This window comes from Syzygium oleosum, unplaced genomic scaffold, assembly GCF_021117445.2.
Source record: "Syzygium oleosum isolate NSW1041296 unplaced genomic scaffold, Sole_v2.1 Sole_v2.08, whole genome shotgun sequence".
Lineage (NCBI taxonomy): Eukaryota > Viridiplantae > Streptophyta > Magnoliopsida > Myrtales > Myrtaceae > Syzygium > Syzygium oleosum.
The window spans coordinates 1,562,338-1,679,637 of NW_026607492.1; the positions used below are offsets into that span (position 1 = coordinate 1,562,338).

Consider the following 117,300-nt stretch of genomic DNA (forward strand, 5'->3'; position numbering starts at 1 on the left):
ATGCCGACATGATATCGACGGATCCCAAGATTGCACGTACAAGGATCAGTTGTTTTTTAGCCAAAAAGCAATGACAACGACACAAGGACTTATTCTCAAAATTGCTTGATGGAGAGATTAGATATCGCCAAAGGCAATCTATTGCATAATTTCATTTTAAGTAAGCAAGAGATACTTAAACATCTATTTGGAATCCATTGTGTTATTTTTCAAATTAATCTTTATATCATTTACATCATTGCGAAAATGAGAGTAACTCGGCCAATTTTTGTTAAATCAGCGTTTTCTGTTTTTAGTTGCTAGGATTAGAACTGATTATGGATATAATTGCACTAGGCCTGGTTGAGCCCACCCAAATTAAATGGCCCGGAAGAACAATTTTAATAGGCTTGAGGAGAGACCCTTTAACAGGGCCTGACCCGACCTGATTGAGTATGAGAGAGGTCCATCTAGTTCGGAGAAATACTATGTTCTTTTCTCTGTCGATGGCCGGGCCGAAGCAACAAGATGAGTCGAATCTGAGGGTTCGGTCGGGATCTGTCCAATGATCACCCTCTTGTTAGGGGTAGACCTGTTAAAATGAATCTTAAACCTACTTCAATTTTGAAAAGCCTACCTTAAATGGGTTTTAAGATTTAAAGTCTAAAATAAATTAGTCTAAATAGGTTGAGTTTAAATCCCATTTCCAATCCACTAGGATCACACGCACTCTCTCCCTCTGTAGCCTTATAAAAATATATTTTTTTAAAAATTGAAATTATAATTATTTCTCCTTTTCTTTCCTTTTATTTTTCCTTCTTCCTTTGCCGATAACCGGCAACCTGCTACAAGCGAGGGACGAGCTCGCCGGAGGCCGACAAAGCTTGAGCTTGCCAACCTTGGGCAAGGCTCGAGCCTTAGCTTGCCGGAATCAAGCGAGCTCGAGCTTCGTCGGCCTTCGGCGAGCTCATTCTTCACCTTTGGCCAAGGCCATAGCCGGCCACCAGCCGAAAATGAAGAAAAAAAAAAGAAAAGAAAAGATTAAAAATTCGATTTTTTTAAAATAAAAATAAAAATATTAAAAGGAGTGCAAGAAGGAAAATCAAATCATATTTTCTATACTAAATGGCTGAAAATATTTTTTAGTTCATTTTCAAACTTCAAACAAATACCAAAAAATATTGTCATTTTCTTGGAAATTAACTTCATGAAAAACATTTTCTAGAAATATCACATTTTACACGAAACAAACAGAGCCTCAATTTTTTAAAAAAATTATAAAAATTTTCCACTAAATTTGTATTGCATGGAAATGTTTTAGCAATATAATTTTTTAAGAAAATTATAAGAAACAAGTTTTCCTAGATTAGGTTAAATATAAAAGTGTTTTAGCAATATGGGTCGGGTCGGGAATAAGTTGGATAGTGGTCGGATCAGGTATGGGTCGAGAAATTTACATTACGAATAATGGGTTATAAACGGGTTAATTGATCAATTTGGGTCGGACCATCTATAACCTGACCCGACTTATCTGTTTAACTTAACAGGTCTAATTAGGAGTTTGGACCCTTTGGGTAGTAATATGAATGCTCACTGAAGCTCCTAAATTGACCCGAGGATACCCCCACACACACAAATGCAATTCCCTAAGCTCAAATGCTTTATGACCATGCGCAGAGCTCGAAAATTCTGAGTGTTCTAATGGGAAATGGCCAATCGCTAGCATTACAATGAATCAAATCAAGAATGACAATGAACATCTCTACTTGTAGCAAGGTTTGTGTGCATCTACTTACTGGAGATTCCTGGCTCATGCTTGTTTGCGCATATCGTTGGCCACATGAACTTCTTGAGTCGCCTCCCAATGTTAGTCGCAGAACCAGATTTCTCACTTATGCACGAACTATTGTTTTCATTGGTCGAGTCAAACGAACAAGAGTTGATTCCCGTGCTATTCCGATAGCCGTCAGCATCCAATGTGTCCCGAACCCTGGCGTGCAAGAAAATTTCGTCATCGGCTATTGGAAAAGATGTTCCGGGGCTAGTAGCTCCATTACTATGCGTCTTTATCTCCAAAGGCAAGGCTTCTCTAGCAGAAAATTCCTGAATCCCAAGCATTCGGCCTCCGGCCAAAAACTAACTTTCTTATTAGTATGTCAGATGATGCAGAGTGCGGTCGCTGTTTGAGCCAATCGAGTGGGGTCATGCCGTCTTCATCAGGAACATTCACGTCGATTCCTCGTGCCGCCAGCAATATCTCCACTAGTTTAATGTGCACATTACCGATGATCGCCAAGTGAAGAGCGGTCTGGCCATGGTTATTCTTCACATTGATTATGTCTCCACATGAAAGACTTCCCCGCTAATGAATTTCTTCATCGTCTGGATCTGGACATCCAATCTCCCGAAATCTGAAGCTTGGAGACCGGAAATAGCCATGTGGAGGAGAGTCTTTTCATTTGCGTTCTTGGAAGAGATAGAAGATGGAGAAGCAGAAATTAGTGCCCGAATGGTGGGTAACTGACCCTTGTAAAGCAGCTATGTGCAACGCCAAGTTGCTTCGGTGGTCAGTTTAGTCGATCGTGTCAAAGGCTTGAATAAGATACTCAACCACCTGCATTTTTTTAACATGGGATCGAGACCGAGATTACTTAATCTTCTTGGTGAGTAACTCTAGGCATGCGAGGTTACAACTAGGTCTGCACTAACATCATCTGTAACTTCAGCCTATGTGATTCGTAATCGAATGTGCACAAAATGACTAGCGGGTGCAGGAATTAGTCTCCTTTCTCGTAAAGGTTTCAGTATGTTTACTGGCTTGATGAATTAATCAGATCAGCGGAGACCTTATTATCGAAATGAAGCTATGTTCCAATTGAACTGAGACACCATGAAGCCGAAATTGGGTCACAATGCAGAGTTACATTCACTCCAATGGTGACGCTATATGGCAGTCAAAACGTGATCATCCTCAAAGTCCGTAAAACAGCAAAGACATCATCTAACCATTGAGCAAATTCTCCATTCGAGAAAAACCGTGCCTCCTAAGCCTTGCTCTAGCAAGATAATCCAATTGAAAGACAAAAACTTGCCACAAAGGCCACAAGCTTTCAACTCACCTGGACATGTCCTTTGCCGGCAGCAGAGTGCAAGACAGTGGAGCCATGAGCTTCTCTATAAGCCAGAAGATCGGATCCGTCGTCACTCGCAATGAGCTCCTTCAGGATCTCCAAATTGCCTCCTCTAGCAGCAGCATGCACTGCTCTGTTCATGACCTCCCATTTGTACAAGCAAGCAACCTCTCCCTGCCCTGCATTCTTCGTCATCGACGACAACGCCCTTGGAGACACCGTGAAATCAAGAACCATCTTGAAGACTTCATGGCTTCTGCTCCTGGAAGTGGTGTAAAGAATGTCGGTCACGCTGTATTCGCCCACTCCCAAAACAAGAGACGGGTCTCTCTCGAGCAGTTCTTGGACAAAATCCAGGTCCCCTGCCGATGCAGCAGTGTACATGAGCCACCCACCGATACCATATCGACCTTTGACGAGGGAATCTTTGTTTTTCGAATCACACTCCAGCAGGAGCTGCCGGGCCACCTGGGTGCGGTGCTTGGCAATGCTGCAGAAGCGCCCCACGTTGCCCGCCTCCTCCCAGAGGGCCTCAAGGCGGCGGATTCGGCGGAGTGAGGTGAGCTCAATAAGGTGGTTGGGGTCAATGTGGAGGAGCTCTCGGACGAGATCATAGTGGCCATTAGCAGCTGCACATTCTATTGGAGAGGCACACCACCACTAGTCTCGGGTGTTCGCCCACCGGAGAGGCAAGAACGTTGGAGGCATCAAGAAGATCAAGAATGGGAGAAAAAAAAAGGTGAAAGAGAGAGGACACTATCTTGGAAATGGGTGAGTGAGCCTGTGAGGGAAGTGTTATTTCGCGATCTCATCAAGTCTGTTTCGAGAGTGAGGCCAAAAGCTGTTTTCGTTGGAATCGGGAAATGTGGAGGGGTACAATACAAGAGATGATGTTGAAAGATTTAATGATGAGATTGAGGAAAAGGACAGAAGAATTTGTGGGTTTCATTTTGCTGAAGTTGAGGTTTTAGACTTTTGATGAGGTGTGTGTTCTGCTTTGTGTCATCATGGGCCAATCTCCTTCAGAAAAGCAAGTGCGAACATAAGGAAATGCAAGTCTGTTTAGTGAGAAATTATTCGGTTGGGGGGGGGTGTTGCATATTCTTGCCAACACCATCGTCATGGACCGGTTGATACTGTAGGATCCATAGGTGGGGCTCACTTGAAACGCCGGTTGATTAACACTGATGATCGATTTTGTCCAATAGATCTAGATTCATGCAAGAATTTTTCGATGCATGACTGATGAGAGTAGGCAAATACTTGCTTGGATCTAGATCCACATAAATACCGAGTTTATCTATACCATTGATCATTTGGGCCCCATCCGTGGATCTCGTCAATAGGCACATGGATGTGCATCGATTGACCTAGGACAATGCAAGGCTTACTCGATGAGTGTGCGTCCAGAGAGAGGGACTAGGGAGAGAGATTGGTTGGAGTGATGGAGCTGGGCAAGCATTGAGGAGCAAGGAAGATGCCACTTCTCTTCTTTCGGGTGAGAGGGGGCAAGGAAGGAAGGAAGGTGGTGCTTTGAGTAGGAATTACTATTGGACTTGTGCGGTGTAGTTTTGGATTTAAGGAGTGAAGCTGTTGGAAGTCGAGGGATTGAAACTGAAGCAGGAATTAGCGTTGAATTCCACAGAATATTCCCTTTGGCGCTTTGCTTGGTTGGTTCAATACCTTCCTAATTGCTGCATAAGATTAGCTCTTGAAAAGCTTCCATTTTGCTAAGTATGGAGGACGGAGCTCTGGCTGTCCTTACACCAGAGCAGATGACGACGTGTGAGAAACGGCTTTTTTCTTTAACTTATTATTCTTTTTAGGGAAAATTCCAATTAATGATCCCAAGTGAGGTCTTTTTCTCAAAAGAGGAGCCCAAGTGGACATAGCATCAAACAAGGGTTTGAAGTGCCCAATCAGTCTTAAATAGGGGCCTGAAGTGCCCAATTAGTCTCAAATAAGGGCCTGGGTTCGCCGGCCGGTCAAATGCTCGCAGGCCGGCGAGCACGATCACTGTTCCGGCGACCGGAAAAGGGCAGTTTCGTCTTTTTTCTTTTTTGCTTTTTCTTCTTCTTTTTTCCTTTCCTTTTCCTTTTCTGTTTTTTTTCTTCTCTTCCCCTATGGACGGCGACCTCCGCTGACCATAGTCGAGGCCGGCGGAGGTCGCCGTGTTAGTGATCTGCCCTAGGAATCAATCAAGGTTGATACTCTAATATTAGTTGTGGATTAGGTTGTGTCGAAAAATCGACCTTCACTATACTTAGGTAGTCATAATGTCTTGCTAGAAATCGTCTATGACTTGTGGGCCAAAATGGATTTTGAGCACACTGCTAATATTTAGTGAACCTACAAAGTTGCACACAATAACAGACTGAGTTAATATTTTCTATGCGCCGGAATCTATTTAAAATAAGAAGTAGATTTTAATTTATTCTCCTATTCAACTTATCTACGTGGTCGTACATTTTATGAGATAACGATTAAACGTACGATTGAAGGTAGACAGTTTGGCGGGCCCAAATCGCCCAACCCCACTTCTTTTAATTCGCGTAGATAATGAGGCTATATATATATAGCGTATGGGTGACGAAATACCCTGAGAGAAAAAAAAAAAAAACGCCTCCAAGAGAAGAATACGAAGAGAATCGTTCTCTGTTCATAGATATTTGAGAGAGTCTCGAAGATCAAAGGCGATCAGGAAAAAGAAGTCCAAGATCTTTAGCTAGTACTTGGATCGTTGGAGACTTCCGTTCATGTGTGTGGATACCGGTAGAGGCGCAACACTTGGGGCGCTAATCCAGACAAAATCGATTGTCAATTTACCTTCGATCTATAAAAGGTACGTGTCGAACTTCTGTTTAGATTTCAATATACGCATGGATTCTATCTAGGGTTTCGGTTTATAAATTCGCTGCGTTTTTAGCATTTAAGGAACCCTCCTCGCCGGCATCGAGCGAGGGCCGCCCTCACCTGGGCTGGGTGGACGAGGGCAGCCCTCGACTGGGCTGGGTGGGCTCAGGCGACCCTCGCCAGCGTCGGGCGACCCTTGCCCGCCTAGCCCAGTCGAGGGCCGCCCTAGCCGTCGTCAGGCGAGGGTGACCCTCGCCCTTGCCGGATCTAGAGAGGGCCGCCCTCGCCCGCCCAGCCCAGGCGAGGACGGCCCTCGCCTGACGCCGGCGAGGGCGGGCTCCGCTTGACGCCAGCAACCTTCGCCGGCCTCAGCTATGGCCAGCGGAGGTCGTCGGCCATAGGGGAAGAGAAGAAAAAAAACAGAAAAGGAAAAGGAAAGGAAAAAAAAATAAGAAAAAGACGAAATTGCCCTTTTCCGGTTGCCAGAACAGTAACCGTGCTAGCCGACCGGCGAACCCAGGCCCTTACTTGAGACTAATTGGGCACTTCGGACCCCTATTTGAGACTGATTAGGCATTTTAAGCCCTTATTTGACACTACGCCTACTTGGGATACTCTTTTGAGAAAAAGACCCCACTTGGGGTCTTTAATTGAAATTCTCCCTTCTTTTTACACTAGTATAGATGGTGGGGGTGAGTCCCATTCTTTGTTTTTTGACAAGAACATCCAGTTCTCCGTCTGGACCCCCCACACATGCCCTACAATCTTATGTTTTTTTTTTTTGTATGTTATTGGGAAAATTAAAAAGAAAAGAAAGGGAGAGCAAGCCAGTTATACAAACCTGAAAAGGGGGATATAAACAAGGGAAAGGAAGGAAAGATATATTGGGTGCAACTGCTTAATCTTTTGCATTTTCAGGAAAAGTGTACCATACTTTAAAAATTTTCTATGTATCATTTGCATCGATGTTGTTATTAGTAGGGGTGAGCACGATTCCAGAGTAGAATCGAAAATCGAAGAACCGGACCAACGGATCCGGTTCGGCTCTCAGTTCTAAGGTGGGAGGTTCCGGTTCCCGGTTCTAATTTTTTAGAAACCGTCAGTTCCGATTCTAGTTCCCGGTTCCTATAAGAATCGGAACCGAGAATTGGACCTGGAACCGGAACCGCAGGCCTAAAACAAATAAAAACCCAAACTTTCTTTTTCTTCCCAAATTTCTCCTCGCTCCTCCATTGCGCTCTCTCCCGCTCCCCACACCCACGACTCGACGAGACCCTCTCGCTCTCTCCCGTTCGACGTCCGCCTCAGCTCTTCCTCTGCCTTCATCAACTGCGGTCCGGCTAGTCCGCGGCGGAGGTGGGCTTCGCTTCAAGGCTTCAAGCGACATCCTCTGTCTTCGTCTTCGTTCGGGCTCACGCGCCGCTGCACGCGCACCCTCTTGAGCTCTCTGCCTTGGCTCTTCCTCCTCTCATCTCTCTGTAAGATCGGCGCCGCTTCTCGCCAGACGTGGTTCCTCTCCAGTCCTCGCACTGTAGAAGAGATCTTCAAGGAATACAGCGCCCGGCGCACTGCCCTCGTCCGCGCCCTCACCAATGGTACCGATCGTTGCGCGGTTGCCCCCCTCTTTGGATCTTCACATGCATGCGTTTTTTCTCTTTTTTTCTTGGGTCCGAGTTCGAATGCGTGCGCCGTCGGTGTTTCTTTTAGTTCTTTGTTTCTGGCTTGACGCTGTTGTTGGTGTTGGGGTGAATTTGTTTCAGATGTGGATGAATTCTACTCGCTCTATGATCCAGGTGAGGCTCGATGTACTTTGGGTTTCTTGTTCGTTGTTGTTTTTCCTTCGAATTAAAGGGCAAATGCAAGATTGCTGCTTTACGCTTTTTAGAGAAAAAGATTTTGACTTTAGCTTGTGCTGCAATTTTGGAGAAGCGTGATGAGGAATGTGGGAAATGGGTAAGTGCTGTTAGTTGATTTTTCTATGAATCTGTGGTCAATTTGATTGGGGAAGTGGCTGTGGTGGGTTGATAAGAATGGGGGTAAGTGTGTTTTAGGTTATTGTTGGTTCTTTTCATTCATGATCTGAAAGGAAATTCTTTATTTTTTGCTTTGATATCTTAATGGGTATTTCAGTTATGATTACGGACTCCAAATGTTAAAGCTCCTTTTTTTTTCTTTTGGGGGGGAGGGAGGGGATATTTAATGTTTTCTCCGTTTGATACGAGTGATTAAATTGTTGTATCTGTGGATGGATATTTTGCATTTCAAGAAAAGGAGAATTTGTGTCTATATGGTCACCCAAACGAATCATGGGAGGTGGCTTTGCCCGCCGAGGAAGTTCCTCCAGAGCTTCCTGAACCAGCCTTGTGCATTAACTTCGCTAGAGATGGAATGAAACGCAAGGACTGGCTGTCTTTGGTGGCTGTGCATAGTGACTGTTGGTTGCTCTTTGTGGCCTTCTACTTTGGTGCTCGACTTAACCGCAATTAAAGGTACTTTCTTTTTGCCTGCACTTGCTGAAGATTGTCATTGCATATGCATCACACTCAAAAGATCTGTTGAGGTCAGTATTGTGATTCTGGGTGCCCTATGTCCCAACTCAACAAGGCAACCAGTTAATCACGCAATTAAGAGATACCAACATAAATTTAATGGTGCTAGCTTATTCTAGTAAAAAAGCCATTCTGCAATCTTTCGCCCAAGTTTGGATTTTGAGTTAGGTACAGCAACTTGAAGTATTCTTTTTTAAGTGTGACACTTTGCGAATTTCATTTCCTAATCTAGTTCAAATATTGCTTCTTACCTTGTCACACGAAGTCTTCTCCTCTCCCTTCAATCGAATCAGAGCTGTTACAATCTCGTTATGTATCCTTATAAATTGGTCCATTTTGTGAATGTGTCTGCTCACAATTTGAATTACTCTTCCATTGGCCTCTAGTTTGCAGTTGGATATAATAGAAGAGGACTTGAAGAGACAAAGCTGAAGAATTCAAAAGATAAATCTGATGGTTCTGATTTACTGCCTTTGTTGGACTGCCACAAATGCTTGGAAGTCGTAGCTGCAGCAGTTAAGGATGCTATATCAGATTCAGTTGTAGATCTAAAAAACCCCGAGGTAGAGCTCCCTCCCCCCTTCTCTCTCTTTCCCATGTATATCTGACATCTTTTATTGCAGATTTCTGTTCTGGTTGAGCTGCTACCCCTTTTGGCTGTTCCGAGTGGGTTGAAGATTAAGATTGAATTTGGTAAATTAGGTTCGTCAGCTTTGCCCTTTTTTTCCTTCAACTTCCTATCTTAGTTTTAGTGCATAGTTGCGATTTTCATTATGTTCGCCAGTCTGTTTGATGTTGCGTTCTATCCCCTTTCTATCAAGAAAAATGTGGCTTTTGAATAACTAGTTTTTTGTATTCTCTTTAATGAATGACAAGCTTGTTCATTTTCGTTTTGTTTAACTAAAAATGAAACAAAAAACAAAAAGAACCTGTTGGAACCTGGAACTGACCCTGAAATCTGTGACAGGGTAGGTTCCACATTCCGACGGTTAGGGTTTCAACGGGTAGGTTCCATGTTCCAAAAAATGAGGAACCTATATCCGAGAGTAAGTTTCAGGTGAAACCTGTGAGGAATCTGGAACTGCTCGCCCCTAGTTATTAGGAAAGTAGTCTTTGGTTGCTAGGATTAGACTTGAGCATGCCCAGATGAAATGGGCCAGAAGACCAAGTTGAAAGGCTTGGGGAAAGACCTTTTCTCTTGGGCCTACCCCGACCTGATTGAGCTTGCGAGAGCTCCAGCTAAATTGGAGAAATTCAATGCTCTTTTCTCTGTCGATGGACGGGCCGAAGCAATAGGTTGAGTCGAATCTGAGGGTCCGGTCTGGTCCGGATTTGCCCAATGATCATCCTCTAATTAGGAGTTAGGACCCTTCCGTTCGTAATGTTTGAGCTCACTGGAGCTCCAAAATTGGCCCGATTTTACCTCACATGCACGCAATTCCCTATGCTCAACGCTTGATGACCATGCGCAGTGCTCGAAAATTAGGAGGGTTACAATAGGAAATGTCCTATTGCTAGCCTGACAGTGAATCAAATCAAGAATGACAAATGAACATCTCAAATTGTACCAAAGTTCTTATAACTTGATCGAACTATTGAAGAAGTAAAACTCTCTCCGTCAGTTCTTAATATAATATATTACAATATGAATTCGAAGCCCCTACATTTGTGCATCTACTTGTTGAAAATTCTCCAGTCATGCTCATTTGCTCGAATCGTTGACCACACAAACTTCTTGAGTCGCCTTGCAATATTATTCGCAGAATCGGATCTCTCACTGATGCACGAATTACTATTTTCATCGGTCAAGTCGAAGGAACAAGAGCTGATTCCCGCCCTATTCTGATAATTGTCCGACATTCCCTGAGCTTTTGGTTAAGGTGGCCCCTGAACTCCTACAAGAAATGAGCTTCATGGGGTTTGTTGAAACGATACAATTAGCGATTATCTTTGCTTGATTTGCTTGACGTGAAACCCGGTTTGATGATCCGGTCCAGTATCCTATTTTTGCAATTTGAATGCGAATTAGTCATGACACAACCATCATTGAGCAACCCAAAAAAAAAAGAGAGAAGAGATTTTGGATAATCGTAATTCATAAAAACTAGATTTCAAAGTCTATGAGGTCGAGAAATGGGTCGCCAATGCATTCTCGCACAATTCCTTGGTAAAGAGAAAAGAAAAAAAAATGAAGGGTTGGAACATCATTTGTCCTCTGCTTTTCCCAGAGCCCATATTTTCAGCTTTACACATGCAGGTCACAAGCCCAGCCCAAAAGTCAGCGTCTATTACCTAAGTCTCTCGAGCCCATCAGATGTAACAATCTATCATTCCCACTGAAATATTCCAACCTTAGAAGAATGAATGTCGTCCACTTCCAAGCCCTGAACCTGATAAACCTAACATTCCTGGGAAAGTTTGGTTGAAATCTGACTACAAGGGTTCGTGATAGCTGCGAAGAACGTGCACCTGAGACCAGTCTTACCTGCTATAAATTTATTGTTCTTAGTATTAGCGAAATAAATATCTTTTTAGTGTCCAGTATATGTTTTCATTCATCTTGTCTGCACCAAATATCAAAGCTTTTGATGCCTACAAGTACAAGTAAGCTTATTCTTTGAAAAAAAAAAAAACACACGCAACAGAAGAAAAGACAAAAATAATATCTTGTACGGTCATAATTGAGCGCTAGCAACAACGGCCATTCCCCATTTCTCTATTCAAAGATTCCTATAAGAAATATCATTATGCTTGGTTCCCACGACGCATACAATGTTAATTTCGTGATGTATGCACACTTTTGTTTTAATTTTAAGATATATGCATTGGAAATCCTAAAACTTATCATGAAAATGCGATTGATTCCTAAAACTTGCAAAAAGTTCAATCGAATCCTAAAACTTGTCAAATTGGTTCAATCGAACCCTAAAGTTAACATCGTTTAATTTACTAACGGAAAATTCTGACGTGTCTTATTTTATTACTTTTCTTAAGACACGTGACGATGATGTGATGTCCAACAAGCGCCACATCAGAAAAAGTTTAAAAAATATAAATTAAATACTTATCCCTTTAATTTTACATATTATCAGTCGATGGTATTCATGCAAAAAAAAAATTTAAGATGTATTCTCTCTATTTAAGACCCAATTTTTTAATAAATCACGATATGTCGAGTATAAAAATAAGATGGATCCAGATGCAAGTTATATCGGTTTAGTTTATGCAAATCTTAAGAATAAAGCAATTCTGGATCATTCTAGATCAGGACTACCTACAAAAGTCAAAAGTTTGAATTTAGCATATTCATGGAGTTTGTAGGGTATTTCACGAGCTTCTAAATAATCAAGTCTATAAACTCGTGCCCTTGGGGTATTAAAAAAAAGTGAGATGTCAATCTTATTTCTGTCCTTCTCATCTCAATTTCATTAAAATTTGGACTAGGACCCAGTTGTAGCAATGTCCTGTATGTCTGACAACAGTAGCATATTTATTTGATTAGAAATAAAAGAAACCGTTTATTATCCGATTTGCGTTAAGAGTTGTATCTTAGCGCCATCAATATTAATTTACGAGATTCTAAATTCAAAATTAAATTTTCACATGACGAGCGAAAAAGTTTAAGGTCTCACATTTACCATCGCATGGTCGTCCTACTCAATATTTTTTAAATTCCAGAATATGAGGGTGATCCTCACAAAATAGAGAAAATACTATCATCTCGTGTTCGCTCAGACACGTGGCGCATGTATACCAGACCACCGTGTGTTTGGCGACCCCATTCAGTATCGCCTGAAGATAGATCCTATTCTCTCAAAGTCACAGCTTGAATCTCTCAGGGCAAATACCCCAGACTTTCCTTTTTTGGTAGAGACTTCGTGAAGGCTGAGCTGGTGGTGGCCCTGCCAGAACTCCTCCATGTGACAGCGGAAAGCGTTCTCCCTATCTGACGGTAGAGCTAACAAGCGCATTGCTATAATTGATCCGATAATGCTTAGATTGCGGCCAATAGTGCCGAAGCCGGTCACGGGCGAACCAGTCTCCGGCGCCGGTAACCTCCCGCAGATCAAGAGGTGGCTCGCTGTGTGAAGAGACGAGCGAAGAGGAGATACGTTAGGGTTTGGAAGAATTATAGCCAGTGCAAGAGGAGGAGCAGATCACAGGCCAGAGGACGCTGTCGCAGTGACACCGTCTTGACCCTCCAACTCCTGCCAGAGAAAGCTGAGCCACAGTCGATGGCTCACTTGATCTCATTCCGATGATAATAACCCCAAGGGAGGTCTCCTGGATAGATTGCCCAAGGCCCTTAAAGTTCAATGCGGATGGCGAGAACTCGTGGGATTGGACAATGGTGAACCTGCTTAAGCGAGCCGTCAGCGTGTCATGGCAGACAAGGAGAGGTTCTGCGTCGATTCCTGCATAGGAATGGTAGGAGAATTCTTCCTAGGGAGCACGGACGACGAGACAATAAAGAATCTCCGATTGGACACTTATCCCGGTCTGGTGTCGGAATTTCCGAACCTTGTTCACTGGGTGAATGACGCGTATGTCCAGTTCGCGAGTGGCCAAAACAGAGGAGGAGATCACCATGATCATCATCAGCCACCGCCAGAAATCAAGGTGAGGCTGGTGGCGAAGGGAAGGCTGCCGACGTGGTAGCAGGCGTTCCCTTGCCAAGTCACATGGCAGTACGAGAGGTGGATGAGGGCGATGACCGTGCCCTGCTGTTGAGACTGCTGTTGAGAGTTAAGGTCCGTTTGAAAATTTGGTTCTGGGTCAAAATAGTGAAGTGAAGAAGACAATGGAGACTCTGACCGAAAACAGGTGTGGGACTCCACGGAGCTCTCGCCGATCATGGCATCGTAGGGACCATTTCTTGGACTGGGCCCAAAAACGGGACGGGCCGCAGCTCAAGAGCGAGCTGGCCCGGAATTGACACCACGGCCCATGGGGGGCACAACCGTAATTTCAGAGGAGCGAAAACCCTAAATCTCCGTGACCGAAAGCATATGTTCTTCCTCTCTTCCTTTTCTCTTTTTCTGTCCTTGTATGTCCGTAGTATAAAGAAATGGCTATGGTGATGAAGTTTTCTATTGATCTGATTCTTGTGTAGTTTCATTTCTTCGTTACTTTGTTCTTTCTCACCTGCGACGTGTGGAGGCTGGACACAAGCTAGGAGGGTTTGCACGGAGCCTCGACGTGAAGGTCGCTCTGGTTTAGGGTTAGGACACGTATCCAATTTTCTTGCTGAGGACCCCGGACGAAAGCACCACGTGTCTCTTGCCTTATCGGTGGTACTCGACACTGTCTCTCCTCCCATTGGCTTCTTCCCAGGGACCTTTCGGGTTCGCCCTCTCCGATCCGATGTGCCCAGTTGTCCCCCACCCCCAAGAAATTGGGGCAATCGCGTCAGTCATCCATATCTTTGGGAAATGCCCTAGCTGGACAGGTGGTTCTTTCCCTCTCCCATCGACACTCTCCGTATCGCTAGGCCACAAGGGCCAAAGAAAACAAAAAAACCAAAGGTGATGAGTGAAAATAGATAATGCTCGTTAACTCCGACCAAATTTTTCTGTGAGAAGAGAGAGGGTCCTTGGCAGTGAGCAGCGGCCGGGGCGGCGCTGGGAGGCGAGATGGGCAGGGCAGGTGGGGTTTACAAACGGTGGGTCGCCGACATGGCGCATGCAAACGTGGGGATTGATCAGGTAATGCTCGGGTTACGGCCTATAGCTCCGAAGCCGGCCACGGAGGACCCGGGCCCACGCGGGTCTGAGTGCAGGAAGCATGGAGTTGATACTATTCAGGTGCGAGAACCAAGGGGAAGTGCGTTAGGGTTGGGAAGAATGAGGGTAATAGTAATAATAACAGCAACAGCACCACCAAAAGGAAAATTTGGTGGGCACTCAGCTTGCGTCTGTGCTGATATTCAGCCCAAGAAATTTGGTGGCCACCGACCGAACAAAGGGTTCGGTATGATCAGGTACGACTAGGGTTGAACCAACTGGAGCATATCTCGACCTTACAGTATAATGATAATAAAACTAATGATTAATTTTGAAAAAACAAAAGTCAGGAATAATCCTGTTGATGACAGGCTGTCGAGGAAGAGTATATTGAAGGGATATGACGGAATTTTCTCGGACAGAGATAAGTTGAACAAAAGGAGATTTATATTGAAAAATATATGAGACATATATAGAGAATGTTCTTAACAGTAGGTCATCATCTTGTCCAACTCCAACTATGAAAAGAGCATCTAACACCGGCGAAAAGAGCAACATAAGATCTACACACACATAAAACCCCACCTTACCCCACCCCACCCCTTCAGTGTAGTATCTAAGAGTAGAATCGGTAGGTCTTGGCCTGGATTATGATCTGCCTCAATCCGCCAATAGGCGCTAAGACCATCAAGAGTACTCCAATCACAATGCATATCTGACATGATGAACGAACCCGAGTTAGACCAGCTCACTTATAAATCTATAAAGGAGAGAACAATGAACAAAAACCAGATTCAAGAAAGCATACCCAGTTTGTCCACCAAGACAAGCTGAACCTCCTCGGCTTCTTAATTGCGAGCCACATTATGCAGGGAAGCTCAAAAAAGAAATAGCAGAAGCCAAAAGTATCAGTGGTCATGCACATTGGAAATTTGGCGAGAGATATTAAATGCAGGTCATGCTTATATGGTTACACTTACAAAGTATGTCGTAGGGGCAAAAGCGAATCCTCCAAAGAACGAAAGAAGACCACCGAAGAAGGGGAAAGTAATCGCAATGAACATTGTGAACGCTGCAATGTAAATCAATTTGAGAGTTCAATTAAAACTCAATAAAAGCGAGAAGCCCATCTAATTTGAAAGGAGGAGATATCATAGAATGGAGTCTGAATCCACTTACCGATGTAGATATTGCGCGTTATGAACCTGAGTGTTCGAGTGGGCTTAAAGTGCAATTTCTTCACTAGTTCAGTTTCTATCATGTCAAACACCAGCATGGAAGAAATCTGCCAGGAGAATCCGCAAATGAGATCGGGTAAATAGCAGGTGAGATCGGTCCAACTTCTTGAAAAACCGCAGGAGGACAAAGGGGAAAAGATATGAGAAAACGCAATCCTCACCTGATAGCTTCCAATTACATGGACAACCACAAACATATTGGCGAGAGCAATGAGCCAAGCGGGTTGTTCCAACGAGATGAGGATGTTGTCCTCAACCGAGTTCCCAAATATCCAGTACCCAATCAAAGCAACCGGGAAGTAGCAGAGAGCCACAACAATGTACGCGACGACGACTCCTCTCCACATCAGGCCCTTAGATGGCTTATCCGGAGTCGACGGGATGGTCGCTTGGATCTCCAACACAACATTTGGCCCGCCATAGGCAAAAGCAACGTTGCCCAATGCACTGAAGAAGTTGAATACCGTTCCCGCTATCGACTTCGCTCTGTACCCGTACTGTACGTCGGGCTGAACACCCTTGTGGAGTGAAGCTGTCCAAGCCATAGTGGAGTAGCTGTTCGGAAACATGAAGGACACGTGCTCAAGTCCCCGAATACGCAATCCACTGCTTCGCTCTTTATATGATTCAATAGGATAACACTTGGTTTTTTGTCATTTGGATCGCTTCTTCATGTGTATATTCAATTAATGTTTCGCCTAGCAAGGCTTTTGTCCTCGATTTGTCATGAGTTATGACAAGCGATCTGATTTAGACGAGGCTACTGATTGTTCATCCATATGAATTTATATTGAATTTGCAGTTGAAGTTCAAAGAGAATAGACCAGGACATACCTCAAAGACATGACGGCAGCAGCCAAGGAGACGCCAGCGATGGAGTTGAAGTTGGGAAGGTGGGAGAGAACAAAGTGAACAGAAGCGAATATCATGATGAAGTAACTCGTCTTGATCTTCTTACAGCTCGAGCAAACCGTATCGTGGAAAATTTGCAGGGATTTGCCTCCGGTCACCATGTAGACGATGTCAACTCCGACTTCGACAATGAGCTGCTGAGGAACCACAATGTAGAGGCCGAGCTTTTCGCCGAACGCATGTTGGGCCAGCTCGTGGTACCTATCAAACCGCTTTCCAGGAATCATCTCGTGCATCTCGACCATTTGCCACAATGTGTAGAGGGTGATGATCCAGGACAAGACCAGCACCGCCACACCGGGACCCCTGAAACCGAAAGCAAGACACAATTGATCAGGAAAACATGATTCAGTTCGAAAAAAAGAGGAAAAATTGGAAGTAATAGTGCAATTCGGTCAAGCGTTTGATAGAAAATAACTCACCATCCCAGCGCGGCCATCGCGTACGGGAGACCGAGCATGCCAGCTCCAACCATGGTGGTGACAGTGTAAAAAGTCAAGTACCACCATTTCGCGTTTCTTGAAGATGTAATTGGTAGCCAATCGTCAATCGCCTTCTGCTTCTCCAAATTCTCTTCGACCTTTTGACACCATAACACATCCAACTCAGGCTACATATTGCGGACTGAAGTCCATTGTTCTTGCTACTTAGATCATCGATTTTACTAGAAACAAAACGGTGAACATGCCATGCTGCAATTTTTTGTCCTTGGTGACACGAGTTTGAACAGAGCAATCTATGTTTTCATGATGCCGATACAAAGAGCACACTGCATCATAGGCAAACTAGTATACAAATCAAGTGATTTTTGACCTTTTATGAACAGAGTTCATTACTATTACAAGCCGGTTATAGAGGGAGGGAGAGAAGGTTAAAACATTTTTTTCTAGGGTTCGACAAGAAGTAAGTTTCCTGATGATGCTTGATAGCAAAGGAAAGAGATAAAACACTAGACTAAGTGCCCCTAGCCTTTGTTATTTTTCTTTGCGCCAACCCAATCTCTTAAGGAGCAGCATAGTCGCCAATGTATTCACTACGCCCCGAGTCCCTTTCCTGCTTGGCTTCGATCTAATAGTGATTGGCTCAATTATCTCCCCTCCTCCTAGTAGCCTGGAGATATTTATGAGATTTCTACGACGCCGAGAATAAGGTCCAATGGTTTGCGTAACGAAGCCGCGATTAGTTTTCGTTAGTAGACGGACTCTTCCCTGATTTGGGCGTCCGATCTACTAAATAAACAACAACAAAATACAAACTCAGATAGAGAAATCTGGAAATAGGCCTGGCAAAACAAATGTAGTTTTCACGTGACTATAATTCATGCTGCATCCTCTCTTTATTTACTAATCATATTAATCAACCATGTCGGGTAAGGGTTACAAACAGTTGTGCACGTTTAACCAAAAATAAGGAAAAAAAAAAAAGAGTGGGCACTGTATTGTCCTGGAAGACTAACGAAGGTGGATCGATTCTTCTTAGATATGTTCCAAAGAATTTATCAGTTTGGGCGACGCCTCGCCCATATCTGGCGAGGCCGACCTTGCCGTCTCAACCCATCTCCCTCGCCTGGGTCGCGACGACGAGGTCGGCCTCGCCATGGCTGGGCCAGGCCTCACCGTCGCGGCCACGAGCCGCCCTTGCCTGGGGGACCCTTGCCGGCCACCGGCAAGGCCGCGACACCCTCGCCAGCCCTGGTCTATGGCTAGTCGTCGGCGGCAGGCCAGGAAGAAGAAGAAGAACAAACCACGAAGGAAGAAGAAAATAAAAAAGAATGGCCCAATTCCCTAAAAAATCCCCAACTTTAGCCTTTGTTCCAATTATATCCCAAGCTTTTTTTTGTCTCATAAAAAATCCCAAACTTCTACTTTTGTCCTAAATCTACTCCGTTAACTATTCATCTAATTTTTTAATATTTTTTTTTATTTTTTCGAATTTTTTTATTTTTTCTTTTCTTTTTTTTCACCTTCAACCTCCGGCCGATCGCCGGTCCGGCGACCGGCCAGAGGTGAGGGCCGGCGAGGTCGGCCCCGCCGGCCGCTGGCGAGGCTCGGCCTCGCCATTGTTGGGCGAGGTCACCACGGCCGGGCAAGGCTCGCCTGCTGGCCGGCGCAGGCTCGGCTCGCCAGCCGGGCGAGGCCGAGCCTCGCCACCGTGATGGGCCGAGCCTCGCCGTGTGCCGGGCAAGGCCGAGCCTCGCGGCGGCCGGGCGAGGTCGGCCTCGCCTTGCCGGGCGAGGCCGAGCCTCGCCGGCGGCCAAGCAAGGCTCCTGGCCGAGGCCGAACCTCGCTGTGCCGGGCGAGGCCGACTCGCGGCCGGGCGGGGGCCGATGGCGAGGTTGGCCTCTCCCAAAGAATCGGCGAGGCCGAGCTCTCATCACGCGGGCCGGGCCGACCTCGCGGCCCTCGCCTCTGGCCGGTCGCCGAATCGGCGACCGGCCGGAGGTTGAAGGTGAAAAAAGAAAAGAAAAGAAAAGAAAAGAAAAGAAAAAATATAAAAATTCCAAAATAAAAAATCATATTAAAAAATTGGATGAATAGTAAACGGGGTAGATTTGGGACAAAAGTAGAAGTTTAGGGTTTTTTATGAGACAAAAAAAAAATTGGGATATAATTGGGACAAAGGCTAAAGTTGGGGGTTTTTTAGAGAATTGGGCAAAAAAAGAATCAGAAATGGAAAAATTGTTCCCAAAATCAAGAAGCTACTTTTTTTTGCTTCTTAATTCTGTTTCAAAACTGATTCTGGAAATAAATTTTTACAAATTTGAACCCAAGAACAAAAAATTTACTAAACGGATTTCTATTTCAAAACTGATTATGGAAATAAAAAAACAAAAATTATCATTATTTGACAACTTGCCAAACGGCCGTTAGCGGATTTGCTAACCCTCCCTGCCCTTTGAGATTTATTATGTTTTGAAGCCCCTTGCTCTTGTAAATGGGCCCGATCTTAATGAAAGGAAGACATATCTTCTGACCAAAAGGAGAAAAAACAAAAGAAAAGTCCAAGAAGGGGAAGGGAAATGGGTGAGTGAGATCCATCCCAACCAAAAGTAGACAACCTCTACACTTGACTTGGGTGAAGCATAAAGAAGAATCGGGTTAGCCACACGGGTAGACATGGTCACGGTTCGGAACCGGCGGTTCCGGTTCGTGGCCATGTATGAACCGGCGGTTCCGGGCTGGTTCCAGTTCCGGCCCGGTTCGAAACCGGCCGGCAAAAATTAAAAAAATAAATTATGAAATAAAAAATAATGAATTATCATTTATGAAATAATGAATTATTCAATATAAAATGTAATCAAAATGTACATTATAATCAAATTTGGGGAAAAAAGGAGAAAAAGAGATGAGGCTTGAACTTAAAATGCAATCAAAGTTTTTTTTTTTTTGGGACCAGAACCGGGCCTGTAGGCCATGGGCTGGTTCCGGTTCCGAACCGCAAGCCCGGTCAACGGGCTGGTCCCGGGTTTGACCAGGGCCGGTTCCGGGCCGAAACCGGCCCGTGGCCATGTCTACACACGGGTCCCCAGGTCCTTTTGGGAAGGTTCTTGGTCAGTGAAGGCTACTGATTGTGACCAATCACACGTACACCATCACCACCGGAAGAGGTACCTATCACAGGGGACAGTTTCATTAGTTACACGCACTTTTCGCACGTTATCTACTCTTGAAAGGACTCTAATTAGGCGTGGTGAAATCAAAAGTCCACGACCAAACGTGGGAACTTTCGTAAATTATACCGTCCTATCGATGCTCTTTTAGAAAAGCCGACGAAATTTTGATGAGTTCGGGTCCCTCCCATGTACCATCTTTAGCTGAAAGGGGGAAAGGTTAAAATTGATCTCGGGGACCATACGAATTTTTGTGAGGCACCTCGTTCAAAAGACTCAACTGACCCCGCAGAAATCCTAATTCCAAACCAAGATCAGTCTATACAGTTGCAAAGTTTTGGCTATGTCGGACGTTCAAGGGCGGTCTTGCCCCATCAAAATCCAAATACGCGTTGAGAGGGCAAGAGCCACCAAACTATGCCCCAGAACACGAGATATGTTGGATTATTTCATTTTCTTCACTAATTGATTTATTTGTTTCACAAACAAACAACCACCAAAAGCTATCTTCTGTGTTTAGGGTTCATGGACGGTGGTACATGTCTAGATTTAAAAAAGAAAAAAAATTGATGTGCAATTTAAAGCTACTCTTTGTGTTTAGGGTTTAATACGCGAACGGTGGTGGGCCGTGGACGGTAGGTCGAGATTCCCAGAGCCCTGGTCAAAAGCAACAAAAACAAAATGAACACAGGAGTAGAAGACAGAGAGAGAGAGAGTAACGGTGCGCTGGCGATTGGAGGTGTGATCGGTCGGAGCCTGCTGGCGATTGGAGGTGTGATCGGTCGGAGACTGAGTTGCCATAACCGCGTCCTCTTCTCGGAACAACCAATTTCGACGCCGGAGAGGAGAGAGAGAGAGAGAGAGGAGTTCAGATAGCTCTAGAATTGTCAATCGCTTAGTGCGATAGACAATTCTAGACAATTCTAGAGCTCTGTTGACGCTGAGAAAGCTACTCTAGAATTGTCTGGAGCTCTTGGCAGTTGGCACCTTTAAATACTGGAAAGGGGTAGAAAAAAAAAAGAGAGAGGGGGATGCGGGTCGCACTCCTAATTTCCTTTGATTAATATAAAAGGAAATAATATCACGAAAAATTTAAAATTAGTACATTGATGATAAATTTATCCCGAACTAATTTTTTGACCATCAAAAATCTCAAACCGGTATACTTGTGATAAATTTACCCTCCGTTAAATTGAATTATAAACATATGGGTAAAACCCTAAACTGGCACACCCGTCAACTGTAACGTGTCATTCAACTTAGTAATTTGACAATTAAATTTAATGGAAACTAATAAAGGATAAATTTGTCATAGATTTTTGGTGGTCAAAAAATTAATTTGGGATAAATTTGTCACAGGTATATCAGTTTAAAGGTTTTGGTGGTATTAAAAAAAATAGGTGGGCGTTATCGAAAAATCTGCTGAATTCTGTTGGACAAACGTAATGCGGAGCAACATACTAATCCTTTCTCATATGTTCCACTTATTTGTCTTCCTTAGCTATTAAGTATTTTGAGCGGAAATCGACGACGACGTGGCGGTACGCTGCGTGGGACGTGCCAACAATGACTGGACAGTAAAGTCGGCGATTTCCGTCAAAAATTGACCAGAAGAAACTATACTGGAATCCCGCACAAAGATTCGGGGGTGAATTGATAGAATCGAAAAATTTAGAACTGAATCGGTATCCGCATTTTAGGTTGAAGACCGATTGGGTTATTTCGCGAGAAAAAGTGAGGGTCATGGAAGTTTGGGTGGAGAAACTTGTCCGCTTACCATAACTGTGTTGCAGTTATGTTAGCTATCATTGTGCAGTAAGCTAAACGAGGAATAATCACGCCGCACGCTCCAGCTGAAATGTTTGTGTACATGTCAAAGGTAATTTGCAAGCTTAACGAGTAAGTGGAGAAAAACGCATGTATGTAAAGTGCATAAAATTCCCGTAATCAAACAATATAGGATATTTCAACGCAGCTAATGTTTATTGTACTATAAGAGAGCAGCGGGCCAAGTTGCACTATGTGAATAAAAATCGATTAAAGTCGATTTCAATTATCTTTTTCTTCAAGATATCTTGTCATGTCAATGCACAAATGCGTAAATCAATAATTATATTTTATTCCTTGCATAGTTCAATTTTAAAATTTCGAATCTTGAACAGTTTTATAAGATAAGGTTGATATCTTGAGATAATTTTCTCTTTCCACACACATACATGTTCATCATATCATGTTAGTAAATTTTTTTTGTTTATAAATTACCCAAACGTTTTCTGATTAGGTAATATCGGTAAATCTTTTAAATGATAATTTTCTCTTCTTCGTTTTTTTGGCGTTCGCGTGAGGCGTGTCCACTTTTGACTGTAAGCGCAGGAAGGAAAAAAAGGCTCCGCTGTTCTGGGACCGCTTTGCGACCTGGTCTTCTTGTCTTTCGCGGTCAGGAAGCCGGGCATTTTGTCAAAAACCAGAGAAACGTCTTTAACACGTTTGGACATTCTTCGAAACCATTTGGTGGGCCTCATCCTTGTCCTGTTGCTTTGGTTTTATGGAAAATCTTCGCGATATTTCTCCCCTAGTTAAGTAGGCAATGCCTACCGCGGGGAGCAAATTGACCGTTGAAAATTTTGCTCAAGCGTTGAAGAATATAAAGGAAGAAGGGAAAAAAAAGAAAACAAAGAAAAATTAAGGACGGGGGGGGGGGGGGGGCTTATCTTCCGTGGGGGCTGCGCTCGCGAGAAGATTAAGCATCCCTTCGAATGTTCTCAGAACTGGCCACAGGCAAGACTATTCGGAATAAATTACCCACGTGATGGCGTGCCAATTGGGATGGGCCGTGATAACCAAAATGTTGCGTCAAGCTGATTTAGATGGGATTCGTGTGAAAAGTAATTAATTTGACAAAGGAGCCTCGGACAAGGCCTTGGCGACCCCCAAGCGAGAACCTGCTAGCCCAGATCTGGGGTGAGGGTTGCCCTCGCCACAGATCTGGGGTGAGGGTCGCCCTCGCTGTAGATCTGAGCAAGGGAAGGCCTCGCCTAGGGTCGGGTGAGCGTTAGAGGCGCCGGTGACTTCCTTGTTACGACAACAATCGGGACTTTCTAAATCAACAACACGATGGGTTTTGTTTCGGCAGGTCAAACACGAGACAAATTTCATAATTTCCTCTCTCAAATCCGATTCGAAAATGTCCAAAAGCTTTCGGTGTTTTATTATTAGTTTATTTTTCTTTTTTACAATTTAGCAAGTATTCTTGTCAATGTTTTCATCACACGTATTATTTCGGTAGACTTCTATATAGGTGGGAAAGATAATCTCCACAATATAGAAAAATATATACACTAATTTTCATACGTGCTCTACACACGTGCACCACTACCAACATATTAATATTTGCACATTTCGGATTATTTTAGATATTTCGTGCAAAATGAAAGTCAAATCTCGTGCGACATCCGCGTATTTTAATTTAAAAAATGTACGGAATTAAAGTAATTGCGTCATGATTCTGCCTTTTAGATTTCCACACGCCGACAAGGAGGAAATGTATTCCGACAGAAAATTTTCCGCACAGCCGTCGGGCTTTAATTTTCCACACAGCCGTCGGGCTTTACTTTACAGATCTAATGTATTTTCCTCGAGTTACGATGGGTTTCTTTCTTTTTCCGGAGAGATGATTGAAAATTCCAAATTGGACAGTGATTTGCAAGCCATGTCAATGCTGACGTGGCGTGGCGTGCGCTTATTTACTGATGTTCAACGAGATCTTGACACGTGGATAGTGAAATGAGATGATTGCAATGAAACATTTTGCAATCGATTATTAAAAATCTGAATTTTCAGAATTTCAGCACTGGAAGCCCCTTCAAGTCTGACCCCCCCCCCCCCAACCCCCAACCCCCAACCCCCAACCCCCAAACAAGTCCCTTTGTTTTGTGGAAATTTAATCCTGCAACGATGTATCTTTACTAAGAGTCGTTCTTTGGCTTTTAATGAAAAAGATAGATTTTGTGGTGAATTCGAATATGAAATATCTAGATAGACAAAAAATAATTGCAAACTTTTACTTTAAACTTCGAACTAAGCTGTGCATACTAACCGTGCTAAAATTTAATCGCCGACAAGACTTGAAAAGTACGATCAATACAAATGAACCAAACATTAACGAATTCTGCCGGAATTTAATCGATAACAAAACTTGACAATGCGACGATGCTACGCTGGAATTTAATTAACAATGCAATACCCAAGATAGAGATACACGCCGGAATCTAATCGACGACGCAAATCGAAAAACTACAACTAAGGAAAAATAAACTGCAGTAAAGGAAAGTAAAAATAATTGAAAGATAACATTTTGATTGATTTGTCGGGAACCTCTGAAGAGTAGTACGATATGGGTATTTAAAACCTGCGCGACCACAGGCGATAGCCGCCTGAGTCGCACGACCCAGGCAACGACTGCTTGGGTTGCGCGATCCTCACCGAGGGTCGTCTAGCCTCGGGCAACGGCCGCAGGCGGCAGATCTGGCTCGTCGGGGGTCGCTCAACCTTGGGCGATGGTCACGGGCGGCAGATATAGCTCACCGACAGCCATAGACCTTCGTCGGCTCCAGCGAAAGGTAGGGTAGGTTTTTTATTTAATAAAAAAGATAATTCCCAAATCCATTTTGCAAAAAAAAAATTGCCAAATACTACTCAGCCCAAAATAGCTTTCCAAAGGATTTTTTACCAAACGGCATTTGCATTTCCCCAAGAGGTTTTAACTTAAAGGTATTTGCGTTCCCTTAAATAGAATTTGGAAAGTTGAACCAAACGGGCTACAACCTACAACAACTATTTCATCACGAATTTCAAGATTATTATTTTTAGATATTTTATCTCATCCCTTGACAGCTTGTGATATGGTATAGATTTTTAAGTTAGAAGATTCACTACAAAAAAAATATGAATTTTGCGACGGAAATTTGCGACGAAAATTTTTCGTCGCTAATTTGCGACAAACTTTGCGACGGATTTCAAATTCCGTCGCAAATTAGCGACGGATTTCAAATTCCGTCGCAAATTAGCGACGAAAATTTTCCGTCGCAAATTTGCGACGGATTTTGTGACGGATCAATTTTCCGTCACAAATTAGCGACGGAAAATAAATCCGTCGCAAATTCCGTCGCAAATTTGCGACGGAAAATAAATCCGTCGCAAAATTCGTCACAAATTAGTGACGGAAAAATTCCGTCGCAAATTTGCGACGGAAAATAAATCCGTCGCAAAATTCGTCGCAAATTTGCGACGGAAAATTTTCGTCGCTAATTCCGTCGCAAATTTGCGACAAATTTTGTGACGGATTTATTTTCCGTCGCTAATTTGTGCAACAAAATTTACCATTTTGCGATGAAAGTAGAGACGAATTGGATGATTGTCACAAGTTTAAATTCAAAAGAGATTGGACGATTTGCTACACGTCCAATTCTAAGAGAGATTAGATATTACAAATTCAAATTAGATAAGAACATCTATTATAAACTCAAGATATTAGATAATCTCTTAAAATGTTCTCGTCCCAAATAAGCTTTTTTAGATTCGATAGGTGCAAATCTTATCTTCTTCTTTTTTTCAAGACTTAGATATAGATAACGCAGATATCTATTTAGTTGAATATGGCGGTTTCCTCCGCACGTAGCTCTTATGTATGCGTAAATATATGGGTAAATAAATTATAGCAATTTTCAAATAGATCTGAATCGAGTGGATGTATGAAATGTAAAGTCAATATATCTATATGGGGATATCTATAGGAGATCATATAAAAGAGATATTCTTATTTAGACCTAACCAGTTTGATCTAACCAATTAGATGAATTATTTCTAAAGGGTTACATCCGAATGATGAGTGAATAGAGGACATGCATTCCATTAGAGAAATATTTAGAAGATTCCCTATATTTCGTTTAATTGATTGTAATTGATATTTTCCCTTTTAGATAGTCATCCTATAAAACCGATAAATAGGTTCGTGTACTCTTCATTTGACAATGATATATATATATATATATATATATATATATATATATATATATATTGCTCTTAATTTTTTTTATCACATTCTCGACTTGGTATTAGAGCCCTATTGTTATTTGAGAAAGCGTTAATCGAGCCTGTTTGTAGAACAACGACATCCACATCGCCTCATGTTTCTCCACAGTGCTCGTAATGCTAGTCACATCGGCCCATTTCGCAACAACCTCCCGTGGTTGTTTGACATTCCTCCGCTGCTCTAATGAAAAAAAAAAAATCACCAAACTTGCCGCCCTTAGATGAATTAGATCATGACATTTACTAATTCGTCAAATATGAGTAATGTGTCATTGTAAGAAGCATATCTACTCAAAGTTCCGATGGAATTAGCGACGGATTCGAAAAATTGGTCGGTATAAACATTTCCGTCGGTAATTCCGTTGCAAATTAGCGACGGATTTGAAAAAATGGGCGCCATGTGCCGCGAAGATCACTTCCGTCGCAAATTAGCGACGGAAAATAAATCCGTCGCAAGATTTAGAAAATGCTCTTTATTTTTGGAATCTGTCCCAAAATCAGTTGCAAATTTATGACGGAAAAATAAGTCCGTCGCAAAAATTTGCGACGAAAAAAAAAATCCGTCGCAAAGATTTGCGACGGAAACAAAATCAGTCGCAAATTTATGACGGAAAAATAAGTCCGTCGCAAATTTGCGACGGAAAAATAAGTCCGTCGCAAAAATTTGCGACGTAAACAAAAAAAATCCGTCGCAAATAACAAAATCCGTCGCAATTTTGCGACGGAAAAAAAATCCGTCGCAAATTAGCGACGAACTGAAAAGGTTCGTCGCTAAAATTTGCTTTTAGCGACGAAATATGAAGTTCGTCGCAAATTTAATTAAAAAAAGTGCGCCCCAAAGCCCCGCCCTTACCCCCAATTTCTCTCTCTCTCGCTCACTGTTCTCCCTCTCTCTCCCTCTTCTCGCTTCTGCTTCTTCCCTCTCCCCCACACCCCCAAACCTCTCGCGCTCGCGCTTCCTCCCGCGACTCCTCCTCGCCCATGGCCTCCGGAGCCCTAGAGGCCGCGGAGCCCGAAGGGGCGGCGGCTCCTCCCCCCGTCGAGGGCAAGGAGGAGGAGCTCCCCGAGAAATCAGAGGTGGAGGAGGCAGATCAAGAGGACCGAGAGATCGCCGCTCCGGAGGAGGAGGAGGCCGAGGCTTCCGACGAGGAGGCCTCGGCCGAAGATGACGACGGGGACGACGACGCCCCCCCGAAAGGGAAGGAGAGCGAGGAGAATCCGAAAGGAGGGAGCTCCGTGGAGAAACAGGGCGTGCCCAAGATGAGGAGGAAATCGAGCGCGGCGAAGAATAAGCAGAGCTCTCATTTCAGCCTCCAGCCGCACCGTCTCGGCGCGCACATGGACGGAGCAAGCTCTCCACCGTCTCGGCTGCCGCGACCTGCTCACCCCTCAGCTCGTCGCCCGCGTGATCGACCCTTTCCTGATCCCCCACCTCTCGCTCGCCCTCGGCTTCTTCGACTGGGCCTCCCAGCAGCCCGGCTTCGCTCACGACCCCCTCACGTACCGCTCCGTCCTCAAGTCCCTCTCCGCTTCCCGACAGTCCAACGCCGTCGAGGCCCTGTTGAAGCGGGTCAGGGCTCGCGGGATCAGCCTCGACGCCTCGGCATACGGGCACGTCATCGCCTGTTTCGTCAGGAACAAGAGGACCCACGACGGGTTTTTGGTTTTCAGCGAGATTGGTTCGTTAGTTGGGGACGTTGGGCCCGACGTGTGTAACTTGCTTCTGGCTGCCCTCGCGTCTGATGGGTATATCGATAATGCAAGGAAGGTGTTCGATGAAATGATGCAGTGGGGTGTTCGTTTGAGCACTCTGGGATTGGGCGTGTTCTTGTGGAAGTTTTGTGGTAATGGGGAAATTTCCGAGGTTCTGAGCGCGTTAGATGAAGTTAGGAGGCGTAATGCAGGGATTAACGGGTCAGTTATTGCCGTTTTGGTAGTTCATGGTCTTTGTCAAGCTTCAAGGGTATCAGAGGCTCTTTGGGTGCTGGACGAGCTGAGAAGTAGAAGCTGCAAACCTGATTTTATGGCGTATAGAATTGTTGCGGAAGCTTTTCGAGAAATGGGTGATGTGGTGCAGAAAGAGAGAGTTTTGAAGTTGAAGCGGAAGTTAGGAGTAGCTCCGAGGGCGAATGACTATAAAGAGTTTTTATTTACTCTGATTTCTGAAAGACTAATGAAGGAAGCCTCAGAGTTGGGTGAAGTCATCGTTAGTGGGGACTTTCCCCTGGAGGATGATATCCTCAATGCATTGATCGGAACAATCTCAGCTGATGATCCCCAATCAGCTATCGCCTTCTTTAGGTTCATGATTAAGAAGGGAAAGTTCCCGACCCTTTTGACATTGAGCAATTTGTGTAGGAACTTATGCAAGCACAACCAAACTGATGTACTGATGCAGGTGTATCAAGTCTTGGATTCTGGTGGTTATTTTGCTGATGCGGAGAGTTACACTGTGATGGTCTCATTTTTATGCAGGGCTGGAAAAGTAAGAGAAGCTTATGGAATCCTTGAGGTGATGAAGAAGAAAGGGTTGGGCCCAGATGTGGTTGGCTATAATTCTGTTCTGGAAGCATGTTGTCGGGAAGATCTTATACGTCCAGCAAAAAGGCTGTGGGATGAGATGTTTGCAAGTGGGTATTCTGGAGATTTTTGAACATATACTATCTTGATCAAGAAGTTCTCTGAAATAGGGCAAGTTGAAGAGGCGAGGAGGCTGTTTTACCACATGTTGGAGAACGGGTTGGAACCAGATTCCTCAATCTACAAATCTCTCATAGAAGGGCTTTGTCAAGAAGCAAACTTTGAAGTTGCCTTTAATATTTTCGATAAGTGTATTGAACAGGATCCAACTCTTGCCAGTAGTGTCCTCAGTGCATTCATCCTGTGTCTCTGCAGAAAAGGTAAAGTTTTGACGAGCTCGGTAAATACTGAATTTGAGTATTCTTGATCTTATATAATTGCACCAACAGATAATGTCTTGGTTCTATGTCTTGACATGCTTGATGCAGGTGATTTTGTTACCGCTTCAAAGTTGCTCCAACGTTTCAATTGTGATTTGGGCAATTTAGACTCCCTTGTCACTTTCCTGAAATACTTAAATGATGCGGACGAGGTGAGACTTGCCCTTGAACACATGAAATGGATTAGGGAAAACTCTTCTCTGATGATGAATCGTATTTCATCAGAACTTGTATTCCTAGTTTCTTCTGCGTCTAAATCGGAACCAATCTTGAACTGGCTTGACATGGAGAAAGTTAGAAGGTTTGGCTGCTAGACTTGGTGGAGCCAAGAACATATTCTGTGAACTTTTTTCTGATAACAAGGCTGATAACGCCTTTTGGTTGGATAGTTCCTCAATTGAGAAAGTCTGTCTTGAAGAGGAAGAATGCACCTTTCAGTTTGGTTCTTTATTTTTATCATTCTTGTGGAAAATGTAGATGAATGTATTTCATTTTCATATTATTATAATATTTTGATGTTATTAAGTGCTTAATCAATGTTAAATATAAATTTCAAAAATTAATTTTGCTTTTAATTAGGTTTAAAATCGAAAAATAAAATAAATGATTTTATCGTACGATCACAAATTACAAAAGTTCAATGCAAAAATAAAATTTCGTCGCTAAACGATATTCGTAGGGGAGTTCGTCGCTAAAGAATTAATAAAAAATTGTCGCTAAATTCGATCATGAATAATGTTAATGGCAAAAGTAAAAATTTTTTATGGCAAATTAGCGACGAATTTTGCTACAAATAAGTTCGTCGTAAATTACTGACCAAATTTTTTTTTTTTGCAAATTAGCGACAAATTTTGCGACGAATAATTAGCGACGAATTTTGCGACGGATAATTAGCGACGAAATGTGCGAGTAAATTTGTGACGAAATTTGCGTCGATATTTGCGACGAATTTTGCGACTACATTATTTGCGACGAATTATTTGCGATGAATTTTGCGACGAATTTCGCGACGAAATTTGCGACAAATTTCGCGACGAAATTTGCGACGAATTATTTGCGACGAATTTTGCGATGGATAGTGTTCGTGGCTAATTTGCGACGAATTTTGCGACGAATTTTTGTCCGTCGCAAATTTGCGACGAATTTTTGTCCGTCGCAAATTTGCGACGAATTTTGCGACGAAGTTTTGTCCGTCGCAAATTTGCGACGAATTTTTGTCCGTCGCAAAATTTTGCGACGACCTATTAGCGACGGAATTTTTTCCGTCGCTAAATTCGTCGCAAATTCGATTTGCGACGGATTTTTCCAAATTTTTCATCGCAAAAATCATGTTTTTTTGTAGTGATTTTAATAAAGCATTAATCTAAAGATTATTTACGTAAAATAAATCGATAGCACGAGATATATTGATTGATTGACAATCATCCCGAAGGTGAGATACTTTCCATAGCTAAAGCTAGTCTACTTCTGGATACCAAGATTTGATTGCATCGGCAACCAAGAGGAGATCATCAAGAGAGAGCCCATGTGCGAACCTGTTAATATATCCAGTTTGAGCCATCTTCACTCAGAAGTTTAAACCAACAAGTTATGAGCCAACTAAAATATATTAACTGTTCCACATCACACCAACATCCTGAATTAACTCACTCGAGGTATTATCCGCTTTGACCCACACTGGGCCTCACTAATTTGTCCTTTAGCATACATGCGGACACTTTTCCAATAGGTCACCCATTCTGGTAGTGCTCTAGCTTGAGCACATTTAACTTTGGAGTTCCAAAGCGCTTGCCGTTACGTCAAAAGGCACCTCTGTAAGTTAATTTTAGTTTTCACATATATATCTCGAAATCGCTCTCCTCATATTCGGTGCACAATTTGATTCATTGTTCCTCCCTTCCCTATCCTAGAAGCCTGCCGGGAGAAGCTCTTTGTCCAGGCCCTCTCGTCCTAGCAACCACTCCTTGTCCTCGTTGGACAGGGTCGTTACATGACATGCTTTATATACATTCGCCTTCTTCTAAGCTGAAAAAGAATAAAGAAATAAATGTTATCGCCTTTCAAAGAAGTTAATAGAGCACTTTCTAAATGCGGCTGGTTAACTATTCAAATCATAGTGTTTCCCCATTTAAATTTTCACTCAAGGAGATTGTCAAGAGGGAGCCACCTTCACTCAAAAGCTTAAGCCATTGAGTAACGAGCCAACTAGGATATATTAACTGCTTCACACTATACCAATTCTCCGATGTGGGACTTTCTAACACAACTCATACGCGTATCTGAACATAAGGTGTTCCATTAGAAACTCGCCTTGTAATATCCCAACAAAATATCCTAATTCCAAATCAAGAATTGTCTCTCTACAATTGCAAAGTCTTGGCTTGCCCCATTCAAGAGCCAAACACGCGTGGAGAGAGCAAGAGCTACCTACTATGTCCGGACACGAGATCTGTGGATGATTGCATTTTCATCACTAATCAATTTGTTTGAGAGCAATTTTGTATTTAGGCAGCTAATAGAAATTACATGTGGTGACTGCAATGAAAGAGATTGTACTTACTAGCACCCTGCAAGTGGATGATGGACGGGCATTGTTGCATTTGCGCCCCAAAAGAACATTTTCAATGCGCATGTACATGAGAGAGAGAGAGAGAGAGAGAGAGAGAGAGAGAGAGAGAGAGAGTAACGCTGGCGATCGTAGGCGTGATCGGTCCGAGCTTGAACTCCCATGACTGCAGAATGTTGGTTTTCAAGCAAATGCTCAATCCCTCGAATATAAAGAGACCAGGAAATTTGCAGTTCGCACTTCACCCCCAGGCTGTTGACAGACGGTGGGTCAAAGACGCAACGTGGTTTGGCCGTGGAAGTCTCAAAGGGGGGCTATATCATATCGTCGTCGCTTGCGTGGCGTTAGCAGCACGTGTTTTGAAATTGCGGGTGTGGCAGGCTACATGTTTTCTTCTTCTTCTTCTTCTTCTTCTTCTTTCTTCTTCTCCGAAACAATTTATGCGGTCCCCTACGACTCAAGCGTTTGTACACAAAGCACCCACCATCATTTCGAGTCTAGTGATCGTCTTCGTCGACTTCGGTTAATATCTCCGTGCTCTTGGTATCGAATCAAATGATTCGCCCGGGATTTTTTAAAGGACTCTTGAAGCCATTCGAAGATGGACAAAAGAACAAGACCAATAATCTGAACTCCATTTGTTAGCCGCGAGTTCTCTTGTGCCGTCCGTTCATATTGGAAATTTCTCTTTTTTCTCATTGAAAACTTTAGTTATCTGGCAAGCTCCGACCGATTTTCAGATTTGCCCAATTGATCATACCAAGTTAGGAAATCGGGACCGTTAGAGGGTCGGTCAGTCAAAAACAAGGAATATTGAAACCCCTCGAGGGACATTATTGTCAACTCTCATCCACGAATTAGTGTATCCGCCCTGGAACAACCAATGGAGATTTTTTCCATTTAATTATATTTTGTGCCGCATATTTCATTTTTCGTACCATTATTTCTCAACGTAAATAGCTGCCTTTGTGGACCGCAAAATCCTGACAAATTGGGAGTTTCCTTGTGGATTCGTCCCGGTGACGTTAACAACACGGAATTTAATTGATTTTCGGAAAAATAAAAGTGAGTTTGAATTGGAATGATTCAAATAAATTTGGTATTGACATGTATAAATTCACATCATAGTGACACAATCACTTACGTAAGCATTTTTGGCTTTCTTCGGTTTCCGTTCCCACGTGAATATGTTAGATAAGGGCATGTTTGATAACCGATCAAACAGTACCTCATTCTATTATTTTGTTATAGGGAAAAAAAAAGAACAGAAATAAGTTTGGTAAATTTTTTATTCTCGGGCACAAATTTATTCTCAAAATTAGTTTTGGAACAGAATCAAGAATAAATAAAAAATTGATTCTTGATTCTGAAAATAAGAATCAGAAATGAAAAATAATTTTTTTTTCTTCTTCTTCTTCTTTCCTGGCATGTGGCCGGTGGTTGGTGATTGGACCCAGGCCAAGACCGGCGAGGGTTGGACCCTCACGGCCTAGGCGAGAGCCGCCCTCACCGGACCCTTGCCCATGCTGTGAGCCGCCCTCGCCGGATCTGGCAAGGGTCGGCGAGGGTAGCTTGGGCAAGGGCTACCCTCGCCCTCGCTGGCCTTGGCCTGTGGCCAGTCGCTGGCGCCGGTGACCTGACCATGGGCCAAAAGGAAGGAGAAGAAGAAAAAAAGAAAAAAAAAGAAAGAAAATATTAAAATATTTAAAATATTATTAATAAAAAAGAAATTTGTACAGTTACCAAATGCATTTCTATTCTTTTTCTATTTCAGGAATAGAAATTTTGGGCAGTTACCAAGGGTGCGTATGGTAACGTTTCTATTTCTGGGAATAATTTTTTTTCAGAAATAGTTTTTTCTATTTCTATTTCCTGGAAGAGTTTCGAGCAAAATAATGCGTTTGGTAGAATCGCACAAAATTTCTATTTCAGAACAGAAATGTGTGTGGTAATCGCACAAAATTTCTATTCCCTGGAATAGAAAAAGAACAAATGCGTTTGGTAATCGCACAAAATTTCTATTCCTAATTTTTTGCATTCAAATCTATATCTTTTATTTAACTATAAGTACAAGTTATAAGTGAAAAAAATCAATAAGCATGATTTATTGGTTTGTCTAATCCTTTTTAGGGGTTTAAAACCCCTTTTAATCCCTAAACTAAGGAATCTTCAAAAATACCACTTGGGTACCTCAAAAATTTAAATTTCACTCAAACTGGGTGGCCACAGGTATTCTAAGCCATTATGTGAATTTTTTTATATTTTTTTGGGGTAAAATTTATTAAAATTTTTTACTTTCCCTAAATCTATTTCTTTTTATTTTTCCGAAAATTTTTTGTGAAATTTTTTTAATTTTTTCAATTTTGGAATTTTGCAAATATTTAAGGGTTTTCTGAGTTTTTCTGATTTTTATGGATTTTCTGAGAATTTTTCTGATTTATATGAATTTTGGGAATTTTTAAATTTTTAAATTTTTTATGGGATTTTTCTGAAATTTTTCTAATTTTTATGAATTTTCGGAATTTTTTAATTTATTCTATGCCAATATGTGAATTTTTTATTTTTATTTTTTTGGGGAAAAGTTTATTAAAATTTTTTACTTTTCCGAAATTTGTCTCTTTTTATTTTCCAAAAAGCTTTTTATGAATTTTTTTAAATTTTTTCAATTTCGGAATTTTGCAAATTTTTATGGGTTTTCTGAGTTTTTCTGATTTTTATGGATTTTCTGAGAATTTTTCTGATTTTTATGAATTTTTAGAATTTTTTAATTTTTTAATAATTTAATTACTTTTATTATTATTTTTTTATTATTTTCGCCGAGAATGGACCGGATCGGTGCTTTGAGACGGTTTGCAAATGATGGAGGATGGAGGAGGAGCTGAGGTCGCGACTTGAGGACTGGACCTTTCTATTTCTATTTCTAGGAACAAAGAAGTAGATTTTTTCTACTTCTTATTTCTGCTCCAAATCTATTTCTTGGCCACTTTTCTATTCCAGGAAATAGAAAAATAAAATGCGTTACCAAACGAATTTCTGTTCTTTTTTGTTCCAGGGAATAGAAGAACAGAAAAATAGAGAAACAGAAGCGTTACCAAACGTGCCCCAAATGTCTTCAAATGCTTAGAAATTATTTCCGAGAATGGAATTAAAAAATCATTTCTAAGCAGAAATTATTTAATGGTTACCAAACGCACCCTAAATCTTTTGTTTGAACATAACGTGCTAAGTGCTCCGATCAAAGCGTCTCTCGTTTACAGTAATTATAAGGACCACGCTTACCCTCATGTGGATGATGTCTTACATAATGTGCATGCATGGAGCGAATTGCATGTATTCAGAAAAAGTAGTCAAATCGAAAGTTTCGGATTTCTCATGTTATCCCATGTAATAAAATGAATATGGGTTGTGGTTTTAATTGGTTGCTTTTGGTAATATTTAGTCCATTAAAATTCAATGTGTCTACCTTAAAAAATATCTCTATCATTTTCGAGAGAATGTTTATGAGGTTACCCACCAATTTAGCTTTCCATGTGTACTTTGATCGAATACGAACTTGCTTGGAAATGACCCAAATGCCAACATGATAGCGACAAATTCCCAGGATTGCACGAGGAAGAATCTATTGTTTTTTAGCAAACGAGAAATGCCAATGACACAAGGACTGATTTTTCAAAATTGCACAACGGAGAGATTAGATTAGGAGGCATATTTATACATTTATTTGAAATCTCTTACGTAATTTTGTAAATTAGTCTTATTGCGGAAGCAAGCGATCGAACAATAAAATTAACAGAACAAGAAAATAAATAGGACACCAGATTTACGTGATTCGATTATAGTGACTTACGTCAATAGAGAGAGCAGCAACGAATTTAAATAAAGATCAAGCGATATAACGGAGATTACAACCATACTCGAGTCATTCAAACACTCTTGGTGTTTCCCAAGCCGCAATTACACCAAATAACTAACATAGTGTTTAGCCCATAATTCCTCACGAAATAATCTCTTAATCTCATGAAGGAATTATACACAAATTCTTACCGCAAGAATTTAATTGCTTCACTTGGATGTAATTCATGAACAAAAAACTCATGAAGATTGCCCACTGCCAAGCACTTGTACACAGCATGGATATCCACAATTATTCAATTTTCAGACTTTCCTTTAATAGATTGGATTTGTTCTCGAACTCAAATTCGAGACATATTTTTAACAAGTCTTTTTATGTCATTTACATCGTGGTCGTTATTGGGAAGGTAATAGTAACTTGGCATTTTTATTTTTTTTGGTTACAATAGCGATCTCTGAAATTTAATTGTTGGGATTAGACTTGATTGTGGATATGTCCAAAAAAAAAAAAAAGACTTGATTGTGGATCAACAGCACTAGGCCTGCTTGGGCCTGCTCATAGATCAAATGGACCAAAAGACCAATTTGAATAGGTTTGAGGAGAGGCCCTTTTTGCAGGGCTCGACCCAACCCGCTTGAGCCTGACAGAGGCCCATCTAGCTCGGACATAAACTATGTTCGTTTCTTCGTCGATGGACGGTTCAAAGCAAACGAGTTGAGTCGAATCCGAGGTTCGGTCCGGATCTGTCCAATGATCACCCTCTACTTAAAAGTTACAACCCTTTGGGCCGTAACATTTCAAGCTCCCTGGAGCTCCTAAATTGACCCGACGATACCCACAAAGACGCAATTCTCTAAGCTCAACGCTTTATGATCATGCGAAGAGCTCGAAAATTAGGAGTGTTCTATTGGGAAATGGCCACGATGAATCAAGTCAAGAATGAAATGAACCTCTCTAATTGCACCAGGGTTTTTATAACTTTGATTGAACAACTGAAGAAGTAAAACTCCCCCCTTCAGTTCTTGAGTCCCTACGTTTCTGCATCTACTTGTTGCGGATTCCTGGGTCATGCTTGTTTGCTCGTATCGATGGCCACACGAACTTCTTTAGTTGCCTCGAAATGTTATTCGCGGAACCGGGTCTCTCGCTGATGCACGAACTACTGTTTTCATCGGTCGAGTCGAACGAACAAGACTTCATTCCCGCGCTATTCCGATAGCCATCCGCGTCCGACGTGTCCCGAACCCCCGCGTGCAAGAAAATTTCGTTGTCGGCTATTCGAAAAGATGTCCCAGGGCTAGTAGTTCCGTTACTCTGCGTCTTTATCTCCAAAGGTGAGGCTTCTCTAGCAGAATGTTCCTGAATCCCAAGCATTCGGCCTCCGGCCAAAACTAACTTCCTGATTAATATGTCAGATGATGCGGAGCGCGGTCGCCGTTTGAGCCAATCAAGTGGGGACATCCCATCTTCATCAGGAACATTCACGTCGATTCCTCGGGCCGCCATCAAGATCTCCACTAGTTTAGGATGCACATTACCGATGATCGCCAAGTGAAGAGCGGTCCGGCCATTGTTATTCTTCGCATTGATTATGTCTTCCACATCGAAGACTTCCCCGCTCAAGAATCTCTTCATCGTCTCGATCTGGACATCCAATCTCCGGAAATCCGGAGCTTGTAGACCGGATATAGCCATGTGGAGGAGAGTCTCTCCATTTGTGTTCGTCGACGAGATAGGAGATGGAGAAGTATAAATTAGTGCCTGAATGGTGGGTAACTGACCCTTGTAAGCAGCTATGTGCAACGCCAAGTTGCCTCGGTGGTCGGTCGAGTCGATCATGTCGAAGGCTTGAATAAGATGCTCAACCACCTGCATTGTTTTCAACACGGGAGCAAGACTGAGATCATTTAATCTTTTTGGTGAGTTGCTCTAGGCATGGGAGATTACAGCTAGCGTCTGCACTAACATCATCTGCAACTTCAGCCTATGTGATTTGTAATCGAATGAAAACAAAACGACTAGCTTGTGCGGGAACCAATCTCCTTCCTTTTAAAGGTTTTGGCGTGTTTAACTGGCTTGATGAATTTATCAGATTGGCCGAGACCTTATTGTCAAATTCATCTATGTTCCAATTGAACTGAGACACCATCAAGCCGAAATTCGGTCACAATGCAGAGTTACGTTCACTCCAATGGTGACACTATATGGCAGTCAAAACGTGATCATCCTCATAGTCGTAAAACAGCAAAGACATCATCTAACCATTAAGCAAATTCTGCAATCGAAAAAAAACGGTGCTTCCTAAGCCTTGCTCTAGCAAGATGATCCAATTGAAAGACATAAACTTGCCACAAAGGCCACGAGCTTTCAACTCACCTGGACATGTCCTTTGCTGGCAGCAGAGTGCAAGACAGTGGAGCCATGAGCATCTCTATAAGCCAGAAGATCGGAGCGATCGTCACTAGCAACGAGCTCCTTCAGCATCTCCAAATTGCCTCCTCTAGCAGCAGCATGCACTGCTCTGTTCATCACCTCCCATTTGTACGAGGAAGCGACCTCTCCCTGCCCTGCATTCTTCGTCATCGACGACAACGCCCTTGGAGACACCGTGAAATCAAGAACCATCTTGAAGACTTCATGGCTTCTGCTCCTGGAAGCGGCGTAAAGGATGTCGGTGACGCCGTATTCGCCCTCTCCCAAAACAAGAGACGGGTCTCTCTCCAGCAGTTCTTGGACGAAACTCAAGTCCCCTGCCGACGCAGCAGTGTACATGAGCCACCCACCGATACCATATCGACCTTTGATGAGGGAATCTTTGCTTTTCGAATCACACTCCTGCAGGAGCTGCCGGGCCACCCGGGATCGGTGCTCGGCAATGCTGCGGAAGCGCCCCGCGTTGCCCGCCTCCTCCCAGAGGGCCTCAAGGCGGCGGATTCGGCGGAGTGAGGTGAGCTCAATGAGGTGGTTGGGGTCAATGTGGAGGAGCTCTCGGACGAGATCATAGTGGCCATTAGCAGCTGCACATTCTATTGGAGAGGCACACCACCACTGGTCTCGGGTGTTCGCCCACCGGAGGGGCAAGAACGTGGGAGGCATCAAGAATGGATCAAGAATGGGAGAAAAAAAAAAGGTGAAAGAGAGAGGACACTCTCTTGGAAATGGGTGAGTGAGCCTGTGAGGGAAGTGTTATTTCGCGATCTCATCAAGTCTGTTTCGAGAGTGAGGCCAAAAGCTGTTTTCGTTGGAATCGGGAAATGTGGAGCGGTACAATACAAGAGATGATGTGGAAAGATTTAATGATGAGATTGAGGAAAAGGACAGAAGAATTTGTGGGTTTCATTTCGCTGAAGTTGAGGTTTTAGACTTTTGATGAGGTGTGTGTTCTGCTTTGTGTCATCATGGGCCAATCTCCTTCAGAAAAGCAAGTGTGAACATAAATAAATGCAAGTCTGTTTAGTGAGAAATTATTCAGTGTGTAAGGTGGGGAGATTCTTGCCAACACCCATCGTCATGGACCGGTTGATACTGTGGGATCCATAGGTGGGGCTCACTTGAAACGCCCGCTGATCAACACTAACGATCGATTTTGTCCAATAGATCTAGATTCATGCAAGAATTTTTCGATGCGTGATTGATAAGCGTAGGCAAATATTTGCCTTCCTAATCCACATAGATAATAGTTTATCTTATCATTTTGGCCTCATGTGTGAGTCTCATCGACGGGCACATGGATGTGGGGTCCACGGACCTAGGACAATGCAAGTCTTACTCGGTGAGCGTGCGTGCAGAGAGAGAGAGAGAGAGATTGGTTATAGTGATGAAGCAAGCAAAGCGTTGAGGAGCGAGGAAGATGCCACTTCTCTTCTTTTGGGTGAGAGGGGGCAAGGAAGGAAGGAAGGTGGTGCTTTGAGTAGGAATTGCTATTGGACTTGTGGGGTGTAATTTTGATTTAAGGAGTGAAGCTGTTGGTAGTCGAGGGATTGAAACTGAAGCAGAGATTAGCATTGAATTCCACAGAATAATCCCTTTGGTGCTTTGCTTGGTTGGTTCAATTCCTTCCTAACTGCCGCATAAGATTAGCTCTCTTGAAAAGCTTCCATTTTGCTCAAGTATGGAGGACAGGCCTCGGGCTGTCCTTACACCAGAGCAGATGATGGCATGTGAGAAACAGCTTTTTTCTTTAACTTACTATTCTTTTTACAGTAGTATAGATGGTGGGGGTGAGTCCCACTCTTTGTTTTTTTAACAAGAGCAGCCAGTTCTCTGTCTGGACCCCCCCACACATGCCCTACAATCTTATGGTTTTTTTTTCACATGTTACAGGGAAAATCAAAAAGAAAAAAGAAAAAAGAAAGGAAGTGGCAGAGGAAGCCAGTCACGCAGACCTGAAAAGGGGGATATAATATAAACAAGAGAAAGGAAGGAAAGATATGATCTTGTGCAACTGCTTAATCTTTTGCATTTTCAGGAAAAGTGAGCAATACTTTTAAAAGCTTTCTGTGTTACCACCAGGAAACCCAAAGGGATGCCATTTCTTCTCTTTTCTACAATAGATAAGTTCTACGAAAGCATATATTGGAAACATGGAAATCACTCGAATGGGTTCGATTTCAAATGATAAATCGATATTTTGGCGCATCCAACGAAAACTAAATCGTTTCATTGCGGCACAGATTCATAACTCAAATTCCACGCTTGAATACGAATTATCAGTTACAGGCAGCTTTGAAAGATCTTGAGGAGTAGGCAAAGTATTCTAGTTCATGCGTACCGAACGGGATCTAAAAAAGTAGGATGGTGAGAAATTGAACTCAATCATTTGACGAGATCTTACTAAGATCCGAAAGAATTTACCCCAAGCTAATCGATCAAACTGTTAGACTGCTGAATTTATCTGATAAAGTATATAAAGAGCAGACAAGGCTAATTTCCTGAGTCACAGTAAAAACTCTTTCAATTCGCCTAATTCCCTAATTAGGCCTCACACATGAAACAAACTGCAGCAAAATCAGTCCAAAACCAGCAATGCAAGTCCAATGTGAAGCCCAAGTCTCTACCACGTGCTGAAGCCCAGCCCTTGTCCTCGTGCTGCATCTGCATCGTCACTCTCCTTCTCTAATTTTTGTAGGGTTTATCGAGGGGATTGTCAAAACTTTGAAGGTTTCCGCAGCTAGAAATCGAGCAGGAAACGATGAGCTCTCGATTCAGTCGCTTGCGAATACCTCCGCTCTCGCTCCGTTCTTCGACCATCTCGAGATGCATTTGCTCGACATCGGAACGCCCGAGCTCCATTGCTTCGGAACCCGTTTTTCCCGAGAGAATGCACTCGGGGTCGAGCGATCCCGAACAAATCAGTTCAAGATCCGATTTTGCCCACAGCCCATCTGATTCCGGTCGAAATGATCCCGAACCCACCTCGGGCAGTCCAGGTGGTTCGGTTTCTCGACATGCCAATGTGGTGAACACCCTGCTGAGACTCAAGGATGACCCGTCTTCGGCGCTGAAGTTCTACTTTGGAGTCGAGAGGAGGCGTGGCTTCGTTAGGAGTGCCGATGCGTATTGCGTCTTACTTCATATCTTGGCGGGATCTCCGGAGTCTTGGTCCCAGGCTCGGAGGTTGCTCCGTTGGAATGCCGTTGCCGATTCCGGGTACTCCCCGACCGTGCTCGTGGATGGTCTGATCGAGTGTGCCGAGCGGTTCGATTTTGAGTTGGGTTCGCGGGTCTTTGATTACTTGCTGAGTAGTCTCGTTAGAGCTGACCGGGTTGGCGATGCCGTAGATTGTTGTAATAGAATGATTGAGAGCAATGCACTGCCTTCCCTTCCGTACTTAAATGTTCTTTTGGATGCGTTGGTTAGGAGGGGCAGGATTGGGGCGGTGCGGGAATTGTATGATACCATGGTCACAAAAGGCGAAAGAGGTGATCTCTCTACGTTGCACACGGTGATGCGAGCGTGTATGAAGGAAGGGAAGCCTGAGGAGGCTGGAGAGTACTTTAGGCAGGCCATGGATCGAGGGATGGAACTTGACGAGGCAGCTTATAATGTTGCGGTCCAGGCTAGGTGTCGAGAGCTGAATTCAGAGATGGCTTGTGAGTTGTTGGAGGAGATGAAAGAAAAGGGATTGGTCCCTTCGAAGTTTACATTCACTCGTGTGATCACCGCTTGTGTGAAGCAGGGGTATATGCAAGAGGCTCTGAAGTTAAAGGATGAGATGCTAAGGAGAGGGTATGAGATGAATTTGGTGGCCGCAACAAGTTTAATCAAGGCATATTGTATGTCAGGTGATTTAAATTCTGCCCTGAATTTTTTCGAAAGTATTTGCAAGGATGGTCTCGTCCCAAACAATGTTACCTACACCGCTTTGATTAGCGGATGCTGTAGGAATGGGAATGTCGAAAAAGCATCTGAGGTGTACTCCCAAATGAAACTTGCCGGTGTACGACCTAGTGTCTCTAATTTTAATCATTTGATTAAGGGATATTTAAAAGCTCAGTCATGGGAAGAGGCTCTCAAAATATTTGAGGAGGCTATTGAGTGTGGAGTTGCTAATGCCATTTCCTATAATCATCTTCTGTTCTGGCTTTGCAATCAGGGTGATTTGACTGAAGCTTGCAAATTATGGGATAAAATGATTGTCAACGGCCTAGTGCCAAATGTAGTTTCATACAACATTATGATTCATGGACACTGCAAAAGTGGCAATATGGATATGGCATCTACTATGTTCTCAGAGATGCAAGGAAGGAGACTAAAACCTAATGTACTTTCATTTACTGTCTTAATACATGGATACTTTAAACATGGTGATCCAGTTCGTGCTCTTGATGTGTTTGAACAGATGGAGCATGCAGGAGTTGCTCCCTCAGATTTCACATTCCACATAGTCATCAATGGTTTGTGTAAAGCTGGCCAGACTGTTGTGGCTAGGGACACGTTGAATAAGTTCATCGACAAAGGCTTTGTCCCAAGCTGCATGATTTACAATAGCGTTATAGATGGGTTTGTTGCAGAGGGTGGCATAAATTCTGCTTTATGTGCTTTTAAAGATATGAATGATTTTGGAGTTTCCCCGAATGTTGCTACTTACACCAGCTTGATCAGAGGTTCTTGCAAAAGCAATAATATTGATCTGGCACTTAAGATGTGGAATGAGATGAAGAAGAAGGGTCTTGAACTGGATATCACTGCATATGGTGCTCTAATTGATGGATTCTGCAAAATGCAAGACATGGAAAGGGCACTGGACTTATATTCTGAACTTCTAGAAGTTGGTCTGTCTCCTAATACAGTCGTATATAATTGCCTCATTAGTGGGTTTAGAGATCTAAACAACATGGAGGCTGCACTTGGTTTTCAGAAGAAAATGGTAGATGAGGGTATCCCTTGCGACTTGCGAACCTATACCACTTTAATTGATGGACTGTTGAAAGAGGGTAAATTACTTATGGTATCGGATCTTTACTTTGAATTGCTCGCAAAGGGCCTTGTACCTGATTTGGTTCTGTACCGTGTCCTGGTGAAGGGTCTCTGCAAAAAGGGACAGCTAGAGAATGCTGGCAAGATTTTGGAAGAGATGGATAGGAAAGGTGTCAGGCCTGATGTTCTCTTATACAACACATTGATTGCTGGAAACTTCAAGGAAGGCAATCTTCAAGAGGCTTTTAGGTTGCATGATGAAATGCTTGACAGAGGACTTGTGCCTGATGATACTACATATGATATCCTTGTAAATGGACAATTTGAAGGGAACAATTATCTGCCTGAAGCCTCAATGTCGAGTGGTTGATTTCCTACTGTATCATTGGACCCTGGTCAATCATTTGAAGATGGAGCTCATAGCGTCTTTGTAGTGACCTGCATATCTGATACTAAGGTACTCCCTGCAATTTGATATCCTTTCTTCTAGTATCATTACCACTTCAATGGCTTTGTTCTTTTTTCTAGAATGCTCAATTTACGGCCGTCTTTCGTATCTGCCAGGTAAATTAGACTTGTATCCCAAGTCTATATCTATGCAACTAGAGGCCAAAAGATCGAAGTCTAAAGATGATGAGCATCATAAAGTAAATATTTGTTGTCTGTTTCATGCCGTAGCACTGAGGGTTGCTTCTGCTTCAAAGAAGTTGAAACCGCTTTGTGACCTTGTAGTCTGCAGGTACTCTGAGAAATGTCTTTTAACTGGCTAGCCTGATTCTGTTTTTCCAGGACTAAAATGTGCCTGACATACACTGAATCCCTAGAAGCCTTGTCGCAGCAATCCAGACTGCTTTTAAACAAGCTATTGCTTTTTGAATATAGAGAAACTCCTGCACTATCATTTGCTCAAACACATGGAAATGAAATGGATCGCCAGTTTAGATACATGTGACAAGAGAGGGCCTGTTATCTCGTAAAATATTAGTTTCCTCCCTTGCTCAATAACATTATAGTGCTCCAATTCCACTAATCCCATGATTAATGGATTCATTGACCTCTCTAATAATGGTTTTGCATAAGTGTAGTAACTAACAAGAGTCCAACTTGTTATCGTTGTTCCCTGTTATCACTTGTGTTTTATGTTACCATCATTCTTCTTTTCCAGTTTGTCCTTCTTATCTTTTTCATGATAATTTGGTTAGGTGAGAAGTCCTCCATCAGTTGTCTTGTGGAAGGTTTAAAAAGCGGTTGCCAATTCAATGCTGCCAGCTTTCACTGAGGAGCCACGTCTCTGTATGTTCTGAAAGCATAGAAATTAACATCATTCTTGGCAATGCATGATGCAGAATACGAATTACTCTGAGTATGTTCCCTAGCTTTGGTTATATTCCTACATCTTACAGATCAACACAAGAAACTCTATAAACATATTTTCAGGTTTACGAGGATATCATTTTGGCTGGTGAGTATCAGTCCTCAAATCTTTTTCAGTCACTTTAGACAAGTTGGGAAAACAAGATGGATCGGCATCAGGTCCTCAGACTTCCTTCCATGGAAAAATTAAGCCCCGGATTCATTCAGCACAACCAAAGTTATCACGAGTGTGTTGAACCTTCCGGAACAAATTATGAACAAAGCATGATGAAGGTTGTGAACTGTATTCTCCTTTTTGTTCTTTAGGCTTGTCTTTTCGTTTTTCTTTTTCACGAATTCTGTTGAATCTTGAGCTTACTTCCTGTGTCTTGTCCTTATGGATGTTTGCAGATGTTAGTGAAGTCACATGCACAACCAGACTCTTCAATTGGCTAGTTGCTTTCTCTACAGAATGTAAGCTTATGGATGCCTGCGAGGCTGAGAAGCTTTAGGTTATTAGTCTAAGACAATCAATGCTTTTAAGACACTGTTTTGTTTATCTCATTTTCTCCGAAGTGTTATTACATGTGTATATTGATGTAAGAATTCGCCTATCTTTTTCGTATTTGTTCATTGAAGAGCACTGATGATATTTATATGCTCTCAAATTCGTTTTGGCATTGATATGAACCCGATTATATATATGTTGTATTATTTCTGTATACATCAAAATCGGCTTTTGTCAGTTAATTTTGTAACCAAAAGCAGCAATCATGGAATTGACAGTACATTACATGGCAATAAGGGGCGCAAAAGCAATGCACACTTTTAGTCATCGCTCCACCGTTCTCCTCGATGTAATGATTTGTAACGTGTGTATAACAATGGTGACGACGTTGGTCGCATATGCAGACTTAGGGACGTCTACTAGCGGTCATTGCCCACATGTGTAGTTGGGGATATTCAGAGAGCGTTAGGGATGGCCCCCGAAAACCTGAGACCGCCTTTTATGCGGTCGCTAATTGGCCAGCGACTGGCTCCACGAGACTGTCTCTACTTGCTAGCGGCGTGCTGCCGAGGCAACCGCTGTGATGGGCCGGAAGTCGTCGCCAACTACCGCTGGGGACGGCTATTATTGCCTTTAAAGGATGACTTTGCCCGTTGCCAGTTCACTCTTTTGATAATGCTGCCAAGTTATTGGTCAATCTGGAGGAGGGTCTCCTGCTCAATCATTCAGGAAAACACTGTAACTTTGTGGAAAAGACTGATGATGATTTGAAATTTGATCCCTGGGGCATGAGTCCTCCATGGAGATGCGGTTGCTTGGTTTCTGAGTATTATTTGTAGAATATCTTCACCTAGAGGGAACAGCAATATCGAACTCGTGACCACTTCAATTGGTGGTGCTTGTTCACAGACAACCGGAAAGATATGAACATGATATGCATCTGATGGACATGCATCGCTGTTGTTCGGTTTGTTTCGCAAAAAATGAATAATTTGAAAAAAATAATCGTGTGTATCGATTGAAATAGTTAATCGATAAAAAATATTTTCATTATTAATAACAATTTATATCTAAATATTTTCGTGGACGATGAAAAAAACTCGTTCATTCATTTTTGTAAACGATACAAATGATCATTTTTAGAAAAATATTCTCCAAATCATTCGTTTTCTACGAAACAAACGGAATCTAAAATTGGGCGAGTTCATATCAAATCAACCTGGTCGAACTCACCTAATGATTCATGCTAATAATTCACCCTCAACGTTTAGTTCAATATTCCAGTACACGCGGGGAAGTGAAATAGTACTAGCACTGGTTAGGGTCACAGCATTTGCTTCTAAGTCCATATCGACACTATTTTCTTACCATTCAGGAAATGAGTCTGGGCAGTTACTTTAATAATTAGCTCTTGTAAGATTGTATCGAGTTTAATTTCCGAAATTGCAATATCGCCGGGACTTCTAATAAGCTTCGGAAATTAGTTAAGATAATCAGCGATAACCAAGTTAGTCGCCACCATTTAATCAATTCGGAGAAATCAAAGAGCTGTAATCGAGTACATAACTACCAAGAGAAAATTACGACACCACTCGTCATTTATTGAAAAGCTCAATGGCATTTATTGTTTCAAGTCCACACACAGCACCTTCTTACTCTAGAGGTGGCACCGTGTTAAAGCTTTCTTTGAAGCAAAAGGCCGCCAGCAGCAGATATAACACCTTGCTACTGTATGCAGGTAGGTATGTAGCACTAGTAGGTAGTACAGTACCAAAAGACAGAGGCCTCAAAAACCTGCCAGCTTATAGGGCACCGGACCGAAAATTTATTCGTGGAAGGTGTCTTCATTTCTACAAGGTTGGAGGGATCCAAATGTAACCGTAAGTCTGAACGTAACCCGCTTTTTCCAGCAGCTCATCCGCTTCAACGGGACCTCGGCTCCCTGGTTGGTATGGAATTGGCTTGAATTCACCACCGTCAATCCTGTGAAGAAGCGGTGTGAAAATCTCCCAAGCCGCCTGCAATTGAACAATGCAACCGTCAATAGGCAATCCCGTTTTCGCATAACCAAAAAAATTGTGCCGTCTTGTAGATGGAAGTTTCACAACTGTATGGCAATGCTCGTACCTTAAGTTCATCTCTCCGAACAAAGTGCTGTTGGTCACCCCTCATTCTGCAATACCAAATTTCACCATTATTGATGGAAAGAACCGCTAAAAGATAAAGCAAGACACCTGTCAATTTCATATTATTCAACTTGCACTAATTGAAGAGGCATGGTTTATGTTTTTTCATATTGGATACCAGAGAAAACTATCCTTATTAGAATTGCCCGCCCAAATGCAAGTCTACTCCACTGAGCTAAGCTCCAAACAAAGAGCTACAGGATTTTTTAATGTTGGAAGTACTCTAAATAAAGAGGAAAGAATTGTACGTGTCAAGTATTAGACGCTCATAAGCCTCAGGAATAACGACACGTTGATAACGTTGCCGATATGACAAATCAAGTTCGCTTTGCACGGTTGACATCTCCAACCCAGGCTGCTTGACCTGCATGAAAAAAATGAGCAGATTATAGATCGCTCTCGAACATCATGATTTTATCCTCGTAATAATGTCACAACATCAATGAAGTGTGCTGCATCTACAATTCCAATCTTTAATAGAAAATAACAAATCCAGACAACCTAAGAGTGAGTTATACTGACGCACTACCAAATCCTGCATATGATACCATTGACCTCATTGTCAGCCTATTACTTGCAAATAGATGCTAGCGTGTGTGTGCGCGCACGCGCGAATTTATGCACGTAACGTTAAGCAGGCATTAGCAACAACATTCTGGCCATACTAACTCTACAGAAAGCTATTAGCAAATCCAGTCACATACCGTGAGTTTCATGTACATGGCTTCAGAAGGTTGTAGGCGAATTACGAACTCATTTCTCCCTTGCTTCTTACCTGAAGAAAGGATGCCATTCAAGTAGCAAATCAACCCATTGCCAAAATGAAATAACCATAAGAGAATAAATATATGCAGCAAAACAGGAGGACCTGAAATATTTGACTGTTTAGTACATCACCAAGGTATTTCACGTGGCCAAAATTCATAATCAACAAGTTTTAAAACCCGAAAGTTCAAAACATGAAAATTTATTGTTCTCTGGTCGGTACATATAGGCCTGTCTGGTAGTGAACCCATTTTCTAGTATATACCATCACATATAGCGCAACTACACAGCAGACAGGACACATTCCCTAAAGGTCATCCTCAGGCTTATGCTTTAAATGTCGGTTCCACCTAAAGAAAAAAAAAACCAACAGTTTTTGACTTAACCAATGGATTGACCTAGCACAAGCTTCAAAAAATCAGTGGAAAGTGAAAAATGTATACTACCGTACATTTGAATATATCCCCAGGAACATCCTTAAATTGGACACGTATCTCTGCTTTTCTTGAGTTTAGAGCTTTCCCTGCCTTTAGTATAAAAGGAACGCCTAAAAAAGGATGGCACAAGTTGTTAGAGCAGTGAAAACAATGTTATTCAGTTGTTCATTAGCATATGCCCGTGAGGACTTAGCTTATATATGAAACAAATGTCCATAGAAAAGTTCGAAAGTAGTTGCTTTCAACGTCCATGTATCACACCTTCCCATCTTTCATTATGTATACGTAGAACCATAGTCGCAAAAGTTGGAGTATTTGAATGGTCAGGGACAGTAGGATCGTCCCTGTAACCTTCATATTGTCCAAGAACAACCTCTTCATCTTTAATCGGAAGTACTGATTGAAGGACCTGCATGCATATGTCATAGGATAATCAGCAACCAACCAGTATTACATGCCAAGGCATACTGACATGCTACCAGTTGGAAGTATTTCATTGTCATGCCATGGAATTAGAGAATACCTTCACTTTCTCATCCCGAATGTGCTCTGGTTTGAGAGAAACGGGTTTTTCCATGGCAACCAGACAGAGAACCTGCAACCACTCAAATTTCATTAATCAAATGAAGATCTCTTTCCCCCTTAGATGATACGCATGCTGTTGAGTTTAGTTTATAATTTCTTCTCTGCGGGTTTGAACACAGAGGATGGGTGATGGGTATGTAGCGGGGTAGCAAAAGGACATGGGGAGAAATGGGGCTAGGTATATCTCCCTAATTTAATTTACGGCACAAATAAATAACAAAATCAAAATGGCAGTACCTGCAAAAGATGGTTTTGAATAATATCACGGATGATCCTGCAAAATTCAGATGGCACAGTAAATGGGTCTTAGTATCAAACAAAGCATAGAAGAGACAACCTCATGATGAGTAGGCATTATTAAAGAAAAATCATCAAGTAAACCATCATGAAAGGCGTAAGACATTTATATATTGTAAATGCACAAGATAATTCGATGATAGAGAAACAATCCCTGTCCAGACATCTAGTTTGATGGACAGGAAGAAAATATCAATGGCGTGCATACCCGTATTCATCAAAATATCCACCACGACCTTCAGTTCCAAAATCTTCTCTGAAGACTATCTGCCAAAGATAGAAGCAAAGAATATACATATAAATAAGTACACTGCAACTATACAATAATGAAACAACAATGCCAGTGATCAACAAAGCCATGTTTGTAGTGCTCTTATTTCAAGGACAATGGCACACAGGCACGCAATAATGAAACCTCGTCAAAGAAGCAAATTCATCAATTTGCCAAAGTAATAACTGTAGACCACGGCACTTACCTGCACGTTAGCAATATTATCGCGATTCCAGAGGGGCAAAAAGAATCGATTTGCAAAACGCAGTACCAACTGTACGAAGAATTAGAAGTGAGAAGAGGTAAGAATATTTAGAGAATGAAAAGAGAGAGCGCAACAGATATATATCTACCAAATTCTGCACGAGTTCTTTTCCGAGATAGTGATCAATACGGTAAATTTGTGGTTCATCAAATAATTCTCCAATTTGAGTACTAAGTTTTTCTGCGGATTCGAGATCCCTGCCAAAAGGCTTTTCCACGACAATTCGAGTCCATCCTCCAAGATCAGCTGAAAAGGCAAGATGTGGTAGTTCATATATGTTAAATAGAGACATTTTGTCAAAACATAAAAATAAGCCCTAGCTCTTATTGCCCAAAACTTTGTCCCCAACTGTAAATTATTCGAAAGACTCGCAATAACTCCAACAATTCAGCCATGCAAATCACTTCACAAACTTTTCGTTATCATCCCCGAAACAATTAGAGAGATGCCTAGAAGAAGCTTTTTACGTACAAAAACAGGCAGCAAACCTGTTGCCTAGTTATAAAAAAGTGATCCCAAGAACTAAAGTGGATCTTTTGACTGTTAGCATAGCTGGACGAAGATATGAGCATATTAAAGTGGCACCATGCTCTCCCTAAGAAGATGCATCCCAGGCTATCTTGCTAAACAACCGCTGATTTATAAAGGGCCAGTGAACAAAATTAGATTGGCCTTCAATTACTAGTTAGCACTCCCATAATAACTTTCAAATTAAACACAGATGTAGAGTAATTATTCAAGCAATATAGATACATAAAGCTTCACATATTCTCTTACATTTGTTCATGCAGCAATTTCTGATCATCTTGCAGACAGAGGGATATACAGATGGGGGAAGTGCCAGATAAAACAATCTCCTCGATGACCCTTCGTAACTATTTTTTGCAATTTCATGCTCTGAAATTTCTTTGTCCAACTTCTTAAAACCGTCTTCATCATCATAAGAACCACTTACATATTTGATCTGAAAGTAACCATCGAGAGTTAGCATGAGAATGCATTGTCAAACTCTAGTTACTAGACCAGCAACTAACCAGCTCGAGAAACTTCAAAACATCGTCAGAGTGCTCGGATGAAGCAGCCTTGTTATCAACAAGAAACCTGATACATCGATTGCCAATGAGTTTCATCCATTGTCAATACTGGATTCTTGTTATGAAATTCCTGAAGCTAAAATACCGGAAGATTATGCATATCATGGCTACTATAAAGAAACACTGAGTTGGTTACCCAGAAATAGATAATCATGAAACAGTTTACGTTCTCAAAAGTAGTCCCAAGTAAGTAGTAAGGATAAAATAATGATTTTCTCCTCCGTTCATATTACGCGAAGCAGAGTTCAAAGAGATAAACAAAATATGTTCCATCTTAACCATATCATAGAAGGCAGAAAGTCCAATGAAACATTAAAAGGAGAAAATGACGGCCAGATAAATGGTGCAAAAGTGAATGTCAACGGATATCTTACCCGCGGATGCGATTTCTCAACTCCTCATCTGATATTTTAGTCCTTGCATAGCCAAAAATGTGAACTTCTTCTGATGGTAAAAATCCCTGCACCAATTCATCCAGTTTAAGAGCTAAGATAACTCCTATGTCCACAGAGCCAAAAAAAAAATTAGGAACTACCGGTGAACAATGTTATTGCAATAATAGGATTTCCTCAAGTAATTATAGAATCAAGACGATGGTGAAGTCCAGACAAGGACACAATGGCATAAACATCGACACGGCAGTCAAAGGTCCATCGTTTTAGCAGACACTCCTGCAACCTACGGTTAGGAAAATGCCATTCCAGAAACAACCCAGTGCTATAAACCTTGTAAAGAACGAAAGTCCACTTAGTATGCAAATTGATGCGAGCGTATCGACTACAGTAAACTACAACAGACCTGGCGGTAGAGATTGAAGAGTGCGGGGAAAGTCTTCTTCTTGGCAAGATCTCCAGAAGCACCGAGCACTATAATCGAGAGGCACCCAGTTTCGGGCACATTATCGATGTCCTTCGAAAAGGAATCGCTCCTGAAACTGGATCTTCTCTCAATGGACCACTCACCCGATCCCATCATTTAAAGAGTTTAAAGACAAATACGCTGCTTCACAATTGAGGGAGCACCTCTCGGATCTGCAGTCAAAAGCAAGAGATGGGTCAATTCAAGCACAAAAAAAGAAGGAGAATTTGATCACCATTCGGTCAGAACAGAACAGAAAGCTAGAAGTAAAGATGCTCGGCACAATCATTTCAAACGAGAAAACAAAGAAAAGAACTGGGAACGAAGATTCGCCATGCACACTGCACCCAAACCAACAAAGACAGCATGATAAGCAGATCACTGTATACCCACACCCTTTTCTCCTCCCTGGCTCCCCCAGTCAAACTATCACCGAGCGAACGAACAACAGCAAGAATTGCTCCTCGGAAGAAACAAAGTCCTCACCTTTCGCCACCGGAGGAAACAACAATCAAACGCGCGTGCAAGTCCCGAAAGCAAAAGCAGCAGCCGGATCCGGAAGCGAGGCACAGAGAGAGAGAGAGAGAGAGAGAGAGAGAGAAGCAAGGACGGACCAGACAGACGACAGAATTCGGAGGTTTGAAAAGGGTGGGTGGCGATCGACTTATATTTAATTAAAGAAGAAAACCCATTAAGGGTCGGAATCAGACCGTCACGGAAGCGTCAGCAATTACGCAAAACGAAAAAACTAAACTTACAAAGAACGAGATCAAGAAGAGGCCAGCGAACCGCGCCTGCCCTCCTGGCGCGAGCACCGAAGCCGAAACAACACACGGATAATGGGAGCCTGGGAGATGGAGTAAAGGGTATGCAAGAAATGGGGGAGAAAGCCGCTCACCAACTCGGAATGGTCGCGATCGATCGATCCATCCATCCGTCATCCATGGATGCCCTTCCTGCCTGACCTCTCCCGACCAAAGTGGTCCTTGCCCAGCTCTGCTGCTTCCGGAATTCAACGCGTGGAAGCCAATTGGCAAATTGGCCCAGTTTGACCTCTCTCCTCTTTTGAATTTAGGTAAAGGGCATCTTTTGGATTTTTCATTTGCCTTTGCTAAAACAAATGGCTGACGCACTTGCTGCGCGGGTAAATATAAATATATTCGGTAATTATTAAGAGTAATTTCGCGTCGCATTTTCTCGTATTTTTCAATAGCAGAAAGATATGAGTTTTTCTGCTTTTTTGGGCCTACGGCTATTATCTAAAAAGGGGGTGTTTCTTTGGCTTCTCCGCATAATAAATTTAGGAAAAGGTCATCTTTTGAATTTTTCATTCGCTTTTGCTTAAAAAAATCGGATGACCCACGTGCTGCGCGGGTCGAAACACGGGACTATAAATCTATTTGGCAATTATTAAAGAGTAAATTGCATTTTTTTTTTCAATGCAAAAATGAAAATCTGTAGATATTAAAGTAGAACGGTGAAAAAAAAAATATGGAGTTTGTTAGAATTTTTTTTAGTATTTTCTTTTTGGGATCTAATATTTCCTTTTACATGATAGCGTAGATAAACTATCGGTATTGCAAGCCAGACTTCGCACATTGTACTAGATTCATCTTTCCAATCTCGTTAGAGACTTTTAGAGACGAGCTATTAATGTCAGGGCTCTAAATATTTGAGAGAAACTATCTCTCGAAGCGTGGTTTCACAAATTGTCCCGTGAATTTTCGAAAACAAGAGTCTAACTATTTTATCACGCAATCAATCCCTCAAAAGTCAATTACTGGGACGTGTTGCATAAGAAAGCGATGGCTTGGACCGGGGCAAGCAATTTATCAGCATCAATCAGCATCGAAGTTGGTGTGAAAAGCATATTCCTTCAGAGAGAGAAGGGGGCAAAAGGGACAATCTGGATAAGCATTTGCGATGAACCAAATTGGAAAATACGAGGGAAAACGAAGATATCTAAGATTGGACATGAAACACGAAGTGCTAATGTGTTATAGTCGAACTGAATGAATTATGCAATGCCATGCCCTCGGTAATGGCAAAGATGAGACCACCATATGAAAATCTCGGCTGTCAATGTGACTTTGTCGATATCTATTTGCATCCAATTAAAAATGGCAATCAATTTGTGAAAACGTTAATGCGTAACGTGTAAGGAACAATTCATCGCATACGAATCGAATTTGCCTGCCACAAGTGATATTCCGAGCGGGTACTTAAGTAAACTACCCATCAAATGTATTGCGGTGCATTTATTTCGCACCTAACTAAAGTTTATCATTCAGACAAAAAAAAAAAAAAACTAAAGTTTATCACGTCATTTTCACGGTTTAGCTATATAGCATTATTTTGCTTGAAATTTTGCTGCCGGTCGACACCTCAACGAGAGACAGCTCGCCGTGCAATCGAAATTCATCTCCACAAACTCTACCATCGGTATGAATACCGAATCTTTTGCAAAATAGAGAGAGAGAGAAAAATTTTCTTAGATGAATCATATCATCATAGAATAAAATTTCTCGCGCATGAATCTTAATCCGGTTCAATCGGGCAACTTAAAGAGGGAATGCAACAGATGCCATGTTCGGATATGTACAAACATAAATCAATGTTGTTTGGGATACATACATATATAGTGTAGCATCAATCCCCCCCGATGAAACATTTTCAATGCTTGATGTCGAAGTCATTGGGGCCCTTTTAATGAGAGGGACCAGAAACCGAAAATAAGGGAAAGATGGGGTGGGTCCATTTGATAATACCGGCGGTTGCTGAGGAGCAAACATCAACTTTTCTGTTTCTGACCCCTCGATTTTGTCTTCTTTCATTCTAATCTTCGGGGCCATTATTACCAGATTTTTCAATTTAGTACGGCCGCAGTGCGCTCCTCCCGACCTGCCCGAATTCAGAAACCTCGAAAACGCGTCAACGGATCGCCTGCGTCGCGGTCTAGACGAACCGGGGCCGCCAGGCGGCCGAGATCCCCAAAAGATGTCGAGAATCACGAGGCTCCCCGCCCCGGTCCGATCGGTCGGTTGAGACCGCGCGCGTCCCGTGGTCGCGGGAGCAGGTGATCCCCGCACCGCACGAGCCCAGCCCCACGTCATCGCCCCGCCTCGCATCGCCCCGCCCCGCCCCGCCCAGCCCGCCGGGAGGGAGGCCGAGATATTCGTGCGGTGGGGGCCCACGACCCGCGGTCGTGATTCGAGCTTTTTGGAGTCGAGCCGCCAGCACGGTTTGACCGAAACGGGATTTGATCGGGCCGCCGTCGCTGACTTTTTTAGTTAGATTTAGAATTTCATTAATGACATCACGCATGAAATGAGAAATTCCGATCACTAGATCGCCCCCCCCCCCGGGCGGATTCTATGCATCCGAGTTCATTGATGTCGCATGGACCGGATGTATATATATTCGGAGAGGAGTTTTTAGATCATTATCAATAAATGCGCCGATCCGAAACGGTAGCGGTTATCATCCTCGAAATCTGTACAAAGATTGACAAGACGGGTTTATAACCAGCCCGCAATGGGCCCGAGCCAAAGCCGATTGTATAAAAGTAAGAAATAGGAAAGTACGTCACTGCTTTCGACCCTTGTTACTCATAAAAAAACAAGAAAAAAGCAAGCGCATCGAGAGATCCGATTCCTCCCGTTTCCTTCTTTTTGAATCCCCAACCCCCCCATGTCTCGTTCACGCCACATGGTCATAGGTTATTTTGGACGTGATTTCTTCAAATACCTTCTCTTGTCCCCCTTCAATTTTGGCCCTACCCCCCTTTTGTCCTTTGCAAATGAGGGCACGAACATGGCTGTTTTATCTTCAATTATTTTCCGAAAACGCACAGTCGATGTAATAATTGAAGGAGGTTAGTTGGAAACCCGTTCTTTTTAACAACCACGGCGAGCAGGTAGGTAGGGCTCCCACCCGCAATAACCACGCGTGTGATTAAAGTCTATAAAAGCCCACCACCACCCATCCGTCTCTTTCGCTTTCATGATCTTCCTCTGCTCGCACACCTAACCCCCCCGTTCTCATTCACGGGTTCGTCTCCTAATCTCTGCCTCCATCGAATGAACTAGTAGCAACCCCAAATGCCAACTTGATCGATTCTCCCTTGGATCTGTCAGGACCATGTTTTGACACGGGGGTACGCGGTCTTCGATCCCCATTTTTTCGTACGACGAACCGGGTTTACGAGCATGCGGAGAGATGGGAAACGGGCGTCGAAAGAGGGGACGGCTCGGAGATAAGGCGAATATCCTACCCGCTTTGGAATTGCTGGACTCCGAGAAAGATTTTTGCCGGATGCGGCTGATATTTCATCTCGCATCAGTCGGACCCTGGCAATGCGGCGTGCTGAAGGCCAGAGAGAGACATGTTACATCTCCTTACTGCCTCCGAGGACTATGATCCAAATATGAACTTATGTTTCGTACTTTAGGGAATCCCGACTAGTGACGCGCAGCTATTCGATCTCATCACCACGGGCCCCTCCGAATGGTCGGAGTAAGCAAAATCCATCGCACACCGTCCACGACTCCGGGGACATCAGGTCATTGTGGTCTCCGGTGGAAAGGATAAAGGATCGGAATAGTACCACACATACAAGGCCATTCCTAAACCCCAACTTGAGAATGTAACCTGAAACTTAAATGCGGCGTACAAAGAGAGGTTGCAAGACCACAATCTGGCGAACCGTATGGATATACATAACTTGACAATCAGAAAGGACGCTGTTGATTTACAATAAACACAATCGAAATACAAGGTTCTCTCCATTAGGAGAAAATCACTTGGTGAGTTCCTTATGACATCGTTCTTCAATTCTTAAGGATTCTCTCCTTAACCATCTTCGACTAAGTCACTTTCAGAATCGAGTGCTCAGTTGCCCACAATAACTGGTCCAAAGTGTCACGGTCGGTGCAAGTTGCCCTGAAATAACTGCACCTGCATCGAGATCAGCATAATCTGAGAAAGGAGCAAAACTAGAAACCGTAAAGTGAAAGATATTGAACAGGGGAAAAAAAAGAGAGTTTAAAGGTGATACTCAGGACCACGCACGTATTAGCGTCAAGTCACATTTTAAGCCACTTTGGCTTAACAGGCTTTTTATCAGCAGGCTTGCGATCTTGGACAACAGGCGGAGGAGCTGGCTCTACAGATGCCGGTGCAGATTGAACCGGCTCTGCCATCTCAATGTTGTGCTCCCAGTCCTTCAGAGCCACGACATACTCTTGAAGGAAAGGACTCATCTCAGCAGCTGCTATATCCTCATTTGAAACTGACAGGGAAAGACACAAAGACCATATTAGCATTCCATCGTCGGAGCACTCCCATGTAATCTACCATTGATGTCACAAAAATCAATAAGCAACGGATTAATGACATCCAATCTTGGCGAAATAAGCATTTAACAAATTATCCAATTGAAATGGCGGCGAACGTACAGCGTTAGGTAGTTCATGTGAGTGGGTCAGCTTTCAGTATGTGTTAGTATACCCAAAACAAATTACCAAGAGGGAACTGTAAAGGTGCTTCAGCCTTGAGGTGCTAACTGCGCTCGGGGCAGTTTTGGAACACTTAGGGACGCAATAAAACTTAAAACTGTTTTGTTAACACAGCTTAACTAGCGAGCATCCAATAGAGATAAGCCACTCTAAATAAAACACGAAGGAGCAACCCCTGGTGAGCAAAAAACGAAAATGAAGATACTACATTTGAGGTCAATAATACACATACAAACCTTTCTGGGCATCATATGAAAAATAAACTATTGCCCCAGGAATGAAGCCGGCAGAGTAAAAGTCCTGCGACAAGTCTTTTATTTGCTTCTTGGGTGGAGTAGTATCTGAAACATGATCAGATAAATGCATTACGCTTTGGCTTCAAAAAACACATTCTCGAGATGTCAATATCAGAAGCATCAAACGTACATATATAAAATGGCATTTCAGGTTTAGCGACCACTTTCTCAAGGAGAGCAACCAAACTCTCTATTTTCTCTGATGGATGAAATGTAGCCTCTAGCGTATGATTATCAGGAAACCGTACCCTTATAGTAGTCTGCATTACAAAGCAGATGATTTTTAGGGGTTTGTTGCACAAGAAACCAAGATAATACAAGCTCCATATCGAGATTACAAGCTACATGTTCAATAGGGTAACAAAAAGAAAATCATATTGGGCACTGGTGGAGTAGATATCAAATCACCTTTGTTATTCTTGAGCGCCGTGCTGCCTCTTCTGCTTCTCGGAGTTTTCTGGTCTTTAAATGTTTTTCTGCCAAAATCATCCGACCAAAAAATCAGCAACCACATAATCCAAGATTGTTATTAATGTGAACATACTTGAAGATGGAACTAGAAAGGAACTCTTTTATCAAACTAAAATTTCAAATCACCAATAGCAATAACGTAAGGAAACAGCACCTCTAAGAGCACACACGGAATTGCAGTGAATATATTTTCCACTCCATCCTAATTTGTATTTCAGGCCAGGGATTCAAGGTCCAAGAAGGACACATATCCCTAACTTTATACCACAGCTGATTAGAAATCAGATGTCTTTTTCCCAAAACATCCAAAAGGGAAGCTATCCGACCAGTAAAACTTAGAGCCTCTTCCTCTATTTGCACAATTAACATGATATATTGTTGGATGATACCTTCTTTTTTGGTAGTCAAAAGTCGGTGATAATCCTCCGCAGTGAACTCATAGAAGTCATCTGTTTCATCTGTTGTCAAATACAATCAGACAAGATGCCCGGACATGTAAAAGATAGGTAGCTTAGCTTAGAACTGAAAATGAGTTAGTAGAACTTGTTCTTACCAGTACCTGGAGCTACATTTTCTGTCAGAGAACTTGCTGAAGTTTCAAACACACGTATTTCACGTCCAAATTTTTCGTTTATTTCAGCAAGCTTTGCCTGACATGAGCTAGAACAATCAACCAAATTGCAGGCAGCAAACCCAAGACATGTAAAATATCCTCCTCACACAATAAAAAAGATTCTAAAACCTTCCTTCCATGGATGATGTGTCGTGTGTTTAGTTCTGCTATGGACAGTCATGTCAAATTATTAGCAATGATCTTAGGCAATATCAGGCATCTAGTGATAGCTGGTGCGTGATAAAGAAGACATGATGAAGTCAGTTGAACTTGTTATCGTGGATGGCCCTTGTCTAATTTAAATCAGAACAAGAACACACAGTAGATGAGGGCCAAAAGTGGAATAGACAATCGGCAAGAAACATGTTTAGAATGTCACATTCCACTAATGTAGATGAGAAAAGGCAAGGAAGACTACACAACTCCATAACTCTAGGCAAGACACAGGTCAAACACGAAGCACGAATCAGATAGCTAGCTATATGACTTTGGGAAAAAAAGCATGCAAACTCATGAACTTTAAAACCACCTGTAGAATAGATTTTCCCCCACAACCTAACTGTCCTCCTATACTGCAACGAATCAATTCTTGGTCTCGTATGCCAACACTCTATGCAACTGGCCTACCAGGATCTCTCCGCCTCGTATCGTACTTGACATTAACCAATTTTCTTTCCCTTTCATGGATAATTCTAGTCAGCAGGAAGCGCTAGAGCTACCCTTCTAACCAATGTTGAAGAATGTCACGAGATTTTTCAAAAATCACCACAACGGACACGGACCGGTGATCAGATACAGAAGCAAGCAAGCTGCTTCCACAATGCATTGTCTAAAGCAACAACCAAGGCAGACGATGCTTTTGCCCACCCACCCTTTTCTTTAAATTCATCCCTGCTTAAACTAAAGCGTGCAACATCCTCGTAGCCTCTCTCCCTCTTCGAAGCCAATGCACCTTAAAAAAAAAAAAAAAAACCCCTCCTTTACGCCTCACTTGAAGCCATCGACAATTTGGGAAACAAATTAGACCGATCGAGCAAAAACCCAAGAAGCGCCACGATCGCAGCTGCGATCCATCATCAACTAAGGAACTAAATCAAGAACACAGAGAGAGAGAGGGAGAAGACCTTGGCGGGTTCAGCTTCCATGGGGTCGGGGATGGCGAGTCTCCTTCTCTTCAAAAGCAGGTGAGAAGAAGAACCATCAACTATCATCACATAACAGAGCTGAACCGAAATCCAAATCGGAATCGGAATCGGAATAGGAATCAACGCGTCGCAAGCGATGGAACTTTGGGGAATCGTGTGCGCGCTTGCCCGTGTGAGTTTGGAGGTAGATGCTTCGCTTCGCCTTCGCCTTCGATGTCTTGCTCGCCTGGGCATCAAGTCGGGGACGGCACGTGACGCTGAGGAACACCGTATTTGCGGCGAAGGATTAGGTCGGCGCCAGTTGGCTTCTTGGGCCAACGCTCGTTCGGGCCCAAAGCCCATTCACTCGATGGGCTTTTGGAACCAACATGTTGGAATCATAATGATCTCTAGCAAGTCTGACCATTCTCTCTCAGTTGTTTGAGACGTGATTCATGCTCCCCAACCGATAGGAAGGTACGAAAGTCCCGCTTACTGATGAGCGGGACGGGATCCGGGGGCACCCCGACGGGGGTCGTAGGGGGCAGCTTCCTCTAGTTTGGATTTGGCACCATGAATAACTGCTAAGTATAATTGATAATTGTAACAGAGAGGTGAGGGATGTTAATTGTAGTGAAATTATCTGCTCGATGTAGCCATAGTTGAAGGTTGAATCAAGATGAAACCTTATTTCTCGATTTTTTTTTCTTTCTCGCCTTTACTCTCTATTTCATTGTGTTTATGCGCTTAATCCTAATATCTATATAATGTGTCATAAAACAAAATCAAATAGTAAAAATCGCATTATCTTACACGAGGTCATAATTTAGAAACATGTGATGAGCAAATCTTTAGCTAACTTGTATATCGGGAATTCGTTGGCTCCTTGGAGAGAGGGATCTCGACTTCTAGCACGTTAGGGGGGGCTGCGACGATGAATACATCGGCTCCGGATCTTGAGTTTCATGTGAACGCAGTGATTATAGTTCGAATAGAATCTATTCATAGTGGATGTGGGACTGTTATGGCAAGTTCGCGAGAGCGCAGTCGCCCCAATGCCCCTCCCTACAGTTGCACTTCTTAAATTTTTTTTGTGCTAGTGTAATTTGTCTTCTTGGCTTAATGACGCGAGTTTCGATCACCGGATTTGCGAATTCTTTTCTCTATAACTATCAGGAGCAAAGAGCCGTATTTTTTGGTTTAAAATCATCATGTCCATCGAGATAGAACGAGCACTATGCAAACAAAGTCCGAATCATCCGAGTGTTAAAACTGTTAGGATTAGGTGCACAAACACAATAAAATAGAGAGTGAAAGCGAGAAAGAGAAATCGAGACACGAGATTTATCCTTATTTACCCTTAAAGTAATGCTACATTCATCAGAGCACTATAGCTAGCAACCTCACACCTCTCGATTACAATTCTCAATTACAATATAAAAGTACTATATATTTAGGCGGTACAGTAGCTATTCATAAGCCTAAACTCAAACTATCAATAAAATACAAGCCTTAATTATAAAAGTCTTTTGACGGCTAGGGGGCAGAGTTAGGGTAGCCCCGGACCCCACTCGCTCACCGGAGAGCATAATACCCATGCCCTTTTTCGATGGGTATATGAATTGTACCCAAACAAAAACATGCTTAAGATTTAAGATAGAGACCCGCTTGTCAGATGTGAATCGCGATGTCCTCTGTTCACAGGGGAAAATTGTAGGAAGCCTCGTCCTGACTCGTGCGTTTTGCCTTCTCTTATGTCGTGTACGAACGACCAGGGGACCATTCATCTTTAGCCTACGATTCAAGCAATTCGTAACGTGCCCTGCCTGATACGCCAACTTCATCGCATATATAAAGACAAAAGTACATGCCAACTTCATCGTCGAGCCATTCCAATAAGGGTGTCATACAGATTTTCATTCTTTACACCAAACTTGTTAACGAGCACCCGCTTAGTTTTTAAGCATCTATATACCGTCTTAATCATGATATGCGTCCGAGCTTGTTTAAGCGCTCGAATAAATCATCATCTGGTAACGATTTTCTCGTCCCAATGCCGTTTCGACCGAATGCTTATTATCGAAACATTGTTGTAAGGATGTTATTAAAGAGTGCCTCGCAAGCGCTTACTAAAACAACCGGTCAAGGAAACTCTGGGACTTTCGAGGCATGGATTCATCTCGTGTTATGTGTTATGAGCAATAGATGATTTTGAGAATCTAATCAATCCACATCGAGCATACTTAATGAACGTAGACGGAACACTCATCAATACGACCCTTGTCGTAATTATCCTAGGGATTACCGATTCACCATATAATGATCCAAAAATCGAAATAGAAAAAGAAAAAAGATCACATGCACGTCGTGCATCTCGACAAACTTTTCTTCTGAACACCAGAATTTCTAATTCCGATTGGTGTGTTCGTTCCATGCGTCACCGCCACACGTAACCTTCGCACGAAGTACCTTTCTAGTGTGGGGCAATTATCATCGACCGCCCCATTTGCTCGGGCGAATATGGACTTTGTCGTTTCCGTAACTCTCCATCTTCCCTTTTCCATTTTTCTTCCATAGATAGTTAAACAACCGGTCAAGGAAACTCCGCGACTTTGTAGGAACGGATTCATCTCGTGTTGTGAGAAGCAGATGGTTTCGAGGATCGAATCCGTCCACGTCGGTATATTTAATGAGCGTACACGAAACACTCATCAAGACGTCCCTCGTTGTAATTATCCAAAAGGGTATCATCGATTCACCGTACGGTAATCCAAAAATCGGAATAGAAAAGTAGAAAAGATGATGAGCGTGCCGTGCACCTCAACAAACTTTTCTTCTGAACACCGCAATTTTCTAATTTCGATTGGTTCCTTCCATGCCCCCTCACTTGCCCCCGCACTCGCCCCCGGGCGAAAACGTACTCCATCGTTCCCGTAATTCTCCGTCTACCCTTTTTCCAATTTTGCTCCCCTTCGCAAGCTTCCCTAAAATGCAGAGCTGAAGGAGCGGAGATAGAAAGGGGAAGCAGACGGAGTGGCCATGGTCTCCGATGAAGTTTTCCGTGGGCAGTGGGAAGTTCGGGTGACGAGTCGTTGTTGGGGGAAAGAGGACCAGCTTCGTGGATCCAGGAATTAACTACCGGACCGGGAAGTCTTTGGGCAAAAACCAAAAGCAACGGGGACAACGGAAGACCGGCTTTTTCGTAACAGCGGTTTTTCTTGCTGATCCTGCAGAGAGGAAAGAGACAGTTTGAGGCGTAAAGAAAGTGAAAAACCCGATGGAAAGTCTTCCCATTGCGCGAAGACGAAAAGGAAAAGCAAAGCAAATCCCAAATCAGGCCGGGCAGTAGTGGTGAACGGCTCGATTCCTTCCCCAAATTTGTGGGACGCCCAACCCCCAAACGGAAAACCCAACAAAAAAACAGGGGGGACCCAACCCCCCAAAAAAAAAATTTTAAAAAAATGGATGTTCCGAGAAGGGTTTTTTTTTCTAGGAATGTGTTTGGTGAAATGTTGGTTTACATGTATTGGAAAGGGAACGAAGAAGGATCGAACAAATGGGACATCGGAGGTTGCAAGTGGCATGCATAATATGAATAACGGTTCTTCCATGCGAACCGCTAGACTTCAAACTTGATTATGGGTGCGACAGCACGCCTCGGGCCATAGGCCCGATCGAAACTTCACGTCCAGACTTGATCATTTTGTAAAGAAGATTCGATACAGCTAGTTTGGGCAAAGAATGCTGGACCCGATCTTTGATCCGTCTTTTGAATCAAGTCTATAAAGTGACAGACATGTCTCAACTAGCGACGAGTTCCTCGATTTACTCATAAATGAATCGAATTGCAAATCTTTTACTCAGCGGGCTTAACAAGACGAATAATATTGCCAAACAAAAAAGATGATCGCTATATGAAATGGCTGACAAATGGTGCCTTGTTTAGACCGATAAATTTTTTTGTCACATCAACTCTAGATCTAACAAGAGTTTAATCCATCCTAATCAGATCTTGCTTTTTTTTGCGGATGGGGAAATAAAAGTAAAAAGAAAAAGCACCAACCATCATTTGCCGAAGAACAAAAATAATATAAAGAATAGCACGTCTTTTTATGTGCTTTTTTTTTTAAAAATTACGGCACGATGAATTAAAAATCTCAAGTCCGAAGTTTAGAAGTTCAACTGTCAAGATTTTTGAACAGGACGCAAAAAAAAATATTCAGGACACGTCTAGAAAGAAAGTCGTTGGCGGAGTCTTTTATAAAAGTTTTAGATCACATTACAACTTATGCGTCTGATGTGATTGTCGTTTTTTTCACTTTCTGCTTTGTCCCTTTTTTTTTTTATAACTTTTCTTGCTCGTGACTTGACTTTCGGAAGAAGTCAAAAGTTCATGATTTTTCGAACATGTGAAATGCTGTACCGGGTAATTTGTTTTCTTAAGAAAATGACATCTTCAAATTTTTAGTTCGTTCCAATGTAGTCCACGAATATCGTCTAAGAGATTTAAATTTATTCAACATAATTCATGAATTTTTCGTACATATTTAATTTAGTCCATATATTATATTATTCAATATTATCATTTTATTAATTCAAATTCAGAGATTACATCAAACACGAAACTTGTGATCTGGTAGTAACACCGAACGTTTAGAGTAGTTCTTAGAGTATTGAACATTTCATATAGTTTTTAAGGACGACGTTTAATATTTTTATATAGTTTAGAGCTATATTAAACATAATTGAATAAAGTAAAAGTTCATGGAGGATATTGCATATTAAAATAAAGTTTAGGGACCACATTCAACAAATTAAAAGTTCAGATACCACATTACACATTACGCCAAAGTTTAGGGATTATTTGCGTTATTATCCCAGTTTTTCTTTTGCACGGTTTTTGAATTAGAAGTACCATTTCGATTCTTAAATTCAGAAGGAAAAATTAAAAACATTTTCATAAGCTTCATCTTGAAACTCGATTTATCTCGGACCTGGTATACTTAACAAGTGCGTCGAAAGAACTCGTGAAGGCAATTAGTTTTGGCAAAAAAAATTAAAATAATAAGACTAGTAGTGTATGGGTTCCGAGAGGAAGGGCGTGGTAAATTTCATAAATTTTTTAAATTTGCCCCCAACTTGCAACTTGACCCACAATTCCGGGGGCAACCGGCAATTAGCCGGTTCGACAAAGTCTCAGATTTGAAATAAAAAGTTTCAACAAAAAAAAATCAAAATCAATTTTTTTTTGAATCAAATTAAAAAAAATTTGAATAGAATAACCAACCGGAGTAGAAGAAAAGCAAAAGAAGAAGAAGAAGAAAAAAAAAGGGGGGGGGCGAAGGATAAGCAGCAGGCGAGCAAAAGCAAAACCATCGGAGAAGAAAACGAAGATCGCCACCGTCGCTCTCGCTCGGAGAGACAGACTGCAGAAGACGACGACGACGACGGCGGCGGAGGACGGTGGAAGGAGGAGGAAGGAGGAGGACTGGTTTTTCCGCAGCGGGTGATGACGATGGACAGGGAGAAGGAGAGAGAGATAGAGCTGGAGAGCGCAATGTACACCAATTGCTTGCTCCTGGGTCTCGATCCGGCCGTCATCGGCGTCGGGGCCTCCAACGGCACCCCTCGCGTCGGCCTCTTCCGCCACTCCAACCCTAAGCTCGGCGAGCAGCTCCTCTACTTCATCCTCTCCTCCCTCCGCGGCCCCGCTCAATCCGCCAAAGTAAATCTCTCTCTCTCTCCCTCTCTCCCTCTCTCCGACGTGCATTCGCTGTCAGTCCGACGCCCCGTGCTCGTGCGATCGGAGTCTCTCCTTTTGGTTTTCGTTTTGATCTCGCTGTCCCCGGTTCGCTAACGGTCGGGATCTTCCCCCCCGCGCAGGATTTCGACAGGGTCTGGCCGATTTTCGATTCGGCCCAATCGCGGGACTTCCGGAAGGTGCGGTTTCTGTGACGAATTGAGTTCTCGTTCTGTCTGTCTGTCAGGCATTTCGAATTCCGGTTGATGGCTTGTAGCTTGGCGCGTTGATTTCGTTCTCTCAAACTATTATGCTGTGGTTTAAGGTGGTTCAAGGGATCATCAGCGAGCTCGAATCGCAAGGGGCGCTTCCCAGGAGCAATTCCAGGGTTTCTTCGCTGGCTACGTGTTGCGGGCCAAGGTAATTGCGCGGCTCTTTCGGATCTTCGTTTTGCATTTTTACTTGGGTACTTGGAGCACTAAGGTTGTAGTTTGCATGGACTCTATGGGAATCGTCTGAAATTGCTTAGTTAAGCTTGCTTAGGTTGAGAATTTTAGTTTTCCCTTAATTCCTAGGAATTAAATTGACCAGCATGGCCATTTGGCTTACTTGAAATAAGGAAGTTAACCTCAAGAATGAGGGTTAAATATTATTCAAAAACATCTGTGGCATGTGTTTTATTCAATGTAAGCTTTTTTTTTTTGGTCAGATATTCAATATAAGTTAACCGCCGACGATTTATCAACAAAAGAAAGCTTAAAATCTAATCCAAATACTACCTCCATTATCTTGTAAAATGCATGCAAGTTTCTCCTAGACATAGTTTATTTTGTATAAATATAAGTAGTACATGATCAGCGAGTACGATAAATGCCGATTATTCCATACCCTAGTGTTATAGATTGAATCAAAAGATTATATTTAGTTCAGTGAAAACAAACTAATGAGTATGCTAGCTCTTGCGGTCATGCCATGTTAAATGATGAAGTGACACGTTTTCTACATCTTTATTTTCTTATTACCGAGCAAGTGTTGATGATTGAAATTAAAGGACATGAATCGGAGTTTATGAGCAGAATTTATGTGCAAAAGGAAATGACTGCAGTTGGGCTGGAGATTGGAAATTTGAAATTTTGTTATATAACTGAAAATTTCCTTGTAAGTAGGCTGTTGAATCCCTTTTGATAGCTTGGTGTGACTGGGACATGGTTTCTGGTGCCATTGTTGAGATTATATCAGATACGAGAACTATGATATTTTGTGAATTTGCAAGGGTGGTTTTAGTGGTCATGGGAGCTGTGCATAGATGAGAGTTTGAGCATTTGCTTCTCGGATGTAAATTTTGATGTACTTTTAGATCCCCAATGATATTTCTTATATTTAAGACGTTATTGGGCCTTAAACTTTTTTTTTTTTGTGATAATTGACTACACAATTCTTATTTGGTGTTGCAGATTTGTTGAACTCTTATGGCAACTTTCTTTGCATGCTTTAAGAGAGGTTCATAGGCGGACATTTCCAGCCGATCTAACTACTAATCCTTTACCAGCTTCATTGACAGATGTAGCTTTCTCCCATGCTGCCACCCTACTTCCGGTAACAAAGGTATAAACGGTTGTTATTTATTACTTATTGGAGATACCTATTGTCGCCACCATCATCATTTGACTAAGGTTGTTTTGATGATAACAAGGCAGTTTAATTTAGCATTGGCCTTTTTGTATCCTTGTCTATATGTCTCCATCTTTATGCACTGGGCTATCTTTCGAAATATAGACACCACTTTACTCCGGTTGACACTGGAAGAGCAAAATAACAGTTAGGAAATGCATTCGCTATCTTTCGAAATATAGACACCACTTCACTTCAATTGTCACTGGAAGAGCAAAATAACAGTTCGGAAATGCATTCACTAGCATTGCCCTCCCGTGGTAATGTGAGTTGCTAAGGTTCCTTCTGGCTGTCTTTTCTTGGTTGTGCTTTTAAAATTATATAAGTTTTAAAAATATATAAGTAGATCTGGAGACCAGAGCGAAGTCACGTACGTGTCAGAATGGACTCCATCAAGAAGAAGAATTAATTATTAATTTTTTTATCATGAGCCTTGGGTCTTATTCAAAATGTTCTACAATATCCTATCAAATAGTGACATCTGGCTTTTGCTATCCATATGCGAAGAGTTGGCAATAATTGTAGGAAGCAGTACGTAATGACAAATTTTGTGCCTGGTTTTGGTGAGATATGAATATTAATATCAGGATGCCAGTGTTGAAATATATGCGATAGTCTCTGTAGGCTGTCATTTCTCATTGCTATACAGTCGGGATTTTCCATTTTTACTATCTTAAACATATTTCTATTAAAAAAAAACTTTTACTTTGAGACTGATGAACTTAAACTTTGGGAGCATGACTTGAATAATTAATTTTCCATAGGCTAGAATTGCATTGGAAAGAAGGAAGTTCCTGAAAAATGCAGAAACAGCTGTACAGAGGCAGGCAATGTGGTCCAATTTGGCTCATGAAATGACTGCAGAGTTCCGAGGCTTGTGTGCTGAGGAGGTAAAACTCTAGCTCATTGACTAACAACTCTCACGGATAAGCCATCATATGTAGGTCTTTAATGTGCTTAAGAACCTGGATCTCAGGCTTACTTGCAGCAAGAATTGGAAAAACTGCATGATTGGAGAAACAAAGTCAAGTTGGAAGGGGAGCTGTGGGATGATCTCGTATCTAGTTCCAGTCAGAATTCTCATTTAGTTTCAAAGGCCACACGCCTATGGGAGTCCATATTAGCAAGAAAGAGTATGCACAATCACCAAGCTTTCTATATAAAAGTTGTGATAATTTTGAATATTTGACTCTCTTGTCCAACTGTTTTTCAAGCAGATGAATTTCATGATTGAGATAAAACACTACAGAGATATCGCTTTGCATCATTCAATCTGAAAACACCATCCTCAAATTTTTTTTCATTTTTGCCTAAGAATCCCATCCTCCATTTTCTTTATATTGTCGATTGGCACTTCTAATGGTGAGCCCATTATTGTGTGATTGATGTCACGAGAAATCCTTGTTTTGGTGTAGAAAGTACTTACCAGTTTCTTCAAATCCTATGTAGATGCCTGCCATGGATATGTGGACTCAACCATTGATTCCATATGGCTCAGTTCTGTTGCTTTAGTTTTCCTTGCATGTTTGGCTTTTATCAAGAAGTTTTTATTCAGAGCTGCAAATGTTCTGTCATCTTTTGAAGACGCTCTTTGTTGTTGAAAATGGTGTGTTTGGAATCGCTTTACTTGTTACTTTTTGCTTTTGGTTTTTTTGAAAATCGCGCGATACACGTACTTTGACTTCTATCCGAATATGCCGGTCCTTTGGGAATTCTTCAAGCTTTAGTTGATGGGACAAAACTAATTTTTAAAGAGAATCTGACCTGAAACATGCGAAACCTTTCAAAACATTCAAATGTTGACATGTAGATTCGTATATAATTTTTCCACAGTTTCTGAAATTTGAATTATATTTTTGATTTTGGCATGAAAAGAAAAGAGTTGAGTTTTGCTTTCTTTAGTCCCAGGCAAACACTCCCGTTGATATTCCTAAGCTTCTGATAGCTTTCACATTTCCCATATCAATGGTGTTTTTGCTATATCATTCCCCTTGTCTCTCTACCATTGATATTGATAAGCTGTTCGCAGAGTAAGAATTACAAGTTACAACCTTCAATGCAGGTCAACATGAAGTGCTCGCTTCAGGTCCCATCGAGGACTTGATAGCTCATCGGGAGCATAGGTATTGTTATCCCCTGTACTAGTTTTGGCTTACAATTATTTTCCATGAACCGACTGATTGGAGATATAATTCTGCTCAGGTACCGAATTTCTGGATCATCCTTGCTTGCGGCAATGGATCAAAGTTCTCAGGTACCTCATGCAGAGATCCTTTCCGTGCAGCCTAGTGATGTTGCTTCAGTACATTCTGATGACAAAGAACAAAATAATGGGTCATATGATAATATGGATAAAGAAAAGTGGAACAACAGCCTAGACGCATCCAATCCTGCAAATGATGAAACGCATTTTCGGGTTGATGATAGAAGTGGACGAATCCACCCAACTGTTGATGTAGCCGAAGTTATAAGACGTTGGACGCATGCTTTACAGCGGATTCATAAGCAGTCACTGCTTCTGGTATGCGATTCTTCATTTACGTTAAGAAATCTTGCACCTTTCATTACTTTGTTCGAGATTGAGATCCTTATAACATAAAGATTGAGTTTGAGCCTTTAATGTCCATCACCAGTTGCCACTCATGAAATGTAAACCGTGTTGCTTATCTTACATAACACATGGTACGATTTTGCAATTTTCAATGCTGTCTCAGTTAGAAAATAGACTACACTTGATGAATTTCGTTGTGTGAAAATTGAGGTTTTGGGTGGGGGGGAGGGTGTGTGGTTACCTTGGTAAGTTGCTTGTTGAGGATGTCAAGGGCTTTGTTTAAGATCATTGGTTTCTGATCTTGGGGGAAGGAAGCACAGCAATGGTTGATGGGTGCATTTTCATTAGCAACCACGTGAAATTTCAAAAGTGGACCATACATCCCAGGCTTTTAAAAACAATGTGGGGAATTTTTCGTTTAATCTTGTTTGCCAATTGAAATTCGTATGGAAAACATTACAGTGATAGAAAAAGATATAATTTCTTATGCTCAGAGAGGGGTTTTCAAAGTGTAATTCTTCCACCTAAATTGTTTATTTCAAACCTTTTGAATTGGTACTTTTGGGTAAAGTCTACTTTTTGTAACACAAATTATTTATTTCACTCGAACCTGTATTTGTGGGTGCTGAAGTAAGCTATGAAATACCTTTTTAAGTTCATTTTCTGTTTTTCCCCCTACATATAAAGTCATAAAATCTGAACTTCTAGTCAATGCATATGAAGATAGTTGCATTTCCAGATTTTTAAGTTAGGGTGTCTAAGAAAGTTCAGGGTTAGAACTTGTGCTTTTACGCTAGATATTTGACTGCCTCAAATATTTTTCTTGATTATTGTGAGAGGAAGTGCTTTTTCGCTCATGCTCATTAGAAAGGATCTATACTGGTCCAAAAGAGAAAAGAAAATTAAGACATTGACCTTATAGAGTGATATGAGCAGACCTTTATTTTGGGTGTGGTTGAGTAAGAATATCTCAGTTAACTGATGTAAATTCGTCTTTTAGTTTTAGAACTAATGCATTAGGCAACTTACAGTGTATTATTTCCTTAAGCCCTATAATATTAGAAAGTACAAACTAGTAAGGCTGGGCATTTGCAATATTGCATAGGTTGGTAACCTTGTTTCTTTGACATTGAACCTGCAAATGTGTCTTCATGTTAGTACTTGAGGGTTGAACTTTCGAGGTTTTGCTTTTCCTTTCCATCAATATCACATAAAATGTTGAATTGTCTCTTGGGCAGGCAAAGGCTAATGATGGGGAGGGTCCAGAAATATTACGAAGTGCAGATGATGGCAGTACAACTGGTCATGTGGAATCATTAGCAGCAACTCTCGCTGAACATCAACAACACTTAGCTAGCTTTCAGGTGATTATTTTTATTATTATTAGTATTATTATTTTGGATCGGGCCTTTGAGGTCCCTTTTACTTGCATTCTATCTAAGATGAGGCTGAAGATCATCTATTGTTATGTTCACACATGTAGGTGCTTATTAACCAATTAAAAGAAGTTGCTCCTGCTATACAAAAATCTATCTCAGAATGCACGGATAATGTAAATAGTATATCTTCCAGTCTTCCTCCAATGATGAAACAACGTGCTCCATTGAACTCACCGAGCCAAACACAGAGCAGCGGAAGAGGAATAGTAAGTGTTCATGTAACTCCCTGTCTTATGTGAGAACTGTAGGTGTAGCAACTGCAACATGTCCATCTTTATGATGTTGCATTTCATTGGCTAATCTGTTTTCCATTTGGATTGTATAGGAAAGTAGTGCTGATGATATCAATGAGATGACTTCAAAAATGTCCAGTGTTCAGCTAGACAAAGTTTCAGCTGCTCCTGCTTTGAAACTCCCACAGTTATTTACTTTGACACCAAATTCTTCTGGAAAAGCTGGAAACTTACAAAAGAGACAAACTTTGGCCGCTCAGAATAATCAAGTGGAAAATGCATCTGAAAAGAAGTTGCCAAACCAGATTTTTCCAAAAAATCATTCCGACCATCAAGCACGAGGTTCGTCTTTTTCACTGCCTTGCCTGTGAATAAAGAAAGTAATTTGATCTAAATAACTCGAGTTTTTCAAGTTTATTTCAATTTATGCAGATAGTGATGATTCCTACATTCAGAATTTGAAGAGATCTGTTCGAGAAGCAGCCCTGTCATCTCAATCCTGTAATTCAGAAGGGTCACGGGATAGCCATTCTGATGAAGGATCTGAGCATTTCTTTTTGCCATTTCCCGTGACTAGTTTATCTCATGTTGTCCCAGAAAAGAAGGATGCTTTGAGGAGCAATAGATTGATTAGATCTCATGTAGACACTTCCTCAAATGGCATTTCTATGACTGATGATAACATTGGTAGTAAGTTTGATGGATTACCTGATGTTATGAGTGATCTGGAATCCCTAAATGACTTTGATCAAGTAAACAGTTTTCTCTCGGCTTCTGTTTCTAAGCACACACCTTCGGCTACACAAAGGTTGTTCTATGACATTGACGGGACTCAGGATCAGGTCTTTTCACCGCCTTTGCTGATGGAAACTTCTCTGTTAGCCGATTCTTATGAGGACTTGCTTGGTAAGTTGTCACGCTATTATACTTTCAAAATTCAACTGCAATTTGTCTAAGATGCAACTGTTAGGGACCTTTGTTGATCTGCTGGTTTTCTAGCAATGACAATTACTGTAGAGGAGTAGGTCAACCTTCATAATTTTTCGCTGGAGATACTGAAAACAGGATCGTATTTTCTCTAAGAACATGAATGGTGACATCTTAAATTATACTATTTTCTTATTGTGCAGCTCCGTTATCTGAAACTGAAGCTGCTCTGATGGAACATTGAAGTGGCAGCCTTACATTGGCCACCTTGTGACACACCTCAAGAAATGGGTTGGTAACTGTGATTAATCACCTTTAAATCCCAATTGGAGTTCTCCCATATCGTGTTATTCTTCCACTGCCACGGTATTGTGCAATGTCCGCATCCTTGTTGTTGTGTGCTCGGCCTATCTCACAAAGTCGACGTCTCTGCTTGGACGGCAATAACCATCAGGCAGAGTTTAACCCCTGCTCAGGGGATGCATGTGACTTGGGGAATATTATTTCGAAGAACCTTCGTTCTTGCATTTGGATGGCTGGTTAGCAATAGATATGCTGTTTTGGCCTTCGGCGAGGTACTGAAAATCCTACTGACAAAGCATTCAAGACTTTGCTGTGAAATCTTTGGCCTTTTGTGTGTGCTTCGGGGAAAAAAAATTGTTCTCTACCTCCAGATGTGTATTCTCATTATTGACCATGTCATGATAGGATAGGAACAAGGAGTTCTTGGAACTTCATGCGATTTGTATTCATTGTCTGTCCACACACAGTTGTCTTTCTTTTGTGTTAACTTAATGCATGGAAGCGAGTCTCCGGCGGCTACATTCACCGGCATCCTTCGCAACTCCTTTTACTTTTGACTATTTAGCCTATCCAATCCCGAGGGCTTCTTTGTAGACTTACCAGTTTTGTCTTTTTCGGCGAAACAAATCTGGTTTCATGATATCGTGGAGATGTATCTGGTTGTTGCGATTACGTGTTCTCTTTTCAATTCTTAAATTGGCTGATGGAGACTGGTTAATGTAGTTGAGAAGAGTTGACATTGGATGGGGAATTTGGACCATTTCTTGGGTTGTTTTGTTTGGAGTCAGCTGACAGGAAAGTCGTGAAGGTCGGTTGTTTTGTTTGGCAGGCCTAATAGTTCAATCCAGCCAAAATTGCCCGAGTCGAAGCCCTCCGGACTCGACTGGTCTCTCCATGATTTGAAATCTCCGTCTTATAATATACTCTTCCCATACAGCTTGCTCCGTTTGACTCTCGAAATTGTGCATGTGCCAAGGAAAAAATCATGGCCTAATCCTCAGGGTCAGATCACGAGGAGGCATTTCTCTAAAATTCCTTAAATCTTGGGAGTTACCGGCTCGTTTTGATCGGATCGGAGAGATGGATTTAGTACGATGATGCATCGTAATTCACCCACGAGCGCGAGAAAAGAAGGGAAAAGAAAAGGAAATCAGAAAGCTTTGATCTGGCTATTCTTTTGTCAATGTTAAAGATAATTCTTTTAAGAGGGTGGGACATTGGGGGAAGGCCGGGACTTGATTGCGTCTCATCTTGACCTCGCATTTGATTCCTCATCCTTGAATTTCTGTTCTTTTGATTGGATGGAGCTTCTTTTCATCGGGACTGTAATGCTTGTCACGCATTTTTGACTTCGCCTTTGTTTTTATCTTTTCCCCTTTTTTTTTATCCCTTTTTTTGGAGACATTTTCTTCTCTTGCAAACAAGTGCGCATGATGGGGTCCCTTCACCTACTTCCAAGTTCCCATTGATTAACCCCCGACCCGAATTGAGCTTTATCCATACCGGGTTGACTAGCGGTCCCAAAAAAAATTAATGGAAAGTCAAGCCTCCAATTATCAATTCTTGGAAAAAGCCATTATACGAGCCAAAGTAATTCCGGTGGTGGCAAAGCGATTATTACAAATTGGCTCCAGTCGAAAATGGGGAGTGAGCTGTGAGAAAATTGATGGGCAGGTGAAAAAGAAGACGACCAACCATGTCCTAGTCATTCGATAGGTAACCCAATTTGAGTTTTGTTTTTGACTATTTTCTTCTTCTCTTTTTATTTTTGGAAGCTTGTAGGGCTATCATTTTCGAGCTTGAAAAGCCTCGTTCAAAGCTTCATATGCCACAAGAAGCAAGTGGGGGATCATCTTTTTGTCTGTTCATGGTTGTTTCTTTCTTTATGGGTCAGAGTCTCTGTTCATGGTTTGAACATCGGCATTTCCTAGGACCAAAATTCATCAAACCTCGACAAAGAGGCCGTGGATAGAACGGCATGAAGTCGCCGGTTTGAGAGTCGCTAGTACGATTCAGCTTTGAAAGAATATGTTAATGGACTAGAAGTTGCAACACACACTCACATTATACCAATTTCTAAGGGGACAGAGGGTAAAATACAAAATTGATTTTTTGAGAAGGCGATATTTCAAACTCTATTTGACTACTCGAGTAATCATATTTTAATAGTTAACCACGGTTTTTTTTTTATCACAGTCTGCGATAAAATTGACTTATACAAGACAATCTTAACTTACTTACGTGACATTAATGAATAATATAATAACTACATACCCTTGGAGGAAAATCATAACAGTTAACGAGAAAATGTAAAAACGGGTGGAAAGAGTTCGAGACCGTAATCTCGATTAAAATTTTTAGCATAGCATCCTCGTCCACTTGCATCCACCGTTCGGTGTCAAGCTTTATCATTTCGTTTTTAAAAGCACATAAATTTTCTTCTTTTTTTTTTTTTGATTTTTTGGTAATCAAGTGATTGAGAAGAGGCCCTAAAGAATTTTCAAGATTAGGGGGGGTGGTTTTTAATTTTTTGCCGAACTATTTTGTGGGGGCCAACATGCATGCGGCCCTGCTAATAAATAGATTGGGGGTGGAGTTGGAGAGTATCGGGTTTAGGATTCAATTTCCGTGACCACTTCACATACATACATATATATATATATATATGGGTCGAGGAAAAAAAAAAACTATTTCGTGGAAGTTGCGGGGGTGCACCACCACCACCGTAAGAGGAGGGGGAGGAGGAGGAGGAGGGGGAGGGGGAGGGGGAGGGCCACGCGCGCGACTCGCGCGGCGCGGCGCGTGAGATGCAAGAGAAGAGGGGGCTATCCCCCCGAAAATTTCAGACATGCCCGATTTACCGTTTTCAGCCCCCCTTTTCTTCATCTCGGAGTTGACGGAGGTGGTTCCAGGGACAGCCTCGAGGGGCAGTCCCGTCAATTCACGGGTTGAAGTCGAAATTCCATTCGGATCGCGAGGAGGAGGAAGGAAGAAGGCGAACGAAAATTTTTCAGCGAAACAGGAGACGAGCAAAAAAAAAAGAAAAGAAAAGTAAATCGTGAAATTCCAGTTAAACGAAAACAGCAGCCAGAGACTGCTGTTCCCAAATACCCTCTCTCTCTCTCTCTCTCCTCTCTCAAAAGGAAAGGGGAAACAACAAGCTCCCAACTTTCTCTGTGGGAGCATGCAGGGGGAAAAAATCCCCATCTTTTGCCTCCTTGCCGTGAACGAATTCCGACCCCATCTCTTCCTCCTCGGGTCTTAATTCTCGAGACCCGCGGTGCCGCGATGCCGGTAGGTGGATTCCCGTTGCGGGTTTCGTTAGATCTGCTGGTGTCTCGATTCTAGCTGGGTCATCTGAGCTGCTTGTTGGGTCGTCCGCGAGAGGAGGGGGAGGGAGAAAGGTGTGGAAGAATTTGTTGTTTCCTCTTGTTGCCCTTTTCCCTTGTTTGAGCCTTGCTTGAATTTGTGATGTTATCTCGTTTGGAGTGCTTTCTTGGGTCTTGAAGAGTCGAAAGGGCGTGGTTCTCGCCGTCCTGGAGTAGAAAGGGAGGATGCTCTGCTGGGTTTTCCTGATGTGGGAAAAGTGGATTAGGGGGGCTTTGCTTGCTGATTTGATTGAGGTTGGGGTCAGTTGTGTGAGACTTTTGTAGCTAGGATGGCTTGGTGATTCTGTTCCGCACGAGGTCAAGCTGGCTTAAAGTGATCTTTGTAGATGGAGAAGGTACTTTTCCCATCTGGATCGGAGTAGCTTTTTTCTCCGTATTTGGAGCTGGATTTGTGAAACTTGAAGCTTCGGGGGTGGGCTGTCTGGTGGATAGAATTAGTCTCCTTTTTCAGATCATCATCAAAGGAGTCGTGAGTGTCCTACTGGCCGTGGCGCACCGGGAAGAGCTTCTCTTGTCATCTCAACTATGATTAATAAGATATTGAATAGGCTGCCAAAGAAGCCATCTAAGTCTGCGGATAATCGTGAAGGTGGGGGAACCTCTACGTCCTCGTACGGTGCTTCTACAATTTCAAGAAGCAATGATGTAGCCGGTAGCCAATACGGGAATTCGAGCGGATCTTCTCTTCCAGGCGTTAATTCCAATTCGGGATTGGGGTTGAACTATGGAAGTAAGCTCCCTCAGGTTTCAAACTCTAAGCTGAATGGCACGTTTTCAGCATCTTCCTACGAGCCTCTGCCTAGTTTTAAAGATGTCCCCAACTCAGAGAAGCAAAATTGGTTTATCAGAAAGTTAAATATGTGTTGTGTGAATTTTGATTTTACTGATCCGACAAAGAATATCAAGGAAAAAGAAATTAAGCGGCAGACCTTGGTGGAGCTGGTGGATTATGTTACTTCTGCAAATGGAAAATTCCCTGAAGTCGTGATGCAAGAAACCATAAAAATGGTGTCAATAAATCTGTTCAGGACATTAACTTCTCCTCCACGTGAGAACAAAGTCCTGGAGGCCTTCGATTTGGAGGAAGAGGAACCTTCGATGGATCCTGCTTGGCCTCACTTGCAAATTGTGTATGAATTCCTTCTCAGATTTGTGGCATCGTCAGAAACTGATGCCAAGCTGGCCAAGAGGTATGTTGACCACTCTTTTGTTCTCAGGCTATTGGATCTTTTTGACTCCGAGGACCCGAGAGAAAGAGAGTACTTGAAAACTATTCTTCATCGCATCTATGGGAAATTTATGGTGCACCGACCATTTATCCGGAAAGCCATCAACAACATCTTTTTTCGCTTTATATTTGAAACTGAGAAGCATAATGGAATTGCTGAACTATTGGAGATTTTGGGAAGCATTATCAATGGTTTTGCTCTGCCACTGAAAGAAGAGCATAAGCTCTTTCTTGTTAGAGCACTCATTCCACTTCACAAACCAAAATGTATTCCGATGTATCACCAGCAGCTATCCTACTGCATTACACAATTTGTGGAGAAAGATTGCAAGCTCGCTGATACTGTTATAAGGGGTTTGCTAAGGTATTGGCCAATTACAAATAGTTCGAAGGAAGTCATGTTTCTTGGAGAGCTGGAGGAAGTTTTAGAAGCAACTCAAGCCCCAGAATTTCAGCGCTGTATGGTTCCTTTGTTTCGTCGGATAGCACACTGCTTAAGCAGCTCACATTTTCAGGTTTTCTCTCCCACTCTCTGACGAACTTCATCGTATTGCAAAGAATCTGGTTTTCACGGTATTTATGTATTTGCCCTTTTGCTTTTGGTCATCTTCGCATACGCATGCGTCCAACTGTGCAAAACGTTTCTTCCACCTCGAAGGAAAAAGTATGATAATCTATAGAGTTGAGGAAGTGTACCCCGTTCTCAAAATATACTACTAACTCGACCCATTTGCTAAAGGAACACTGAATTGTACTTGTGTTGTGTTATGCATATCTTACAACTTCTACTTGACTGCCCTTGAGCGTATTGAGCTTTCTGTGGGACAACATTGCCAAAAAAGAAACTTTTACTGTGGATTTGGTTCCAGCAGTTGTCCCTAATTAAATTTTTTGCCCAATGCTTGAAGTTTTGCTTTATGCATTTATTCACATGTGCTTGGTTTGGAGCTTCGGTGCTTTATTGCCTTCTGTGATTTAAATTCGTGGGCACTAATTCAATACTGATTGAGAACGTAGTAGAAAAATGCGTAAGTTCGTCTGTGATATCTATAGGCAATGATGGTTCAATTGGTTGATCTTATAGGGCAATGAGGAAGTTGATAGACATTTTTACCTGATAGGTCATCTAAAGGAGTGCCAGAAGAATATATCATTAAATTGTCATGGCTCTCTTAAGTGCATAATAAAATGCTTTTGTCAGGCTCTTGAACCTATCGGATGCATCTGGAAAGTGAGTGTGTGGTTAAGACAAGGGTTGCTATAGTTTTTTTTTTGCTAAGCTTACATGCTTGGTTGATTGTAGTTTGTGATGGAATCAAAGTGCCCCTTTGAAGTTCCATTCACAACCATAATTTTGCATTCGGATGGAAATCTATCAGTCAAATTTGCTTGAGCTTGCTTATGTGTGTATATAGATCCCTTTTCTGGCCCGTGCTGATTGTCTAAATGGTGGTTGATTAAATCTGTTTTATGTGTGAATAAGGATCTTTCTGTCATAGTCCCATTAGGCGTAGGGATGGATATCGCTTGATTTGGAAAATAATACGGACTATTTGTGCACGTGGTACTGTACTATATTCCATATGAAATCAAATATAACCCAAGCAAGATGTTAGGTCTGGTTTAGTTCCCTATTTGGTTGCTCATTGTTACTTAAACTGCGGGATAAATATCTCTCTGCGGGGGAGTTCTTTCGGTGATGGTACGAGTACCATTGGCTTTGTCTTTTATCATGCAGTTTCTCTTACTGCCGAAAAATTCAAAAACTAAACGAAAGGATTTGGGTGACTTTGGCGGTATGATGACAAATGTGTCTTTTATGGCAGTCATTCCTGAAAATTATAATCTGCAATGGCATTTGTCTAGTGTGCACTTTATGTCTGCATGATATAAATTACTGGTTTCTAGTTTGTGTGGGAAATAGGGAGCAGCTCCCTATGAACGTCTCATTTGTAAGTAGAATTCAGGTTGCTGTTATAAAAATTTGTGATATATCTGAGGTCGTTGGCTAGCAAAAAAAGAAATAAAAAGGTTGGGTTTTTCGGTTTGCTGTAGATACCTATTGGTAGTTTTTTCAATTTAAAATTCAAATCGACAATTGTTTGGTTTGGTTGTGATAAATACTGTTGTTGCTGTGAGTTGCTACTTGGATGCCTTGTGAAATTCACACTTGCGGTTGGAGTAATGGGCATAGTGGGTATTACAGACTGGATGGAAGTAACAGCTGTGGACGTCAGTTTTTGCATTCCAAACTGAAAATCTCTCTGTTCTTTGGTCTTCTGTTTCCTTTTTCATTTTTTCACAAATAGAATGAAGAGCACCCCTTTATTGACTACCTAAACCAATCAATCAATGGCATTCTTTCATCTTTTTATGGAATTGCATTGAGATGGTCATCAAAACTTGTTGTAATTCATCAAAATAGGAACAGCAATCATCCCACTCATATTCGTCATATCATAATTAAAGACTTGACTATTTGCAAGGGTTCTTAGAAATTCATCAATTATGAAAAATTTTTACGCTTGAAGTTTAAAATCTTGTTGTGTTTACATTGGATCTATGAAACTCACATGTCATGGATTGTATTTGGAATGACCATAGATTCCCCAGTTCGGCATCCAGTATGACTGACTGCTCTATAACACCTACAAAGCAACTGGTGCTGCAGTTTAAGAGATTGGCTCTTAATATGCTTCTGTTCAATGAATCTCTAATTGATAGCCCTTGAGGGAATAGTTCTGGTACTACAATCTCTGGAGCGTGCGCATGGGGGTGTGCCCACGCATGAGTATCCCACTCCATTACTAACAGAAAATAACTGATGTAAACATGGCCAGTGGCATATCTTCTGTATAGTACATAGCTAAATCATAATAGGGTAGAAAGGTCCCTCGGCTTCTTTGCCCTTGATAGTGTCAACCAATCTTTCACGTTCTGCCTTTGTATTTTAACCTATATGGAATGCTGACATACACTTGCACTTGATCAGTTGTTCATTCTCCTCGTGACATTATTTTCTGTGTGGGAAGGGCTTCTCTTTTTGGTTAGGGTGCACGGAGAAAGAGTTAGTGGGTCGTTGAGCCCAGTGGCAGCTGAGTGTTTATGCAGTTAATAAAAATAATTTTTATAAAAACTTGATTGTAGGCTTTTCACCTTAATCGTTGTATGCTTAAGTTTCGTGGTTCTCTAGTAACTGCTTCACATAAATGCATAATAGTGGGTATTCATGATATGTGGTAACAACAAATGAATCAGTTTAAATTTTGAAGCAAAAGCATATTTTCATACTGAATTGCTAGCATATGTGCATTCCTGCAAGAAAATATTCAAAACATGTAGTAGATAAATTAAGCATTTTTGTTTGTGGTCTATTGACGGTCATCGGCTTAATATCCAATATCTACCTTGGTAAAAGATTTCTGTCTTCCCTTCTGGGTGAAAAATAGCACTGGTGATTATTTTGGATCAATTGGCATTTTAAGGCATGCTGGAAATACGAACATGGCTGTTGGTTAAGTTTCATAAGAATGGTTTCTAGGGATGGAACAGAACTTGAATGAACATGTGACTTAGTATCTTGAAATTCTGGTCCAGTTGATTGGTCTGATGAAATATGAAAATTCCTTTCTTTTAGTATTCGATGAGGTTTCGCTGGGTATCTTGAGCAGACGATGACGTTTTTGTCCCATTCTGAAAGCATGAGATGGGCAACCTGTCATGCCCATAGAAAGGCAGTCATTGAGACATTGTAATTATAAGAGCAATTTTGGTACTCTTGACAGTTCATCTTCACCGTTGAGAGAACAATAATCTTGTGGGGTATCTAAGGTTATTTTATTCTCCTCCCTTTATTTTGATATCTCTTCAAACTTCAAAGGAGAAGAGGAATAACCGTGATAGGAATTTGATAAAAATGCTGAATTCGGCACAATGATATTTTATTTGTCCGAAAAAAAGAATGTCTTTCTGAGCATCGGAAGGGATCAAAGTTTCCCTAGGTACATCTGAATGTCACATTTGTTTTTTTATATCTGCAGATGTTCAGCGCAATCTTTTTTGTTAAAAAATTGTCTATTTCTGGATACTGTCTCAAATTGGTCATGCTATGTAGTGAAAACTTAGGTGTTCTAGGTTCGTCTTGGCAATGTCAACATTGTTGAGGTTTGACAATGTCGGCATCTTTGGTTCCGTACCTGACCTTTTCTCCTTTTGCAGGTTGCAGAGAGGGCTCTTTTCTTATGGAACAACGATCACATTGAGAATCTAATAAAGCAAAATCGCAAAGTGATACTGCCGATTATTTTCCCTGCCTTGGAAAGGAACGCTAGAAGCCACTGGAATCAAGCAGTACAGAGCTTGACTCTGAATGTGCGCAAGATCTACTCTGATGTTGACCCAGAGCTCTTTGAGGAGTGTCTGGTCAAATTCCAGGAAGATGAGGTGCAAGAAAAGGACGTCAAGTTGCAGCGCGAAGCCACGTGGAAGCGACTAGAAGAAATCGCTGCAATGAAAGCTGCCAGTAATGAACCTGTGCTTGTGCCCCGCAGATTGGCACATGCACCTTCTGGCTAAAATGGTCCACGATCTCTTCAAAGTTTCCGATGCAAGCTATTTCTGATCCTTGTGCGAGCCCCCTCCGTTTGGTCCCTGCAGCTTAACGCATGGAATATTCCAGTGCTGTTGCTTAATGCATGGATTCAGCAGTTCACAGTCCTCCTCTACATGCAATTTTGGCCGTCACTTATGGCCGTCAGATGAGGTGCGCAAGATGCCTCATTTTGAGCTTTGTATGCAGTTGCTGTACATACCAAATTTGGGTGGCCAGGACAAACGGGCTCACATGTTTGTGTGGCGCACCGGTTAATAGTACTGGTAAGCTTGCTTCTTTTCCTCTCTTAAAGCTGTTATTAAAGATGGCGATAGATAGCGTGTCGGAGATGATTGCTTGTATGTTGTTAAATTTGGTTCATTGGAGATTGGTCGTTCTCCGCTCAATTTTATGCCTCCCTAAAGTTGTTGAGTTCGAGATGGGATTGTTGGTTGCTTCCATGTTTATGTATGAAGAAGCTTGGTTATTATTTTTGGTGACATTACACTCTTCTACATTGTGAGAAACATCTGATCAATTTAACTCTTGGCGATCAAGCTTTGGGCTAGCCCTTTTTAGGCGTGTGTCGCCGTATGAACACGGCAGGCGAAAAGGTTCACTTGCTCATCTGGTGATATGCATTTGTGCACGAGTCATACCTATATCTCTGCTTGGTTGATGCTTTGCCAGGCTCTATAACATTCGCGACACCCGATTGACGAAACTGAGTTCCTTTCCTTGCAAACTAATCTGTATATTGAGTGTTGAGTCGTTAAGCAGATTTAATCCTTTCAGGTACTTGTCATTCAAGAACATCTTTAAAGTACGCGATTGCCGTGATAGTTATTCATCTTATTGCTTGCCTTTTCTGGTTGTGTAATCTACATGATGGAATGTCTGTACATTTGAGCTGTTGATCAATCCGCGTCGGATATGCAGATTTTTCTTGTGCAACGCGCACTTGACATCCATCCCGGTTTCCATGTTCATACTGCCCGGGATTAACACGAACGCATTAAAGATAAAGCACGTTGGAGCATTTGGTTTTTGTCGATTTTCATCTTAATTTTTGCTCTTCTTGATTGTAGCTTAGCTATGATTTGTGGGGTAGGTAGAAGAGTAAGGCATTCAACATAATTCGTAATCGCATACTTGGTCTTGTCTTGTCTTAATCCATATAGTTTTGACAAATCAAACCTACTTCCATTTATATATAAACCCTGCTGCTGTATTGCTCCTGTCGATTTTGCATGTCCGCGAGATGATGTCACTAGAAAGTTGACAAAAACAAATACTAAACCCAAAGCTATGAATAGAAAACTATAGGGTGGTTCAATTATAGATGACCACCATAATTATATTTAGCTTAAATTAGTAATTTATCGGTCTGCCTACGACCCTATTGGCAAGAGTTTTGTGTCGTCGCGTCATACTCGACATGGGCGGCGTAGGCGGGTCATTTATCTCGATTTCGATTTGAATAAATTTGGAGCCCTTTGCACCATAGTCAATGATCTATTAAATGAATCAAGTTGCGTGGGAATTGAAATCTTGTTGATTATATGATCATGCAAATTGTGATTTGAGTTATATGATAAGATGTGCCATCCAATACATGTCATGCACTATGTAAAATCCTAGGACATGAAATAATAATTGGTTGATTTCCCAAACTGCCCTAGTACCAAAACCTAGATCTATGTGCACAGCCTTCATTATATTCCATATTCCAACTCAGCAATCCTTGTTATAAGAAAATTTTTTTATCACCAAATATACCCACTACCCTCTAATAAAATAATAAATTGTACACTTTAAAATAGTTGTATGGTCAGTACACATGCTCAACAAATACTTTAAAAGTATCCGTATTTAGTTATAATTAAAACCCAATGTCATTGGGCGACTCTAATTCGAATAAAGGCGTCACCATAATAATGTCCTTGACATCATTTTAATGTATTCGGATCGAAATATATTTCATTATATGAGTGCATTATCAAATTGCAAGTATCATAGATCTCTTCCAATTTTTGTTGTCTCTAAATCGATGTAACTTAAACACTGATTAACTGATCTCAAACTCAAAATTTACCGTAGCTGTAAAAAGAGACGGAAATTACGGAAAAACCCATCACCAGATCCTTGCCTTCTCATCACCATCCGTATCTGGCACAGATTGGAATCCCACAATAGCCCCAACAATTATAAATTAATTCAACAATAAAATAAAGAGAAAAAAGGCGTGAATTCGAAAAAGCCTGAAATAAAAAAAGAAAAACGAAAAAGGAAACCCAGCTTCAAGTTTCATCCGCTTTCATGTCATGCCATCATGTGATGAGGGTTACCCATCATCACCCTCACCACCATTTCCATCATCTTCCTCGTCTCCAATCTCTCTCCATCCCTCGCATCTGCATCTCCCTCTCTGATTTCTCAGATTCATTCGATCGGGCCTGCAAATCGCGGGGAACCCCAACCTGGGTGCGCTTCTTCTTCCCCCCGCGGCTTCGAATCCGCATCAAAATGTGATCTTTGATCGTTCTTGAGCATACCCACCAATCGATCGCGCCTCTGCAATCCTCTTTCCCGGCGAAAAATTCATTCGGTTTTGGGGGAGAGATCGAACGGGGTAGAGGGAGAGAGAGAGAGAGATTGGAAGGAGGTGGGAGATGCCGAGTGTGACTGTGAAGCTCTACAGCGTCTTCTTCAAGCTGCTCCTGAAGCACCGGCTGCAGAACCGGATTCAGTCCCGGCCCGACGATTCCGACCCGTTCGGCGTCACCTCCCGCCCCGAGGAGTCCGTCGCCGCCGTTAACCCCTCCTTCGCCGACGGCGTCGCCACCAAGGACATCCACATCGACCCCTTCACCTCCCTCTCCGTCCGCATCTTCCTCCCCGAGTCCGCCCTCTCCCCGCCCGAGCCCGTCCCCAAGTCCCAGCCCACCCGGCCCAGGGCTCGGATCCCGCCCCCCAAGGGCGCCGATCCCAACGGCAATTCGCAGGGTAATCAGCCTCGTCGCCGCCACAGCCACGGCACCCCGACCGCGGCGGCGAGGGATGATCCCGGGAAGCCCGCCGGTTTCGAGGAGGGCTCGCGGTTGAGCCTCGGGCGGCGCAACAGCTTCGGATCCTCCGCGACGCACCCGCGCAATGCCAAGCAGAACGGTAATCATTTTACCGGGTTCGGTAACGAGGCGGAGAGCTTGAATTTGAGATCGTCTGATGGCGGTGGTTTGCCGTACAGAGGGTATGCGCCCTTGATTGGCAATGCGAGGAAATTGCCAGTGATGTTGCAGTTTCATGGTGGAGGTTGGGTGAGCGGCTCGAATGATTCGGTGGTGAATGATGTCTTCTGTCGGAGGATGGCGAAGTTGTGTGATGTGATTGTTGTCGCGGTCGGGTATCGGCTTGCGCCAGAAAATAAGTACCCGGCTGCATTCGAGGATGGGATGAAGGTATTGAATTGGTTGGCAAAGCAGGCTAATTTGGCAGAATGTAGTAAATCTATGGGTAGTTCACGAGGAGTTACCACCGAGTCTAAGAAATCTGACCTTCACAGGCATATTGTTGATACTTTTGGGGCACAGATGGTTGAGCCCTGGTTGGCAGCTCATGGAGATCCCTCCAGGTCACGTTTTTTATCCTGTTCCTTTTTTCAGTTTGTGAATTTGAGTCTGTGTATCAATTATCTAGACAGCATGATACACTGTTTATCTATCTTGAGGGTAATATGGTACTGCTTCTTTTGCATATATATAGGGATCTGATTTGATGCATTCCAGGGGCTTTATTTTTAAGTAACTGGTGAATGCAAAGAAAAAAGAATGTAAAAGTTTGGTGATGTAGTGAAGAAGTAGGATGCAGATGATATTGAAGAAAGAAAGCCAGTACCATAATACCGTCGCTATGCCAAAACCATATATATCCTTTTTCCCTTGAGGAACTTTGTAGACTTGATATTGTGACTATGACTCACTTTTGGAATGAACTAACTTTAAAAAATTGACTCCAGCTTCTTACCTGGAGTGATTCCTAGTTATTACGGTGAACATGGAATATTGTAGATCGGGGAAGGACATTATTTTCCACTAAAATCCGAAGACTCCATTTTCTGTAGTCGAAGTGTTTATTGCAATAGGGCTTACTAGCTTTCTATTCACTACCTCTGTGCAAGGACGGACAAGAAACTTATATCTGGCTCCAATTTGCTTGATTTAGAGGAAATTTCCCATTTATATTGTGAATTTCAATTGCAAGTCATTTTGCATAGAGCTGCTGTTTTAGATAGTTGAATAGATTTATAGATGTACAAAGACATTTTGATGGTTGTTGATTGGCGAGGTGGCAACTGCAACTAAAAGCCCCATGAGCCTCTCCTTAATCAAAGCGTCATTCTTAAGCTAGTGAATTGCAAAGGTGAATTTAATTGCTAGTTGGAAAGTTGATATCGGTGCGTTCTTCTCTGAATCTGCAAGATTGGCCTTTAGTGTCCGTTGCACTACTAGGAGGTTTACTTACCTTTTCCCCCTTCTTTTTGCTTGAAGTTTGCAAGCTTGGAGCAGCTATAAAAAGTTCTCTTACCTGATTTATGGGCTGAACTCCCATGTTCTGATATCCTTGGGCAGATTTCTGAATTCCTGTGTGTCTTCATGAATCTTTGGATGTTTAATATCTCAAGATCTGCTTTACTGGTGTTAAGGCCGAACTTGCATGGGAGTTTAACTCCCGCTACAGTGGTTGGGTTCTGCAGCAAAACCTTTCTTTCTCCTTCTCTGCAACACTACTTTCTAGGTTAATGATGTCTTTGATGCATCTCTTAGAATTTGGATCTGTTGGAGATGCCAGTTAGCATATGTTTCATGGAGTATGATCCTAGAAATGTTGGATATAGATGAGGTCTTCTTTGATTTTATAATGTTAAATCTTGATAAACTATCTTAGTTTGTTAATAGAGTCATGAGATGCATTTGAAGATATATGGAGGTTTGAAGTAGTTTTTCCCCTTTTGGCGCTTCTCATTTTTCACACAGCATGGCATAGGGGCGTACATGAATGTTGCTAATAGAACCTTGCACTATTGGTAACTTGGTCTTACTACACCAGGCTGAAGCATCCACTTGTAGGCACACAAATAATGCAGCATGTATTTGCTGCTTCACTTTGTATTTTAAGAGAATAAGATTCCTATCGTAGTTTTGCTGATTTTTAATTCTTATAATCCCTCATTATATTCGCGATGACAATATTTGTAGTGGAATGCTTCGAAATGTCCAACTCGCAGAATGGATTGGCAGTTGGCACCCTTCAATGTCATTAAAATGGAATTTCTTGCTCATCGTATCAAGTACATACACCTTAGCTTTTGCTAACTTAACAAAAACTTCTAGTATGAATTCAGCCATGCTGTGTTGTGTACAGTTATGTCTATATTTGAAGTTAAGCAGAATAAGACATGATTGGGTCCACTTGAGTTTTTCCCTTTCGCATGGCTTGCTATATGGTCACACAGATGTTTTTTTTCATTTTTTTATGTCGTCTTTGATTTCCCTCACCCCAGTGGATTACGATGATCCAATCTTTCTTCCTCTTTTTTCTCATGTTGAATTAAAGCATTTGCAACAACAAATGTTGCATTTTACGAGGATGTTGTCCTATTTTTATGAGATGTGGCTTTTGCCTGTGGATGGCTTATGATATCTTTCGATGAAATGTAGATGACCAATTGTAACACTTATAGGCCGTTGAATTGCAAAATCTATAGCTGTAGTTAAAATTCAGAGATGGTGGCTTTTACATATTTATGATTCGGACATTTTTATGAGGAGTACATTTTTTATAATATTTGTTATAGATTGACCCTCCTTGCAAGTGAGGCGAACCCTCCTTTGGAGCATGTTTTGGTTTGCGCATCAAGAACTCTAAATCTTTTTTTCCATGTCATTGCAACAGATGTGTTCTCCTGGGCGTGAGTTGTGGTGCAAACATTGCGGACTATGTGGCACGGAAAGCTGTCGAGGCAGGCAGACTATTGGATCCTGTTAAGGTTGTCGCTCAGGTTCTCTTGTATCCATTTTTCATGGGAAGTGTGCCTACGCATTCTGAGATAAAGCTAGCAAATTCGTATTTCTACGACAAAGATACGTGCCTACTTGCCTGGAAACTCTTCTTACCCGAAGAAGAGTTCAGCCTGGACCATCCTGCTGCAAACCCACTCATCTCTGGCCGAGGGCCACCCTTAAAGCTCATGCCTCCAACACTCACAGTGGTGGCAGAACACGACTGGATGAGAGATAGAGCCATTGCTTACTCAGAGGAACTCCGTAAGGTGAACGTTGATGCTCCTGTTTATGACTATAAGGATGCGGTTCATGAATTCGCGACGCTTGATATGCTTATCAAGGCCCCCCAGGCTCAGGCTTGTGCAGAAGACATTGCTATCTGGGTCAAGAAGTACATCTCATTCAGGGGACACGAGTTTTCATACTAGGCAGGAGATACCAACTGGAATGACTTGGAACTGGAGGTTCCACTCTTGGCAGTATTGCTTGGGATGGCTGAAATAGCGAGTCCTTCTTGCTGCCACTACCTCTGAATTTTGACACAGCAGTCAGGATGACGGCTCATCGATTTTAATACTCAAGCCATATCGGGTTTATTTGTGAGAAATATGTAACGAGAGATTAGGATAGATTTGGGCGTGAGATGCATTTGCTCCTGATATAGCTTATATGCCTGATCAGAACATTGTCTTCGGCATCTTTTTTTTCTTCCTGTGAATTAAGATGAACAATGCTTCAATGAATTCAGTTGGTACAATTAAGTACCCTCTACAATTCCTTTCCATCAACTCTCTATCTGCTGGTATTTCAACCTGACAGATTCATCTCTACTTGTCAAGGACTAAGGTGAAATCTGAGTTCGATCCACTGTCAAATGCAAGATGCTCAAAATGTTTGATATAAAATTGTTGCCACATCTGTTAGGCATATAGACCCTGTTCATACAATAGTGTTTTCTTGTTAACCTATCTGATGTCGGGCCGCACTTACCTTGGCAAAAGGACATTCAGCCACTTTATTGTTCCACTTGGTCATGAAACATCATTTTACCTAGGAACCGTGAAGTTGGTTGGCGGTGGCACTTCATAGCACCATTTCAGGGGTAAGTCTTTCCTGCTAAACCTGTCCTACACACTACCACTCTTCTCTCGCATTTGGTTTTGCTTAGTGGTCCTCGCTGGTTAAGTTGTGATTTAAACAATGAGATGCTAGAGGTTGGTCAATCCGAAAAAAAATTTCCGGTCTCTTGAATGAGAAAGAATCAGAACTACTTTCGATTTAGTCAGTGAAGAATTAATGATCTTACGCTCCCTTATGACAAAAAGATCCTTGCCATAAACCTCGTGACAAAAATAGAAGGAATATACCAAGCCTACAACGAAATCTTGAACCATAAAAAAGCCAGCACTAGATGTGTTGGCTTCTAATCCTAAGGTTGATGGCTCTGGAAGCCATGGCTCTTAAGTTTGCTCTGGCCGAGGATAGTGAAGTTCCGGAACTCTCATTAATTCCCCGGAAAGCCTCCATGAACTCTTCTCTCTGCAACCTCAGAGCAAATGCAGCATCCTCATCCTGGCTCGGCAATCCTCTTCTCCTCCCTGCATTCGCGTCTCTGCTCGATGCAACTGATGATCGAAGACTCCTGCGCGAATGGTTGTAACTCTCTCTTCTTTCCGGTTTCTGAGATTCACGTTCTCGAGTTTCTGCTCCCCCGGATTTGGTGGCCTTCCTCGTTTCAATCTCCTTCGGGAACAGAAGCTGTATTGTGTTCCACAGGACTGTGTTCACAGTGCAGGATCTTCCATTGCTGCAAAATCCAGAAACAATGTGTAAGAGTGACAAACTGTCCGAATCCATAGGTGAGCACCATCAGCCACTCTTTGGGGTTTAAGTTGGGTGATTTTAGTTTCAATTCATTCCCGACGAGCAAAACGAAAAGCAGGTCGGCATTTATATTATCATATTGATAAAATCTAGTCAAATAGTCTCTCTAGAGATTAGGGGTTAGCGGTTCTAGGTTCTATACAGATTTTATCTAGAACTTGGAACCTACCCGTTGGAACAGGTTCCTTATGTTTTGGAATCCGGAACCTGGTTCTAAGGTCTACTTAGGTTCTACCTATATTATTAATTGAACGATTGCAGTGAATCATCACCTTTAATGACCACTACTTGCTTCTACAATCCACTAATCACAATTTGTATTTAGACACACGAAGAATATAAAACATTAACAAAGTAAAAGTTCCGGTCATAAAATGGAAGCTCAGACTAATGATTTCAGATTATGCACTTATTATCAGACGCCATGAAATATTGCAGGATCGCGCGAAGACATAGACCAAGAAAAATACAAAAAACTTGTTACAGGTTCCAGATTCTAGGTAGTACCTACCCGTTGAAACAGGTTCCCCAATTTTTGGAACCTGGAACCTACCTTACTATGCGTACCTTGGAACCCGAGAACCGGACCCGTGGAAATTTATCCGGTTCCAAGTTGCAGGTTCTACCCAGGACCCATGCTCACACCCCTACTGTAGATGTGGTTTCATTACCTGATTATCTGCCTGCACTTTGGGCATCGCTTCCCGCATTTGTCCGCAGCAGATTGAAGACATTTCTTGCAAAAACTACAGTAAAATATGAAGCATTCACTTAGCAGCTGTTCATCCACCAAATGAAAATAATTAAGCTGAAGATACAAGCATTGTGAGCAAGCATTCTAAGCGAGTGGTTGAAGGCTACTGCTTTGTTTACCTGTGACCACAAGACGTCGTACTGGGTTCAAAGCAAACTTCCAGACAGATCTGCAAAATCAAGAACCACCTACTTAACACAAACAATTTCAGAATTCCCAACTTGCACAATTAAGCAAAAGAGAAACTTGATTTCCACAGAAAACATGAGAACGAAAGAATCAGGTTACTTACTGCACATGAAAGTTCTTCCCTGAGTCGGTCCAAGCACGGAATGGCCAGACTCGGGTCACAGGATCCCGGCTCGGGTATTTCGCCTTTCTCTTCGTCTTTTGCGGCTTCTTTCACTAGGGTCTTATTGTCCTTCCTCTCTGTCAATAAGGTTGATTCAAAAAATAATGTTTCATGAGGTTCAAATGAAAATGGAAAATTTCAGTCTTTCCAATCAATCAATATGAGAAATATGACACGATATGATACCGGTAGCTTTAGTTTCTTCATCATCCAGATTAAGAATGGTCGCGGGCAATGGAGCAGGACTCTTCCTCTGATCCCTTCGTTTCCTGAAACATAAAGATCAGCATCCCAGGATCTGTCTGTTTGGATCGATCGAACAAGAAAGAGAATTAAAAAAGCCAAAAGAAAGGAAAAGAAGTCGTCGTCCAATACCTTCTCGAATTCGAAGGGGGAGTCTTGAAATTCAGATCCGATCGCTTCTTCTGCTTGAACTCGCGAACCGGCGTGTCGTCCACGATGAGGCTCGCGATCACGAGTGTCTCCTCATCCCAACCTGCCATGGCGGCCGCCGACTTGAGCCTCGGGCTGAACAAGGTCTCCTCCTTCGAGCCATCTCGCCCCCTATCTGGATGCGCCCGCGAGTTCTTCGGGTCCTTGGGGCTTTGCTTTGGCACCTCCATCGCCATTTCTTGCGAGGGTTCCCTACTTTGTGAGAAAGAATTCGCTTCAAGATCGAGCAGCAAGAGGGCGAAATGGAGATGGGGAGGCGATCTTGCGTTCTGATTATTTGGTCGCAGGGCGATCTCTCTGCCGGACTCCAACGGTCGGATGTCACATTTAAAAAATGGTTTCCTCCAACGGCTATAATTGTGGGGATGGTATACAATATTTACAACTGTAAATGCGGGGGGGAGATATTAGAGAAACTTTTCGCCGAAACAAAAGTTATAGTTATATCTTAGCTATAGAAAAAATTATAAAACTAAAAAAAATTTTATTTCCAAAAATTTAAAATATCCGACATTTCATAAATAGCTGATTGCAATATGTAAACACTAGTCGTGCCAACCAAAAATCGAGTGAATGGTCATAATACGAATTTTTTAATATGTTTTAGGACCAAATATGAAATTCTTAGTAACTATGTAAAATCACATGTATAATTGAACCACATGTATAACTGAAGGCAAGCGCCTGCCTACACAAGATGGTATTAACAACCTCTGTCACTGAATTTTTTATTGCTCATTATCTACAAATCTAAATCACAGAACCAACTCTAACGAGTACTTTACACAACGTCAAGGAGCAAAAACACACCGTGGCACCAAAATCCACCAAAAATTGAGAAAGATAGAACCCAAAAGAAAACCACCAAAATTCAGTGTCTCCGCCCCGCCCCGCTCATCCCACTTCCTCCTGCCACGGCAACAGCCGCGTCCGCGGGTCGGCAAACACCTGCAGCACCCGATCCCTGAGGCCCGTGTCCTCGACTTCGCAGAACCGGCTCGGCCAGTCCGGGGGCTCCACGGCCTTGGTCCCGAGGCCCGGGGCTCGGTCCTTGGACCCCACGTTCTGCTCCGAGTTCCAGTCCGCGACGTACGTGGCCACCCGCCGGTAGAACTTCTCCTTGAACACTTCCCAGACTTGGTACTTGTAGTGGTTGATCACCATCACCCCGCGGTCCATGTTCGCGAAGGTGAACCCGCTCCTCAGGTGGAAATGGTGCACCACGTTGATGAGCGTGGAGTTCAGCGCCTCGGGCCTGACTATGCTCTTGTGCCGCTCCGGGGCCGCCATCCTGCAGGTGTACCCCGCCGTGACCCCTTGCCTCGGCACGTGCTTGAGCCCCGATGGACCGAAGCTGTGGCACGAGACCCTCAGTTCGGCCACGTTACTGGGCCTCGACTCGTTCCTCAGGATGTCGTCCAGGAACAGACCTGTGGGCAGGTGAAAGAACTCGTCCACGTCGATGAACCCGACCCACTCGCACGCGTCCCGTGCCCGCATCGCGCAATGGGCGAACCCGGCTTCCTGCGTCTTGATCCACGGCCACACGTGCCTCGAGATGTTGTAATTGGCGTAGGCAAGGGACTCGATCACGTCGTCTGTGTCGTCCTCGCTGTTATTGTCGTAGATGAACCAGCGCTGCACTCCAATCCGGGCATGGTAAACGACCCATTCCCTGATGAACCGGGCCTGGTTCCTCACCATCGTGCAAATGCACATGTTGTGGAGCTTCCTGGCCGGCGGCTTGAGCGCAGCCCGATGGCCCGGCCGGGCTATGGAGCGCAACGTCCGCCCGCCCTTTACCCTGATCGAGACCTTGACGGAGGCGTCGTTCCTCTCCGGACTACTCAAGACACTCATGGGAGTTTTACACCGCACAATCTCCTGCGCGATCGACTCGACATCGGATCGCAACAGGAACCTCGGCTTCCTGAAATCCCAGCCGTAGACACACTCGAACCTCGACGCGTTGGAGACCCTCTCGGGCCGGAGATTGAGGCCCTTCACGAAAACGATCGTGGTGTTATCACGGTCGATCACGGCCTCATACACCAGTGAGTCCCACCTATGGCTCGGCCCGGGCGGGACGTGTTCATCGGACTCGAATGCGAGAGACACCAAGGACCCGTTCTCGGCAAGCGGGCACCGCACGATCTGCTCGCCGGAATCATCGCTGTCCACGCCAGCCGGCGGCTGCTTGAGCCGCAGCTTTGCCGAGTCTGAGGCCGCCACGTAGACGCAGTGAATGTCCTCCCTCGTAAATAAGCGAGACGACGGAGGGTACTTGAGGAAAATCACCGCCTGGTCGGGGAATATGACCGTTTCCCTTATCGAAACCGACGGAGCGGGTTCCGAGTCGCCGGAGACGGCTCTCATCGCCGGAATCCGCCATGAGGGGACTACCACCGGTTGAAAAGTTTCTGCACAAGCATCAACTTACGAAATCAACAGATAAACTTTTAATTGAAAAAATATTTTTATAATAAAAGCGCCGTGAGAATCGATTACGCAACAGAAAATCGCGCAACGCCTCAATTTGCAGGGGAGTTCTTGTTGCGCAAAATCCGCCGCCCAAGAACGGGGAAACGGAAACAGCAAGTTTGGTTTTTCAGCTCGTTATCATCTTTAGTCGACGATCATAAGAAAGGAAGAACGAAACTCTCTCTGCTTTTGCGTTCTGGAGGCAATTCGAACCATCGATTCAAGAAGCAGAACGAAAAAGAAACCGAGACTTGCTAGAATTTGACCAACGAATTCATGCACGAAAACAGAGTATGGAATTCATTCAAGCACAAGAAATGCCACGCCAAATGAAATTACGACTGGCGAAATCGATCAACAATCAGAGCTCGTAACGCAAGTTCTTAAATTTTTTGCCCCCACGTAGATGGTGAGCGTCGATTCTGGTGGGGGGGGGGGAGGAGGAACGACGAACATTAAGGAACGACGAAATGAAAAACAGAGAGAGAGAGAGTGGGTAACCTCCGAAGGAGAGGCGAAGGGTGGAGAAGGTGAAGACGGTGAAGAGAACGCAAGAGAGGACAGCGAAGACGGTGCACCAGAAGAACCTGCTCCACGAGACGTCGCCGCCGCCGCCGCCGCCCCCTCTCCGACGGTCCCTCGCCGCCATGGAAACCGCTTCTGCCGCCTCCGCTCACGAGCGCACCAAGAAGACCTCCCCGTCTCCGTTCTCATTCATGAAAGCGCCTTTAAAAAAATCCCACCTATCTTCTTCTTCTTCCTTCCTCCTCTTCCTCCACTTCTTCTTGTCACCCCCCTTTTTTTTCGTCTAACTTCCCACTCGAGAACTTCCACGAAAATCTTGGCTTCCGAGGGGAGAGAAAATCGGGACTCGAGATCGAGGGAGTGGGCAGGACGAGGAGAGGAGAGAAGGGGGGGGAAGGATCTGGTGTCTCCACCGTTCATGTCGGTTTACATGCGGTCGTTAACTCGTCATCATGGGTGGGGTGGTCGCTTTCGTTGCGTCTGCAGCGACGGGGACCCGTCCCCCCCCCCAATGGCGTCGCGCCACCGGAGCGCCGGCTGATGGGGACAGCATCGTCAATTTCCACACGAGCTCATTTCGCGAATTTAGCGTACGCAAATCAACATCCGTATGGGATCGTGTATGGTTATGATAGTTTTGGTGCTAAAGCCTATGCAATACATTTCTCTCGTTTTCCACTAGGTTTTTTGGTGTCTCCCACCCACTCTGTAGTCGTGACTCGACCGTTCCAGATCGAGAGACTATTTCGGGGGTCATTATACTTTTATAGAAAGTGTCGAGATGCGTGAAAACATTGAAAAGTCTGTTTTTATAGGACGGCCGAAAGGTTGATGCGGGACTTTACGGAGGAGCGAGCGAGGGAGTTAGCACCGGACCTTGCTACCATGAAGAGGCCGTTCGAGGAACAACAAAATAAGACGATGAATTACATAGCAAGACACATTTCTGATCTGATCACGTCGATGGTCGTCAATGCGATCAAGGATGTCATCTTCAAGGTCAGGACATTCAATCAGTCTATATCGATCCGACCGAACACGGCGGCTTCCGGGTATGTTCTCTCCAACTCTTAATCAATTGAACGGCAAAAATAATTTAAGCAAAGTAAAGTGATCCCACCACTGGTAAAGATTTTACAAAGGCCTGAAAGTCCTATCTACCTTGAATTTAGGGGGTAGGAAAGGTGTCAACTGGCGAATACTAATCAAGTGGCTGAACTCGTATTACAACAATTAGGTGTCGACATAGGAATGGTCAGGCCAGTATATTGGTTAACACTATACCTTATCCAAGAAAATTCAAAACTTCTGACTTTACTGTTTTCACTGGCGAAGATGATCAATCGACGTAAAGCACATTGGTTGATTTATCATCCAATGTGGAGATGTGGGAAGAAATGAATTCCTATAATTTAGGTTGTTCTCTTTGTCTTTATCAAAAACCGCTTTTACTTGATATATGAATTTATTTTTTAATTCAATCCATACTTGGACTGAGATGGAAAGACAATTTTATTCTGAATTTTATAGAACGATACCTGAAGTACCGATTGCTGATTTGCCATAATTTATCGATATGATAATGAATCAATCGATCAATTTGTTGCTCGATTCAAGAGGGTTAGGAATAGACAGATTAATTCACTCTCAGAGAAGAATTCACAAATTTGACTTTCAGTGGATTAAATCTCAATCTTAGAGAAAAGTTCAAAGGCCAAAATTTTGCCAATTTATTCAAATTAGCAACGAGAGTGTATAAGTGTGAGCAATTACTTAAGGACAGAGATAGAGGGCTATGACTTTTGTGGAAGAATATGAGCCGTATGATGAAACTCTTGATTATCTAACTAAAAAGATTGAATGATCGACGAATCATTTAGTTATTTTAAATGGGGCATTTGTTTGCACCAAAAAATGACCAATTTTTGTTTATCATCGACATGTGATAGACTTAGTCGATAAGAGGAGAGTTTGGTCATTTATGAATAGAATTATTGAGGAATCGACAAAAAGTAGAGTCGACAATGTCGGATGCAACCGTCGAAGAAGCAAGCGTCAACGTAGTGGAATAAAATAACCATCAAGATTATGGAGTTGAAGAAATCGTCAAGGTAGTGGAGTGAATGTAACTGTTCACTAACCGTTTGTAACCTTGATTTGTAACATATATTGATAATCGTCGATTGTAAGCTTTAAATAGCCACATTGTACTCTTCGGAGGCCCTCCGCGCATGAACAAACATATTATCTTTCAAATCCTGCATGGTAGTTATACTTTCCAAACTCGCATCGTTAATTAAATTCGGGCCTGTTTCCAAATTCGAGTCGTTAATTAAATTTCAGTGTGTATCTTTACTGTATATCTTGGGTATTTGTTGTCGTTGGCATTGCATCTTGCGTTCTCATGTTTTTGTCGGCGATTAAATCCCGGCATAATTTTGTTCATTTAATTCTGTTTGAAGTAATTACATTATCAAGTTTTGTCGTCAATTAAATTATAGCACAATTTGGGTACTTAGTGAAGTTATTGATTCACTTTTTTACTTGTGATGTTTCCTATTTCGAATCGCAACAAAACATCTCCTATAATAAAATCGAAGAACGAATTTCTGTGAAAAATATTTGTTGCGGAGTCAAATTTTGGCGAAACACAAGTACATAGAAGATTAATTACCGCAAATTAGGCAGCAGAAAATGGAAAATTTTTTCGACATACAAAGTGTTGTAAAGCGTAAAATTGAAATATTTTTCCTCCAATAGTTAAGAGCGATCACCACACTTTGCCACTAATTAACACAAATTAAAAAGAATATATATTTAAAGAGTATGCATGCGGTACAAAAATTTAACTATGCAAATCAATTATTTTATTTTCTCATCAATAAAATGTAAGATCATTATAATATGTCGAACGCATAGTATGTTTCATTTAAATATGAATTGCTTAAAGTCGTCACTAGGTTCGAAACAAGGAAAGGAAAAAAAGTCGTCACTAGGAAAATTCAACGGAGGTGGAAAAAATTTGATTTTAAATCTAAATCGATCATCTCATCGAAGACGTCATATCTCCACGAGGGTGGAACCCACGGAAGCGTGCTTTTCTCCGAATTCACGAAAACAATAATTTAAAAAATTGAACGAGAAATCTCGATCTAGTTATCACTAATGAAGGGGTCAATTTCAATAGAAACAGCTGGCACCTGATAATATGTGCATGTTTGGCCGTGGGAGATCAAACTCATTAGTCGCGTTCGTTCATCATTGGAGCACTTTCGGTTGCGCTACATCTTTTTTAAGGGGTTACGGTAAAATTGAAAGGTGCACTCATTTCGTAAAAAATAAATAATTAAAAAAATTTCTTAATAATGATCGCTTCTATCGTTTACAAAAATGAATGAATAAAAATTATTTTTATCGTTCACGAAAATATTTAAATATAAATTATTATCGATAATGACAATATTTTGCATTGATTAATTATTCCAAATGATACAAGTGATTTAGGAAAAAAATTTTCCAAACCATTTATTTTCCGCGAAACAAAAAAATCCTTATTTATCTAATTATTAGCTAACTCACACGTACATACAGGCACATATATATATACACACACAAATACGTAGTTGTGGCAAAGAATGAGCATAATTTCATAATATGTTTTGGATTATTTTAGAAAAAGAAAAAAATTGTTTAAGACCGAGAAAAGATTATTTAAGTTCACGATCTTGAGATAACATCCTTGGTATGCTTATCCTTTTAGATCAACACTTTATCCGTTATTTGTAATTAGTTGTTATTATCGTTCTTTTTACTTGATATGAATATTATTTGAATTTTTCAATATAAATTTGAGAATGGAAAATTACTTCGATTACGACCCGTGATGATTAGTGGAGATACCGAGAGAGTTGGGATTTTTATATTACTTTAATCACTATATTTACGGAAATAAAAAGCTCACTTTCAAATAACTATTTCGAATCTTTAAACATACTCTCTCTCACTATTAAAACATACTTTTAGTTCCTTTCTCTTTATATGCACCTAAGTGTGTTAATCTGCTAGTGATTAGCAAGCTTTTATCAAGAGAGCTGCTTATCTTCTTCAAGATGGATACATGTCACCTTATATATCTACACCAAATTTATTCCAATAATCTTTAAAAAAAAATAAAGATTGCATTATTTCCCAGAGTTTTATCGACGTCAATATGGTGCGGTTGGCCGCGTTTTCTTTTCCATTGATGAACACTGAAATCATCCCTTCTTTGCCAAATGATCTCTGAACTTTGGTTCAATGTGTAATATGGTCCTTGAATTTTTAATTTATTCAATGTGGTGCTTGAATTTTAACTCAATGTGCAATGTGGTCCTTGAACTTTGAATTTGTTCAATATGGTCACTGAACTTTTGATAAATATTTAATGTAGTCCCTGAACTATATGAAAATGTTCAATATAGTCCTTCAAAAGTTCAGGGACTACATTAAACCTGTATCAAAAGTTCAGGGGCCACATTACACATTAGGCTAAAGTTCATGGACCACATTGAATAAATTAAAAGTTTAAGGATCATATTGTACATTGGGCCAAAGTTCATGAGCTATTTGAGTCATTTTCCCTTGCCTTTTTTTATTCAGCCGCCTCTCTCGCACTTTCCACGAAAAGGGGAGAGACAAAAGAAAAAAAAAAGAAAAGCAAACCATCAAAGTCGAGTCAATGTATGATTTTCCCTAGACACATTTTTTATTCTCATAATGTTATTCTAAATGGAGTTTAGGACTGCCGAATTTCGTCAACAATGAAGCTACTTCTTTCTTTTTTCTTTATTCATCTTTCCTCCTTTCTTTATTCCGCTTTGACTTAATTGGAAGTTGTTTTCGGGTTCTTCTGTTCATGAACTTGTCGGGCCGAGAAAGAACCTGGGACGCTGGGTGTTGCCAGTTTCTCGATTCTGGAAGGCCAAGAAGAGGTGCCAACTGAGGCAGCAGCATTCATCTCCCCGCTCGTTTCACACTCATTCAAAGACAATTTGATGGCGCGTCGAGTTTGTCATTTAGTTTCCAAAGCCAAATGTCTTTCATCTGCCGTGGTTGCGAATGGTAAGGATCGCGATTGTCCTGATACAAATCTGCTTCATCCGCTCAGCCGAGATCGCGATGCATCGCTATCGTCGTCATCGTGCTTTGTTAAACTTACAGTCTACTATATGACAGAGTTTTTGGCCTTCGTTGGCGGTTTGTTCGAACTAAATCGACGATACCAGGAAGCACTCGAGATCATTTCAGGTCCCCATATGTCTCTTGTCATGTCCTTGCGTTGAACATGACGTGGGGTTCCATTCTCTAACCAGTAGTCATCATCTGTGTTCAAGTTTCAATAACTTAATTCCACATTGTCAATGGTTGGTGTTGAACCAAAACGCGGTGCCCAAATGGTCATCAATAATTTTGGGGTCATTGCCGTTTCTTTAATATGCTTTGACATTCAATCATCTTTCACCCCCCAGTTAGGAACATCCTAGTTTTTTAATGCCGTGGTGATCTGTCAGAATCTTTGGAAGACTATAAACGATTTCGCAAGCTCTGGCTTGATCTTTCGAACTCAGCTTGCTCGCGAACTTTCTTTTCTCGTTTGTGCAGTGCTTGAAGCATCGGACCCCGAAGAATGGGAAGGCAACCCTGTTGCGACAAGTACGGGCTGATGCGCGGTCCGTGGACAATCGAGGAAGACCATAAGCTCGTGAGCTTCATCATGAATAATGGCATCCATTGCTGGAAGACGGTTCCCAAACTCGCAGGTTAATTTAGTCTCTCCCCAATTTTTGTGAGAATCAGATCATCAAATAGACACTGATCGGATGGTGTGACGAGTTTTACAGGTTTGCTGAGATGTGGCAAAAGTTGCAGATTGAGGTGGATTAATTACTTGAGGCCTGATGTTAAGAGAGGCGGTTTCACTGAGGTGGAGGAAGATCAAATCATTCAACTTCATTCGCGTCTCGGTAACAGGTCACGAACATACGTCCTTCGAATTATGCTAGATATACAAAGAAAAATTCGTGATTTGAAATGAGTCCCTTTTTTAAATATGCACTGCACCTACCGTTGCATTGTCCAGCGAGCAAGTTCTCGTATTGTTGTTATCAAGTCCTGAAAAGGATTGGAACTTCCATTTTGCGGTTGCAGATGGTCCAAGATTGCTTCACATTTTCCGGGTCGCACCGACAATGAGATCAAGAACCATTGGAACACCAGAATCAAGAAGAAGCTGAAGCTCCTTGGGCTAGACCCAATGACCCACCAGCCAATTCAAGAAGATCAAAACAATGCACAAGAGATCGCAAGCGAGACGGACATGGACCTGAATCCAATTACAGAAGAAAGCTTGTACAGTGATGATAAACCCACAGCATTAGAGGCTGATCAAGACAAGCTGGAGGCTTTTCTAATGGAGGATGAGATCGGACTAACGATGTTCAAAGAAACTGCCGGCCTGCTGGAGAATTTCGAGTTGTTGTGCGGAAGCTTAAGTGAAGATCAGGAAGGGTCAAGGAGGAATCACCAAGGAATGAACACACCTGTTTCTCAGAGTTCATCAGCTTCTGTGGAAGATTATCATCCGCTTCAGCAACACCAGCAAAATCAGCAGCAACAATGGGTTGATAGTGTGGAGTCTGTAATGTCATGGGATGGGCTTGATTACTTAGAACAAGAGCTTTTCTTCTTGGAAAATGGAGAGTTTCTATGAACATACACAACACTTTGTTCTTTCTGTTATGTGAACTTGGTAATCACTCAAATAATTTTATCATGTCGTCGAAGATAGAGGGCCACATGAAAACTTTACACAAAATGTGTCTTTCGTAGAAAACTATGAGCCATATGACGAATTTGACCAAGATAAAATTCAGCAAGAAAAAACAAATTTGCCTATGACAAGGGTACGTAAATCATTTGATTCTTTTAGAAGGGGAATTTGTTTGCACAAAAAAATGACAAACTTTTTATTATTATCGACATGTGATACAATTAGTCGGTGAGAGCAGAGTTTGATCATTTATGAATAGAATTATCGATAACTTGAACAATTGACAACTGATGAATTGATAGAAGTGGAGTCGACAATCTCGGATGCAACCGTCGAAGAAGCAAACATCAACGTAGTGGAATAAAGCAACCATCTAGATGGTGGAGAAAAAAAACCGTCAAGGTAGTAGAGTCAATATAACCATTCAGTAACTGTTTGTAATCTTCCTTTGTATCATCCGTCGATAACCGTATGCTTTAAATAGCCACGTCATACTCTTGGAGGCTCCTCCCGCACAAACAAACAAACAAACATGCTATCTTTCACTTCTTGCACTGTAGTTATAGTTTCCAGACTCGCGTCATCGATTAAATTCCGACGTGTTTCTTAACTGTAGTCCACATTCACATCATCAATTAAATTCGGCATGTATTTTTTATGTATATTCTAGGTACCTTGTCGTATTTTGACATTGCATCTTTACGTTTTCAGGTTTGTCGTCGATTAAATATCGGCATAGTTTGTGTCCGTTTGAAGTGATTACATTCTCATGTTTTGTCGTAAATTAAATTGCAGCACAATTTGTGTACGTTTACTTCCATTTGAAGTGAAGTTATCGATTCTCTTGTCCACTCGCCACAGAACCTGTCCCCTCTAATAAAATTGAAGAATGACTTTCGATGAAAAATATTTTATTGCGCAATCAAATTCCGGCAAAATACAAGTAGGTGTGAGCATGGTTCTAACCCCATAACCTAAAAAGCTGGAACTTTTTGACTTCAAACTCGCATTGCTCAAGAAGTCAACTAAATTTTAAGAACCTGAAGTCGACATGTGGACAAACGATCGTAGTATGCTTAGGTGGATCATCCCTCTGTACCTCAATGACTGCTGAGTGAGTGGAGGTGGGATCATAGTTGAAATTTCAAATTGTTTTCTTCCGATTTCCTGCCAATTTGTTTTATATGCTCGATAGTTTGCCTATTTTTGTTTTTGATATATGTGAACCGAGCTAGACGTTAGTTGCAATGTTTATTAAAAGTTGTTCTTCTGGCTCAGAAAGAATGCTTGCATCATAATGGTGGAATGAGGGGTGTGTTATTATATGTCACATGCTTTCTCTAGGGCGTGATTGGGCAAAAGCAGCCTTGAAATTTCAATGACTTTCCAGTATGATAAACAATAGGATGACATAAGCTGACTCAAACAAGTGTCATTTGATAGGAAAATAATCAAAACTGTTATTTTTGTTGTCTCGAGTTCTTAAAGACCCTAATGCTTCCGAGGATGTTCTCAAGCTTTGTGCTAAAGCTTTGAAGAAGCTTGGGACAATCTTTCAAGTGAGTGTCATTTGCTTCAGGAAAAATTGTGCACTTGATTACAAGAAGACGTTTTCAGTCTTGATATATGGTTAAATTTGTCCCTTATTTCTCAGGGTGCTAAGTCTGCTTACAATAGAGAGAACAGCTTGCGACATGAGGATGGCGTCATAGCAGACAAAGCTTCAAAATCATAATGTTCTTTTTACCTAGCATCTTTGTTGTGTGTATTTATTTAATTTTTCTTGTAGTGGACATTCTTTAAGCCATCTGGTCATTGCATTTGTTTTCCAAGCATCGCCTTATGACGTGAAGAATGTCCACTACAAGAGAGAAGTTAAATAAATACACACAACAAAGATTCTAGATAAGAAGAACATTATGAATTTGAAACTTTGTCTGCTTTGATGTCACCCTCGTATCACAGGTTGTTCTCTCTACTCTAAGCAGACTTAGCACCTTGAGAAGTAAGGGACAAATTTAACCATATATCGAGACTGAAAACGTCTTCTTGTAATCAAGTGCACAATTTTTCTTGAAGTAAATGACACTCACTTGAAAGATTGTCCCAAGCTTCTTCAATGCTTTAGCACGAAACTTGAGTACATCCCCGGAAGCATTAGGGTCATTAAGAACCCGAGACAACAAAAATAACAGTTTAGATTATTTTCCTATCAAATGATACTTGTTTGAGTCAGTTTATGTCATTCTATTGTTTATCATATTGGAAAGGCATTGAAATTTCAAGGCAGCTTTTGCCCAATCATGCCCTAGCGAAAGCATGTGACATGTAATAACACACCCCTCATTCCACCACGATGCAAGGACTCTTTCTGAGTCAGAAGCCACAACTTTTAATAAACATTGCAACTCACGTCTAGCTCGGTTAATAAATATCATAAACAAAAATAGGCAAACTATCGAGCGTATAAAACAAATTGGCAGGAAATCGGAAGAAAATAATTTGAAATACTACTACTCGACTTTAGGTTCTTAAAATTTACTTGACTTCTTGAGCAATGCAAGTTTGAAGTCAAAAAGTTTCAGCTTTTCACATATCGTCAGTAATGATTAGCTGGCCACGAAAGTCATTCGAACTATCGATTCAAGAAACGGAACGAAGTAGAAACTGCGACTCGCTAGAATTTGACCCACGAATTCATACCCGAAAACAGAGCATCACTAGGTTACCACGAATTCATACCCGAAGTAGAAACGACCGTGGTGTTATCACGGTCAATCACGGCCTCATACACCAGCGAGCCCCACCGATGACTCGGCCTTGGTGGGACCTGTTCGTCGGACTCGAAGGCGAGAGACATCAAGGACCCGTTCTCAGCAAGCGGGCACCGCACGATCTGCTCGCGGGAATCATCGCTGTCCACGACAGCTGGCGGTTGCTTGAGCCACAGCTTGGCCGAGTCTGAGGCCGCCACGTAGATGCAGTGAATGTCCTCCCTCGTAAATAAGCGAGACGATGGAGGGTACTTGAGGAAAATCACCGCCTGGTACCGTTTCCCTTATCGAAACCAACGGAGCGGGCTCCGAGCCGCTGGAGACGGCTCTCATCGCCGGATTCCGCCACGAGGGGACTACCACCGGTTGAAAAGTTTCTGCACAAGCATCAACTTACGAAATCAACAGATAAACTTTTAATTTAAAAAATATATTTATAATAAAAACGCCGTGAGAATCGATTCCGAGGAACTTTTCAAATTAAAAAGATTATCCGCAACAGAAAATCGCGCAACGCCCTCAACTTGCAGGAGGAGTTCTTGTTGCGCAAAATCCGCCGCCCAAGAACAGGGGAAACGGAAACAGCAAGTTTGGTTTTTGAGCTCGTTATCATCTTCAGTCGGCGATCACAAGATAGGAAGGACGAAACTCTCTCTGCTTTTACGTTCTGGAGGCAATTCGAACCATCGATTCAAGAAGCAGAACGAAGTAGAAACTGAGAATTGCTATAATTTGACCCACGAATTCATGCACGAAAACAGAGCATCACACGGAATTCATTCAAGCACAAGAAATCCCACGCCAAATGAAATGACGACTGGCGAAATCGATCAACAATCAGAGCTCGTAATACAAGTTCTTAAATTTTTTTGCCCCCACGTCGATGGTGATCGTCGATTCTGGGGGGAAGTGATGAACATTAAGGAGCGACGAAATGAAAAACAGAGAGAGAGAGAGAGAGTGGGTAACCTCCGAAGGAGAGGCGAAGGGTGGAGAAGGTGAAGACAGTGAAGAGAACGCAAGAAAGGACGGCGAAGATGGTGCACCAGAAGAACCTGCTCCACGAGACGTCGCCGCCGCCCCTGCCGCCTGTCCGACGGTCCCTCGCCGCCATGGAAACCGCTTCTGCTGCCTCCCGCTCACGAGCACACCCGAAAGGACCCCCCGTCTCCGTTCTCATTCATGAAAGTACCATTAAAAATCCCACCTTTCTCCTTCTTCCTTCTCCCTCTTCTCAAATTGGCAACGAGAGTGTATAAGTGTGAGCAATTACTTAAGGATAGAGACAGAGGACTATGACTTTTGTGGAAGAATATGAGCCATACGGTGAATCTGACGAAGATAAAATTTGGCAAGAAAAAATCAAATTTGTTGACGACAATGGGACAGATAATAACTCTTGATTATTTAATTTAAAAGATCGAACGATCGATGAATCATTTAGTTATTTTAAAGGGGGTATTTGTTTGCACCAAAAAATGATCAATTTCTCTTTTATTATCGATTATGTGATAGATTTAGTCGATAACAGCAGAATTTGGATATTTATGAATCGAATTATCGACAGCCCGAAGGAATCGACAAAAAGTGGAGTTGACAATGTCGAATGCAACCGTCGAAGAAGCAATCGTCAACGTAGTGGAATAAAGTAACCATCAAGATTGTAGAGTCGAAGAAATCGTTAAGGTAGTAGAGTCAACATAACCATTCGGTAACCATTTGTAACCTCCATTATTGTAGGCTTTAAAATAGCCACATTGTACTCTCCGGAGACCCCCGTGCACAAACAAAAAAATATGTTATCTTTCAATTTCTGCATGGTAGTTATACTTTCTAGACTCGTGTTATCAATTAAATTCCGATGTGTTTTCAAATTCGCGTCGTTAATTAAATTCTGACGTGTATTTTTGATGTATGTCCTAGGTCTTTATTGTCGTCGATTAAATTCTGGCATAATTTGTATTCGTTTAATTCCATTTGAAGTAATTACACTCTCAAGTTTTGTCGTTGATTAAATTATAGCACAGTTTGGGTATGTAGTGAAGTTATTGATTCACTTGTCTACTTGTGATATTTCCCATCTGGAATCGCTACAAAACATCTCCTATAATAAAATTGAAAAACGACTTTATGTGAAAGATATTTTGTCGCGGAGTCAAATTTTGGCAAAACACAAATACGTAGAAGATCAGTTATCGCAAATTAGGTAGCAAAAATTTGAATAAATTTTCAACATACAAAGTGTTGTAAAGCGTAACATCGAAAAAATTTTCCTCCAATAGTTAAGAGTGATCGCCCCACTTTGCCAGTAATTAGCAAAAATTAAAACGAGAATATCTATAGAGTATGCATGCGGTACAAACATTTGACTATGCGAATCAATTATTTTATTTTCTCATCAATAAAATATAAGATCATTGTAATATGTCGAACACATGGATGTTTCATTTAAACGTGAATTGCTTAAAGTCTTCACTAGGCTCGAAACAAAAGAAAAAAAGTCGTCACTAGGAAAATTCAACAGAGGTGGAGAAATTTGATTTTAAATCCAAATCGATCATCTCATCGATGACGTCGTATCTCCACGAGGGTGGGACCCACAGAAGCGTTCTTTTCTCCAAATTCACGAAAATAATAATTAAAAAAATCGAACGAGGAGGAATCTCGATTTAATTATCACTAATGAAGGGGTCAATTTCTATGGAAACAGCTATATGTGCTTTTTGGGCCGTGGGACATCGAACTCATTAGTCGCATTCGTTCATCATTGGAGCACTTTCGATTGAGCTACAACATTCTTAACGGGTTATGATTAAACTTAAGGTACATTTATTTCGTGAAAATTCTTAACAATGATCGCTTTTACAATTTACGAAAATGAATGAATTGAAATTTTTTTTATCGTTCACGAAAATATTTAGATTTAAATTGTTATCGATAATGAAAACATTTTGCGTTGACTAATCACTCCAAACGGTACAAGTGATCATTTTAAAGAATATTTATTTTAAATAATTTATTTTCAGCGAAACAAACGGATCCTTATTTATCCAAGTGTACACACACACAAACACACAATCGTGGCAAATAATGAAAATAATTTCATAATATGTTTTGGATTATTTTAGAAAACGAAACTAAATTGTTTAAGACTGAGAAAAAATTATTTAAGTTCATGATCTTGAGATAACATCCTTGGTATGCTAATCCTCTTAAATCAACGCTTTATCTATCATTTGTAACGCGTTATTATGATCCTTTTTTTTGTTGCATACTTGATATGAACGTTACTGGAAATTTTCAATAAAAGTTTGAGGATGGAAAATTACTTCGATTACGACCCGTGATGATTAGCAGAGATACCGAGAGAGTTACCCATCGTCTTTAAGATGGGATTTTTATGTTACCTTAATTACTGTATTTAGCGGAAATAAAAATTCACTTCCAGATAACTATTTCGAATCTTGAAACATTTTCTCTCTCTCTCTCTCTCACAATTAGAACGTACCTTTGGTTCCTTTCTCTTTATATGCACCTAAGCATGTCAATCCGCTAGTGATTAACAAGATTATATCAAGAGAGCTGCTTATAAGATGGATAAGTGTCACCTTATATATCTACACCAAATTTATTCCAATAATATTTTTTTTTAAATTAAAGATTGCATTATTTCCCATTCAATATGGTGCGGTTGGCCATGTTTGCTTTTCCATTGATGAACACTGAAATCATCCCTCTGTTGCCTTTTGGAATAATAATACAAACAGTCCCTGAACTTTGGTCAAATGTGTAATATGGTCTATGAATTTTTAATTTGTACAATGTGATCCTTTAACTTTAGCTTAATGTGCAATGTTGTCCTTGAACTTTTGGTACATATTCAATATATTCTCTGAACTATATGCAAATGCTTAATATAATCCTTCAAAAGTTTATGAACGATATTGAACAAATTAAAAGTTCAGGGACCACATTGCATATTAGATTAAAGTTCAGGGACCATATTTAACAAATTAAAAGTTTAATGACTACATTGTATATTGGGTCAAAATTCAGTAACTATTTGAGTCATTTTCCCTTGTCTTTTTTTATTCGGCCGACACTCGTACTTTCCACGAAAAAGGGAAGAGACAAAAGAAATAAAAAAATAAAAGTAAAACAGCAACCTCGAGTCAATGTATGATTTGCCCTAGACCCGTTTTTATTCTCATAATGTTATTCTAAATGGGGTTTAGGTTTGCCGAACTTCGTCAACATTGAAGCTACTCTTTTTTCTTTATTTATCTACCTCCTTTCTTTATTCCGCTTTTGACTTAATTGAAGTTGTTTTTGGGTTCCTCTGTTCATGAATATTTTCTTTGGTCAGACTTCTGTTCATGAACTTGTCGGGCCAAGAAAGAACCTGGGACGCTGGGTGTTGCCTGTTTCTCGATTCTGGTAGGCGAAGAAGAGGTGCCAACTGAGGCAGCAGCCTTCATCTCCCTGCTCGTTTCACACTCATTCATAGACAATTTGATGGCGCGTCGAGTTTGTCATTTAGTTTCCAAAGCCAAATGTCTTTTATCTGCTGTGGTTGCGAATGGTAGGATCGCGATTCTCCTGATACAACCAACTTCATCTGCTCACCCGAGATCGGGATGCATCTCTGTCGCCATCGTCGTCCTTTGTTAAACTTACAGTCTACCATATGACACAGTTTTCGGCCTTCGATGGTGGTCTGTTCAAACTAAATCGATCCCATATGTCTCTATTTATTACGACTTAGAACAGATACATGGTGCTCATTCTTGTCATGTCCTTGCATTGGACGTGAAGTGGGGTTCGATTCTCTTTCCCTTCTTTGCTCCAACACAGCCAAATCCTCTTTTACCCCTCTAATCAGTAGTCATTATCTGTGTTCGAGTTTCAAATACTTAATTACACATTGTCAATGGTTGGTGTTGAACCAAAACGCGGTGCCCAAATGGTCATCAATGATTTTGGAGTCATTGCCGTTTCTTTAATATGCTTTGCCATTCAATCATCTTTCACCCCAGTTAGGAACATCCCAGTTTTTTAATGCCGTGGTGATCTGTCAGAATCTTTGGCAGACTATAAATGATTTCGCAAGCTCTGGCTTAGTCTTTCAAACTCGAGCTTGCTTGCGAACTTTCTTTTCTCGTTTGTGCAGTGCTTGAAGCATCGGACCCTGAAGAATGGGCAGGCAACCCTGTTGCGATAAGGTCGGGCTGAAGCGCGGTCCATGGACTATTGAGGAAGACCATAAGCTTGCGAGCTTCATCATGAATAATGGCATCCGTTGCTGGAAGACGGTTCCCAAACTCGCAGGTTAATTTAGTCTCTCCCCAACTTTTGTGAGAATCAGATCTCCAAATAGACACTGATCGGATGGTGTGATGAGTTTTATAGGTTTGCTGAGATGTGGCAAAAGTTGCAGATTGAGGTGGATCAATTACTTGAGGCCTGATGTTAAGAGAGGCGGTTTCACCGAGGTGGAGGAAGATCAAATCATTGAACTTCATTCGCGTCTCGGTAACAGGTCATGAACATACGTCCTTCGAATTATGCTAGAGATACGAAGAAAAATTTGTGATTTCAAATGAGTCACTCTTTTAAATATGCAACTGCACCTACGTTGCATTGTCCAGCTAGCAAGCTCTTGTATTGTTGTTATCAAGTCCTGATAAGGATTGGGACTTCCATTTTATGGCTGCAGATGGTCCAAGATTGCTTCGCATTTTCCGGGTCGCACCGACAACGAGATCAAGAACCATTGGAACACCAGAATCAAGAAGAAGCTGAAGCTTCTTGGGCTAGACCCAGTGACCCACCAGCCAATTCAAGAAGATCAAAACAATGCACAAGAGATCGTAAACAAGACAGACATGGACCTGAATCCAATTACAGAAGAAAGCTTGTACTGTGATAATAAACCCACAGCATTAGAGGCTGATCAAGACAAGCTGGAGGCTTTTCTAATGGAGGAAGAGATCGGGCTAATGACGTTCCAAGAAACTGCCGGCCTGCTGGAGAATTTCGAGTTGTTGTGCGGAAGCTTCAGTGAAGATCAGGAAGGGTCATGGAGGAATCACCAAGAAATGAACACACCTGTTTCTCAGAGTTCATCAGCTTCTGTGGAAGATTCTCATCCGCTTCAGCAACACCAGCAAAACCAGCAGCAACAATGGGTTGATAGTGTGGAGTCTGTAATGTCATGGGATGGGCTTGATTACTTAGAACAAGAGCTTTTCTTCTTGGAAAATGGACATTTACTATGAACATACACAACACTATGTTCTTTCTGTTACGTGAACTTCGTAATCACCCAAATAATTCTATCATGATGTCGAAGATAGAGGGTCACATGAAAACTTTACACAAAATGTGTCTTTCGTAGAAAAATATGAGCCATATGATGAATCTGACCAAGATAAAATTCAGCAAGAAAAAATCAAATTCGCCGACGATAAGGGGGCACATCAATCATTCGATTCTTTTAAATGGGTCATTTGTTTGCACCAAAAAATGACCAATTTTTGGTTATTGACTTAATGGATGAGAGCAGAGTTTGGTCATTTATTAATATAACTATCGACAACTTGATGAATCGACAACTTAAAGGAATTGACAAGAAGTGGAGTCGACAATCTTGGATGAAACTGTCGAAGAAGCAAACGTTAACGTAGTGGAATAAACAACCGTAAAAAATCGTCAAGGTAGTGGAGTCAATGTCACAGTCAATGTAACTGTTCGGTAACCCTTTGTAACCTTCTTTTGTAACATCCGTTGATAACGGTCGGTTATAGGCTTTAAATAGCCACATTGTACTCTTCGGAGCCCCCACGCACAAACAAACAAACAAACATGCTGTCTTTCACTTCTTGCATTGTAGTTATAGTTTCTAGACTTGCGTTGTCGATTAAATTCTTGTATTTCTCAGCTGTAGTCCACATTCACGTCGTCAATTTAATTCGGTGTATATCTTTGCTGTATGTCTTGGGTGCCTTGTTGTATTGTGGCGTTGCATTTTACGTTTTCAGGTTTGTCGTCAATTAAATCTCGGCATAGTTCTTGTTTGTTTGGTTTCGTTTGAAGTGATTACGTTATCAAGTTTTGTCATTGATTAAATTACCGCACAATTTGTATACGTTCTTAGCCATGATATTTCCTATCTGGAATCATCACAGAACCTGTTTCTTCTAATAAAATCAAAAAAAGACTTTCGGTGAAAGATAATTTGTCGCGTAGTCAAATTCTGGCGAAACACAAGTACATAGAAGATCAATTAGCGCAAATTAGGTAGCAAAAATTTGACTACCTGGTGTTATTTTAGTTTTGACGATTTAATCATGCACGCATGTCAAAAGACCAGCTATTTAGAGAACCTTAAAAAAGCAGTTAGTTTATTAAAAAAATAATAATGTGGGGTGCATCAACTTTAAACGAGATTTGTAATAAAAAAATTAACCACATTTATCATAATTTTCAACATACAAAGTGTTGCAAAGTGTAAAATTGAAATTTTTTTCGTCCAATAGTTAAGAACAATCGTCCCACTTTGCCCGTAATTAACAAAAATTAAAAAGAGAATATTTATAGAGTATGCATGCGGTACAAAAATTTAACTATGCAAATCAATTACTTTATTTTCTCATCAATAAAATATAAGATCATTATAATATGTTGAACACATAGATGTTTCCTTTAAATATGAATTGCTTAAAGTCTTCCCTTGGAAAAATAAGCAGAGGTGGAAAAATTCGATTTTAAAACTGATTGATCATCTCATTGATGACGTTACAAATTTGATTTTAAAACTGATCGCTCATCTCATTGGTGACGTCATATCTCCCACCCACTTAAGCATACTTTTCTCCGATTTACGAAAATAATAATTAAAAAAATTTAATGAAAAATCTCAATTTAATTATGATATAAGTGCATTGGAAGTCCTAGAACTTGTCACGAAAATGCAATTGACTATAATGCCTATGCCTGTGCTTGGATCCTGACGCCTTTGCCCGAGATCCTAGTGCCCACGCCCCGGGTCCACAAAGACTGAGTGCAGGATCCCTATACCTAAGCTTGGATCCCCAATACTCGGGCCTAGGTCCACAAAGGTTGTGCTCGGGTTCATCGAGGCTGGGCCAGGGCCTCGGTGTTTGTGCTCAGGTCCATCGATCGTGGCCGTGCCTGAGACCGAGGTGCCCGTGCCTCAACCCGACACCCGGTTCAAGATCTATTGTGGTCGAACCTGGGACTCTAGTGCCCGTACTCGATTTTTCGATTGCCCATGCTCAAGTTATTAGCGTCTAAATAGTATGTCTATTTAGGAAAATTTAACCAAACGACGAAAAATATTTTTTAGTTCATTTTCAAGTTTTAACTAAATACCGTAAAATATTGTTGTTTTTTTGGAAAATAATTTTCTGGAAAATATTTTCCAGAAAGATTGCGTTTTCCGCAAAACTAACGGAGCCTAAAAATAAATGATTTTAAAAATATTCCTAAAAATGATCACTTATATCGCTTACAAACATGAATAAATGAAAAATATTTTCATTATCCACGAAAATAGTTAAACATAAATTATTATTGATAATGAACACATTTGCATTGACTTATTATTACAAACAATATAAGCGATCATTTTTAGGAAAATCTTCTCCAAATCATTTATATTCTGCAAAACAAACGACTCTTACTTATCTAATTACTAGCTAACTCACACACACACACATGTATAAATACCGTGACAAAGAACGAAAATGATTTCATAATATGTTTTGGATTATTTTAGAAAAGGAATATGAATTGTTTAAGACCAAGAAAAGATTAACATCCTAGTTATGCTAGTTATGCTAATCCTTTTAAACCAACGTTTTATCTGTTATTTGTAACAAGTTATTATGATCATTCTTTTTGTAGCATACTTGACACGAACTTTATTGTAATTTTTCAATATAAGTTTGAGGATGGAAAATTACTTCTATTTCGACCCGTGATGACTAGTGGAGATACTGAGAGAGTTACTCATCGTCTTTAAGATGGGATTTGTTTAATAATTAAATTCCTGTATTTACGAAAAATAATTCACTTCCAAATAACTATTTCAAATCTTTAATCATCCTCGATCTCACAATTAAAACGTACTTTTTAGTTCCTTTTTCTTTATATGCACCTAAGCGTGTTGATCTGCTAGTGACTAACAAGATTTTATCAAGAGAGCTACTTACCTTCTTTAAGATGGACATATGTCACCTTATATATCTGCACCAAATTTATTCCAATAATCTTTTTTTTAAATTAAAGAATGCATAATTTCCCATAGTTTAATTAACATCAATATGGTGTGGATGGCAGTGTTTGCATTTCCATTGATGAACAGTAAAATCATTGATAAGTCCATTTACTCTCATCGCAAACCGTTATCCAAGTTTTCCGTGACATTACATAAAACAAAGAGAACCTCTTTTTTTTTTTAAGGGACTGCAATTCTTTCTTCTCCGAGATATTCTCAATTAATTATTTAATAAACAGTTTGTCGATAGATAAATGCATAAATTAATATTACTATTGGATCAATCATGTATCTAAATATTAAAATCTAAATCTTTTCTATCTCATAAACAACCTTCGCACAAAAAAAATTCAAAAATATGCGCACAATTTCTCCATGTTGTGTCGGTAACTCTTTTTGCATTTATTAATAATTCAAATATTTCGTAATAAAAAGAATTTGCAAAATCTTCTACAAAATCTCAAATTTTAAGAGCAGTATTTGAATTTTTGTGAAAAAATGTAATTGATAAGAAAAGATATTGCTGTTGGGCTTATGCAACGCCCTGGCCTTGTCATTTCAGGCCATGGCCGGCCTGTTTCTTTGATGAAAAGGAACAGCAGCCCGTCACATTTCTTTTTCGTGTTTTTACGGATGGTTATATTTTATTTCATCCCGTTTAATAAGAATTTTCGGCTTCTAATTGATAGATTACAAATATGATATTGCCCACTTTTTAATTTCAGTTAAACTTTCATGCGGGTGATGTCCTTAACTTGTAATCCACCGATCAAAGATGAGTCCGAAGGCACTTCCCTCAATTTTTTATTGATTATTCATTACCGGTATAATGTTTTTATTCGTTGAAGAAGACTATCGTGATGATACATGAATCAGGGAGGGATCCAATAATTATAAGAAAGCAACGACAAGAGCAGCAACGTGGGAAGCATGGGGGATTTGATACTCTTCTTCTGTGGAAATTGTCGATGTCAAGTCCTTGATCAAAGGGATTGACGGGTTCTCCTGTTCATGAACTTGTCGGGTCTAGAAAGAACACGGGACTCTGATATTGCAGTTTCTCGATTCTGGACGGCGAAGAGGTCCCAACTGAGGCAGCATTCATCTCCCTGCTGGTTTCACACTCATTCAAGGACAATTTGGGCTTTGTTGAGTTTGTCATTTAGTTTCAAAGCAGTGTCTTTTATTTGCCGTGGTTGTGAATGATAAGGATCGTGATCCTCCTGATATAGTCTACTTCATCTACTCAACCGAGATCATGATGCATCACTATCGTCGTGGTTCTTTGTTAAAGTTACAGTCTACTATATGACAGTTTCTGGCCTTAGTTGGTGGTTTGCTCAAGCATAATCGACGATACAAGGAAAGTACACGAGATCAATTCGGGTCCCCATATGTCTCTATTCATGAAAGACTTCGCATCGAGAAACAGATACATGGGGCTCACTCTTGTCATGTCTTTGCAATGAACAAGAAGTGGGGTTGGATTCTCTTGCCTTTCTTTGCTCCGACACTGTCAATTCTCTTTCACCTCTCTAATCAGTGGCCATTATCTTTTTCCAAGTTTAAAGTTGGTCCCTTGGTTTTATGCCCTTAATTAAGCTTATCCTAAGTGCACAAACTGGCCACTGTATCATAGAAAATGCCAATGATGAGGCAGGCAATTGATGCTTTTAGACGAATCCCATGTTTCTGAAAGTTCATCGAATGAGCGACTTCGTTTGGGCCTGAGGTCAAGACTGAATTATTTTCATATGACTCGTGTCAGTGTCGTCCATCTGATTAAACTTTTCCAAAGGTGGACTCGTTTGCACCTTTTCTCCGTCTCATGTTCTTGAGTTGTTGTTTTGTCATGTTCCTAGTTCTGCATGTCTTCTCAATGTAGTTGTTCCATCTTCCAAGTAAATCCATTGATGGAATATATACACAGGCATGAGAACTTGGTAAAAGGATCTCTTGTTTTCCTGTTCATCACACGAGCAGCTATAAACCACCTCCAATAGCAACAAAAAACAAGCAGATAGAAACCCTAAATGCGAAGGAATCTCCCGCAAGGAAAGAAAACATGTCTTTCTTGTCTTAAACAATTAAACCCAATAAGAGAGGGCTTTGGTCTGCAGAGATAATGGACGCACACACAAAGTGAAGATTGTCAATGGGAACAAACCCACGTCTGGTTCGTCTTTACTGGTACACATTAAGACACTCATTGAACCAAAAGGCGGTACCCAAATTGTTATCAATAATTTTGGAGTCATTGCGATTTCTTAAATATGCTTTGCCATTCAATCATCTTTCCCCCCACTTGAGGAACATCCTAGTTTTTTAATGCCGTGGTGATCTGTCAGAATCTTTGGTAGACTATATATGATTTTGCAAGCTCTGGCTTAATTTTTGAGCTCGAGCTCGCTTGTGAACTTTTTTTCTTGTTTATGCAGTTCTTGAAGCATGGAAAACCGAATAATGGGAAGGCAACCCTGTTGTGACAAGGTCGGGCTGAAGCGCGGTCCTTGGACTATTGAGGAAGACCATAAGCTCACGAGCTTCATCATGAATAATGGCATCCATTGCTGGAGGACGGTTCCCAAACTCGCAGGTTAATTTAGTCTCTCCTCAATTTTTGTGAGAATCAGATCATCAAATAGACACTGATCGGATGGTGTGATGAGTTTTATAGGTTTGCTGAGATGTGGCAAAAGTTGCAGATTGAGGTGGATCAATTACTTGAGGCCTGATGTTAAGAGAGGCGGTTTCACCGAGGCGGAGGAAGATCAAATGATTCAACTTCATTCGCGTCTCGGTAACAGGTCACGAATATACGTCCTCAGAATAATGCTAGAGATACAAAGAAAAATTCGTGATTTGAAATGAGTCACTTTTTAAAAATATGCACTGCACCTACAGTTGCATTGTCCAGTCAAGTTCTCGTATTGTTATCAAGTCCTGAAAATGACTGGAACTTCCATTTTGCGGTTGCAGATGGTCCAAGATTGCTTCGCATTTTCCGGGTCGCACCGACAACGAGATCAAGAACCATTGGAACACCAGAATCAAGAAGAAGCTGAAGCTTCTTGGGCTAGACCCAGTGACCCACCAGCCAATTCAAGAAGATGATAACAATGCACAGGAGATCGTAAACGAGACAGACATGGACCCGAATTCAATTACAGAAGAAAGCTTGTACAGTGATGATAAACCCACAGCATCAGAGGCTGATCAAGACAAGCTGGAGGCTTTTCTAATGGAGGATGAGATCGGACTAATGACGTTCGAAGAAACTGCAGACCTGCTGGAGAATTTCGAGTTGTTGTGCAGAAGCTTCAGTGAAGATCAGGAAGGGTCATGGAGGAATCACCAAGAAATGAACACACCTGTTTCTCAGAGTTCATCGTCTTCTGTGAAAGATTCTCATCCGCTTCAGCAATATCAGCAAAATCAGCAGCAACAATGGGTTGATAGTGTGGAGTCTGTAATGTCATGGGATGGGCTTGATTACTTAGAACAAGAGTTTTTCTTCTTGGAAAATGGACAGTTACTATAAACATACACAAAACCGTTTTCTTTCTATTAAGTGAACTTCGTAATCACCCAAGTAATTCTATCATGTCGGGGGAAATTGGATAGCGTATTGATTGTGATAGCTGCTGAGTCCCCGTTTTTACTTCATTACACTTCTTCATGGAGTGGGTCCTCTTTTTGTACTGATTAAAAGCAGAATCTTTACTTCTGTTTTTTAGAATCTCCATTTTCGAATTTTATCAGAAGTGTCGTCAAAGCACTCGTTAAACCTTACCAAATATATTTTGAAAATGTACAATCGTGTTGATTTGCAAGAGTACTAGTAGTTTTAACATGAATCAATGACTATGTCTAACGTGCATACTTTGCTCGTTTTGCATTCATGCACCAAATCCGCTCAATCCCATGTTGGCAAGACTCAGTATATCGAATTATGCAAGTAAACATATACAAATAAAAAAGAATTCCTAATACAAGTTCCCTTTGAATTAATAAGGAAATAACTAGATATTTAGTAATTAATCGACCAAATTGAATCCACCTCCACATCAAAGAAATAGGCAATCTAAACCCTAACTAGAAGGGCAAATAATTCACGAAACACCGCCCCCAGCCGCCTCCCATATCTACAACGGTCTCTCCTCATGAGCTATCTTCGATCGACTTCTTTGCAAGATTTTCACAATATTGTGAAGACTTAACATACTCCAAATGGGTCAAAGTAAAGGCGTGGTGAGTTGTGAAACATATGTTTATAGTCCACATTTCACAAGCGAAATATGTCTTGGATTTG

At 41.6% G+C, this 117,300-nt stretch overlaps 15 protein-coding genes, 1 long non-coding RNA gene and 2 pseudogenes across 24 annotated transcripts; 10 read left to right on the forward strand and 8 right to left on the reverse strand.

Annotated features, from left to right (window-relative positions):
• Positions 1 to 1,690: 1,690 nt before the first annotated feature.
• Positions 1,691 to 4,147, reverse strand: LOC115672587 (uncharacterized). The gene is given in 5 exon segments (XM_030594421.2): positions 1,691 to 2,112; positions 2,114 to 2,322; positions 2,325 to 2,511; positions 2,513 to 2,593; positions 3,099 to 4,147. Coding segments are annotated over 5 exon segments (1,542 nt in total). The 5' UTR covers positions 3,819 to 4,147; the 3' UTR covers positions 1,691 to 1,767.
• A 2,499-nt stretch (positions 4,148 to 6,646) lies between these two features.
• LOC115672471 (PHD finger protein ALFIN-LIKE 2-like) lies at positions 6,647 to 8,653 on the forward strand. Its single transcript, XM_056313869.1, has 4 exons — positions 6,647 to 6,655; positions 7,447 to 7,558; positions 7,724 to 7,756; positions 8,230 to 8,653. The coding sequence occupies exons 1-4, from the start codon at positions 6,647 to 6,649 to the stop codon at positions 8,448 to 8,450; spliced, it is 375 nt and encodes a 124-aa protein (XP_056169844.1). The 3' UTR covers positions 8,451 to 8,653.
• Positions 8,654 to 9,663: 1,010 nt separating this feature from the next.
• LOC115672470 (uncharacterized) lies at positions 9,664 to 13,732 on the forward strand (annotated as a pseudogene).
• Positions 13,733 to 14,841: 1,109 nt separating this feature from the next.
• LOC115672469 (lysine histidine transporter 1-like) lies at positions 14,842 to 17,201 on the reverse strand. Its single transcript, XM_030594280.2, has 7 exons — positions 16,808 to 17,201; positions 16,308 to 16,691; positions 15,635 to 16,028; positions 15,415 to 15,520; positions 15,216 to 15,307; positions 15,044 to 15,112; positions 14,842 to 14,950 (listed from the first exon to the last, which is right to left on the reverse strand). Exons 1-7 carry the CDS (start codon positions 16,858 to 16,860, stop codon positions 14,852 to 14,854), a joined length of 1,197 nt encoding a protein of 398 aa, XP_030450140.1. The 5' UTR covers positions 16,861 to 17,201; the 3' UTR covers positions 14,842 to 14,851.
• A 9,865-nt stretch (positions 17,202 to 27,066) lies between these two features.
• On the forward strand, positions 27,067 to 29,578 carry LOC115668947 (pentatricopeptide repeat-containing protein At5g14080-like; annotated as a pseudogene).
• A 1,011-nt stretch (positions 29,579 to 30,589) lies between these two features.
• On the reverse strand, positions 30,590 to 31,772 carry LOC130138821 (uncharacterized). The gene is made up of 2 exons (XR_008817095.1): positions 31,606 to 31,772; positions 30,590 to 31,070 (listed from the first exon to the last, which is right to left on the reverse strand). It is a non-coding gene; the product is annotated as an uncharacterized LOC130138821 (long non-coding RNA).
• Positions 31,773 to 36,401: 4,629 nt separating this feature from the next.
• On the reverse strand, positions 36,402 to 38,713 carry LOC115672708 (uncharacterized). The gene is made up of 2 exons (XM_030594615.2): positions 37,841 to 38,713; positions 36,402 to 37,333 (listed from the first exon to the last, which is right to left on the reverse strand). The coding sequence occupies exons 1-2, from the start codon at positions 38,558 to 38,560 to the stop codon at positions 36,509 to 36,511; spliced, it is 1,545 nt and encodes a 514-aa protein (XP_030450475.2). The 5' UTR covers positions 38,561 to 38,713; the 3' UTR covers positions 36,402 to 36,508.
• Positions 38,714 to 40,529: 1,816 nt separating this feature from the next.
• On the forward strand, positions 40,530 to 45,634 carry LOC115672706 (pentatricopeptide repeat-containing protein At3g54980, mitochondrial-like). 4 transcript variants are annotated; one of them, XM_056313961.1, is made up of 6 exons: positions 40,532 to 43,340; positions 43,448 to 43,622; positions 44,086 to 44,246; positions 44,321 to 44,530; positions 44,648 to 44,710; positions 45,149 to 45,634. In XM_056313961.1, the coding sequence occupies exon 1, from the start codon at positions 40,656 to 40,658 to the stop codon at positions 43,251 to 43,253; it is 2,598 nt and encodes an 865-aa protein (XP_056169936.1). In that variant the 5' UTR covers positions 40,532 to 40,655; the 3' UTR covers positions 43,254 to 43,340; positions 43,448 to 43,622; positions 44,086 to 44,246; positions 44,321 to 44,530; positions 44,648 to 44,710; positions 45,149 to 45,634. The 4 variants fall into 4 exon arrangements, with proteins under 4 accessions (XP_056169937.1, XP_056169936.1, XP_056169935.1 ...); XM_056313960.1 differs by having other exon boundaries at positions 44,049 to 44,530; XM_030594614.2 differs by having other exon boundaries at positions 44,086 to 44,530.
• A 708-nt stretch (positions 45,635 to 46,342) lies between these two features.
• LOC115672621 (glucose-6-phosphate 1-dehydrogenase 6, cytoplasmic) lies at positions 46,343 to 52,575 on the reverse strand. 3 transcript variants are annotated; one of them, XM_030594476.2, is made up of 16 exons: positions 52,401 to 52,575; positions 51,443 to 51,675; positions 51,019 to 51,104; positions 50,585 to 50,651; positions 50,328 to 50,514; positions 49,639 to 49,796; positions 49,491 to 49,559; positions 49,223 to 49,281; positions 48,955 to 48,991; positions 48,656 to 48,727; positions 48,394 to 48,541; positions 48,147 to 48,242; positions 47,635 to 47,705; positions 47,179 to 47,294; positions 46,872 to 46,917; positions 46,343 to 46,762 (listed from the first exon to the last, which is right to left on the reverse strand). In XM_030594476.2, exons 2-16 carry the CDS (start codon positions 51,617 to 51,619, stop codon positions 46,595 to 46,597), a joined length of 1,557 nt encoding a protein of 518 aa, XP_030450336.2. In that variant the 5' UTR covers positions 51,620 to 51,675; positions 52,401 to 52,575; the 3' UTR covers positions 46,343 to 46,594. The 3 variants fall into 3 exon arrangements, with proteins under 3 accessions (XP_030450336.2, XP_030450337.2, XP_056169701.1); XM_030594477.2 differs by lacking the exon at positions 52,401 to 52,575 and adding an exon at positions 52,261 to 52,400; XM_056313726.1 differs by lacking the exon at positions 52,401 to 52,575 and adding an exon at positions 51,989 to 52,177.
• A 3,624-nt stretch (positions 52,576 to 56,199) lies between these two features.
• On the reverse strand, positions 56,200 to 59,769 carry LOC115672622 (plant UBX domain-containing protein 1). 4 transcript variants are annotated; one of them, XM_056313729.1, is made up of 8 exons: positions 59,523 to 59,769; positions 58,345 to 58,435; positions 58,175 to 58,243; positions 57,723 to 57,790; positions 57,445 to 57,574; positions 57,255 to 57,359; positions 56,573 to 56,792; positions 56,200 to 56,458 (listed from the first exon to the last, which is right to left on the reverse strand). In XM_056313729.1, exons 1-7 carry the CDS (start codon positions 59,607 to 59,609, stop codon positions 56,587 to 56,589), a joined length of 756 nt encoding a protein of 251 aa, XP_056169704.1. In that variant the 5' UTR covers positions 59,610 to 59,769; the 3' UTR covers positions 56,200 to 56,458; positions 56,573 to 56,586. The 4 variants fall into 4 exon arrangements, with proteins under 4 accessions (XP_056169704.1, XP_056169703.1, XP_030450344.2 ...); XM_056313728.1 differs by having other exon boundaries at positions 56,200 to 56,452; positions 58,339 to 58,435; XM_030594484.2 differs by having other exon boundaries at positions 56,200 to 56,479; positions 58,339 to 58,435.
• Positions 59,770 to 64,865: 5,096 nt separating this feature from the next.
• On the forward strand, positions 64,866 to 72,917 carry LOC115672637 (AUGMIN subunit 6). The gene is made up of 13 exons (XM_030594505.2): positions 64,866 to 65,247; positions 65,406 to 65,462; positions 65,588 to 65,682; positions 66,717 to 66,867; positions 67,698 to 67,823; positions 67,910 to 68,066; positions 68,996 to 69,056; positions 69,136 to 69,454; positions 70,723 to 70,848; positions 70,968 to 71,129; positions 71,249 to 71,498; positions 71,589 to 72,062; positions 72,287 to 72,917. Exons 1-13 carry the CDS (start codon positions 65,032 to 65,034, stop codon positions 72,325 to 72,327), a joined length of 2,235 nt encoding a protein of 744 aa, XP_030450365.1. The 5' UTR covers positions 64,866 to 65,031; the 3' UTR covers positions 72,328 to 72,917.
• A 2,604-nt stretch (positions 72,918 to 75,521) lies between these two features.
• On the forward strand, positions 75,522 to 82,094 carry LOC115672638 (serine/threonine protein phosphatase 2A 57 kDa regulatory subunit B' theta isoform-like). Its single transcript, XM_030594506.2, has 2 exons — positions 75,522 to 77,518; positions 81,222 to 82,094. Exons 1-2 carry the CDS (start codon positions 76,301 to 76,303, stop codon positions 81,576 to 81,578), a joined length of 1,575 nt encoding a protein of 524 aa, XP_030450366.2. The 5' UTR covers positions 75,522 to 76,300; the 3' UTR covers positions 81,579 to 82,094.
• Positions 82,095 to 83,908: 1,814 nt separating this feature from the next.
• LOC115672639 (probable carboxylesterase 11) lies at positions 83,909 to 88,430 on the forward strand. The gene is made up of 2 exons (XM_030594507.2): positions 83,909 to 85,225; positions 87,547 to 88,430. Exons 1-2 carry the CDS (start codon positions 84,267 to 84,269, stop codon positions 88,082 to 88,084), a joined length of 1,497 nt encoding a protein of 498 aa, XP_030450367.1. The 5' UTR covers positions 83,909 to 84,266; the 3' UTR covers positions 88,085 to 88,430.
• Positions 88,431 to 88,907: 477 nt separating this feature from the next.
• On the reverse strand, positions 88,908 to 94,368 carry LOC115672847 (glycosyltransferase family 92 protein RCOM_0530710). Its single transcript, XM_056313969.1, has 8 exons — positions 94,082 to 94,368; positions 92,005 to 93,519; positions 91,022 to 91,301; positions 90,833 to 90,915; positions 90,587 to 90,723; positions 90,414 to 90,463; positions 90,212 to 90,286; positions 88,908 to 89,463 (listed from the first exon to the last, which is right to left on the reverse strand). The coding sequence occupies exons 1-8, from the start codon at positions 94,227 to 94,229 to the stop codon at positions 89,064 to 89,066; spliced, it is 2,688 nt and encodes an 895-aa protein (XP_056169944.1). The 5' UTR covers positions 94,230 to 94,368; the 3' UTR covers positions 88,908 to 89,063.
• A 5,402-nt stretch (positions 94,369 to 99,770) lies between these two features.
• On the forward strand, positions 99,771 to 100,943 carry LOC115665261 (myb-related protein 315-like). Its single transcript, XM_056313871.1, has 3 exons — positions 99,771 to 99,903; positions 99,985 to 100,107; positions 100,264 to 100,943. The coding sequence occupies exons 1-3, from the start codon at positions 99,771 to 99,773 to the stop codon at positions 100,851 to 100,853; spliced, it is 846 nt and encodes a 281-aa protein (XP_056169846.1). The 3' UTR covers positions 100,854 to 100,943.
• A 2,695-nt stretch (positions 100,944 to 103,638) lies between these two features.
• Positions 103,639 to 104,932, reverse strand: LOC130138777 (glycosyltransferase family 92 protein RCOM_0530710-like). Its single transcript, XM_056313872.1, has 3 exons — positions 104,657 to 104,932; positions 103,954 to 104,064; positions 103,639 to 103,874 (listed from the first exon to the last, which is right to left on the reverse strand). The coding sequence occupies exons 1-3, from the start codon at positions 104,865 to 104,867 to the stop codon at positions 103,639 to 103,641; spliced, it is 558 nt and encodes a 185-aa protein (XP_056169847.1). The 5' UTR covers positions 104,868 to 104,932.
• A 3,367-nt stretch (positions 104,933 to 108,299) lies between these two features.
• Positions 108,300 to 109,994, forward strand: LOC115666866 (myb-related protein 315-like). The gene is made up of 3 exons (XM_056314026.1): positions 108,300 to 109,015; positions 109,097 to 109,226; positions 109,404 to 109,994. The coding sequence occupies exons 1-3, from the start codon at positions 108,883 to 108,885 to the stop codon at positions 109,963 to 109,965; spliced, it is 825 nt and encodes a 274-aa protein (XP_056170001.1). The 5' UTR covers positions 108,300 to 108,882; the 3' UTR covers positions 109,966 to 109,994.
• Positions 109,995 to 115,451: 5,457 nt separating this feature from the next.
• LOC115672468 (myb-related protein 315-like) lies at positions 115,452 to 116,603 on the forward strand. The gene is made up of 3 exons (XM_056314073.1): positions 115,452 to 115,584; positions 115,666 to 115,795; positions 115,968 to 116,603. The coding sequence occupies exons 1-3, from the start codon at positions 115,452 to 115,454 to the stop codon at positions 116,527 to 116,529; spliced, it is 825 nt and encodes a 274-aa protein (XP_056170048.1). The 3' UTR covers positions 116,530 to 116,603.
• Positions 116,604 to 117,300: the final 697 nt, after the last annotated feature.

Bases quoted from the DNA above. Each gene is read 5' to 3' on its own strand.
- LOC115672471 (XM_056313869.1), top strand. The intron at 7,559-7,723 runs GTACCGATCGTT...AATTTGTTTCAG, and splicing joins CGTCCGCGCCCTCACCAATG to ATGTGGATGAATTCTACTCG. The intron at 7,757-8,229 runs GTGAGGCTCGAT...TTGCATTTCAAG, and splicing joins CTACTCGCTCTATGATCCAG to AAAAGGAGAATTTGTGTCTA.
- LOC115672469 (XM_030594280.2), bottom strand. From the start codon at position 16,860: ATGGTTGGAGCTGGCATGCTCGGTCTCCCGTACGCGATGGCCGCGCTG. The intron at 15,308-15,414 runs GTAAGTGGATTC...TTTACATTGCAG, and splicing joins AACGCGCAATATCTACATCG to CGTTCACAATGTTCATTGCG. The intron at 14,951-15,043 runs GTATGCTTTCTT...TCATCATGTCAG, and splicing joins TGTCTTGGTGGACAAACTGG to ATATGCATTGTGATTGGAGT.
- LOC115672708 (XM_030594615.2), bottom strand. From the start codon at position 38,560: ATGCCTCCCACGTTCTTGCCCCTCCGGTGGGCGAACACCCGAGACCAG. The intron at 37,334-37,840 runs GTGAGTTGAAAG...AAAACAATGCAG, and splicing joins CCAGCAAAGGACATGTCCAG to GTGGTTGAGCATCTTATTCA.
- LOC115672706 (XM_056313962.1), top strand. From the start codon at position 40,656: ATGAGCTCTCGATTCAGTCGCTTGCGAATACCTCCGCTCTCGCTCCGT.
- LOC115672621 (XM_030594476.2), bottom strand. From the start codon at position 51,619: ATGATGGGATCGGGTGAGTGGTCCATTGAGAGAAGATCCAGTTTCAGG. The intron at 49,282-49,490 runs GTAAGTGCCGTG...TATCTTTGGCAG, and splicing joins ATAATATTGCTAACGTGCAG to ATAGTCTTCAGAGAAGATTT. The intron at 48,728-48,954 runs GTACTGCCATTT...GAGTGGTTGCAG, and splicing joins TTCAAAACCATCTTTTGCAG to GTTCTCTGTCTGGTTGCCAT.
- LOC115672622 (XM_056313728.1), bottom strand. From the start codon at position 59,609: ATGATAGTTGATGGTTCTTCTTCTCACCTGCTTTTGAAGAGAAGGAGA. The intron at 57,575-57,722 runs GTGATTTGATAT...TTTGTAATGCAG, and splicing joins GGCGCTCAAGAATAACAAAG to ACTACTATAAGGGTACGGTT. The intron at 57,360-57,444 runs GTACGTTTGATG...ATCATGTTTCAG, and splicing joins TGAAATGCCATTTTATATAT to ATACTACTCCACCCAAGAAG.
- LOC115672637 (XM_030594505.2), top strand. From the start codon at position 65,032: ATGACGATGGACAGGGAGAAGGAGAGAGAGATAGAGCTGGAGAGCGCA. The intron at 65,463-65,587 runs GTGCGGTTTCTG...CTGTGGTTTAAG, and splicing joins AATCGCGGGACTTCCGGAAG to GTGGTTCAAGGGATCATCAG. The intron at 71,499-71,588 runs GTTCGTCTTTTT...CAATTTATGCAG, and splicing joins TTCCGACCATCAAGCACGAG to ATAGTGATGATTCCTACATT.
- LOC115672638 (XM_030594506.2), top strand. From the start codon at position 76,301: ATGATTAATAAGATATTGAATAGGCTGCCAAAGAAGCCATCTAAGTCT. The intron at 77,519-81,221 runs GTTTTCTCTCCC...CTCCTTTTGCAG, and splicing joins TAAGCAGCTCACATTTTCAG to GTTGCAGAGAGGGCTCTTTT.
- LOC115672639 (XM_030594507.2), top strand. From the start codon at position 84,267: ATGCCGAGTGTGACTGTGAAGCTCTACAGCGTCTTCTTCAAGCTGCTC. The intron at 85,226-87,546 runs GTCACGTTTTTT...TCATTGCAACAG, and splicing joins GCTCATGGAGATCCCTCCAG to ATGTGTTCTCCTGGGCGTGA.
- LOC115672847 (XM_056313969.1), bottom strand. From the start codon at position 94,229: ATGGCGGCGAGGGACCGTCGGAGAGGGGGCGGCGGCGGCGGCGGCGAC. The intron at 91,302-92,004 runs AAGTGGGATGAG...CGAATTCTTTCT, and splicing joins GCTGTTGCCGTGGCAGGAGG to CACAAAGTAGGGAACCCTCG. The intron at 90,724-90,832 runs GTATCATATCGT...CCTTATTGACAG, and splicing joins TGAAGAAACTAAAGCTACCG to AGAGGAAGGACAATAAGACC.
- LOC115665261 (XM_056313871.1), top strand. From the start codon at position 99,771: ATGGGAAGGCAACCCTGTTGCGACAAGTACGGGCTGATGCGCGGTCCG. The intron at 99,904-99,984 runs GTTAATTTAGTC...CGAGTTTTACAG, and splicing joins GACGGTTCCCAAACTCGCAG to GTTTGCTGAGATGTGGCAAA. The intron at 100,108-100,263 runs GTAACAGGTCAC...AGTCCTGAAAAG, and splicing joins TCAACTTCATTCGCGTCTCG to GATTGGAACTTCCATTTTGC.
- LOC130138777 (XM_056313872.1), bottom strand. From the start codon at position 104,867: ATGAGAACGGAGACGGGGGGTCCTTTCGGGTGTGCTCGTGAGCGGGAG. The intron at 104,065-104,656 runs GTTACCCACTCT...ATGCTTGTGCAG, and splicing joins CCTTCGCCTCTCCTTCGGAG to AAACTTTTCAACCGGTGGTA. The intron at 103,875-103,953 runs GTGATTTTCCTC...TGGCGGCCTCAG, and splicing joins AAGGGAAACGGTACCAGGCG to ACTCGGCCAAGCTGTGGCTC.
- LOC115666866 (XM_056314026.1), top strand. From the start codon at position 108,883: ATGGGCAGGCAACCCTGTTGCGATAAGGTCGGGCTGAAGCGCGGTCCA. The intron at 109,016-109,096 runs GTTAATTTAGTC...TGAGTTTTATAG, and splicing joins GACGGTTCCCAAACTCGCAG to GTTTGCTGAGATGTGGCAAA. The intron at 109,227-109,403 runs GTCATGAACATA...TTATGGCTGCAG, and splicing joins CATTCGCGTCTCGGTAACAG to ATGGTCCAAGATTGCTTCGC.
- LOC115672468 (XM_056314073.1), top strand. From the start codon at position 115,452: ATGGGAAGGCAACCCTGTTGTGACAAGGTCGGGCTGAAGCGCGGTCCT. The intron at 115,585-115,665 runs GTTAATTTAGTC...TGAGTTTTATAG, and splicing joins GACGGTTCCCAAACTCGCAG to GTTTGCTGAGATGTGGCAAA. The intron at 115,796-115,967 runs GTCACGAATATA...TTGCGGTTGCAG, and splicing joins CATTCGCGTCTCGGTAACAG to ATGGTCCAAGATTGCTTCGC.